This window comes from Toxotes jaculatrix, chromosome 5, assembly GCF_017976425.1.
Source record: "Toxotes jaculatrix isolate fToxJac2 chromosome 5, fToxJac2.pri, whole genome shotgun sequence".
NCBI lineage: Eukaryota > Metazoa > Chordata > Actinopteri > Toxotidae > Toxotes > Toxotes jaculatrix.
This window is the reverse complement of record NC_054398.1, coordinates 23,005,605-23,147,167: the sequence shown is the minus strand read 5'-3', so window position 1 is coordinate 23,147,167 and position 141,563 is coordinate 23,005,605. Positions and strand designations below refer to the sequence as shown.

Below are 141,563 nucleotides of genomic sequence, written 5' to 3'. Positions count from 1 at the left end.
ACTCTTCTGTTCTTCCTTTAAAGTTATGGAGCGTCAGACGGCCAGGTGGTTAAGAAGCATAACGTATGACTAAATCACTGGTTCGATTCTGTCGCACGTCATCTTTTCTCTCTCTCCAAACATTTCTTGTCAATTTCAAGAATTAAACCAGAACAGACCTGATTTAAACAACACCTGAAGATGCATGTGGGGCTGTGATCCTCGTCATTTCTTTATACTCAATGAGTTTTCACCAACACCAACAACTGAGCAGATGTATTAAATCAGAAGTGTAGAGGACAGTGATACAGAGATCAGACTTCATTTGGTGTTTCATCAAACTGAGCCACACCCAAGTCCTCTGGTCGCAGACTGCTTTGTTCTGGCTCTGGCCACTACTGCCTCTCTCTCTGTCTCACACACACACACACACACACTCTCACATACTCACACACACGCACACCGCCAACAGCATATTGCAACAAAGCGGTGGCAGACAGTGGGTCACACGCTTGTCTTGCCTGTCTGTCGTGTTGTGCATGTATTCAAATTCCTCTCGCGTGTGTCTCTGCTGCCAGCGCTCTTCAGCAGGGCGTCATTTGGCTACGACTCCCAAACCCACAGCCAGTCCACGGTTACTGAAACCAGACGCTGCTCGCAAACTAACTGACAGCACAGACGGCGCAAATATGAGACAAGCACTTATTAAAGACAGTAACTCGGCTCTCAGGGAAGTGACACGAGCGCCGAATAACGCAGCCTCCTGAGTCTGCAGGCACCCTGTCAAAAATGTTTAACAAGTGGACCACAGACATAAGTGAGATGTGACATTATCGGCTGCCTCTGAACCCCAAAATGACACGGTGCTAATTGCAGAGGGGCGAGAGTTTTTCTTACTACTGATTAACCCTCTCTGGCGTTTTTTTCCACAGGCAGAGTCTGGCTGGCTGGCTTTGGGGCGAGAGTGGCCGGCTGAGCTAGATCTGTCAATCTGAGAAACAGCTCCATCAATCTGTGGGCAACACGGTGAGACAAACAATGCAAGCGTCAGCATCTGCAGCAGAGCTGAAACACAGACTGAGAGCTAATACTGACCACCTGAACTCACTGGAGGACCTTATAAGTGGAAGTTCAAGCCTTTAGGCTAGTCTGTGAATGTTTTCCGTCATGTTTTCCCACTTCAACACAAATTACAACTGATTGTGGCACCGCAACATCTCACACTGGAATAAATAGGAATTTGATATTTTTCAGTGCTTGTGCATCACATCCTCTGAGCGTCCTGCCATTGTTTTCTGTGGGTTCCTCAAACCGATGTCCAGCTGTCGTGTGGTTTGGCTCCTGGCTGCACTCAGCTGCTCGACTCACGGTCTAAACACAATAAAAAGCAACTTCCCGAGTTGGTAAACAAAATGATTAATGTGATATTTTATTGATCGCTGCAGGGAAATTCCCCTTGCTCGCTCCAGTGTGTAGACCTCTGACTGCAGGGTCAGATGTAACTCGGTGACCTGGAGGCTTTTAGGGATTCAGAGAACTGATCAAAGACACTTCAGCGGGGCAGATGACTCCTGGCTTAATACTTGGACCGAGGTCATGTGGATCATGTGGATGGGCTCTCTGAACACTAAACCAGCCAGACGTGGACAAGGAAAGGGAGACAAACTGGCAAGGCATAAAGGGAAATTCCTTTTTCATACACTTTGGGTCTTATTTTTGTCCCTTTGACCATCATTCATATCCATTATGATAACACTGAACTCACCAAGTTAATTACCACGATCTGGGAAATCGTTAACATCATTAAAGAGATGTCAGACAGGGCAAGACACACAAGTGTTCAGATGATCATACAGGTTTTAAACAAACCCGCCTGGGCTTTTCTGGAACAGAAAACAAAGCTGAACACTAAAAACTCAAATCGTTCATTCTCAGACCGACTTTCTGGTTCAGCTTTGACCTTCTGCTCTTGCCTTAGTTGTGCGTGCAAGTATTATTTCTGTGCAACAAGGGGAGAGCCAGTCACCATCATCTCAACTCCTGCGCAAAAACAGAAGCACAGAGTTCTACACTCTGCTTCTACTCTACTTCTACATCCCACTACACCCCCCCCCCCAGAAGGACAGATACGACTTTTGTTTCCATATGTGTGAACGCACAGCACAGAAATGATGGACAAGACTATAAAATGTAGACACACACTGAAATAAAAGCAAAATTTTCCTTTTACATCCCATAGATACACCACACACAGAACCTAGCAGAGGCATATGAGAGCTAGAGGCATAGCCCTAATCTGCAGAGAGGCCCTGACTGTCCACCGCTCTATCTGAAAGGAATCCTTCCACATGTATTAATGCCTGCTCTCTTTCTGTTAATCATTCCCACTCCCTGTCAAACTCTCCCTCCGTCTCTCCATCTGTAACCAGCCGAGCAGGACGGAGGAGAGCGTGGCAATGATGCTGGCTGCTCTTTGCCCCAGGCAGCGCCAGGGGACTGATCCATGCCCTCACCAGCTGCTGCCTGTTGCCAGAAACACAATCAAGTGCTCCACTTCTCCATGTAAGAGTAACTTCAGCAACAAAACCAAGACACGTTTATTTGCACAGGGAGAATACTCATTAAATAGTGTTTATGCCCAAAGCAGTGACAGCCATAGTATGAGGTTAAATGAATAATACAAAGAGATGTGAGAAGCGATAATGGATGCAGAAATTCACCGAGGGCTCAGCTTTGAACAGCTGAAAGAATAACTGCTAAGAATCAAGCCATGTTAGAATCAAAAGGACTTCTGCTATCATGCTACGAATCTGCGCCAGTGACACATATTGTACTGCAGCGACTCCTTTGAAGAAGACTGTGGAAAAAGTGATTTTAATATCGTCGGACAGCTGCACAAGAGAGAGGTAGGATTTCTCGCCGGCTCCCTTTTTTTTGTTTGGGACATAGTTTCTTTGAGTGTTATTCTCTTAAGAATGTGTAAAACGGAACAAGGAAAGTGTGTTTATGAATTAACCTCGGCTATGGATGAAGGCTTTAAAGGGGAAGAAAACGTGCCTCAGCGATTCTCCAAAGGTTACCCCCGTCTAATCCAGACTGTGGTCAATATGGTGGACTTTACTTAAACAGTTAAAGACACTGTGACAGATCACTTTTGGTCTTCATGTCACATGAGTGTCACACGGGTCAGGAGGTCACCCGGCGGCCTCGACTAGCAGCATGAACAGCATCAGTGTGTCAGCGGTCACGTTTCCACTGAATGATCCAGCTGACTGTCGATATTCTTAAAGTATGTTGAATCCTTTACAGATGTTAAAATGCCTGATTTTTTTTTCCAGTGCAGCTGTGTGTATGCGTATGTGTGTGTGCCAAAGTGTGTTTGTTAGGAGCAAATCCCAACCTAACAGGGAAAACGTGACCAGCTGTGACCACTTCGTACATAATATATCAGAACAGCTGCCAGTGTTGTACTTTGCATTTCTGGAGCATTGCATAGGGCAGATGTTTAACAAATATGCAAGGATAAATGCATTAAAGAAGTGGAAGAGATGTCAGTTAATTCACTGACTGGAGACCATAATGCATTGCAGCCACACTGCCTGACCGTTCTTGAATGCTATCTGTAAGACTTCTTTTCCCTCTTTCTGCACAAAACGTGCAACTGAATGCTAAACTATAATACTCTCTGAATACATTTAACACCACAGATTACTAGCATAGCAGTATACTTCCTTCATATTAATAAAACAAAACTTTCTGCTGCAGCACTGCCGAGTTGAAAGGTATGATGGAGATGCACTGATGTTCTTAAAAAATAATAATAATGAAAATAAAATAATGTGCTATTATTTTTAAAAAAAACTGATTTTATCCACGAAAAAACACAACTGGCCTTTTATCAAACTTCAACATCGTGCAGGTTTTCTCACTGACAAAAGCCAATGACAACAATGGAAACCTGACTACTTTACTGTGGTATCTTCTCAAGTCCCCTCTAGTCTGCGTCAAGACAATGACAGATGCTATTTAAGATGTCCCCCTCCACACACACACACACACACAAGCAACAGCACCACCACCATTGTAAAGGAACCTATAAATACACCTGGTTAGATATAGCTGCACTGACATGGTATGTGTAACATTGACCTCATCCTGGTATTGTCTTACATGAAGCCTTGAGCACTGCAGCAGCAGCAGGTCTGAGCGTGACTTGACTGCTCAAGCAGGGGCACTGGGATCCAGTGGCAACCAGCTTCATACATCAGAACCATTTTTCTTAAAGCCACCAGTTCAAAAACAGAAATGCAGGTCAGTGGATGTGCTCCTCCCTAAATCTGCTGATGAGCTTATCTCCATAATCTAATTCAGACGTCAGCGTCATCAGAGCCAGTAGATTATGATAAATCTGTAAGAAAACTGATCTGATGTCAGTTAATATGAAACCGGGTCAGATATGAAATTATATTCGCCAGTTGTTTTTCTCTTAAGGAAACAAAGAGAAGTTAAGCCATGGTGACTGTAATTCTACAGCTTGACTTAATAAACACGTCCATGATTTTCTCATTCACGGAAAAATCGCCAATCAGTGATCCTCAGGTATGAATCAGTCTTATCATGTCTAAATCTTTAGTCTTGACACGTCTCATTACTACTAATAAACATTCACTGCTGTTTCAACCCTGTTTCCCAGAAATTATGTTTATATAAAGCTAATTTGCTGCAGAAAATGCATTTTGAAGGAAATGTAATGCAGGCCAGATTTAAGTTTTCCAGTTATCATAATGAGAAAATGTTGTTAAGAAATGTATCTGGCAAGCTGCAGAAATTGTGATACTAAACGTGTCAGACAACGCTCGGGACGTAAACCCTGGTCTCTGAAAGTCTAAGTCCTGCAGTCTGTCCACCGGCCTCCCATCCCGACCACTTCCCAATGTAACTGGGAGAACAATTTAATACGATATAAGTGTAATTTCACATCTAACGTTTCTGAATAGGTTCAAATAAACCAACTGAAAAGCAGAGACTCCATCAGCTTTCAAGTCAAATCCGGTGCAGCTCATTCGTGATCAACCAAGATTTTGTAAAACTAGATACGTGATTTTAGTATAAATCCAAAAACTAAGTACTGTTACATCCGTCTGTTTAGCATGAACTATCAAGGTAGAGATGTGGCCAATAGTTGGTATAGTGGTCAATCATTTGGTAACTATGTGTGTCACTGTGTGTGCAGAGATTTTGAACAACGGTGCCAGTATTTGGGAAATTCTCATTAAAAAGCGAGTGAATCCTAGCTATTGTCCTGTAATATTACAAGACAAAAGGCCTCTTTTCCAACTTGTTTATATGTGCTTTATTTTTCTCGCCATCCACACCCAGTAAGCCAAACTGCAGGTGTGAAAGAGCCTAAGTGAAGAACTTCTCTCACCCTCTGATCTGCTCAGTCACGTCAGTGAATCAAAATAAACCAACCTACATAAACCTGGAAGGTTTCTGAAAGCGTTAGGTGTAAATCATGGCTTGGAATGGACATCACTTCTTAAATATGAAGTACATTTACATCAATTCCACACCCAGTTAAGCCTTTAAATGTCAATTTCCCACCAAATCTCAGTGGAGAGGCTCCATACGTGAATGCGGGTTTGTTTCTCCTCTCCACTAGCTGTGTTCATAAATACTGAATGAACAGCCAACGACGGACCTGTCACAAAGTGTTTGGAAAATGGGACCAAGCCGTTAAGACAGACACCCCATGTTGTTGAAAGAGCTGCTACAACTGGAGAGATGCTAAAGGAAAATGCTCCTGTATCGGAAGAGTCTTCAAACAGATCTAGAAAAAAAGGATTAGAGGCTTTTATTCTACATGAATTAATTATTAGAATGATCGTTATTCCACTTTCCTCACCTTTTACTTTGTATGTGATCACTGTTGTGAAGTTTATATTGACTGTGACTGGGTAGAAAACATCACTGTGGATGCTCTTTTTTTTTTGTTTTCCTGCCATGACGTCTTCATCTGACACACGTGTAAAAATTGAGGCACATCTGAGCTGCTCCGCTGGGTTCAAGAGTACATTCGCTGGGCAGCTGGAGCTGTCAAAGCAATGTTTTCAGTCATGCTCTCAAGGGCTTTACTACTTACATAATAACCTGAATGAAATGTTAATGTCAGCAAGGTTGACATCGCAAAAAGGGAATTCTCCTCTGACTGAACCAGCAGCGTGGGGTGGACGGGGGGTGGTGGTGGTGGTGGAGTTGGATGAGTTGACTGCAGATCACCTACAGGAGGTGAGGAGAATTCATCTGTCCTGGCGCTTCAAAATAATGCGCCTGTAATGACTTTATCTCTTTCCCTCTGTAGCATTTTGTATAAAGTGCCAAAGGCCGGCAAAGACTTGTCACATGCACACACGGCTCCTCAGTGCTGTTCCTCAAAACAAGCACTTCAGAGCTGGAGGAGAAGGAGGAGGAGGGTGGGTCTCCTCTTGAAGCTTTTGGGCTTGTGGACAGAGACCTTGGGGGCACTGGTGGTCTGGTCTGGTCTGATTGAGGCCTTGTAGGCCTGTTTTAACGTGTCAGCTGGATCGAAACAACCTCATTTGAACAACCTCGCTGAAATGAGTCAAGTCAAGTCAGTTGACTTGTCATTTATTGGCTCTAATTTTCCACTTTTAACCTTCCATCATGACCTCTACCTCTTACTTTTGCTGCTGAATTTCTTCACATTCACTATGTTAAAACACTTTCATTTGCATTTGGAGAACAGGGGTTTCCTGTTTTAAAGCTTAAATGTAGTAAAAAATAAAGATGCCGTGTCTTTATATACAGAATATATAATTACAGCTGACATGTTTCCACTCAAATCATCCACCTCTTCATTTGTTGAAGTCAGTTTATTTAAATCTTGACAAGAGCTGCAATTAACAAGTATTTGCATTGGCAGTTCATCTGCTCATTATGTCTCAATCCAACACCTAAAGCTTAAATCAGTTTAGTTTAATGCCATACAAGACAAAGAAAACCAGAAAATATTAACATCTGAGAAGCTGAAATCAATGGATTTGGGGCATTTTTACTTAAAAATGACAATAAGATGGAGGTTATTTTTCTGTCAGTCAGCTAACTGCGTGATGAACCATTATATCAGCTCCAATCTTGACTATGTAAAGTCACAGTAGCTGCACATTTCCCCCTTTGACAGCAGGGCTTTCATCCTCCTCTGTACCTGGTTTGTTTGTCAGAGGCTGTTTGTTGTCATCAACAGGATGTTACATACCGCAGCCTTTACACTAGTATACACCGAACTATATTTGGCCTCATCCATAGCAATATGTATGTGGTTATCAGCAGCTGACCAACCCTGCGTCCAGCTGCAGAAAAAAAAAAAGAAAAAGCCTCAGTCGTGCTCCATCAGGCAGCAGCATTAACGCCTCACACATGACGAAAAATGTCACAAGCGTCCGTCACAGCCCTCAACACCGTGCAGCAGGAAGGTAAATGACCAAAAAAAGACAACCCCTGCGGCCTCTACACCACCAGCACCATCATCACACAGATTCATTCAGGGCTCCAACCTTCCTCTGCGACAATGAACCCAACCAGCTCTGCTCCGGATGGATCGAGCTCTACAGTCTCAGGTCCATTTATACCAGTGCGTCATGTTTATTGCTGCTGCTGCTGCTGCACTGACTCTCCACAGACACACACACAGACACACTGCAGACCAGATGTGGCGTCCAGCATACACCAGGCAACATCTGTAACTGCACATTTACGCATTATGTAAGAAAACAGCGTGACATTTATCCAAGGCGGCGGCGGCGGCGGGGGTGATGTGAGGAGGGAGTCGGGGTAGGAGGGGTGGGCTGAGAGCCCAGAGCCCCTGGGTGATAACAGGGCTGATGGAAGGTGTTCTGACCATGTCGATTAATTTCTTTCACGACAATACATGTTGTGTGCTCTGATATTAAATGTGAGTGGGGAACAGGAGGCTGCAGCTGATGTACTGACACCGAGACAGACAGCGAGCAAGCCGCAAAACAGAGCGGTACTACTCCGTGTTATTGACAGCAAAACCTACAAACTGTGTGGACTTACAGAGGGTGAAAAGAGCTTACCTCCTCCACTGTGCCTTCAGTCCGCTGCTCCGTAAACCTCCCCGCTTTAAACCCTCTTTTTTTCTGACGAGGAAGAGCAGGCAAGCCGTGCGCCTCCTGTCCAAAAAAACTCAGGCTGATTTTACTGCAGGGAAAAACGCTGTCGTGCGTAACAGTCCGCACCACGTATCCGACTGCTGAAACCTCCAAATGTGCTCTAGATATGATCCGGTTTTTTTGTTTCCCTTCCCTCTCTCTGTGCTGTAGTCCTGAGAGCTTCTGTTTTGAGTCCTCCCGTCACGTCGCCCTCCTCCCACAGCTCCTCTCTGCGCCGCTCTCTCTCCTTTTTCTTCTACAATCGGCGTACCGTGTGTGAACTCGCGCCGCGCGTCCACGTACGCCGTTGGGTGGGAGCTATATAGGCCTGAGTGTGTGTTATGGGTGGGTGGGATTTGGGCGGACTCTCCTGTGGAGCAACAGTAATTGTTTTCAAGTGAAGAACTGGCAATGCAATTCGGATTTAATTTTAGGTTTGATAACAGGCAGTGTCACTCAGCACATGACTGACATGTGTGTGTGGGGTGTGGCAAAGAGTGTGGACACCCACCCGCCCCAGCCCATCCCATCCCAGCCCAACACACACACACAAAGATGCATGTACCTGAATCAGTTCCAGTTCCTGAAATGATTTAAAGCGTCTTTGAGGTTTTCTGGTCAAATTTAGTGACTCTTTTTTTCCCCCTGTTATCACATTTTATTTACAATACATGATATTCCACTATGGTGTGAAGGCGTGTATTTCAGATTCTCCCTCTAAAATTCATTATTTATAGAAATACTACATACATATAATGAGGTGCTTGTTTTTGTAAGGAAAACAACAGCATCTCAATAAAAAATGCGGCACAAAGAGGCTGAACATGTTTTCATTTCTCTTCATTTGTTAACTTATTTATTGTTGTTCAGTTTGCCATCCAAATTATACAGAACATTTGTTTAACGTTGGGGTTTTTTTTGCTATACTTTCTACTGGAAATCATGCAATATTTTCACACTGATGTGAGCACAAAGACTGTGTATGTAGAGGCAAGTTGAAAATGATGGTTAATGTTTTTCTTTTGGTTTTCCATATGTGCTATTCAAAGATGTTGCGTCTCATAATTCTATGTGGGATGGGCCAAATGTTTGGTTTAAATAAAAACTTGTAACGGTCTCTGTGCTGCACGAGATGACCGTAATGTTGATTTAATTACCACTGCTGTCAGAGACCTGTTACCAAGAGATGTAATTATGCGCAAACACTGACTTGTGACGCCACAACAGTTTAGTGACATCTCTCCTGATGTTGTTTTTATAGATGAAAGACAGAGGAGTTTTAATTCTAACATTTTGTAACCACACTAACCAAATCACTTTGATCTGACACATCACAGCAGCTTTTCAATGGACTGCCTGATGTCATTCATGCTCCCCAGAGGCTGTGCCCCTGAGTTTAGTACTAGTGTCACCATGAGGTTGACATTTCTGTTTTTAATGAATTAATTCAACAACAATTTGAAGAATTGCAATGAAATTTCTTGCCAATATTCATGGTGCTTTGAGGATGAAACCTGCTGATATTTGTGATCTCATGACTCTTCATCTTGTGCCATCGTCAGGTCAAAGTTTTCAATTCAGTACCTGGGTTTATGACCAGATTAGACTGTCAATTAAAAACACAACAGCATCAGTCATTTCAGCAAATGCCCCAAAATGACAATGCCCTCTAGAGGCCAAAGTAATTATAACATTTGCATGTGAGGAGAATGGATGGGGAATCAGTGCATCAATTGTGTGTCCTACTAAATCTATTTGATGTTGTAGTTGTAGTGTATAGAAATTTAATTTTTAGGAGCTCGTCATCACAGCTAATCTGAATGTAATTTTTATATCTGGAGTTTTTTTTTTAGTGCAGCTGATATACATTGTAATTGTTATATGGATTTGACTGTAATATAATGTTGCTGAGGCATCTGCACTCCTGCATTTTTAAAAAAAAATCAGTAATCACAATATAAATAAATCATGTAATTTGTTTTGCTATCCTTGACATTTTGCACACTTTTTCTTTATCTTTGATTTTTCTTTCAAAAACTATGATTGCAGATTAGTGATCCTGATATGTGGCAGACTCAGACATGTTCACAAACTGCCGGTGGGTTAGGATTGGCAGACTTACTGAAAAACAAAAGGTCGTTAAAATGTTGTTCCATCTCAGCCTGAGGAGGTAGCCCGGCCGTTTGGTGGCAGCAGTGTTTTGTAATTGGGGGATTCAAATGATGGCTTTAGAACGTGTCCTTATCGGGGTTAAGGAATGAGAGATAATGAAGTGGGTGTTTGAAGTTGATTCATTTTTGTTGCAGAAATGATGGAGTATTTCTATGAGTTAATTGTAAAAATGAGTAACAGGTTTTTTCCTCTGCAGGGCATGTGTTGACAACTAGCTCCCTGTGAGTCATTACTCCCCTCACACGACACACCTCCTTGTCAAAATGGATTTGTCAGTTGAAAGGTCAGTGTCATTTCATTTTTGTTATCTCCGTGGGGGGGTTCAGTGAAATCCAACTCTTTTTGAGGTGTATAGAAATAACACACATGCTGAATCTTCAGTGAATCTAATTAGAGAAGATTTAGCAGCAGATCTCAGATTAACTGCCCCAGGGCTTCTTACTCTTGACAGACAATACCTGTGCTTGGCAGGGGATTGACACTCTTTACCTTTGAGAGTGTGTGAGGGAAGAAACAGATCGCACACACTCCTGTGGCGGGTTTGAAAACATCCCACCTGTTTTTCACAGGATCGGTTTCCAGCCTGGTGACATATTTACCAGCCAGACATTTTGAAAAGGAAATCCTCCCTTCGGCCCTGAAAGTTGGAATCCAACTCCGTGTCGAGGGGCCCTCGGCGAGCACATTCAGGCCAGTGTCGGTGTCCAAAGTGACAGGAGCTTCACATAAAATAACAGAGACAGTAGCTGAGGGCAGAGGGTGGGCTGATGGAGACAATAGACTGGAAAGGTTGAAATGGTGGGGAGCATAGCCAGGAGGCCAACAGGACTCTTCTGTCAACCAGAAAACCCAGATCGGATGAAAAAAAAAATAGTTTCCTCAAAAACAAAGACAGCAGCAACAAAGGGGCCTCTTGGTATTTTAGCAAAGCATTTGGACATTTTTGACTGTAAAGTGAGAGTCCATGTAAAAAAAAAAAAAACGTTGGATTTATTTCTATACTGATCCAGTGTAGAACAAAGTGTTGATGTTGACAGATTAGAGAAATAGTTTGACATTTAAGGAAATATGCTTATTTGTTTTTTTGCCAATGTTACATGAGAAAATTGATGCTAATATGAAGCTGCCTCTAGCAGCCAGTTAGTTCAGCTTAACATAAAGACTGGAAACAGTTTTGGCTCCTCTGAGTCTCCATACTGTACCATTGTGCCATTTCACAGCTAATGGTATAAGAACCTGAAACTGCTTAGCTCCCTGATGTCACAAATGGCATTAAACGACTCTCTCTGGTGAACAGTTTCTTTTTCTTCTGCAGGATTGAGAAAATCCCAGGATCATCTCATCCCCATCTGAGATGACACACCGTCTGATGCCAGTCCCAATTCCCAGCCATGATTCCTCGGACAGCCCGTCATTTCAAAATCCACTGCTAATTTTGCTTTGTGTCACAGTTTCCCAATTATGTCTGACGATGTGACTCCAGGCAAACTGTGTTACTCATGGAGCTAAGGACAAAAATAGAACCAAGTAGAAAAGGTAGATCCACTTGCAACAGCCTTTATCTGTTATTGTCTTAGTAATGTGGGAAATAACACACACAGAGGAACTGATCCTGGATTCTGAGAAGGAAAGACTTGCTTTAAAGCCCCCCAGCATGACACTTTCCTACTTTTTACCACTTTAATTCATTAGGAAGACCTCTTCAGTCTGAAAGTTGTAAGTGTGACCAGTGTCTAATATTTCATTAATTTTATCCAGTGTTTTGAATCCAGGAGAGGATCAGTTTATCCATGTGTGTTATTCTCCCACATTATCAAGAAAATACCAGGCTAAGGCTGTGGCAGGTGAATCTATCTTTTCAACTTGGTTCTATTTTTGTTCTTGGTTCCATGACTAACACATTCTGCCAGGTATCACATCATCAGATATAACTGGGAAACGATGACATATGACAAAATTAGCAGGTGATTTTGAAATGGTGGGATGTCTGAGCAATCATTACTGGGAACTGAGACAGGTATCAGAGACAGGTGATACCTGTCTCAGTGGTGCTGTAATTTCAAACAGTTTGGTAGCCTTGAGAACAACTTGGAGGACAACTTGAGAAACCAGGACCAAAAGCAGCCCAAGGAGCTGAATTTAACTGCAATAACATTATCGAGACCACGAACATGTGTCTTTTCACGTATGTTATGCAAAAATGAAAGTGAAACTTGCCCAAGCTTGATTTTAATTGATGGTAAAATTTGTCGCATCAGTTGTTTGTGTATTTACACCTTTGACAGAAGGCTGGTGGGAGGCACTGGTGCACTCATTATTTTTACTTTGAGTCTGCTTGGTAGCTAAATACACATGAAAGTGAGATGTTACAGAGATAGTTTGACAGAATGGCTGCGTGTGTGTAAATGTTTGGTTTATCTGTGGATCCATGCCATCCTCCTCAGGGTGATTGGTGGCTGGCCATCCCGGCCTCCTATATTTCAACCTTGCTGCTGGGCACCTTTTGCCACTGCATTGAGTTTTATAGTGGCCAATAAAAATCCCTTCGGAGCAGGCCTCCAGCTCTGGCAGCTAAATAATGATTACAACAACATAAGCCCCTTTAGTGATACCAGACAATTAGAGGCCAGAGGAGATTGGTTAGTTCACATCCATCACTCAGCTATAAGCCTGTATGTCAAAACAATGTGGCTATTTGCTAAAAGAGATTACTCCTGACAAGTCATACAATATGTTTTGGGTTCAGCTCAAATGTTCAAAATTACAATCTGGAGTGAGAACAATGTGAAACCTGTGTCAGAGGCCCTAAAAAGATAAATATGCTGAATGAGATATAAACCCTGTCCAGGAGGACCCGTGAGCCAGCAACACAAATCAAAATGCAGTGTACTACTCATCTCAGAATAAACACTGTGGTGTTATGGGTTGTTTTTTTGAGGTGTTGCAGCTGCAGCTCTCTACCTCCCTGTGCCAATCCCCAGAGAACAATGTGAGGATGTGATTATTTTTGATAATCTCAAGGTAAGCTGCCAGGCTTTGGCAACCCCGGGCTGCACTGCTGAGAGGAAAACCTCAAACAAGAAACAAAGAGTTTTGTTCTATAATGCTACAGCGCTGTGTAATCATCTGACCGATGTATAAATCACTGCACTGAATCTCATCATACGATTTCTCCAAAGTAAATTCTCCATTTTGTTGAATTAATCACAAGTAATTCTCCTTTGACAAAAGAGTCTCTCTTTTCTTGTGTCCTAAGGAATAAACAGGATGTGAATATGTCATTATTCATTTGAATCATGACGTGTGCTTGGTTTCATGATGAACAAAAATAAGCTGAATAAGTTTTCAGTTTCAGTAGCAGCTCCTTCATATTACCAGCTGAAAAACGTTAGCCAACACTGGATTTAACCAAAGCTCAGTTTAAACAATGAAGAAAAAAAGATGTAGATCTTAGCACATATCTTTCTTTGCTAAATGTTCCACATTTGTGAAGCAGCAATAATATTATAATTGAAATAAATAGAGGAACAAGAAAATCACCAGCATAGTGACTGAGTGCTCCGTCTGACTGAAAAGCGACCACACACATACTGCCACCACCTGACCAGGGAGGTCAGAGGTCAGAGATCAAAGGTCAGCTACAGAGCAGCACCCCCACAGAGAAACTCTACAGAGCTGATTTACTGCACTAAACACAAATCAACCTGGTTCGGCAGCTTGCAGGACTTTTACACAGATGCCAGTTCATCATTGGTCAGTGTTTTAAAACTCATTCACGGGCAGACTGCAATGAATCCCACAGTAGATGCTGCCTATCAAAGTAAATGAGCCTTGTGTTTTCCACAAATTCAAGGCAAGGGGGCTCCCTGGTGGTCAAAGGGGTTCATTACATAAATACATAGCTTGCTCACCCATTATCAAAGGGACTGAGATTTTAAGCCAAATATGACAGAAGAAACCAATGAAAAGCAAAACACAAGTCACTGTTTAAATTTAAATTCCTTTTATTTATGTCAGTATTGACAATACTGTCAATAGTTGTGTCAGTTTTATTCTCTTTGAAGGAAAAATCACCACCGACCCCTCACACCCTGGACACAACCTGTTCCAACTCTTGCCCTCTGGTGGGTGCTACAAAACACTGTTGACCAAAATAGTCAGACACAACAACAGTTTCCTCCCACATGCCATCACTCTTATACACAGCTCATCAGTCGTGGAATGACCCTGTAAAGCTAAAACTTTTATAAACTTCTAAACCTTGTTTACACAAACAAACTGAACATGTTTTCCACTAAGAGATAAACAAAGAAAGAGGCGCGCCACGATGCCGTCACCACCGCCGTCGTCGTGTGATGTCATCATAACGCGCTACAGCGAAAGCTCTTTAAGCGGTAAGCGTTTCATTTTTACAAACTAACATCACGTTTCTCTCTTATTTACCGTTTGTGTTAAAGTTTGTGTGTTCTTTCTCGGTGTGTGTAGTTGTGATATATTTACAAAAGACTATTTTTATCTGAGTGCGGAAGCGTCGGGCGCGGCGGAGGCTAAATTTTTTGTTGATTCATCTCCATTTGTGTTGAGTTAGATCAAGAAAAAATCAAAACGAGCGTAATCCTGAACAACCAAAGATACCAACAGCGACAATAATAAAGGACTTTAATACTTACCTCAGCTACCAGTCATCTGTTGTATTCGACCTTATTGAGTCTCAGATTTGTCTGTTTCACTTTCACTGACAACCAGCCGCAGACGAAGCGCATCTGTAGTTTTTATTTCTCTTATTTAAGATCTTTAACTCAAGTAAAAATGAAAATACCACTGTGTAGAAATTTTCATCTAACAGATATACAGAGAGCCCACCCCCACTGATATAAACGCGGTGGATGGTGGAATATTGTACAGCTGAAACTAATTATTTCCCTCCCAGATATGAATATTAAGATGAGTATTAAGTATTAAGCAGCATAAAGTGGACATTCTTAAAATCATACTTCAGCACAGTAGTTGGGTAAATGTACTTTCATTTATTTACCTCCACCATTATCTTCATGAAAATAACCAGATTTATTTACATATGTTTTCCACAGCAGCAGGGTTTGACTGCAGACTGCAAGAATGGTGAGTTAACTCGATTGTTAGGTGTTGATTTAAGTATTTGTATTGATAATGTTCTTCTTTCTTACGATATAACTTCCACACTCATCATATCATTCACTGACCCTTTGTGCCCAGTGTACAAACGTATCTACATTTGTTATGCTTCTCTGCTCATTAATTTATGTTTTTCTTCAAGTTGTCACCAATCTGAGTGTGCCTTTGACAGTACAATTTACAAACAGTCTGGTTTGTTTTGAAATTAAATCAGGCCTGATTAGCTTTCCTAACTCTTCTATTTCCTTACAGTCCCGTCGATATGATTCCCGAACAACCATCTTCTCGCCAGAAGGTAAAAATTATTGGAAAATGTAACTGATGAGGCTGCAAGTAGTTTATCGTGTGAAGGCTCTTAGTTACGTCTTTGTAGTTTTAAAATTATTTTACCCTAATTTTTTGATCTTGCTTTTTAAATTTTGTGCCTTTAATTTCTTAGTGCTTCCTCATCCTGACAGTACAGTGTGTCCTTTGCAGGGCGTCTGTACCAGGTTGAGTACGCCATGGAAGCCATCGGCCACGCCGGCACCTGCCTGGGAATTTTAGCCAACGATGGAGTTCTGCTGGCTGCTGAGAGGAGGAACATCCACAAGCTGCTGGATGAAGTGTTTTTCTCAGAGAAAATCTACAAGCTGAATGAGTGAGTTACTTCTTCTTGCATCTGAGAATATTTATAGTTTACAGGTCTACAACTTGAGATACTCGTGACTTGTATAACTGCTTACATCAGCCTGTGACTGCCATAAATGATCAGATTAGATTAGATTAGGACATCTTTCCATTTCCTCACAGAGACATGGCGTGCAGCGTGGCGGGAATCACATCAGATGCCAACGTATTGACCAACGAGCTGAGGCTTATAGCACAGAGGTGAGCTCTGACACTGAAGCTTAGCAGTAAAAATCATCTTGTGTTTTGTTTTGTTTACTGCAGCTAAATTATCCACCAAAAAAAAAAAAAAAAAACTCACATACATTAATGTCACGAAATGTGATTTTGTTGCTATCACAGGTACTTGCTGCAATACCAGGAGCCAATCCCATGTGAGCAGCTGGTCACAGCCTTGTGCGACATCAAACAGGCCTACACGCAGTTTGGAGGTACAGAAGCAGCAACACGCGATTAAAGCAGCACAATTATGTGTCTGTATTTCTTTATGTTGTGATTTTTACAAGACTAAAAAAGGTGAATGTGAACCTTCTATTACAGCATGCAGTTCTTTTATGTGTGTGTGTTCTCACAGGAAAGCGTCCATTTGGAGTCTCTCTGCTCTACATGGCCTGGGATAAACATTATGGCTTCCAGCTCTACCAGAGTGACCCAAGTGGAAACTATGGAGGCTGGAAAGCCACCTGCATTGGAAACAACAGCGCTGTAAGTCTCATAGACGTGCTTCAAAGCTCCTGCCCTAACCATATCTTTTAAAATAGGTTAAATTATTAAGGAAATCAGTAGGTTGGACACATTTGAATATTTGGCTTCACAGTTCACATAAAAATAAACTGAAACACTGTGCAGATGTGCTCAGAGAAGACTCAAATTAAAATTCCAGATTGTGGCACTAGGGGGCACAGCTGCACACAGTTTCTAAACACAGTGCTCATGACAAAGGCTGGATGCTCACAATAAACAGACATGCTGTGGCCTACTTAGTGCTTAGACTCTTGGGGCAGCTAATTGTGTAAGTCCCGATTCATGGTGGCTTTGCTAATCTCAGTGGGACTCCACAAAGCATTGTGGGTAGCAGAGCCTCCTCAGAGCGTTGTGTAAACACTTTTGTCCGAGAGGCCTTAACAGTGAGATGAGTGCATTCACATTTAGCATCAGCGTCTCCACTGAGTTTACACACACCTGATCCGGACAGTGTTAGTGTTGTGCTGGACACAGGAGCTGACATGAGATTTGGCAGACGAGAGATGAGTCGACAGAAGAGGATAGAATGAGGTTTAAATGCAGCCACCGTTGCAAATGGATGTGAAGGCCATTTTTCATGTCTTCCTATGTAAATTCTGCAGCAGTGACAATAGGAGAATGGTGTCTTGGGACTTACTTTGTCTCTCTTTGTTTACTCTTCTCGCTCCTAGGCAGCTGTGTCTATGCTGAAGCAGGACTACAAAGAGGGAGAGATGACCCTTTCCTCAGCCCTCGCCCTCGCAATTAAGGTTCTCAATAAAACCATGGACGTCAGCAAGCTGTCTGCAGAGAAAGGTGCATATTTGAGTAGTTGGAGAGATGTACAGATGTGTCAACAGTCAACATTTAGTGGATTTATGGCAAACTGTGAGATTTCTTTCTTTCAATGTACAGTTCACATATACAGTATGCAGATTAGATGTAGCAAATCAAGGTTTCAATAAAAACATGGAAACACAATCACTTAATTCTTTACCTTCCCCTGTAAAATAAATTTCACAGTAAAATTTCAGTTTTTAAGGTTGTAGGTCTTAGACTCCCTGCATATGGCACAGCAGCAGATTCCTTACAGCCTGTGTGTTGGTTGTTTCAGTGGAGATCGCCACCCTGACCCGCGAGAACGGCAGGACCTGCATCAAGGTGCTGAAGCTGAAGGAAGTGGAGGAGTTGATCAAAAAGCACGAAGCAGAAGAGGCCAAAGCTGAGAAAGACAAGAAAGAGAAGGAACAGAAAGAGAAGGACAAGTAGTGACGCCTGTCCATGCTTTGTATTTTGTGTGTGAGAACGAATGTGGGCTTGTGACTGTAAAGGTAGAGTTGTCCAATATGTTTGCATGTGTTCTTTATTAAAGTAAATGAAATTAATAAACAATTGACTTGATGTTTTTTTTCAGATCTAGTTGTTTTTAATCAGTTTAACACTGACAGTCTGTCACATGTTCTACACTCACTGGCCACTTTATTAAGTACACCTTGCTAAAGACACCAGTTTTAAATGATTTGGTTAAACTGTGCTCATAAGGCCATGGACATGGTCAGCAACAATACTCAGATAGACTGTGGCACTTAAATGATGTTCAGTTGGTCATGAGGGGCCCAAAGTCTGTCAAGAAAATATCTCCCACACCTTTACACCACCACCACCCTACCATCTGAATGTTGCATCAGAAATCGAGACTCATCAGACCAGGCAACGTTTTTCCAATCTTCTACTGTCCAGTTTGATGAGCCCATGTGAACTGTAGCCTCAGTCTCCTGTTCTTAGCTGACAGGTGTGGAACCCAGTGTGGTCCTCTGCTGCTGTAGCCCATCTACTTCAAGGTTCGATGTGTTGTGCATTCAGAGATGCTCTTCTGCAAACTTTGGCTGTAACGAGTGGTTATTTCAGTTACTGTTGCTCTTCTATCGGCTTAAAGTAGTCCATCCAGAGGCCATTCTCCTCTGGCATCCACAAAGCATCTTCGCCCAGAGAACTGCCGCTCACTGGATATTTTCTCTTTTTCGGACCATTCTCTGTAAACCCTGGAGATGGTTGTGCAGGAAAATCCCAGTAGATTAGCAGTTTCTGGAATACTTAGACCAGCCTGTCTGCCACCAACAACCATGCCACTTTCAAAGTCACTTAAAACATCTTTCCTCCCCATTCTGATGTTCGATTTGAACTTCAGCAGGTTGTCTTGACCATGTCTACATATGCCTAAATGCACTGAGTTGCTGCCGTGTGATTGGCTGTGTTAACGAGCAGTTGAACAGGTGTAGCTAATAGACGGTGAGTGTATGTTGTACTGTTTGGCCATAAAAAGGTTAAAATTCTCTACTTTATTCATGATCCAAACCAGTATTATTCATTTATTTTCAGTCTAAAAATATCTGAGAGTTAAGTGATGTAACTAAACTGGGACACTGAGCTGAGTAGTTTAAGAAAATCTCAATGAAAAATTCATTTCCACTGCTTTTTTGCGGATTTACAGTTTAAATCTGTTTGGGATTAGAGCTAAATGTCTGCTCCAGGACAGAGCAGATGGTCATAATGTATTCTGCATGAATTGTGTAATGCATACTTTAAACTGTTATGAAATAGGAAACCAAGATTACACAGTGGGTAATCTGGTCATGTCTGAGCGATGCTGGGTGTTTTCAGTCTCTACTGTGAAACAGGAAGTTTAACTTTGCGTCTGATGTTTTCTTCTTGGTTCAGTCTGGTTGATTAGAGAGATTGTCAGTAAGGCCGGTGCACTTTTTGGTCATTATTTGGCAGTAATATTAAAAAGCTCGCATAGCGTCGCTTTCAGCCGCAGCAGGCAGGTGGTTTTAACAAAAAAAGCTCCAATAATCTTCTATACCCTACCTGCTCAGCACCAAACATCTGACAGACACGTTTAGAGATGAGCTGAAGGACACAGTGGAGCATTTAGCATCTTAAGAGCCTCAGAAGTTGATGGAGACCAAAACAGAGATAACAGAGAGTGAATATTAGACTTAAATTCACCGGATGGACAGAAACACAACTCCAAATGAGTGATTATGATGCTCTCTTTAGTTGTTCTGGAGCTTTCAGTCATATCACATGGTCTTTATCAGCTGATGGATTTTGCCACTGTAGACGTTCATATTGCAATATGACTGAAAGCTTCTGTTTGTTTGTTTGTTTGTTAGTTAAATGTTAAATGGTGTTTCCAAGGACGATCTTTTTGTGGCTTAAGTGTTTAACCTGAAACTATTTACAGCACAACTAGTGACAGTATGTCAGGACACAACAGTAGATTTTTCCTTGGAGCACATTACGTTTGATGTGATCCTCAGGCTTCAGTGTAACAGTGAGGTCTGCAGCGGCGTAACATCTCTTCACAGGGGATTAGCTGTTGACTGGCCGGTTTTAACTCTACTAACCAGACACTGGAAACTGAGATGCAAGGACATACGTGGGCAGTTTCTGAGAAATACCATGCCGTGAGTGCAGCTAATGTTGTAACCGCTTATCAGCCCCAATCTGAGGCGAGTTTATATAAAGTCAACATAAGATTAAGGCCAGGAGGGGACTATGTGCCTCTTGTCTTTTAGTCCAGGGGATTAGTGACACAGCTTGAGTGCCTGACTTTAGAGTTTCAATGCACTGTGGTGACACCAGTGCTGTTTGTGATGGGCGAATGGCAGGTGTACTTATACAAGACCCCAAGCAACAGGGGGGCCCTTAGAGATATAGATTAAATCGGTTTACAAGAGCCCAGAGACATATTTTATAATTGAGAGTGAGAGCACATCAGTGAACTTCTGATACCTTACTGTCCCAGAGGGCCTCCTAGATCTGCTGGGTTAGGCCTTTTAGCTGTTCCAGAGTCCAGGTTAAGGTCAAAGGGTGACTGAGCTTTTGCGGTACTGGCTCTTCGGCTTGGAACAGCCCGCCAGTTAGTATTGGGTCTACTGACACTGTGTCAGTTCTGAAAAGACATTTTCCACCTTCTTGTCTGATAGCTTCCATAATACAGCTGTGTTATGTTACTGCCAGTTTTGTTGTTGTGTTTTCTGAGTTGTTCAACTTGCCCTGTGGAGTTTTTGTGGTTCTATAGAGCAGTGTTTTCACTGAGAGGGTTCTTGTTTTGTTTGTTTTGTGCACGTGTTCGCTGGTGATGGGATACACATTCCTACTGCTGGCCTCACACACATCTGCTGACCCACAGTTTATGGTGCTAACATGCATTTGTAATCAGTCTAGGATTTTAAATATTAAAAATCAGCTTTCAAAAACATTTTATTTTCATCCAAAACATTCAGTAATTCAAGTAATTCACACAGAGCGATTTGATCAGAAACAGATAATAGAAAAGGAAACTCCACAGAGCATCTTTAATGTGTTTTCTATAGTGTTGTGTTTTCTGCTTTGATGGTAAATTTCCTAAAATGCCTTTTTGCTTATGTGTTTTGTTGCATGCAGATTAAAACTCTAATGGCTTTTCTCCTTGAGGAGGAGACAATAAAAGTTTAAAAACAGGTTGCCGCTATATTAGAGACGCCGATATAGCACAGCTGAGTCCATCCTGGCCCAGGCACTGAAAATAGATCTCTAGATCAACTGACTAGGGAGGCTGCTGCAGCCTCTGGCGGGAAGCCAGCGGTGAGCTGTAATGTGGTGTGCGCTGAGCTGGTTGGAGATTAGCGCCTGAGTCAGCTATCAGCTGAAACAGAGCTTCCCACAGCCACTGTTACTGTGAAGAAAAAAAGAAACAAAAAAAAAACAAAAAAAAAAACTTTCGTTTCCTGAAATCGACCTTATCCTCAAGCTCTGCCTCAGTGTTATATCTGTCTTAGTTGGACTGCATGGTGTTCTATATTAAAGGCCTTCCATTTTGTTTCTCAGTTTATAACTTCCTGTGTTGTTCCCTCTAACACTTACAACTACTGTACGTGTTAGTGGGGAAGAAAAGACACGACTAGCCTTTCGATAAGAAGCAAAGAAAGGAAAAAGAAGGAAACAGAATTCACCAATTTATTAACTTTTATTGTCCCTCGTCCTCGCCCCAAACATGAAAATTTCCAGAGTATACAAGTGTAGATTGTCATGGCTGCTAACTAATCACTGAAAACAAAAAAATTAATCCCTAAACTATCACAATAAACATTTAATAATTGTACGTACATAAAAATATACCTCTGAGAAAATTCAAATATTGACATTTCCTAACAGCTTATAGTCAGGGCTCAATCAGTAGCAATGAAGACTTGTATGATCTGAACACATGCAAAAGAAAAAAAAAAGAAAAGGCCCCCGCCCCTCCCCAACCCCAACATGAACAGACTACCATCATGTTTCTCTGAGGTGTGAAGTATGGCTGGCATGGGGAATGTAGGTTAATATTGCTTTACATACCACATTAGGTTTAAATTTAAAAGCAAGATGATTTAAATCGACTGCAGACACAGAGTGGGTTCTTTGGCGTTTTTTTTGTTCAGAGTACTAAAAACCACACAACTTAAAAGAAAAATAAAAAACCTGAGCAGGATCCCTCCTGCATTTTAACTCTAATTGCATATATGTTAATCACCTGAAGTGCTCCGGTTGTACCCTATGATGAGCTCATTTCCTCACTTAGCATGAGACTGAACCTGCATGGGATGAAGGAAAAAAAAAAGAAAACAGGAAAATGAACACATTCCTCAATAAGACTCATGAGTAAAAAACATTAACATTGCACTCTCCTCTTCTAGGCACAAAAAGCCCTGTTTCAATCGAGCTTTCCACTGGTGCAGGACAATACTACTGACTGACTCTACTGGGCTGAATGAAGCTGAACTAGCCCCAGTTTGTGCCTGGTGAATTACCATGACAGTCATGTCAAAGAGATTTAAACACCACAGTCTCCTAACCCAAAGCTGGAAGAACAGAGATTACATACTGTTCATACACAATGTGTAAGACATGAAACAAAACTGAAAAAGTTCTATTACCAGTTATATTTGTCTATGTTGATCTCCCATTGTATTTTATATCTTCATACAAAATAAAACATCACATAATATTATTTCTGACTACCAAGGGTTTTTCTAAAAATCAGTGGTTGATTACTTTCTGAAAAATTGGATGCTTAGCTCTGTAGCACAAATGCAGAGGTAATACACAAACCGGGGCTTCAGCTTCACTACATTGAAACCTTACCTGTACGTTTTAATGGAAAAGAAGTGGAGCTTTAAACCTGACCATCTCACGTCAACAATTATTGAGCTCATGATATTTGAAAAAATAAAAACACCTAAGTGTTTGTTGTGTGATGTACAAAGTGAAACCACAGCAAGGCCATCTTCCTTTCCAGAGCATTAACAACTTACACCAGAGTTATTGAGTAAGTGCTACCCCAGTTGCGACATTCAACACACACACACACACACACACACACACACACACACACACACACACACACACACACACACACACACACACACACACACATTGTGTCTTAGCTTTGTCACATATGGAGACTTGCTGCATATTTCTGCATTTGTGGCGAGATGGTTTTGGACAGATGAAAAAACAAAAAAACAAGTGAGTGACGTGCTGGAATGATGTGTTGACATATTTCAGGAAGAAGTGTAAAGAAATGTTTGTGTGCTTTAATGCTAATTGTAACAGATCAGGCTTTAACCCATCTATATTATAAAGTAAAACATAATTTTATTAACTATACCAAACCCATGATTCCATCTTTTTACCCCCTACCAACACAGCTTGCATGGTATACAGCACACAAAGACAAACCAAAGTCTCTTTTCTTATAAAAGGTAGAAGCTGTCAGACGAGAGATATGCTGAATTTTAATGTAAAACACCACCTTCTCCTGAATGTCTAACAGTTGTTTGTCTTGTCGATGGCAACACAAACAAATAATGTGGCCAAGAGAAGAACCGCCAAGCAGGAAAAAAAGGAAAGCCCCAATCCCACGACGCATGTGACAACTTAGTTCAACCTTCACCGTTCCCTGTTTCTCCAATCTGTAGTTATCCCCGGGGAAGTGAAAGGAGGGAGGCGGGTGTGTCTGCATCACATGGAAATCCTACCACTCCAAAACACCCCCTTTAAATCACAAGTCTGTAAAAGAAAGGGTGACACCTCCCAGTCAGTGATGAAGCATTTCTGAGGGGGAGGAAGAGCGAGAATCGAGCTTGAGCGAGAAAAGGGTAACAGGCGTGTTTCTTTTGGGGAAGGCAGGGAGGGGGGGGGGTGGGTGAGGGAGGTGTCAGGAGATTGTGTGGCAGTCACTCCTCGTCTGAGCTACTGCTGTCCAGAGAGTAAACCATGAAGGCCAGATCAGGTCGGGCCGGTACCATGGGGTTACCCGGCTTCACCATTTCAAAGCCCATGTAGTGGAACGTCTTGATGATGGACACTGGGGAGGAAACAAGAAGAAGAAGAGTGTTCAGTGGTTCTACTGGGATTACATGAATAATAAAACCAGTCTGTTACATGCATGATAAACCATTACTCAAGTCTGGATTGCAAACTGGGCCCAAAAAGTCCCTGGTTTACTGATTTGGTAAACCAGGGCATTACTACTTTATACTTAGAACCTGCACACACCTGTACTGGTCTTGTGAAGGTATTTTCTGTATAATATGCTTCATGTTGTTTATTATGCTTAACGTTGAATTTGGTCTCTGTTCTGTGTGTGTGTGTGTGTGTGTGTGTGTGTGTGTGTGTGTGTGTCCATGAGAGAGATCTGGCTGCAAATTCTGCTTCAGGGACCATAAAGTGATGATTTGTGGTTTTCGGGGGAGCTACACTCTGGGACTGTTTCTCTGGTAAACAACAGCCACGAGCACTGAGCTTCGTGCTGCTTACCATACTATGGACCCTTTTCTTTTCACAGTCACTGTTTTTACATTTCAGTTTGTGTGGATTTTGTGGATTAGACAAAGGCTAGCCCTGCTTCAGGTCTTCACACTAGTCTACACCTCGGTCAAGTTCAGTAAACATGGACTCAACAGTAAATGTTTGTCCTGGGGCCCCGTAACTGGTTATTCCAGCCATGTACACACGTGACATTCTATAAAACATCCTTTATGTACCTGTAAAAAGTATTTGCATCTTCAAATGGAAAAAAAGAAGCTGAGAAACAAACGCTTCCTCAAAAAACAAGCAGTATTTAAAAAAATAACAGGAGCTCTTACATCGATCCTCTCTGTTTTTATGGAACCACAGGAACACATAGTTAACTTTGAGCTTCTCTTCCGCGAACTCGAGCAGAGCAGTCAGCCTGAGGATGACATATGAACACAGAGAGAGACACAGAGTCAGTCGGTGAACGAGGGGAGAGGGGACTGGCGATGACGCACATAAAGTTTTTTTTTTCCTCTTTACATAAGCGCTGCAACTTTACATAATAATGCAGTGGCAGCTGTGAAGCTGGGTGCTCATTGGACTGTCTCTGTGACCACAGCAGGCAAGGTGACTCTGTCCTGGCATTGATTACAGCCACACACAAAGGCAGGCAATGAAAACAGAAACCTATTAGCAGCCTCCTGAATGTGTGGCACACTGGTAGCCTAACATATGATGATAACAAACTCTCATTTACAGTTTAGCCCCACACGTTGTTCAATTTTAACCCAGTTCATTCCTGATATTGTGCAGAAACAGTTCATCTGAACATAAATGATGGTTGATTTCTGTGAAACATGTCAAGCCAGGATTAAATGAGAGAAACCAAGACAAGAGGTGCACTGGGATTATTAAGGAATACTACACAACACACACTTTTAAGAATCAGTTCTCCCCTTGTGGGCTTCAAAGGTGAATCTAAAAAGAAACACATCCTTACCCCTCCTTGCTCCCTTCCACCAGCGGCCCGGCTGTTATTTCCAGGAAAAGGCTGTCCTCTGATAGAGCCGTATCCCAGGAGGCCGAGCGGCGCTCGCTCAGTTGGTAGTGGAAGTGGAGAAGAGAGGGGTTCCCACTCACTGAAGAGACCTGCGTCACTGTTAACTTCTCATCCTGGTTTCAAACGGGGAGTGTATGTTAGTTTACTGCTTCAATTCTATTCTTCAGCATCAGTGGTAAGAATCATTCAGCAGCAGCAGATCTTTGACCAGCAGAGGATCAAAAAACAAGGACCCTTAAAGACTGAATCCACAATATGGCCATAAGAATTTGAGCTATTGTAAAATAAATAGTGGAATTGTTTGAATTATACCATGTTGTTACCCACTACAACAATGGGGCCTTAAAATTTAAACAGCAGATAATCAATAGTAAATTGATGAGTGTGAAGAAAGCTCTCTGCACTTTAGAGCAGGAAGTGGTTGTGTTTGCTTGGGTGTCTTGAAAAAGCTGCAGAGTGTCATGTCTGCAGCAAACAGGTCCTGTACTCTAACTGATGAGTGGTTTGACAAAACACTTCTGCTTTTACTGACCTGCTTAGTTACTGATCTTCAGATATTTGTCATGCATATCGTTCTGTGGCACATGATAGCTGCGAATGAGATCAGAGTTGGTGATCTCTAAAATTTAAATGCGTAGCCTGTTAATTTGGTACACTCTTTTACTCCCTGCAGCAGCTCTTGCATTAAAAGTTTTTCTGTTTTTACTGGATCTGATGTTGTCCTAGTTATGTAACTCTCACGTAAATATGAACACAAAACTCTGTGTCAATATTTGCAAAAGTTTTCTGTTCAGTGTTATCTGATGAACTGGTAACGCTAGAAAGGGTTTTTGCTCGCTGAGGACAGATGAGGACCTTAATATGACGGTTGTGACTGATCTGTCTGATCCTAAATCTCTAATCCCCCTGGGGACAGTCAGTCACATGTCTGGGGTACAACTTGACACGCGTGCGCACACACGCACACACGCACACACACACACACAGCAGCTTCAGTGTAGAATTTGTCAGAGAGATCAGATCACTTTCCTAATGTACTGTCAGCTATCTTGAATCTTTTTATATGATCTTTTTAGACGTGAATAAATTTATGTTATAAATCTTGTGGAAACCAGATGAATGGAAGAACTCATGCACTAAATCCACTGCAGGTGCAGATGATGAGTAGTAGACAGATTAAAGGGTTTTAAGCTTTGAATTAAAAAAATGAAAATGAGGGCACTACTCATTATCAAGGTGTTCCTGTGTTTAGTGCACTGAGTCAGAGTGGTCCCTGAGGGATGAAGCACTTAACACAATTATTGCCTGAAGTGCTCCCATTGAATAGGAACAACATGTGCCGCCTCTTTTATCTATCCCATTGTTGCTTTTTAAAACAACTTTTTAATTTATAAAATGTATCTGAAATAAAAAAAAAACCTTTAAAATACCAGTCTGGGACAAACATTTATATCAGCCAACTTCATCCAACTGTCCTTTAACAAAGCTGAAAGAGAAAGTGTGACCTGTGTATATGTCACATTTACAGGAGTTCAGACGGTGTGTTTTCTCGTTATCGCAGCAGCTGACAGGTGACAATTATGGGCCCGATATTTGCCTATAAACACTCTCCCTCTGTTATGGTGAGCAGCATTTTGCATCATATGTTGCACGGTTGCAAACGTTACCAGGAAGCTTTACAAATGCTGGACTGCAGCTCTCTGTGTGCGTTTGTGTGTGAAGTCGAGGACAGTCACCTTGTGTAGTAGCACGCCGAGAGAGTGATCCCTGACAGTCCCTCGCCCACCCGGGATCTTCAGCTGTGGGTGAGGGGCATCAGGAGCACCACAGAGGCCCCGGAGCCTGAGGGATGGAGCTGGGCAGCAGAGACCCCGCTAACCAGGAACTGCAGGGAGAAAAATGAATTGCTTAGTGTTTCAGTTTGTCTCACTGAATCTCATCCTTTGTCCTTTACTTGCTTTAAGAAAAAATCCCGATAAAAGTCACATAGAATGAAAACAGATTTTCTTGCTCCTGTCTGATAAAAGCAAACAGTCCTGGTTCACAGTGACCGTGCATTTCCTGAGAAGCTTAAATGAAGAGCTGCGTTCACTGAGACAACTATCAGCAGCAAGCTTGCCAAACTAAACTGTATGGACACTGTTGGTGTTGGCTGCCTCCATAGCTGTTTTAGGAGTCCATCCAGTGTTTCAGGACTAGGTCAGAGTCACTGAAGCAACCTGGAACATAAAAGCTGCAGCTGCATCGGGACATTTAAACCTCTATTTACATCCAAAATTACCTGTAGAGTTTTTTAAGAGCTAGCGACAACATTTTTATGAATGGATCCACGTTTTGTTTGTATCAAGCATGAGGACTCACATGCCCACGCACAGATACTGAAGAAGATTGCTCACAAGTAAACATGGATGTAAAAAACAGTAGATATAAACAGAACTTTTGTGTGTTTCCAAGAAAACTCCACAGGGCATCTTTAACTCAAACGGACAGAACTGAAACTGAAACACATGATGACTACTCCTGCTCTGCTGATGTAAACCTCTAAGCTTGTTGCCTCACGCACCCACAGCCCCACAATCACTTCATTAAGCATGTCCCTGTAATTATAAAATATTAAAAAAAACCTGTGGCAACAAGCCCCACCTCTGCAATACAGAGGACAGCCAGAGGGAATTAACATGCTTATGCTGCTTATGCTGTTTGCTCATGTCTTTCAAACATAACCTGGAACAAAGTGTACTAAATCCTCCTGTTTGACCCGTGAAATATATTTTAATGTTTGTATCAGGTGGAAAACTCTGCCAGACAATCAGAAGCTAACTGAGGCGCAGTGGCCCTGAACCTGAGTCTTGATGGTCCAGTTAGGCAGGTCTGTTTGGCTACACACACCGATGCATAAACATGCGTGTCTGTGTGTGTGTGTTGTGGCTGATCGGTGTATAGATCTCAGCATATTTCTCCAACACTGCGACCACAATTCAAACAAAGAACAAAGCCAACAGACATGTGATGTGGACCAGCTCTGCAAATTACTGAATTACTTCTACCGTGTTTGAGTCCACTGACTCTGCTCAAAACCCTTCATAGGCTGTTTGTTTATAACACAGACAAAATTAAAGCCAATGATTTATAACTACATTCAAAGAGTTCTTGACAGGTTGTGCATGTGGTGGAAGGCATGTATCATAAACAAGCACATGATCTGTAAACACCTCTGCAAATAGCTTGCGAGGCTTTCGGGAACACACATCTTCAGCGTTTTGAGTTACAGTCAAGTATCTCAAACCAGACATGATGGCAGCCGGTCGACGCTGCCAGACAGACCGCTGAGACGGGCCTGGACCTGAGGGCTCGGGTACTCATTTTCTTAAACTCTCCCCTGCCTGGATCTGTTTTGGTCTCTGAGATACTCCGGCATCTTTACAAAAACCTGACACCTTTACACGTTCTTCTGTCTGAAACTGTATCAGTTAGATCGAAATGTTTGTGAGAAAACACTGATATATAAGAGTCAAGTGCCACAGACAGACATTAGCTACAAGCATCTCTGTTTTTGTGAGAGGGAGGAGGTGTGCCAAAGTTTCCCTGCCAACCAGACAGGTAACCTGAACAACATGTACTGCACAGCTACGAGCCAAGAGAGTGAGCAATGGAAAACAAAGCTCATTGTGCCTGGTCTGCTCACTTTGCAGCAGCACATGCACGCAACCTTTCCCTGTCTCATCACTGTCGTGGTTCTTAATTATGCAGAGACAACACGTGAACTAATGCAATACAACATGGAGGAAACCTTAATGTTTCCTTGGCAATAATTTATTATTCTATTATCAGCTTTCTTCTAATTTGGTGAGCCATACCTGGTTGTTACTCTACTACTTCACTTAGTGCAGTTGTGGAAAAAGTGTTCATATCCTTTACTCAAGCAGAAGAAGCAGAGCTGTAGCAAATGGCTGATTAATCAACTGAAAGAAAATTAAGCAGTCATGACACACAGGAAGCAGTAATACCCAGCAGGTGTTGCAATCTACAGGAACCTCCTTTAAACACAGTTCACTCTGTAATGAGATGAATGTTGGGAGTGCACCATCAAAACAGCCGAGAGTTTGTCTTCATTTTTATCACAATAACAAAACCGATAAGGACTGTATGGCGACGACAGGTAGGACGCACATGGAGGGAGAGATAAGCGTGCTTGCCAAGATGTCAAGACCTGCTTCTCTTTTTCCATCTTCCCTTTCAGGGACAGACAGAAGAGTCTGTCCTTGATGGAAATGCCAGCTTGTTTTGAAAGGCAACACTCTCGTCCTCTGACATTTCAGCCACACTAAGCAACCCACTCCAGCTGGAGAGCTGCAGCCCCCCAATAGGCCACGAGGTCACCCTAAAAACAGAATATAGGTTACGTTTTTAAAGAAGGTCGATTTGATGGGTGAAACAGACTCTGGGCACCAACATGACGGCCAAGCACACTCGCGAGCCTGGGCTGTATTAATGTGCCAGTAGGGGTTTAATCATCCGTGTTTTGCAGTGAGAGTTAAAGATGCCCTGTGCGTCATTGTCCAGTTCTGGCAGGAGGGGTGAGGACGTGTGTATGCAAGAGAAAATTATTTTATTTTTAAAAAGGATGAACGCTTTCACTGGCAGTTTGCACTTCCTGAGCTGTAAGTTGTTTTGAGAACTGATTCAGGTGAATTGTTTGAGGGGATGAACGGCCCGGGTTGGCCCGCTGCTGAGGCAGAAGTTTGGCTGACAGCCAAGAAACACACAACTCAACCAAAACAGGAAGTGCTCTTGTAGGTCCGCCGAGAAAACCGAAACACACCAAGCCATCTTCTGACATCGCAATTACCAGATTAGTAATGGAAAAAGACTCAACTGAAATCCAGAGTGTCAACACAAACAAGCTTATTGGCCCAAAAAAACCTGTGGTGAAAATTATTTAGATATATAAACAACATGTTGCTGTATGCAGGAAAGTAAACGGCAGAGTTCTGAGGCCTCCTCCGACCCCTGGACGTTTGGCAGAGCAGTGTGTCGGAAAAGATGTCGAGACAGAAACAGGAAAGGCACACGTGCTCTGAAACCTGAGTGTGGACGGACGTATCCCTGTCAAAACACATTGCTCTGACCCCTGGACCCAAACTGCGGCTTTGCACGGCTGGTCCGTGTTAAAGAAAATAAAAAATGCTCCTTTTGTTGCTCTGCAACTTTGTATGCAGAATTAAAATTCATCTTCTAGGAAATGGTTCCCTGAAGTAAAATAACTCAACTGTGAAAACAGGCAGAACTAATATCACATCACCCCTTACACACACACACACACATACATTCTCCTGTCAGTACAGGCACAGTTCGGTAAGAATTCCTGATCTTATTAACACAGCATTTGAGCCTACTTGTCTATTGCCTGTTGTGAAAACATTAGTTTTGGCAAGAAACAACATCAACCTATTTCTCCCGCAGCAGAGAGGAGGGTGTGTCTGGCATAGAACTATCTGTGGTGGTATGTGTGCACTGGGTGGTGCACCAAATGAAGTGCCTGCCATACTGTATTTCAGCAGATGACCCCTGCAGTTGCCCCTGCTGCTCCTCATTCAAAAACAGTTGGATAACTTGGTTTTCATCTGTCTGGTGTTCATGTCACAATAAGTGAAAAAGTAGCATGTTTTATTTACTTTATACTCATCAGAAAGTCTAAATATTGACAGTGAAAATAATTATATCTTATATGTATCTATTTTTTTTTGTAAGGGCAAAGGTTTTCTTTTCTGGTGCATTGTGTTCATTTCAAGTGTGTCTGCTACTCACTGATCACTTATGTGTGGATGCTTAAGGTCTGTATCACAGCCTCGACTGACATTAATGGCTGCGGTCGACAATTCAGGATGCCAGCTGAAACTGGCTGGCACCCTTAATGTTTTGGTTTTGTTACGGAAAATTCAACAGCGCGTTGAACCAGAATCTTCCAGCAGCCACAGCAACCACTGAAGAGATCTGCCACTTACAGGGGCACTTAGTTACACTCAGGTAGCTCAGGTTAGATAATCCAACTGTTTCTGAGTGAATGCACCCCGTACTCCTCACACACACGCAAACAAACAGATTCCATTGATGCTTGAGAAGTGAACCAGGGGAGGGGGTTATGTAACCAGGCTGATGTAGGCCAGTTGATGCCTTTAGCTGACTGGGCCATAACAAGTCAGAGAGCTAAAATAGTCCCTGCTCTGGCTAACAGCATCAATGGTCCTCTTTCCCTCTCCTGTCTGTGTGTCAGATGATAAATCCACAAAGGGAGGGCAAAAACAAAGCTTATCTCTCTGTCTGTGTGCAGAGACAGGCAAAGAAAACACACAAGGCAACAATTTAAACATGCAATCGCTTTTAAAAATAATTATCACATCATAAAAAGCCACATTTACAACCACAGTGACAACAAATTCCTATAGGACAACTCTGGTGACGCAAAAGGAGAACATCCAGTGCAAAACACAAGCAGCAGTTTAAGGTCACAGCAAAGTCACTACTGGGTTTCACAGGCACACTGTTAAAAAAAAGGAAAAACTGAACATCTTTGTCATGGACTAGGTCTTTTTTGGACTGTTGGTCAGACAAAGCAAGACATCTGAAGGCTTCAACTTGGGCTGTGAGGAATGTTTTGTTATTTTGCAGACGTAACAACTAATCAAGAAAATAAATGGCAGATTTTTTTTTCATTGCAAATGATCATTGGCAGCAGCCCTAAGGGATTTAAATGAATAAATGTATTGTGGCTGGGGTTTAAAAAGTGGTCTGGCGACCTGACATGGCCTTGCAACCCCCACACCCATGAGAATAATCAGTTTAGTAATCAATTAGTGGATCGCCAGAAAACTAATGTGCAAATACTTTGATAATTGAATAATCATTTGTTTTAAAGGAAAAAATCGTTCAGCTTCTCATTTATGAATATTTTGTTTAGTCTACGATCTCTGGACTGAGTCTCTCTGTGTTTTGGTCTGTTGGTAAGACAAAACTTGACATTTGAAGACATCACCATGGGCTTCAGGAAGTTATTATCTGACATTTTCTGGCACCAAACATTAAAGAAAAACATTATGAAACTGCGCCTGTTGCATTACTTTTGGTGTCCCGCTAAGACAATGTTTGGCAACTCCTGTCTCATCTCAGCCTCAGCATCCAACTCTGTACGTGCAGAGACACTAAAATAACAGACAATAAGCTGTTTAGCATGAAGATTTCAAGTCTGCAGACATAAAACGATCCCCTCTGCTCCGTGTCGCGTCTGTTTACAGCGGCTAACTGGCTGTCACTTTGGTAATTTCTCGATTTTTCTCCGCTCTTTTCCTGCGACTTCGCGAGCTTCCTTCAAGTAAAGTCAAACTATTTTCACACGCCCGACACTTTAAAAGTTGACCTCAGGCCAAACGAGAGACTCAGGTTAAACAAACAAGCCCTACGACCGTCAACAACAACCGTTAACGTCCGTTTGTGATGTTTCTAGAAGAATATTAGCTCCTACCTTTCCTCGGTGTTCAGCATGATAGCTTCGAGGAAACACGGATCTTTACGTCCCTTTTCACAGCCAAAGCAATTACTATTCAACAAAAACTCCACAGAAAAGTTCACCATCCGCAAGTTAAGACAAAACCTTGTGGAAATAAGGGGTCTCTTGCGCGGCTGTTTATGTGGGAAGGAAGGATTTTGACACAGCAACATTCAGCAGCCAGACTACAAGCAGCAGCGGCAGGACGGCTTATTTATAGATGCAGTTAGGCATCATGGGTAGTTACGTCACACCGTGTTTTTTTTTAACAGGAAAAAAAGAAAATAAACTAACATAAAACGGGCAAATCTCACATATAACCATTTATTAAGTGTCCTGTAACTTTAATGCTGAGAGTTTTAATTTATATTATTGTAATATTCCAATAACATTCATATTCCTACATTCAGAAAACTGACAACAAACACATTAGTTTAAGTAAGGGCGTGGGAGTGGGGGGTCTGTTTGAGGTGAGGGTTAATGATTATTAGGAAGTCAAGCAAGCAAAGATGCATGCTCATCGGAAAGAGACACAAAATGACCACAAACAGATGCAAATGACCATAAAGAGACACAAAACAGCCACAAACAGACACAACACAGCAACAATGAGACGCAAATGGACTACAAAATGGGAAAAGCGGAAATGCTCAGATCATTTAAGTAAAAGCTGCAGTACTACACTATTATATATTACCACACTATTCCATTACAAGTAAAAGTATAGCGATATTAGCGTTAAATTTTAAGCACTCAGTTTTATTATTAACAAAATATTATAATAAATATAATAATTATTAATAATTATTTCATTACCATCTTACTGAATCATGCTTATTGCTGTTTTAATATGTAAGGGGGACACTACTGTTGCAGTTGGTCGGTTACAGCTATTTTTAACCACATCATATTCTGTTGGGTAGTTTCATGTAAAGCAATGCCTCATATTTTATGAACCCATCAAACCCATCAAATGTGTGTATATATAATATAATATAATATAATATAATATAATATAATATAATATAATATAATATAATATAATATAATATATATATATGGAGTACTGTTAGATATTCTTCAGTAACATTCTATAGCTTTAGTTTTTCTATAGTTCTTTGTCCTGTAGGATTAACCTACTTAGCTTCTTTCTCTCTGAATTAGTGTGATCCTGGAGTAGCTTATTGTGGCCTGAGTGAAGTGTTTTGCACACAGACTCTCTCTTTTTTTAGCAAGTCACTGATTTTGCCAGCACAGTATATACAGTATGAGTACGGACTAACCATTCTCAGAACTAACCTGAGATGGCATATTTTGAGCCTGGAGGACAGTAATCTTGTTTTACCTCTCAGCAAGTTCCTTATAACTCAAAATTAAACTAATGTAATGTGTAATGTGTTAAGATTTTGGGTTTTGTTTATGGTATTGCAAGAAGCATCTCAATTAGATTCCTAACAAATTAAACTACAGAGTAATTTCTCACAGTTTAGCTGATTTGTCTGGTGAAAATTGGAGGAAAGGGAGGGTACATCAGACTGAGGAAGAGAAACCTGTGTTGTAAGGTTCATATGGTAAAGGGAACACTTGAATACTTAATGCGATCTGAAAATATTGTTAGGTCTGAAGCAATGACTGTGGCAAGAAAAATGGCCATTTATCCTTCAGATGTGGGGTGACGAAGGTCCAGAGTGGGTAGGGTTTAATTTTAGGATCAAAGAAAGAGCTGCCTAACACAAACCAAACAGCTGTAGGTTGGAGTGCCTTGGATCTGTCTTTGACAAATGAGGGCCCTGGAGCCATTTTTAGGGTCTGAATCTCAGGCACTGATACCTATCTATCACTGACTGGTATCAGGACCCCCCAGAACCACTCCAGGGTGCTGCAAGATGGCTAGCCTTGACCCCTTGAAAAACAAGCTTAATTTATGTCCTGGAAGCAACCAAGAAGCCATGTTCTTCCTCTAAAAGTCTCCAGCTGTCCCTCACAGTGGTCAGCTTTTGGCCCAGACTCTCAGTGTGAATCCGAACATAGACACAGTTATGTAAGGAGGAATGGAAAAGAGCCCCTGTGCCAAACAGATTATCAGATTAGTAACAAGATAGCAGGCCAGCTACTTGATCCTGGCACATCACAGCATTAATGTTGGCGGTCAAGCTTGCCAGGGTAAGCAGGGTACATGAGGGTCAGTGCCTCCTGCCAACCACCATGGAACAGCACCTTCATGACGTAACAGTGAGTAAAAAGTAACTGAGGGAGTCTGTGCCCTGTCACTGACACTAGCAGTGTCTAGAGTGAAGTTTACGGTTAAGTTTAATAGGATAAGCTTCATTTGTGCTCCTTCATTTTTTTTTCTGGAGCTATAGCATCAAAAGAAATGACTTCAAATAGAAGGTACTGTTTCCAGTGAAGAACCACCAGTCAGGTACTGACATTAATTTTGTACATTAATGTTTATGAAGTTTATATGTACTTTCTCAGCCACCATTCAGTAAAAAGTCAAACTTGGGTAAGAGGAAAGAAAAGCTAAGGCCACGTGTCAAGCTAAACAGATGTCTTTTGGGGCAGGGGAAGTCTAAAAAGTTTGCATCTTATAGTAAATATTTAAAATACTTATGAGTTGAAGATATGTGTCTGTATAAAAATGTAAAGTGCATCAGAATTTTCCGTGTTTAGTGCTGTTTAGTAAAAAAGAAAGCATAAAGCATAAAATCCATGGATGTGTCATCCATGGATTTTATGTTTGGGACAGCCGTGGTGCAGCAAGTTAAGAGTGTGGCTTTGGACTTTGGACCGGCCTGAGATTGGAGGGTCGTGGGTTCGATCCCTCAACCAAGTGCAAAAAAACAAAACAGATACAGTAGTTGTGAAGGAGACACACCTCCCCTGCCTCTGCGACTGTGGCTGTGGTGCCCCTGAGCAAGGCACCGAGCCACCCTAGCTCCCCGGGTGCCTCACTAGGCAGCCCCCTGCCCCAGCGTCTCTAGTGCATGTGCATGCTTGTGTGTGTGTTTCGTTCACTTGGTGTGGGTAAAATGCAGAGAGTAATTTCCCCAGGAGGGATCAATAAAGTAATTAAAATTAAAAAAAATAATTTGTCTTATAATGAAAAAAATAAAACATAAACAGTCATATGACACAGACAACACAAAAAACATGTTATGAGTCACATTTGAGGCAGTCAGTCCTTATTCAATATCATTTTGTACCTTTGAAATACAGACTGACTCATACTGACAAGAAGCTGAATGTATGACAGCATTAATTAAGCTCATTAACAAGTTCACACTTGACTGAGACTGCAGACTGATGACTTGACTCCTACTTTAGGCTGTTAAACGCTTTAATTTCAGTCACGCTGAGACTCCAAACAAATACTAAGACAGAGTTCAAATTCTTGGCCTCATTATTCGTAATGCAAAGAAATGTGCTGAGGTATTGTTTCCTTACTGCCCTATTTATGTTGTTTTGTGCCTCAAACACTAATGGATTGCTGCTGCTTCCACATGACGAGCTTAAGAACAATGTGACTTTGGTGGGAATGTGGCAAAATAGTGAAGGTGAAAGAAACAAAGCTTTCTAATACATTTTTATTTATATTAGTTTGCTGAAAGTGAGACGTGTCCAGTGTGGATTTAGTTTAGATTTGTTAACTACAACTTCATTCATTGTGGGCAAAAACAAACATTTCATTGACAAAGAATAAACAGTACAGTAACCCGTAAAGAGAGATTAGACTGATTACTGGATTAAAACTTGAATGCAGACAAAGATTTAGAAGTTCACTTATACCAGGTTTTGACATTAATTATATTTTACTATATTATGTTTAATTAGCTTGTTGTTTAATATGTATTGTTTCTATGCGTAATGCTTCTGATTATTTTTACATTTTTACATTTGGAGCATTAAAAAAAAGTATTTGTGTTATTTGTACACTTGGTCTTCAGAACTTTTTGGGGTAGGCTGTCATTTAGGCAATCGAGGCCTTTTACTTTATTCTTATTTGTAGTTGTTATTTAAAATTTGCACGTGCAAATAAATAAACTAAATACTTTGCTAATACCCAGTAAACAAGACCAGTCTGTAACTTGGCTGTACTTAGGTATAGCGATGCTTTGAGCTAAATGCTAACATGCTCAAAGTGTCAGTGCTAACATGCTGATGTTTACCAGGTGGGATGTTTACAGTGTTCACCATCTGAAATAAATGTGCCACATTCCACATTTGACCTTTCGCACTGCTCACATCAAATCATTTGCAATCATCTGCCCAAATAAAATCAGCAGCATAGAAGTTATCTGACTGCACACATTCATCACAAAACTAACAACAAAAAGTGATTTTCAGTTCCTTCCAAATCACAGTCCTCTGTTTGCAGCAGGTGTGCAGCAGCAACACACAAAAAGGAATCTGAGCCCGGGGCTGACTCTCAGGTGAACACCAAGCATCTTAGTTTCCAGGACAAACCGTCCCCCGGCTGCCCTTCGTGAACTCCAGAGCAGCATCACACAATCGCACATGAGATGCTGGCTGAAAAACAAAACGTCTCTCTTGTTCCAACCTGTGTCATCGATTCTGTTTGAGATTGACACCGCTGACCTAGTATTTTGCTCTCCTCGCTGAAAACAAAAGGCAGATCGTGTTAACGGCACGGGACACTCTATCTCAGCTTTGAAGATGAAATATTCAGCAGGAGCTCAGCAGGGAATGAGTGCTGAAAACTGTAGCTAAAGGAGAATCCACGGGTTGTTGCCAGATGTTGAAGTCTGATGATGGATCAGGCCTAATCAGAGGTGTTTTATCAGGGCTTAACGGGACATCTGGGCCTTAAGGAAGGATGTTTAAAACAGAGGATGTGTTGGGTTATTTATCATTTAGATAACATTTCTGTGCAACCATTTCTTGGTCCGTTTTTCTTTTATGTACAAACTTTTTCGGTATGTATTTGAAGAGCAAAGAAATACAACAAAAACTATATTATTCAGTGCAGGCTTCACTGCTGGAGTCAGAGTTTTTTCAATTTTCAAGTTTCAATTCCATTTTGAAATGACATTGACCCTCAAACAAACACCCAGAGCCTTGTGGTCAACACAGTCTCTCAGGAAAAGCATAAATTTATCTCCAAAAAAGGCATTTCATGCAGCCACTTCACTTATGTCCAAGTTCAAGGGAATATTTAGCCTTGCTGAACTTGACTTTCTTACTCTTGACCAGTGCTGCAGCTGACTTTCAGGGCACTGGGTTCATGTCCTCAGTGTTGTTTTTTTGAGGAATTTGGGGAGTTTTTAGTGACCTGAGGAACAGTTTACACATTTTTAGGATATTTATTAGACTTTGTGTTCTTAGACTTGACTGTAAGGGAAGTAAGACAAAGTTGGAAATGACACAGACATATTATACTGTAATAAGGCAAACCACATAGAACAAGTATTAACAGATTTTGAAACTAGATGGTAGTTACTAGAACTTAGCAACAGATTTATGAACAGTGGTGCAACCCACTCCCAATTTTTTAAAACTGCAGTTAACTTTTGTTGTAGACTCAGCTCATTCCTTTTCTTGAAAATGTGTCCTACATTACAAGCTGATAAAACTGATTCCATGGTTTTATTCAAATGGAGACACGTCTCTGACATTTGATCACACAGTGCAGCCTGCCGGTGCACAGCTCAAGCCAGATCAGATTTTGGAAAACATCTTCCCCCTACTGAAAAATAAATATATCATATTTCCACGCAGACAATGTTGGTGTGTTCTCTGTTTTCTGCTGTAAAAACATAAACATCAAAACTGGGACACTAACTTCTGAATATACCTGTCTTCAGGTTTCATGCTTGTAGCTTGTATCTTACAAAGCACAAGAGAGAAAAGAATAAAGAAAAGCGCTGATGTTTCTGCTTTTGTATGTGACCGGGTCTGTGTTTGGACACACGGACATTACGGCAAGTTATGTCAATCCCTGGACAAAGTCTTGATCTAATTAAAGTTCCCATTGTTCCTATCAGTCAGTGTCTCACGTTGAGTGTGAGGAAATGTTGATTTACCCGTGGACGTAAACACAACAAACACAAAGACACCCGGAAGTTCATGGCAAACATTTTATCGCTTTTCATCACTTTGCGTCTTCATGTCCACTGGTATTTATTTCTCTACTGAAACTGGATTCTTGTGATCTCCAGACAACAGGACAGGAACTGTGAGTTACGCTCTGCCAAATCTTCAGTGGAAGTTATGGTGATGATAGAGATTGTTGTGGGCGAGGTCCTCAGTAGAATCAGGCGTGTAGGAGTCCACAGGAAGGAGAACTTGTCCCCCTTTGTTCTTTAGATGATGTTTTGAGAATGTTTGCATGTACTTTTGCGAGTTCCATGGTGGATGGTGTGTGCATTGTTCCAGGGGCTGATCTACACAGTGTGTGTGGATGGATCCTTGTAGATACTATGAGGATTTCTTCTCCATTTGCTACCACACATACCAAAATAAATGAAGTTAACCATGTTCTCACCAGTGTGTTGGGTAGTAACCACATTACTTTGTAACTTTACAGCACATTGCAGTTACAGTAATCTGATTACTTACAACAAGCAGTGTAAGGAATAACAATTGGAAATTCTGTAATTAGCTACATTACACTGATCTAGGATATGGGAGCTCGGTGCAGAGACGTGAGGTGGAGGAAGGTGATTAGCTTCTACCAAAAGAGGAAAAATGTGACTGTGATGACCAGTGTATCCCTCCAAACTGTAGGATTGTGGGGTGGCACACAGAAACTCTGGCTCACTCAATTTCCTTACATGTTAAATATAAAAGATATGTTGATGTATAGGATTTGGAGTAACTAAATTGAAGTTACAAGCAATGTAAAGCATTGCTATTGCTGGGACTAAGTCTTAAAGTAATGTAATTACATTTTCAGTGTAAAATGTGTAATGAGTGACTGATTGCTGTTATGGATTTTAGGAAATTCAAAAAAAACAAAAAACAAAACTTGCTCTCTGCTTTTAAAGTTACATTCAATCAGTGCAATATCATGAGGAGACATGGTTCCCATCCCATTGGTCCCATGTGTCACCTTGTTTTTCTCAGGAAGTTGCCTTCACGTGACAAAACCCACTCTCATCATGTGCTGTTCTCTCTCTGCAGCCATACTCAGCACCTTTATAAGCTGATTGTCTCTGTGTAATGCAGTGCTGCACGAGTGTCTCAGTGTTTCCAGGTAGAGCTGTCTGCCCTGCAGCTCATCTGATCTTCAGAGTCCTATACTCTCAGTCTCATCACATCAATTAATGAAAGTCTGCAGCAATACTCTGTTACAGGCAGGTTGGAGGGAGTTGCTTGTTAGTTTTAAGTCACTCTAATTTGATCCCAAGAAATGACAGTTCATCATGAACCTGATCCGGGACTCAACTGTCTGACCAAACATGAAATCACAAGCAACTCTGAGATGACACAAATTACACTTTTGTCTGTAATATCATGTCTTCAGTATTGTTTCTGAGAATTTAGTAGTGTTAACAGGCTGAGGTGTTAGGAGCTGTCAGCCTCTCCCCCCATCACAGTGTTTCTAATTTTCTCCCATCCCTAGTGTTTCTTATTTGTCCACTGCCTGTGTGTTTTCTTGTCTGTGTGTGTGTGTGTGTGTGTCTGTGTGTGTGTGTGTGTGTCTGTGTCTGTGTGTCTAGGCCTGGGCGTGGCTGACCTACTTCTAGTTTCCAGCCAATTCTCCTGCTCACCTGTCCACAATCTCCTCTTCAGCCTGTGGCATATATACACTGGTTCCTCACTCCACTCTTTGCCAAATTGTCCTGCTAACTACGCTATAGAGTCTATTCCACCTGTCAGAACATGAGGAGGAGTTTAAATTCTGTACTTCCGCACATCAAATGATGTTAAAAATTACTGAACAGCTGGAAAATGCAAATAATGTGCTAAATATAAGTGTTTCATGATTTTGATGCCTCTTTGTCTAACATTTGTGAAGATGCTGGATTTGGCCATTGCCCCTTCCACTGCGACACTACTGTAGCAAATCTGGGTGAAACCTGGATGGATGTAAACTCAACTCAGCTTTATTTATGAAGCCAGTAATTTCTCAGAGCAGCAGCAGTGTTAGAACCGAAGGATTATGGTCGTCTCGGGGGCGGGCGAGGCAGTCTGCAGGATCTGTGTAAGTGGGTAATCTCTCAGTGGGCTCCATATCTGACTTGATATGCCGGCTCAAGTGCCAACAGAGCTGCTCTTTCTAAAAGAAGCCCATCTTGCCCCTCAGCTCTGCGCTTTGTTACATAAGACCTGCTGTCCCATTTCGACCCACCATCCTCCATGTTCATGACAGACTACAGATTTTCTCTCTAAACATCACAAGTTACAGATCCTTCCTTCTGTATGTGGGCTCATTAATATTGCATTATAATACAGACGGCCTTATGTTATTCCTCTTTCTCTAATGCACACAAAAACTCAAAATTCTGGCACCAGTTCCACGGCTGGAGGAACTACAGCGAGATAAATATTTCATACTCTTACTCAACCCTGTCAGTTAGCTAGTCAGCAGAACAGTGCGGCTGCTATTACCCAACTACATGAGACAAGCGGGGATGCAGCAGCACTTTTATTGTCTCTGGCAGAGCGCTTTACAGTGTCCCCAAACCATAGCTTTATCGTTTCATCGTGTCCCTAAATATGCATCCAGGCCGAGAGGAAGTGACTTTAATTAGCCAAGTATGCGGCACTGATCTAACAGAGCACTAAGGCCACCTGGTCTGCACAGAGCGAAGTGGAAAGCTATTATCCCCTGTGATTTTACTTATTAACTACCTTTTAATTTTAATCCAGAGGCTGAGAGGTACATGAAGGAGAGAAGATGAGATAAAGATGGATTTTGAGCTTCAGGACAATTTAGTATAAGATGGAAACATGCAGAAAAATGCAGCAACGTATGGTACAATATGCTGTACTGTAGATCAAATGTAAGCAAGCAGAGCAAAAGAGCTATTTACATAGGCTATTACAAGTTTCTTTACTTTATGGAAACAGAAACAAAATGAAACAGAAACAAAAATGAAATGGTGCCAGAGAAAAGTATGAAAAATATTTAATAAGTAATGATTTTGTTATGATAGAAAAAAAGATTTTCAAAACTAAAACCTCTCCTTGAAATATATCTCAGAAGTAAAAAGTGATCAAATCTGGACTTGATGACATTTTGAGGTCTGAAGAGGTAAAACAATCCAACCTTTCAAAAGAAAACAGGACCAAGAGTCTAAAGCCATGTGAGGTTGAACTGAGGCTGCTAACTGCTAATGTAAACATGCTAACTCAGAATAAGAAAGTTAACATGCTGATGCTAAGCAGGTATAATGTTTACCATGTTCATTATCTTAGGTTAGAGTGCTAGCATTTGCTAAGCAGCACTAAATACAAAGTACAGCTAAGGCTGATGGGAATGTCATTGGTCCTGATTGGCGCAGAAAAATCAGAAACAGTTTAAAAATTCTTTCCTATCTTGTTCATTGTTTAGTGGCCTCTCAGATTTCTCTGGCAACTATTTAAGGGGTCTGAACCCCTGGGCTGGGAACCATGGTCCTATGGGATAAAATGAAAGAGGAAGCACTGTGTTGCTGTCTAACCCCTAACCCTGATATAACCTTCTCCAATGGAAAATGTCCTCATGACTTTGGAAGATATTTCCAATCTTTCCATTCTTTCAAGGATATTTGTTTCTCACGTTTAATGTATACACACACACACACACGCACACACACACACACACACACACATACCAAACACACACACACACAACTCAGATTTACTGGTGATGAGCTTCAGAGAGGACACAGGCACTTTCACGTAATTCCCATTTAAGACAATGGAGACCCAGCAGAGCTGGCCTAAATTAGCATGCACTCTCAGTGGCCTTGTTGTACCGTCTTCCTGCCCAGATCGGTGAGCAAGCAGTAACTCTGGAGGAAGGGCAGGAGATCGTGGGAACTGGCGTGTCACAGAGGCCTTGGCCTCGTCCCGAAGAACAACATGACAAACTCTGCAAGCTGCAGCACAGGGGAAAAGAAACCAGAAAGGAAACTGGAGAACAATGAAGAAATGGATGTGACACCACTGCTTGACTATAGGTCTGGGTGGGAACCCAAAAGTCTGCTGTACTGGAGTCAGAGCTTGGCTTTCTAAAACTCATTGACAAAAAACAAGGCCCAGTTCCCACGGTGACCTTTCCCACGCTGCTGCTCATATTGTATATTTATTCTTCTCTTGTTGAACCGTTTCCCCTCCGACTTGTACACCGCATGTTTGTGTTTCCTTATCTTTGTGGACGTGCTTCGACTGTTGTTATTTTGTACTTGATCTCGACTTTTTTTCAGGCCTTTTACTGAATCTGATTGAAATACCAAAACCAGCAATGACTTGATCCACGTACTCCTGAACGTGTATTTGGGCATTGATAATAATTTGGGCATACATTAATAATAAATTCCTAAAGCACTGAGCCCCCCCCCCCCCCCCCCCCCCTTCGAAAATGAAAGCCACAGAGACAGTAGAGTTTGACATTCTGCCAAACTGAGACTTCTTCTTCTATTATACAGAGAGTAAGTGCCTCAAAAGAACTAAAGCACAAGTGATCTTAGACTCAGTAGAAGATTCCAATTTCAACAACAACAACAACGCAAAAGAGTCTCTCATTGTCCTGGAGAACCATGGGCCAATGTTCACAGTCAAACCCTATGACCTAAAATCTGTAGAGGCCTCAACATTGCAGGTCATAAGATAGATGCTCACAATCCAGTCAGACAGCACTGCAGAGGATAAACTGCACAAAGGACAAATGGGAGAAAATATCCTAAAGCAAAACAGGCATACTGTGACCAGGCAGTTAAAAACACCACAACTATATGGATATTTACACATCCTGAAAACATGAACTGTTGGCACGTTTCTAGCCAGCTGGTGAATTGGTGCAAAAATCTATATTCTGTGTAATAGGATTGTATTCTAGAGGGAATCTACATGTCAAATCACAGCACATACACCTGCTCTGTATCTGTCACATTCAAGCTTTGAAAGAAATGAGACAAAAATGAAAATATGCTCCACTGGACCCTGACAGGAGGACAGGATGTGGACGTTTGGTCCTCTGGTGTGACAGAATACCTCCACGCTTCGTGTTGTGATTCTCTCCAGTGTTCTTTTAATCTCACTGACAAAGCCTCTTGCAGGAAGCTATGCCAGATATGTCCGGCCCGTCACAACTTTTCCAGCAAAGCCAGTAAGTGAAGAATAACACAGTTTCACCGGACAATCCCCAATCGCCACAAACAAGGCCAAACCGAACAACAGAGGGTTTAACCAAGACCACAGTTGTGCCAACTCCAGGGAATTCTTTCCATATTTTCCTTCTGGTGAGTCATTCGATGCCTGACTGAATCTGGGCAAAACAAGGACTGCAGAGCACAGGCCAGCTTTCTGTGTCTCATCAAAATAGCTCTTCTTGGCTGGATTGTTGTTTAGCAATCTTGAAGCATAAATCATCAACCAGTTATTAAAACAAAACAAAACAAAAAAAACCCAAACATATTTTATAAAGAATAATGCTGAGGAATTTAAAGTTGGAAAAGTTGGAAAGGCAAAGGCAATGTCCCTTGAGGCCCAATATCCACTTTCACGACTTTGGAAACTCATCAGCGTTAAGCACAACTCATCAAAGCAAAAGCAGATGATATAATGTCATTTTATAGTGAGATAATCTTTCTAAATGATACACCAATCATAGCATGTCCACACTCCTCTGTAATTACACAACTTCATACTAAACCGCGTCTGAAAATAAAGATGGACTTTCCCAGTCAGGGTGTGTACCTGCAGCCTTACAGAAATATGACATGGAAATAGAAAACAGCCTGTCACAAATTATGTTAGATGCCTGCATCAGTTGATTGTTTACATTTATAGAAGCTGTTTTGAAGTTGTTTCTGATGGCGGAGGCTGATTTAACGGTGAAAACTTGTAGTGTATTGGCTGATCATGTGTTTGTAGCTGAACCAAAACCTTGACTGTAAGAGCTGTCTTTTAGAGGAATAGTTTGATATTTTGGGAAATATGCTGGAACTTAGGTGAGAGTATCAATCCCAGTCTCATGTCTGTACACTAAATATGAAGCCACAGGGGGAAACAGCTAAGAAACCCAATAAATTGTTTGGCACATAAACCCACAGTATATCATTTTTGTGCTTTGGCTTTTGTACGTATCTAATGAGATATGATGTATTCATTAGTGAGCTTTAAAGGGTGCTGGTACGTGAAAGCCTCTTCTTTGCCTCATCATGGTGCTCATTACTGCCCCCCCCCACCCCCGAGGTCAGACACTCAGTTATACTTTACAGTTGAACTGCAGTTGTACAGGATATCTTCCCCACAATGGCCACAAGAGGCAACAATGAGCCCACTTCAGGCATGAAATGTTGACCAGTGTCACAAATACCAGACTTGTGCTTCATCTTAGGTGTTTTCAAACAGTATTTTTAAGTTTTGCAAGAGAAAAGACTTTAAGGATGAGGACTAACAGGTAGGTTTTGTGAACACGTCTGGTTAATGGCCCAGCGCAGAGCCACTTCTCACAGTTTTTCTGTGGGACTCTCTGGGATTGTCTCATTCACTCCAAGGGTGTGGAGTTTAGCTGTCTCCTCCTGTTTCAGGTGTTAACTAAGCTAATGTTGGCTATAGCTTCGTTTTGATCACACAGTAATGAGAGTAGTATTGATCCTCATCATCCTCATCCAACTCTCGCCAAGAAAGAGAATAATTTAATTTTAAAATGCCAAACTATTTCCAAAATCAAGCCTCGAGTCCACGTTGAAAACTTTTCGAGCAGCTTGGCTGCACTGGGTCACTTCCAAGTCAAAACCTGAGATTTTGCTTTTTCAAATAAAGTCCAAAGACAGTCAAGTATCAAGTCACAGCAGACTCGAGTCAGGCTTAAATCTGACGTAAGTCTACAGCTATCATTCCACACATAGACCCAGCAACCCTGGTTTTTGGTAGAAGTCCCCAGTGTTAAAAGCAGACACCCACCTCTTCCAGGCATGGGTGTTGAAACTGCGGACACATTTCCGATTACCTTCTGTCTGCAGGCCAGTTGACAAAAGCAGATGAGGTCAGTTGTGTTTAGGAATACCATTCCCTCGCTGTTCCCATGGCCTCTATGTTTCCAGACACTGCTTCTAAAAATGGCTCCATGTGAATTAATTACTTTAGGTTAAACTTATATCAGCCGTTAACCGGGGCATTGAGAATACTAGATGTTTTGGGATACCCAGAGCCAAAGCAGCTGTAATGTATTGTAAATATTGTTAAGCACCAAATTTATGGTTATGCCCCTCATTATTTTACAGAGATAGATGATATTTGAAGTATATTATTCCCATATGGCTGCTATACTTTGTAGCACCAACACGGGCATTATATCCACTATTCATGCTCAATAACATTTTTATTTATGCACTTTTCTCTGTCAAACAATCTACAGTTTATCGCTAATCATGAGACAGAAAGTACATCCACCAAGACCTGAACATGTCTGCAAAGTGTTAGTTTGAACATGCCTGGAGCTCCACGTGGGAGTGGTTTTGCCACATGAGCATCATGAAGATCAGATAAGCAGCAACAGCAAGCTGTGTCTACACCGTCCATTTTCTTTTTTTGTAACAAACATGAACCGTGCTGTCCCCGTGCAGTAAAACCTCCCCACTGAGCAGCAGAATAAGATTAAGACAAACATGGTGTTTCTTTTGAGTGCTAAAAACAAACCACTTTCTTTCCCCAGAGATAATGTGTGATAAAAGTGGAATAAACAAATGGAGCCATTTTATGTCCTCAACAAAGAGCCACAGAAATGCACAATTCCTCATTTTATTGCCCTAAAATCACATGTGAAACCACAGACACGGACTGCCTCTGTTCTGCCGGGGAGCTGGTATCTGTGGTGTCCGGGAGCCCTCTGCAGTTCAGACTGAGAACTTCAATGTCAAAATAAAAGCACCTGTGTGGTTTATTCCAGAGGTGTGTCACCAAGTGTTTAACAGCGTCATTTAAAACATTAAATACTTATAAATTCAAATACTTATTTCAAACATGAGGTTTATGAGGTGATTGTTTCAGTCATGGTTTTAAGCAAGTTTCAACTGTTATTATTCCCATGTTATAGTCATGTCCTGGTCTGACACACGGTCACTGGTAGTGAATTCAGGTCACAGGATAAAAAGGTGTTTCGAGAACCGAAACCTTGTCTTGTTCATGATCCACTTACTGGCTTTTCCTGAGCTTCTAAACTGCTCCTCATGGTTTTCATCTGCATATGGAACTAGCTCAGGTGTCCACATGATAACAAGTGGCTGTACATGCCCCTGTCTCTGTCTCATCTTTGGCCGTGGATGTGGATGGCCTTACTGACCCCTTCCCAGTGGATGCTATGACTGGTTTTCAAACAATTCCTGAGAACATCCCACACCCAGAAACACTGACCAGTCAGTGTCTTTTCTCTCTGCATGATTTCCAGCTGTGTGTAGATATTTGTGTAAGATAAATTTCATTTCACAATTCTGTTGGCTCCATCTGATCTCCTGGTCTGTCAGTAGAAATGAGGGTGGACACTGAACTATAATCAGCTTCACGCTGAGTTTCCACTAGTCAAAAAGGTTTATAATCGATATTTGAGTAAATAGCACCACTAGTGGTCACAAGAAGAATTTTCCTAAATTATTTAACTAGATATAAAGAAGGTGTGCAGAGTGATTTGATAGTTCTCTAACCAAATACAAGCAAACCGTCTTCTTTTCCACAGCAATACATATTAACCTCCAGAACCTGTGCACATTTCAGGGTGTTAGTGTTAACAAGTATAATATAATAAAAACACCAAAACTTAACAAAACTTGAAATCTTTATTTCAGATTTCTTTCTTTCTTTCTTTCTTTTTTTTTTTTACAAAAAAAAAAAAAAAAAACAACAACAACGAACAGTTAAGTGCACCTTGGAATGCTCGTTGGTAAATGGACCCAGAGTGTCGGCATGATTGCTCGATGTTAATGCTCTTCTGGTGCGTTAAGACGGCAGCCACTGACACAGAATGACCCAAAGCCCCTTCTCCAGGACCACAGGGCTGTCAGTGATAAAACAAAGTGGCCTGCACGATTTCCCCTCAACATCCCCCAGTCCTCTTTTTCCTGTTCTCCCCCCCTGAGCAGCGCTCTACTCCTTGGCCACTGCGAATGGCTTCTCCACCTCGATTTTGCCACAATCGTGGATGATGACATCTTTGAGAGGTTTATCGCGGCCATCTGTCTTTGTGCTCTCGATCTTCTTCACCACATCCTGGAGGACAAAAAAGGAGAATGTTAGAAGGAAAATCTCATTGAAAAAGTAGTGAATTTTAACACAACAAGTTGATCCACTGTCAAAAAAAAGGCATTTACTAAGTCTTGATGATTTGGGTTGTTCTAGCTTCTCTTTAACATATAGATTTGTCAAAAAGCTCCTGTTTATAACATCACTTTTATTATAGTCTAATGGTCGGCTATTTTATCCACATCATCTTTATTAACCTCATTGGAGGAAGTAGTACTCAGATCCTTTACTCAAGTAAAAACAGCAATACCACAACCTAAGAATAAGTCACTGTGAGTGAAAGTCCTGCATTTAAAATCTTATAGGTTCAAAATATCATCAGTTAAATATAGAAAATGGCCCCTGTCAGTGTTCTATAATTGTACATTACTATGCTAGATTATTATTACTGATGCATTAATGTATAAGCATCACTTTATTGTTACAGTTGGTCACAGTGGAGCCAGTTTTAACTGCTTCATATGCTGTGAGGTTCATGGTACATCAGTGGGTCCTTTCTGCATTATTTAGTGTCAAAAGCTAAAATAGGTTGTCATTAAGGACAGACGCATTTGGAAAAGTGGTGGAGCAACACAATATTAATCAGGTGAAGAAAATGACGACACTGGAAATCAGAGATTTTCCTAATAGTTTGTGCCGCTGAACTGTTTTTGTTAAAACAGTGAAGAGCTCAACCCTGAACAACTGCTCTTGAAATATTTTGGACATAACAGAAACAGGCCTGAGGTCATGAAATGTTCAGGACTGAATGGGTACAGATTATACCACTTAGATGACACAATCATTTCTATTCATTTTGGTGCAATTCTGAGTCATTTTGAACAATGTGTTACTGACGTCAAAGAGAAAGTAGGTTGCCATCATATGCAGTGGTGGAGAAAGAAATATATCACTCCATTTCCTCTGACTTATCTTCATGGTGCACCTGATTCGTGTGACCACCGTCAGGCTTGAGACTCACCATTCCCTCCAGAACTTTTCCGAAAACAACGTGTTTGCCGTCCAGCCACGGAGTCTGAACCGTGGTGATGAAGAACTGGGAGCCGTTGGTATCTTTGCCGGCGTTGGCCATGCTGAGCCATCCAGCGCCGTAGTGCTTCAGCTTGAAGTTCTCATCGGGGAAGCGGTCTCCATAGATGCTCTTGCCTTCCAGAAGAAATAAATATTTGGACCATCTAACTCTGTTACGAGGCCATTAGTTCATGTTTGTTAGCCCTTCCCCGTGGCAACCTTTGCACCTCACTTTACTGACTTGATTGTTGCCAAATGTTTGTCTTCGCTTTATGGGATGACATTTTCATTTTTCGTGAATACTGAACAGAACCGTGAGTCACTCTAAATGAGGGCATCTCCAAGAGTATCATCATAAAATGGCAAAGTGACACTTGTGAAAGAGCTCTCGGCACAAAATTTAACATAGCCCTTCTATTATTTTTAAGCAGGAGGTTTTCTCTGCCTTTGGGTCATAAATGTATAAAACAATAGAATGAATCATGGATATCATAAACACCTTAATGCTCAGGATGCTTCTGAACTGAATGGAATTAAAGCATTTCTATAAAATTATAGAACTTTACAGAGGAAATCTGACATCTTCCTGACAGCTGAGCTTCTTTTGGCCAAGCTCAAATCAAAAAGAGCACAAACATGAAACAGGTTTGGGTTTGTGCTGTGTTAAACAGCCCTAAAATCATTCAATGTTCAGGACAGCGCTGATGCAACAGACAAGCAAGTTCATTCTTGCAGGAAAAAAAAAAATCTGCACAGTCACTACATAAATGCGATTTAGCAGGTGTTAGTGGCCATCTTACCTCCGGTGCCGTCTCCTCTGGTGAAGTCTCCACCCTGGATCATGAACTCCTTGATGACTCTGTGGAATTTGCTGCCCTTGTAACCGAATCCTTTCTGTTAAATTAGAAAAACAAAAACAACAATGTAAACAATGCCTGAAAAATATGAAATCAGCTTATCAGCTGCCAGAACTTGACATTTTAGACCATGTTGAACGTCAGCCAGAGTCCCTCACAATTAAATAAACATGGTGACGATCAGGCAAAACAAACCACAGCAATCTGGGTGCACACTGTGCACAAACTGCACGACAAACTGACAAAAAGGCTGTGAACTTCTCACCTCTCCTGTCGCCAGTGCGACAAAGTTGTCGACCGTTTTGGGAACAGTTTTCCCAAACACGCCGATGACAATTCTTCCAGCATCTTCATCTCCAATTTTAATGTCGAAAAACACCTTCAAAAAGATAGTTACGAAGTTATTTTATACTCCTGTAGCTCTAATGGTGAAGCAAAAATAGCTTTTTCCCCACTTTAGTTTTGCTGATGCTTTAAATCAGAATGGACAGGGTTAAATCTTACAGGCACAAATAGATGGTGCACATATCCAGTGTTTTACATATTACCCAAATCACAGTCTAATGTAAAGCTTAGGTACACACTATTTCAATCATCAACAATTGCTGCCCTGTTTTCTTTGGTTGGAGAGTTTGCCTGCAGCTGTTTCAGTGTATTTGATTTCATTATAACAGCTGAAAGAATTTTAAAAACATTTAGCATTTGCAGGACTGCAACTAATTATTATTTTCATTATTGATTAATCTGACAATTATTTTCTCAAATGATCTTTTAGTCTGTAAACTGCCAGAATATTGGGTAAAGATTAACACTGGGTTCCCTCACAACCCAAGCTGGTGTCTTCAAATGTTCTGTCCAACTAACAGTTCGAAAGCCAAAGATATTCAGTTTCATGTCTGACAAAAAGGAAAGCAGCAAATCCTCATATTTGAGAAGTTTAAAAATGACTAAAACAAATATTTGCTTATAAAAAATGGTTGCCAGTTAATTTTCTGTTGAAAAAAAAAAACTATTATATTAACAAATCTATTAATTGACTAATCCTCTGACACAAGTCTATCCAGGATTTAAACACCTCTTAGGTACAAGTCATGACAATCAGGCTCTACTCTGAATACGTTTATTTTCTCTCCAGTACTTTTTTGTCAGTACAAAGTTAAATTATTGTTTAAATCAAAGTTCCACACTGCACAAGAGCTGCTCTTCAAACAACAGTTTTAACAGATATGCATTTGTAAAAGAACTGGTTTGGGTTTCTCAATCCTTCACTACAAAATCTGCAAGAATAATTTCAGGTTACAGTCACGGGAACTGGTCTGATCTTGAAACAAAGAGCCTGTGGGTCAGCTACTGACTGACCGGTTCAAAGCCTCCTTGGAATTGTAGACGTGGACAAAGCTGCTGAAACCAGACATAACGTCTACTGAGCCTGTCTGAGCTGCAGCCAAGTGGGTTAGATGAAGCAAGACTTAACGTTTTTGGATGAAAGCCTGCAGCTATAATTCAATATTAAAGCGATGTGGAGCAATTTCACATTGGATGCATTTGAAAATACCGACAGGCCTGACTACTGGAAACTATAGTTAGCTCCACTAAACAAATGCATCCCCGTTTCATTCAGTTTGCTGAATTGATCTTGCAACGGAAGCCAACCTGGTTGCATGCAACAGTTAAAACGACTGTACAAAGGCTTAACGGCAGCCACGATTAGCTTAGCATCAGAGAAGCCCACCGATCCCTAGCTCTTGGCTAACGACGGACTAAACTGGCGTGTGACGTGGCTTTACAAGCCCTTAGCATTACACTGTTAGCAATGAGGAAGAGCTTTGATTTTCCTGCACGACCCATCAGCGAGCGGCCAGCCGCCTACCTTCGCAGTTACTTTGGGGCCTTTCTTCTTCTCGTCGGCGGATGAGCCATTCGGGAAAGCTAGAAAAATCACCGACCCCACAATAACCGTGACAGCGACAAGGAACTTCATCCTTCTCTCGCAGAGTCTAACCATCAACAAGAGGAAAACGAGCAGCCCGAGAGGACGGCCTGTTATTCGTGTTAGCTTTATAAGAGCCGGGAGAAGGGTGGGTGGGGGCTGACGGCAGGAGAGCAATGTCCGGGGTGGAGACTGACAGCAGCGGCCGCTCCGAGCTCCGAGATGAGCTGCCTTCACTGCGCAGGGGCCGTACGTCAACACGGCGGGGGAGACGCACGGGGCTCTGATTGGTGCACGTCTCCGAGCGTTTCAGCCAATCAGAGGCAGACGCGTAACGGCGCTGTCCAGCGCTGCTCAGAGCTGTAATCTCTTATACAGTCTATGGCTGTAAAATAAAAACAATAAAGAAAGCCAGTGAGTTCATATGCGTTCAAACCACATCACTCAGCGGTGGACCACAGACCTTCAGGTTTACTCCAAATCACTTGAGCCAACTTTATCTGATTTATTACGTACAATATAAACTATGCCAGGGTCCTCCATCCTCCATCGTGTGCCCCAGGACCCTGTCTCAAAATCCGGTTTTAAGACCTTAATTGAGCTAATTTGTTGTGAAGTTGTGTTTCCTCAAAGTGTTCCATTTTTTTCAGTGTGTAAAGTAATTAGCACAGGAAAAAAAACCCTGAGCAAGTTAAACTAATATTTTGTCAATCATGGGAGAAGTGTGAGACGGCAACCAGTTTTCATTTTCAACACATCTGATTATTATTTTCTTTAACCTTTTAAAATACACCTTCCCACCTGCTGGGATGCTTTGACCTTGGTTAGGGCTATGTTAGATGTGATGTGTATTCACACAACCTCGACAAATTGAAAGTTGCTTGAAAGCTCTAAGTCTCTTGAGTCTGTCTGCGCAAATCCTTTTAGGATCCCCATATCACCCCAACAGCTATCACTGACATAGAACTGGATTGGATCAAAATTGGATTTTTGCTATGCTTTCAAACGTTTTCCTTAGAATAGTTTCTACTACATTTACATTCCCTCTTTATACCATGTCTGTGCCTCTGTATCTTTGGTTCAATATGTCTTATACTCATTCTGACTATTTAGTTATAAAATTTAAAGAGTTACATTTCAAGAGAGATCAGGTTTGAAGAACAGAAGTCATTTTATTTTTGGTACATTATTTTCACGCTTCACAAAAAAATGAGAGTGTCTGGTTACAGGATGATAATAAATTGATGTGTCAGAAAATAATGAAAAAAGCTCCATAATTATACCCTTTTTTTGCTGCCTGACCAACAGTTAAAGACAAAAAGACGATGAATTTAGTATCACAGAGAACGGAGAAACTAGCAAACATTCGCATTTGAAGCTGCATTTTCTAATATCTGAAAATTTTACTGTTGTATACAACTGTTGTTTGTATATTACACGACATGATGAACTTCTGCAACTTACTGTTCTACCACCTATTAATGGTTATATTTATTACCCATGAATCTATTATATATATTCTCACTTATCTATATATATATATATAGTGAATAAACTGTCAGAAAATAGTAAAAATCATGATTACTGTTTCTCAGAGCACAAGATGACATTTTCAAATGTCTTGTTTTGTTGGACCAACGTTCTAAAACCCATAGATTTCCACTTTACAATGAGAGAAACCAGAGTAAATTAGCAAATATTCACATTTAGGAAACTGGGACCAGAGCTTGGCATTGTTTCATGGCCAATGATACTAAAATACTCACTGATTAATGTTCTGTAAGTCAAGAAATTAATGAATCAGCTAATTATTTCAGCACAAACTAATACAACAGTGGCAAATACACTCAATAATCTGCAGCAACACAATCAGGTCACACACTACTGTCCGTACACATTTTAATGACAAACTACAAGTAAAGGAAACTTGTTGACAGTTCCAAATGTTAAAAACATGAGACACAAACGATGCAATGAGTAAAGTTGAATAGATTGTACTTGCTAAAAAATAAAGGTGGTGGGGGTGGGGGGTGGGAGCTGGAGTTATGGTTACATTCACCTTTGCAGGCACACCTGCCACTTCCTACTAGTGCAAAGAATTAATTCTGCTAAATGCCATACATCCTTTTTGTTGTATGTTTGCATTAAGACTCCATTGTTATTGCATGCCTTCAGTGGCCTTTTGAGGTATACAAACACATTGTTCTGATAGTTACATACTGTACATCTAACATGATGCAGGCGTTTCAAAGTGAGCTCACAAAAAAAAACTCTTGAAAAAGCATAATTCAGTCATATGCTCGAATCCGAATCAAGAAGCTTTACTTGCAATTTGTAACACTGGAAGTTTTTAAGAGTTTCCAGCCAATCATGTTAAATTATCACATTTTAGAAGTGAATGAAAGCAATACCTGAAACGAATGGATCTGTACCAACAAAACAGGAAGCAAACAAACAAGTACAGTAACCCTGATAACATATGACCTACACCACAATTTGAAATTTTATTTCACCTTTCACCTAATTTATTGCCAGCTGAATCTTTTAGTTAGCCAGCATCTGATTGTAAACTGAGCTTTACTGCATATAGAAGGATCCCCTTCATATTTAAAGTTGGCCTTTAGACATGTAGCATTTTACTATCTGATCAAAAACGAACAAGGACTCTGCATCAGGAATTTATAATGTAGCACAAGCAACAGAGATGATAATAACTGTGCTATGGAGTTTCCAAAGTGAAACGTCTTTATAGTGAGAGGAGTGTTTGGACCAAAAACTGAGGAAACACAGAGGCTGTCACTCTCGCTAGTAACAAAAATGTCAAGTATATCTAGGTAAGTCAGACACCCATAGGAGAATGAACGTTCAAGTTATAGTGTGTATTTGAAGTGAATGCACCGAAGGTTGAAAAGAAACAAAGAACATCAAGAATAACACTTTGATTCTACCTTAGAGTTAAATGCTCATCAGCTTCCAGTCAAACATAATTATTTATATATGTGTGTGTGTGTTTACATATTTCTCAGCGGGATAACTGATGTGAAGCTTAATTTTAAGTTTGTCTGGCTCTGAAATAGGAATAAAATATTTAATAATAACTTCTAAATTCTTTTATTTTATCAAGGCACAGCATACTGAAGATATGCGGGTCAAAGTAAATTACATGAGCCAACAAAACTCTTTGGAGTTTGTGAAGATGGCTTTGATCTGTGCACAGTGCATAGAGTCAGGCCGCCTCACAGTCCAGTCAGATCCAGTTCTGTAAAGTTCTGCCTCAGTTTCTGTGCCAGCCAGAGGATTAAAGGAGGGAGGACAGAGGAGACCGAAGCAGACTGGAGGAGTCGTCAGGCAGGAACTTAAAACTGTCGCCACTGATCACATTCTTAAACTCAGAGGAGCCTTGGGAAGGACGACACAGAACTTGGTTCAGGACCCAGAGGTTTGAACTGGCTCAGAAACATGAATCCAACCCAACAACCACAGCTGCAGGTGGAAATTGCACTGGGTCTTTTCAGTTAATCACATCAACAGTTTTTCAGACATGGAGTGTCAGGCTGAAGCAAACCTCAGAAGGGCTGCTGGGTCTTTAACTCTGAGTAAACTAGTCCCTCTGCTGAGATGGCGTCCCCGAGCCCAACTGTCCGAAGCGGCTGTTTGCAGACCAGCACCGGTGTGAGGTGGAAGGTGATGTTTCCACGATGCCACACGGTGACAGGTTCTGATGGGTTCAGGGTCAACTTCTCACGTGGCTCAAAGTGTGAACTGTGAAAATCTAGTGGGGCTTTGAGCTCTACTTTGCTAACGTCAACAGAATGGAGACCACAGGCCTGACTGCTGGCCACTCGTGCTCCAGCCATCACTGCTGCCGCCTGGTTCCCCCAGTATCCGTCCACTGTAGCCAGGATGTGGTAGGCCAGCGTGTGGAAGTGAATGCGAGTCAGGTCTGCCTCTGACGACGGGTCACTGCGGCCATGCTGCTCCAGGATCCAGAGCAGAATGTCACTGACCCGGCTCACATCCGGGATGCCTTTCCAGGCAGCCAAGTCTGCGTGAGGCCCCTCACCAGCCTGAGAGAGGAAGAGCAGCTCCTGCTCGTTCAGCCCAATGGAGCTGACAATGGGCATAACCTGCTAACAGGAAACATTAAAAAAAAAACTTTAATTAAATATGTGGAACTCTTTAGGGATTCGTGAAATTTGAGCACACTCATCTTTTCACTGTGAGGGACTCATTTCTGCATTTCAGGGCATTTCACTTCATGAAAGACTCTCTCAGAAAACTGTCTTCCACATGTACCTCCTGCATGATGCTGTTCATGTAGTCTTTGTCAGTCATGCTCGCCAGCTCCAGGTGGATGGGAATATCTTTACGAATGTCAGAGATGGCTGACACAGCCTGCGAAGAGGAGGCAAGCACACCCAAATTTATATAATCTGAGTCATATCCACGTGACCATTGATACATACCATACATAATAATAAAACACAACTGCTAAAATAAGTAGATTTTAAAGGACTAAGAAGTGCATACATTACATTCTATACTTTGCAGTAAATGGGTCAAAACATGCAAAAACAACAGCTTTGTCGACTGAAACAAGTTGGTGGAGATCCTATAAAGTGCAGCTTTCGGCCACTGACCTCTTTCAGCCGCTCCTCCCACAGCTCTCTGCCCTGACCCTCCATCATGTGCAGCCCCGACAGGACGACCAGGTCAGGCTGAAACTCCTCCAGACTCGCCACAAATGTCTCCAGTGAGCTCATTTCCCCATTGGACACGTCATGAGAGAAGATGAAGCGGTTGGCTTGAGGTGCCTGAGTTGAACCCCACTGTTCACCTGGAGACAGAGAGGAAGACCAAATATAACTGTTGTATAACACATCTTAACAGACTGGAGGGATCTAGTTAAGTGCAACAGATCCTGTAGAAGAAGCAGGAGCCTGTTTTCTCTTTACCTGCTTTATACTCCAGGATGAGGTGAAATTCATCCGTCTCCTGGAGAGATTCTGGGGGAACGACAATCTGCTCATCCAGCATCTCATGAAGTTTCGGACCAACTGGCCCACATAACAAAACCTGTGGTATAAAAAATATTAACACTCCAGCTATAATCACTTAAATCTGAACCAAGCTAGTTCATTTGTACTGAAACGCTGCTCTGCTCCGTTGGGCTGTCATGTAGTAATTTCATTTTGGGAATTGTTTACTGTATAACATGGGTGATGTTAACAGGAAATGTACTTCATAGGATTTTCAAAATATTTTTAATTAACTGACTTATATGTGATGGCCAGGGATTCTGAATTACGCTATAACACTGTGTTCAGATGCAAAGGCATCTTTTTATCTCAGAAAAAAATATGTTCTCTTGTGATTGTCTTCTCAAATTTCCCAGGTTCATTATTTCTTTAGTATAATTTTCTATGGATCTGTGCAAAGAGAGGCGCTCAAATATTAATCAGCATTACTTAACTACCTGAAACTGGTTCAACTGACTGGCTTGAATTTTTAATGTTTATTTAAATGGGTCAGACAAATCTTTAATAGTTCATTCATTTAGGTTCAGAACAAGAGTTTATGACAGAAGTCAAAACATGATGCTACTGTACCATCAGATCAGGGTAGGTGGCGAGCTTCTGACCAATGAGGGCAGCGTTCCCTCCCACATACAACTGCAAGAAGACAAAGGTAAAGTTTATCAGAAGGAAGATCATTTTAAAAAATAATTTCATTAAACAGAAATCATTTGTCCTCTGAGAAAGTTTGGGGAGTGAGGTGGCCTTGCCTTCGCACCGGGGTATTCTGCGGCTGCACGTGCAATCCTCTGAAAGACCTCTTTGTCGCTGAAGAAACGCTCGGCAGCTGCTCCACGCCCCATGTAATGGATGAAGGCTTCCTTCAAGTCCTCTTTGGAGTGCAGCACTTCGTGGTCCAGGCCGGTGCCAGGATCCACAGCCAGAGCCTGCAGGAGTCCCACTCCGGAGACCACCACATCGACACAGGCGTTCACACTGAATGAGAGAGGAAATCATGTCAGTTTGGGAGAAATACTATGTACAGGTTATTACATACATATGTACATTTTCATGTCTGCTGGTCACCTGTCAAATAGACTGAACTGCCAAAATTACAATGTCATAACAATCAATTAAACTTATTTCTGGAAGAATATCAGGGTTTTTGTGCAGATATCTACAAATTAAATGTCATGAAAATGTCAACATGTCTGCTTGTTTCAAAGACACAGTGAATGCACAATCGGTCAACTTCATGTCTTCTGTCTTCCTGTAAAATTTTAAAATGTTTTTAACTGACTCATCAAGAATGAACCGTTTCTTCTTTCTCTTCTCTCCTTGGAAGACACAATCTGTTCATCCCTCTGGTGGGACGTCCTTCAGCTCCACCCAATCATCACCTACCACCTTTTTAAAACACTGATTGGCTATGATAAAGCTGCCTAAAGGCTATAGGCGAGGTATGGGCAGTAATGTAATTCACTGGGGCACTGCTGCCTTGGGCCACGCCATCTGAGCTGGGACTGACTCACGTTAACACATTCCTTCACTCTAGCAGAGCTGACTACAGACTCTCCACATGCCACAGTGTACAGAAGAGCTGGAGGAGCACAGATGCAGAAATGAACACCAACTTAAGGCGACAGCTTTGGGTCTGCAGAATGACATCCATTTCTTCCAGGAATCTGTATGAGAGTTCAACTCTGTAACTCACCCTACAGCTACTTTGCTCCATTGTCGGGTTGGTAAAGTTATCAGAGTCTCCCAGGCAGCGGAGATCACCTGCTCCAGGCTGTTCTGACTGTTGTGAGATGATGACTGAAAGTTTGGCAGGCTGATGTACTGCAGAATCTGCTCTGGCAGGTCCTGGCCGCCATGGTAGAAATATCCAACAGCTAACGCCAGCAGGGCCGCTGCTAAAGCCTTCCTCCACATGATGCTCCCACACACTCCTGCAACAAAGGAAATCTCTCCGTTTTTCTCCCATATCAAACATCAGAATTAAAAACTGGTCAAATGATTTATTGTGGTTATCAGTAGAAATTAAGGGGCTGAGTACAGGGAAGCTGCTATCTCAAAATACCACTCAATGAAAGAATTTATATGTGGTAAGCACAGTAAATTTTCAAACATATATATTCCTGTTAAATATTGCAAATCAAGATGAAATGATGCTAAAGTCATATTAAAAACTACAACATGTTCATAAAACAGCCTGTTCGTTGATTCACAATACTGACAGCAACAAACAACATGACAAAATCATTGGTTGACAAATTTACACGCTCTCACACTATATATCATTACATCACTCAAGCCTAGTTGTAAAAAATTAGGTTGTATTTAAGTCTTCTTTTTTTTAACTGTGTTAATGGCACAAGGTCATCACAGCAAATAATGACTGATCTGATTTTGGCAATCACATTAAATCTGTCACAAAATCTACCAAAGATTAGAGGTTTCCTGTCAAAGCAAGATTTGGAGAAACTGGTGCATGCCTACTGTAATGGACTTTTCTCAGGGCTCTCTAAAAAAGCAGTCACCAAGATCCAGCTGATCCAAAACATTGCTGCTAGAGTCCTAAAAAACCAGAACATGGACCACCAGTTCTCAAATCCCTGCACTGGCTGCTGCTGTGTCAAAGACTTGACATTAAAGCATTACTGCTTGTCCATAAAGCTCAGTTCAGGTCCAAAATGCATCTCAGGTCTTCTTCTACAGCATGAACCCTCCAGACCTCTCAGGCCATCTGGTCCAGGTCTACGATGGTTCATAAAGTTAGCACTAAACATGGTGAAGCTGCTTTCAGCTTTCATGCTGCTCATGTCTGGAACAAACCACCTAAGGATGACACTTGCGACTATTTAACTATTATTATTAAAGCTTAACTTTATCATATTTATCCTTTTTGCTGCCTTTTTAATGTTGCTTTATTTCTAACCATGTATTTTGCTGTTCTGTTAGTTTTACCTGCTTCTTCTAGCCTCTTAAGTATTTTTGTTCTTATTCCTCTTACATTCTTTTGCATTATGTAATGCACTTGTGAATGTGCTATAAAAATAAACTTGCCTAGTTTTTTCTGTTTTTCTTTCATTTGTTTTTTTACTCAGTTGATGAGCACCATATTTAAACCTAGATAGATAGCAGACAGACAGAGAGATAGACTTTACTGATCCCGTGAGGGAAATTGTCATTTCACAGCACACTGAGAATAACAACGGAATTAAAATCAAAACCACAATTGCAGAACTGCAGACCCACATCATAAAAATGAATGAATAAACATAGACAAACCCGCGTTAACCATTAATTAGTCAGAAAAACTACAGTGTGCAGATAAAATCAACAGTGAGTGCAGGTTCACAGCTCTCCATGTTACCCCGGAGTACAGTGAAAACTGATCATAAACCCACTGAGTGGCTCTGCCCTTTACGCCTCTTCCATACCAGCACTTTATGTCCCAGTATACGGGCTTAAGTTACTGCTAACGTGGACATACTCAGTCTGTTAGCTCACATGCTAGCACACAGGCTGCATATTTGCCACGGTTAATCAAAGCTAATCTGTCTGTAGCTTTAGCCAGCTCGGCTTAGAAAGCCAATTTAGAGTCTGGCAGCGAAAAAGACTTCCAGTTCAGAACAGTTTACACCTCAGCTTCAATTACAGCGGCTGTTAAAAGCGAAGTAGCTTCATAGTTGGTTATCAGCGGCACGTACCGATAAATGTGCAGACTTCAGGTTTATCCGTCAGGAAGAGGAGTCTGTTTCCTGCTTTGTCACACACACAGCATTTAGTTTTGCTGAATGCCGCCCGTGGAAGGAAAGGTGGTTGGACAAGTGGGAGTCAGTGCAAGTCATTGAAGGAGCGGCGACGACCGAGGAAGACAGCGCGCGTACACACACACACACACATACACACACCAAGCCAGCAGCCGGCGGCTTCCGTCGACCGCTCCGCACATGCGCGTTCAAACAGCTTAGGGGCGACCGCTCTGCACATGCGCGTAAAACCAGATCAAAACGAGGTAAACACAAGCGTCCAAAGGAAGTAAAAGCAAGAGAAAATTCATTTTTGGAGGGGGTTATTTATCAGTGGTTGCTGTAATTAGATACATTTGACCTTATAGCTGGTGAACTGGGTGATAATTTGAACTGACACAACAGGAACTTTTTTCGAGCAAAAAAGCCAAAAGTTACAGCTTCTTCAGTGAGAGTCTCCTGTATGGAATATTTTTAGTTTTCTGTACTTTCTGTTAATGTACTTTTCTGACCGGTTCCTTTTTTTCTATTCAGAGTGAATAGGTCCAACCTGAAAAAAATATATAGGCCTACAGGAAGCCAATTAGACATCAGTAAACCACAACATAATAACATAATTAAAGACTCAAACCCTTTGTTGCTGACTTTTGTCCTTTAGGCAAATGAACATGTATTTTCATGTTCTACCTGAACTGTTTGTCAGAACTTGTAAACTATTTAGCTTGAGGCTGAGGTGGGTTGAGGTGTGGCAGCTGTGGAGAAAACTGACACCTTCTACACCTGTAAAATCTCAAATGTCAGGTACTAAAATTCATCCCTAAATATTAAAACCATCTGAAAAATAGTTTTTCTGAGAAGCCCAACATGGACCAATATCCTCAAAAGAGTTTTTCCCTTATTACTATTTTATTTATTTTTTTGTTTTTCTTGTTCTGCAGCTCAGGTTTGTATACAGAACTCAAACAGGCTGAGTGGTCTTCAATTCTTTATTACAATTTAAACATAAATAAAATTCTAGAAAAAAAAAAAAAGAGTACACACAGTACAAGCCAACTCCAAAAATGTATGGTTACATGTTTATAAGGCTGGTTGTGTTTGACCTGTCTAAACTGTATGTCCTTACTCAATGCAACTTCTGATGTTGTTGTCCCCACACCCTGTTTGTTAGTCTACAAACAAAAAGTGTAAACAATTAAAAAAAAAAGTAAACAGTGTCTACCTCTTAAATTTCAAGTCATTTCCTAAACTCTGCATCTTCCTTTTAAAATTAAATCCATATCCATTTATCTACAGTGTCACTAAAATAAATAAGAGACTATAAGTATGAATTTCACTCAGTTCATGTTTGCTTAAGGCTACACAATAATGTCAAAACTTGATTAAAATCGGTTTGTGTCGTCTTCATGGCTAAAAAACAGTGACACACATACAGAGTGAGTCCAACTACTTCAAATATAAGATTTCCAAGTTTTTGTTCCTCTTATAGTGATACCACCTTCATACTGATATTGTTGTACACACAATGGGCAGAGCATCACAACAACAAAGGCTGGGTGATGGGTTTCAGTCCCACTGGGGCCAACCATATAAAAGCTGTTTTCCTCTGTCATGCTGTCTGCATGCTTATGGCTTTTTCCACTTATCTCTCTTGCTGTTATTGTGTGTACTGTATATTCTACTTTGACACATATACTTCACTGTAATGTAACTGTAATCTCAGGCCTCTATAGCATTGGTGGAGTCAGGCTCAGTGAGAGTGGGGGCCGTGAAGCTGACCCGGACATCTCGGGGGTAAAAACCCTGAAGAACCCCGTCCGCGACAATGTCTGGAAGACCTGCAAAACAGAGCTCAGGGTTTGTACTGTGTGGACAAGGTTGTCATGCTTTTTTTTTTTTTTTTTAAATGCTTTTCAATTCAAAATTACAACACAAAACAACAAAACGCACACATAGGTACACGCTGTTGCTCAGCATTAAAATGTTTCAGAATGGACTGGCTATAACACAAAGTGGTGCACAGGAGAAACGGTCTGTTCTTCATACCTGACGTGCAGTCGGAGAGATAAGGATCCTGAAAAAAACCCAACACTCGCTGATTTGGTAACGAATAACTGAGGAAACAAAAGCAGAAGGTTAACAATCAGTCTCACACCTAGTAACTGTAATGTATGTATATTAATCATCCTTCATGTGAAACATGGTTTCATTCAATTCATCCTTTACTTTAACTACTACTGCATCTACTACTGTCTCATTCCAGTGGACCTGATATCCCAAGATACTTCAGGAAACAGGAACATAACAGAGAAATACAGGGGAAAGAGTCAAGAATAACAAGAATTACCTGTAATCCTGACTGTCCAGTTCCTCAAGTGATCTGAAATTACAGCACATAACTATCAGATGTTTTCTGCAAGGACACTGTCAAAATAAAGGTCAATACACATGTCGCCATATACATATGATACAGAAAGTAAGATATAGTACACTATTTTACACTACGCCTCATAATTATTTGTTATATCCTGTACATAAATATTCAATTAAGTGCAACAGAGTCGAAACCAGAGACATGAAGCCCAAACTGAGCTGAGGATTTAAAACTACAACATTAAAAAAATATATGACAGGTGTCCTTTTATCCCGTATGCTGCACTTCATAATTACTTTCTGTGACTTATACATTAAACAAGGTATATCTAACAAGAAATAGAGACATGTAGCGAAGAGAATGAACCAGATTTTAAATAATAATACAGGGGAAAAAACATTTTGCTGCTACTTTAAGTTAACTGAAGGGACACGTACAAATAAATATCAAGGCGTTTCTTCTTCCCTGATCTTCAGCTATGTGGGTGTGGGTTAGAGCCGATGCTGCTGCTCTGCATGACTGTGAGAAATGTTTCTGAAGTTTTATTATGTTGCTGCATTGCCCCCAATCCAAAAATAGAGCCTCTAAATATAGCAACATGTCCAGCATCTCTGGGTGCAGACAGATGAGTGTGGACTGAAGGACTTACTCCACGCTGCTGATCTTGTTCCCCGTGTGAAAGTGTTTGACGTGGAGGAAGTCCAGCAGCACCTGCGGCACGTCTTCATTTTGATAGATGATCTCCTGTATGACAGAGAGTGAGACAAATATTTTCAGGACTAACAGGAAGGTTAAGTATGAAAATTTCACTACACAATATCACACACCCCCTGAAACCGAAATTTCACATTGCAGCAAAGCAGAGGTCACTTGTGCCTGAAGAATATCCCACCTTACTGGAATAAACACCTTGATGTTTTACCTGGATGTAATCTTCCAGCTCGTGTCTCCTCTGCTCCAGAGGTTTGGTCCTTAGGTGTGGGCTCCTTTTGCTCGGGAAATCAGGGGTCTGAATGATCTTCCTGAGCTGCAGGCATCAAAAGATAAAACAAGATACTTCAATGAGCAGACCACAACAGAACACAACACACAGGGTGGCTGAAATTAAAGTCTGCAAATGAGTCACAGTTAAATTACTTGTTAAAAAGGTTTGTTTGAATGTTTGTCTTTCAGTAACACTGCGTTAACTGTTACTTCCACATACATACTTTTCTGTGCAAAGTCTGGAATTCGCTGTTTCTTCTGAGAACATAATGTTTCCTCTCATTAAACAAGACTTCAACTCTGAAGAGCTGCAAACAAAAAGACAGAAAGAGACACACAGAGGATTTATTCACAGCCTGTTATTCACCGAAGACAATGTTTGTCAGGTTGGACTTTTAAAGTTAACCAAAAATGGTTAACTTTGTTCCCTGATTTGGTCTAATATTATTAGCATACAATTAACAAAGAGGAAATACAATTCAAACAGATTAACATAGAGTAAAAGTGTTCCTCTTATAGTGATACCACCTTTATCATTTATTTACCATGTGAAGACCAGACATATACAGACAACTTCAAACCAAAACTCTAGGACAGATTTCTATTTAAACACCACAAAAAACAAGTTTGTGGAAGAAAATGTGATTGTGTTTTCGCTGTTGCTCCACAGTGCAATTAAGTAAATTTAAATTAAGGATTTAATAATAACGATTTAACAAACCTCATTGAGTTCTCATTACACTGGTTTTAATATCCATTATACACTGATTTAGTAGGTCATTGCTTAGTTGGCATCATTGACAACACCATAATTTCTCCACCAGGAGGAGGTACAGAGCTTCAGATTTCATTCTCAAGACATGAGCGTGAACACATGAGCATTGTTCACACAGCTGCATGCAGGCAATACACCTTTAACGTTCCTCAGCACTGTGATATTATGTCACACCACTGAAACTTTACCACCTTTAACACATTTTTAATACGTCTCAATCAATACACTATATATATGCTAAGATGTACATGTCCAGCTGTTCATTATGCCAGTGGATTTATAGGATTATTTCTGATTTTTCACATCCAAAATGATTCAGTTTAAAGACCTGTGGATCTTCATTTTAAAACCTTAATATTACTTTTTTTTTTTTTAGATCTGAATTAAACAATTGCTTCAGCCTTCATGTATTTTTGAACTAACTGAGAGATGAAACTATTTTTTTAAAGAGAAAAGTTAGAGCTTTGTCTGAAATCTTCCAAGTTTCTGTGTTTGTGTTGTCTTTTAGTGAACTGCATTTGGTCAGTCAGCTGTTGGACAGTTGGACAGCTGCTCTGCAGGAGCTTTCGTTCTCTACAGGACTGGTTGAAATTATATAAATAAATACAGTATTTTCCCCAGGAACAGGGCAAGACCTTCAGTTCAGCATCTGCAAGCATAACAGAATATGCATACTGATTGGGAAAACTTATTCAGGCCACACAAGCTGCCACTGAAAGCAATGTGCAACTTGGAAACTGGATAACATAAAACTGTACACTGACTGAAATATTTTAACAATTCAGTTGTTTTCAGTTATTTAAGACTTTTAATGCAGGGTAATTACTGGTAATTGAGTGCTTTTAAACTGAAGTATTATGACTGTTACTAAAAGAACACTTCTTTCACCATGAGGTTAAGACTCTGAGTACATGGTTTCCTCCTCCTGCTGCTGCTCAAAGGCATGTCTGGAGGTGTGTGAGCATAACTGAGGTCATGTATGTGAAAAGCAAACATATAAAACTAAGTTCATATTCCTTTTCAGTGGTGGAAAGTACAGTACTGTACAGTTTAGAAGTGCTTCTGCTCCATTATATTTCCAAGTAAATACTGTTTTTGACAACAGAAGATGGTAGTTACTTTTTTGTTCAAGATTTTACGCACAAAACGCTGATCTGTTTCTAAAGTAGATTGTTAAGTAGATAGATTTCCTTTTTTCAAGGAAATGTGTTGCCACATTCTGCACAGAGCCTCACATAAATACAATACACTTCCAACATAACAACATGCGAAATACATCCACATCTATGCACACATGCTTCTACACAATAGTCACCGGCTGCCCACAGCCATGGCTGTCTCCAGGCCCAGGATCTGTATCCTGATACCTGATGGAAGCCGTGTGAAGAGCGGGTTGGGGAAGTGCCTGTGGTCCTGTGCAGTGCTAACATGCTCTATCTACGTGCGATGGTTTCGGTGTTGAGGTCTGAGAGTTTGGTGGCAGGGAGGTCAGTAATTTTAGAGGCACTGTATGTGATACGGGTTTGTTCCTATTGGATGCAGTAAACATGCTGAAGAAAACAGGGGGAGCAATAGGAGAAGGGGTTGAAATGTACTTTTGTAAAGCTCTCACAGAGGGTGGAGGTGTGGTTGGGGGGGGTAGCAAAGTCTTTGTGTGCAGCGTTTGTGGATTTCAGTATTATGTTGATCAAAGCTTGGTTTATTGTCCAGGGTGAGTCTGAGGTATTTGAAGCAATATTACATCAGTCACTGCTCACATGTTAATATGGCTGCAACTAACGATCGATTAATCTGCCAATTATGTTTCAATTCATCCATAAAATGACAGTAACTTGTGAAAAAATCCCTGTCACAGTTTCTTCTCATCTCTTGTTTTGTCTGAACAACAATCAGAAATCCAAAAATATTTGCTTTACTGTCGTGAAAGGCTATGAGAAACATCAAATCCTCACGTCTGAGAAGATTAAAAAACAGGAAAAACAGGAAAAGAAAAACGACTACACGACTACAACAATTAAACCATTATCAAAAGAGCCGCTGGTTTATTTTCTGTCCATCGCCGAATCGATTAATTGACTAATCGTTTCAGCCCTAAAATGCTTCAATGAAAATGATCCATGTTAGTATAACCCTGCCTGGAGCGATTCAGCACACTGAGTACCTACTTTTGACACCTTAAGCAGCTTCACTGTGCTTTTAGTCGTAAACTGTAGTATTTATATGCAGCAGTGTTGCAAGTTTTACTCAGTAAATGACCTGAGTATTTAGTATTTCCTGCGCCTCGGCATAGAAATCAGAGAAAGTCTGATCTGACCTCACTTTCACTCTTCGTGCAGGTAACATGGCTCACCTGCCGTCACGGCACACCTTCACCACGAGCCCACAAAGTGTTTGTAATATCACAAGAGAAAAGACGCGACTGTTAAGAACTAACAGGTCAAAGTGTTTTCATGCTGATGATAAAAAAAAAGTTTTAAATGTAAAGTAAGGGGCTTAAAAAACGGCGTCCTCACCTTTTTGGACTTTCCCGACTCGTCCACTTCCCTCTCCATCGATGGTATCGACACTTCAATCATCGGGAAATCTTCCTCGAACACCATCGGACTCTGTCAGCTCTCTGTGACCGACTTTCTTCAACTGTTTAGAAAATGAAAGGTAACTTCACACGGTCCTCTGGACGTCCGGGAACTGCATGAAAAAAAAGAGTCGGTCTGTGTGTTGTCGCTCTCCGGTCGGTTTTTCCTCCTGTGCTCCACCTACACATTAATTGGACAAACCCAGCAGCCCTGGCGCCTGCAGGGGCGTTAAAGGTGCAGTCCAACATTTGGGACAAAGTGCACTCAGCAGCAGCCGTTTAATGAAAAAAAGTTTAATGCACATGAACGACACAGCAGCACACAGCTGGAGTTAGTGGTTTGCATACACATTCACTGAAGTTGCAGTTTGTTTTTTGAACTCTGGTGGAAAAATGATTTACAAACCATCGCCTCACCCCCTGAAACTTTTGAAGATTTTAATTAATTTTAATTAGTTTCTCCATATTTCACTTTTCAGTTAGCTGTCAAATTATATGTTTTATTAATGTTAGGCTATTTCACAACCTGTGGATCTCATTTTAACTGTGTTTTGATCTCCACTGAAAAGAGCTGCCTTCTGTAGAAACCAAAACAATGAGCTGAAAGATGTTAAACACTAACAGGAACTGGGAAATGAGGTGATAATTCTCTGTGGGTTTGTCATTATGAACAACACCTTCTTGATTACACAGAGTCATTAGATGTATTGTTAATTTATAAATATAGATCATATTAGACTCAAATTCAAATCTGTATTTTCAGTCCCTGATCTTTGGACACAGCAGGAGCATCTGATCTCAGGTCAGGTCAGGAAACAGTCATCATATTTTAAGACTGTTTCTGCAGGACAGACCAACAATCAAAAAAAAAAAAAAAGCATTACACCCAAATGTTAACAAATAACTAAGTAAATGGACCCTGAGTTAAGATTTTATTGTTTTGGGTTTTTTTTTGTCACGCACTACCGACATATTCATTAATGTGTTTCTAATACTAATTACTTTAATATACATATATTTCTATGAGTGTATCAGAGGTGGGTAAACTGTATTTTTTGAGTAAAAAGGTGAATTAACCCGGTGCCACTTGGGCTAAAACTTATCAGCCTTCAGGAAGCAACACTGCCTCATGTCACTTTCAAATCCAGGTTCACTTCCCACTGTGCTTGAAACACAAAGTACAACTACAACAATTCACTGGATGTTAAAAAAAAAAAAGGATGTAAGCCCAGGCCTTAACACAGAACTGTACTCACATCCTCTCAGACCCGACAGCTCAAAACATAACCCAGAGTCTGTGCAGTGAGGAAAGAGTAAAAGATCAAGCCATCGTGTCACAGTCTGAAAGAACAACTGTCAGCCATGTTTCCTCTTTCTCTGTTTAAATCCCTTTTGCAGATAATTTTTCCGTGTGTTGATCACATGCTCTGTCTGTGACAGGGGGTGGGAAGATTTATATCTTCCCATCCCCTGTTGTTGCCCTCTGTGTTTTAATTTGAGCCGGCAGAAGAGCTTACTCAAGCGACTCTGAGTGAGGATATGTGACCTTAAAGAGTCATAGATCACAGCTGGGTGAAAAAAAAGAAAACGATTTGCTCGTCTGCTTGATGCGTCATTGGTGTGTTTCACTACGGCTCATGTGAATCTTTGCCCTGCTGTTGAACACTCATTGTGTCTGAAATGACACTAGTCAGCAGACACAGGCCGTACACATTAACAAGAAGGAAGTTAGCCTTGGTTTTGTGGACATAACATCAAGGTTGTTGGGCAACTGAATTTCTAGCTTGAACTCAACTTTTGATCTCAAAAATATTCTGTGGCTGTTGGATGTTGGACATTATTTTTTTTTAAAATTACTTTTAAAATCTTTTATTTCAATTGATTAATTGAAAATGGTTTTAAAGGATGTAAGAATTTCACATGCCATAAAAGTGCAGTTCTTCTAATCTACGGCGTGCGGTTTTCATCATGACATCAGTTTCCTGCAAGTCTGTGAATTTTGTGGTTAAATGTCCCGGGCAGGGAAATTTATGTTGCTTCAGTAATGTGAGCTTTGATGATGGTCATTGGTGTCAGGTTTAGTTGAATCAGCAAAAATTAATAATCTTCATTTATAGGAATAGTTTAACATTTTGGGAAACACACTCATTTGCTGTCTTTGATGAGAGTTAGATGAGGAGACCGGCATAAGCTTCTGTGTGTTCTCATCCTGTTTTCAGTTTGCTAGTCATTAACTCTGCTTCCTGCCAGCAATCCTCACTGTTCCCCACCTGACGTCCACACCCACCTGCACACCCACTTCCATTTCCTTAATCAGCTTGCAGAATATATACAGGCCACTTTTCCTATGTCTAGAGCCAGACTGTCTATTGTGCATGCTGCCTTGGCATTCAGCCTTCAGCCTTGGCCCTTTGCTTCGTTTACCTGTTTGGATTTCTTCTCCTGATGCTGAAAACGTTTCTGATTCATGGACACTGTAAACCCTTTATTAATTCAACTTGCCCGTCTCTTGAGTTGTGCGTCTGCAAAATGCAGCTTTTGCAGTTGGGGAGAACTTCAAACCTAAAAGGTAGTGGGTGTGGATGTAGACAAACGCACCGTTTTTCCGTTCTCAGTCTGATAAGAAAATGTCCAGCAGAGAATATGATTTGTATGGCAGCATCATAGACTTCCGAAAGGAATTTCCTATCTTTTTTTCTTGTGGCCTCTCATCGCTGGTTGTGAACATTTCAACCAAAAATTCATATAGTGACTGACAAGAAAAAGAAGTAAATATTAAAGTAAAGTCTGGAAAAATAAAGAAAATGTATAGGTTGGGACACACACTACACTAATGAGTGAATGTCTTGGAAACAAAAGGTTTATTCTCAACAGGTTTTGGCTGATGAAGACACAAACTGAAGTTGTCATTTATTTATCACAGAGCAGATCTGGTATCAGATTCAATTCAGAGACAATCTGAAATTTGAAATCTGGAAGTTGTTGCGCAAGAGTTTCACTATCACACATGTACTATGTGCTGGCATCTGAACTCCCTCCACTGAAACTCTTTTCAGTGGAATGTGATGGCAAGTCCCCACAACTTCACGCACTAGAGTTTGTCATTTATAGACATACCAGCCAGTCTGGGGAGCGTGATGCAATTTGTCCGAGCCAGTGTGTGTGGATGAAAGAAAGCACTGTCATCCAGAATAACTGTGTTAGCTGACGCATTCTTGAGTTCTGAACACGGTTTGACTGAGTTGTTTACTGCTGCAAACTGAAAGCTCTCGTATGAATCCTAAACTGATGCTGGAATTCACTGTTTCCTCCACATACACAACTCATCATCTAGACCAACAAAATAACTACAGTAAACAGAATGAAAAGATGACGCATTGAGCCTAAACAACCCTGGCAGAAAATCAATACTTAATACGAACATTTTATAGATTTACCTTTTTAATGTATCATGCAAAAATTTCTCACTGAAGAAGCATAAAACTGTTTTTCAGCTTAAAACTGAACACTAAAAGTGTGACTTTTTGCCAGTAGGGGTCTCCCTAGGCCTTGAAAACAGGTTCCATAAGTGTAGCCACTTCACTACTCGATAAAGTCTGCAGGTCTCAGGTGAATTTTTGAATGCACCTTTTTTTTAATTTCATACAAGTACTATGCAGATTTGATCACTTTCACAATTTCATCGCTTAAACCTTAAATTTCAGGAGTCAGGCAAGTTGCACTACATTTTTTAAATGTACTGTCAAATTCCCAGTCTGTAATAGACTGTGTTTGTCCTTGTCGTTTTGTTAATAAAGACATGCTACACTTCATGGTACACTGAATAAAATATTATAAAATAATATTCCATGCTTTTCAACATTTTTCTTCAATTTCCAAAAACTGGTAACAATTAAATTAACTTGAGAGATTTAACCACAAACCTGAAGTGGCTCTGAAAGTATTACAAGTATAGTGTTTGTGGTTTAAATGGCAACCACATGGCAAAATGGATTTAAACTTTTACATAACAGTTTTTGAACTCTACAGGTTCCTGGAAACTACACGGTGAATGATGTCTTCCAAACTGTCCACCTGTAAGACAGAGTGAGGAGAGACAGTTTGACCTTTGTACAGAGCCACCGCAAAATCTAATTACTTACAAAATCTGTAACTGCAAGACCAACCTGGACAAATGTCCCACAGCCTGTCTATAACTACTTGTTTGCTTTACTGTAAATGACCCAGTAAGCTCAGCAAATCTATTTTATACAAATACATAGACACATAAATAAATTAATAATAAGTAGAATAAATAAATAAATGAATAGATGTATGTGCTTTTGTATTTTAAGTGTTGGGAATATCACACAGGCTGACTCAGTTTTACCTGCTTGCCTTCTCCCACGCTGAGGTTCCTGAGCTGGTAGACAGTCACTTGTCCATCACTGTCTCCTACCAAGACACAATTTGTCCCTGAGGCAAACAGCAGGGCCGTCATCTTCACACCAGGTGCAGCGTGGTGCACAATGGTTGGTTGAAGGCTAAAAGAAGATGTTTGTGTTTGACACAAGATTATTTCTGGCTCATGCCTCAAATCAGAGAAAAGCAGAAAATGACATGAAAGGAGACAGAGCTTGAAACAGACACATTTTCTTTCAGACTAACTCACATGTTTGTATTCAGGTCCCAGATCTCCACCTGTCGGCCACTGATGGCTGCGAACACTGTGGACCAGACTGGGGACCACCTGACGGAGAGCACAGCCCTCTGGGTGGACGTGAAGCTCAGCACCGGGGAAAAGCAGTCCTGCTTCCACAGCTGGATGGTCCAGTCAGAGGAGCAGCTCAGGAACACATCAGGATTGAATGGAGACCATTCAAGGTGGTTCACAGGGCACTGAGAGAGATCAACATGTGATATGGATTGAAAATACATTTTTTTACAGTAACAAATCAGATGGTAGTAAAAGAGTAACAGTGTCACTGAAGCCAACACTCAGTATTGCAGGCTGGTATGGTGACAAAGTATGAGGCATTTCGGTCTCATGGATCAAAGTTAGTTTGCTGTCACATTGCTCCTGTTGGAAAAAACAGACACCATGTGTTTTTATCCAGAAAGACTTACAAAGTGTTTTTTGTAAGTATCCAGAAAATGCTGTCTGTTGGAAGAGGAGCACTTGTGGATGAAGCCCTCCCATGTGCCAGCCAGATAGATACTGGAATCCTGCAGGATCAGGACATGTAGGCAAGTTTGAAGTCAGAGTGAAAGAAGAAACACACAACCTGAAAAACAGCCTTAAACTGGCCCTATGAACACTGACAGACTGGATGAAGAAACAGCTTCACAACCATGTGAAAAATTTCTCGCCTGAAGACTAGGCTCAGCAGAAAACATCCTCGGATGTATTCAGCGTCTGTGGCCAACTTACTGTTGGATGGAAGTCAACACAAAGACCAGGCGTCACTTTGGAAGGAACATTACGTGTCATCTTCTTGTTACTTTGAGACTCCGTCCTGTTTTTTTTAATCTCCTTTAGCAACATCAAGTCTAAGAACACATGTTTTTAGAGAAGATACAAATGTTATGATTATGATTATTGTGTTTCAGCACTATAATACAGTGTTAAGGGTTGAATGCATTCTCACAGTGAATCTTGTCTATATTAATTGTTAAAAACATCAGTAAATGAAGTGATATTTTGTCTTGCCAACAATAAAAAATAATTTGTTTAAATTCAGTGGACAGGCTACAATATAGAGTCAGGTTTAATGATAGAACTGATCCCATTGTTGGTTTCCTGCCGTTTAAACTTTGTCAGTAGGCACCAGTGTCACTGTTTACTTCTGAATCTTCTACATTAACTCTTAAAAAGCTTTTATCATCATATGTGTAAAACTGTAACTGCACTGTTGAAACCACTGCCTGTTGCAGACTACAGTACCTATACAGTCCAGACCGTTGCTGCCGAGGACCCACTTTGTGATCCTGCCATCTGCCGACACAGCGACGAGGGCTTCTACCCTCTCCTCCCCTGATAATCTCATCTCCTGTTTGATCCAGGTGACCTGCCACACTGGATGCAGGTGCTTTCTGAAACACTCACTACAAAACAAAAATATTAGGAAAGATAACAGACTCGGGGTTTGTGGTAACTTTTTTCCCACTGTGTGATGTGAGAGTTTGTCTCCACATTCCACACACACACACACACACACACACACACACACACACTCTCACTCACTCACTCACTCACTCACTCACTCACTCACTCACTCACTCACTCACTCACCTCACCTGCTGCTGCCGATACATGCCATGCTGTCCTGACTCTGGACATTGTAGAGGGCTACAGTACCATCAAGCATCCCCACAGCCAGCTGGCTCGGGTTGTTGGCAGAGAAATCCAGGGCTGTGACACAACTATGACAGTGGAAGACGCGCTCCGGCCACTGAACGGGACACATTTAGAACTGCTGTCATGACCCAAAGAACTAAACTTGTAAATTAATGGCATCTATATAATGCTTATGTCCAAGGCACTTTGCAGTTTTTTCATTCACACACATTCACATACACCAATGGCAGTGAACTACCAGTGAGACTATGCAAAATTGTATAGATATACCAGTGGGTTTTTGAGGGACCAGCAGCAGATCAGTCCTGGTTTCTGGCAACTGGAGTTGCAGTCACCATAGCCCACTGCCAGGATATCCTTACCGAGAGTCCAGAGCACAAACAGAGAGGTTTAAGTCAAGTGTGAGACATCTGACCTGTACAAGAAGAATTCATTCAACTTTTTAAACAAGGATTAGCAATAGTGGAAAACAAATATTTGCTCACTGTAATTCTAAACAATACCAAAAGTACAGTATGAAAGTAAGTAAAATGTAAGCTTATCAAGACTGGAATCACACTCCAGCTTTGACTATGAATAATGACTATGAATAAAAAAACAGCACAAAATAACAACACGACACAGCGGCAGGTTTGGGTGTTTTGGTCTTTGGTTTTTGGCCTATGTTACCGAGTTCATCTTGTTCCAGGCCATGCTGGTAATGTTCCATCTTCTGGTGAGCTCGCAAGTGAAAGCCCAGAGACGTTCAAGCGCTGGAGTTGGACAGCTTGTCTCATCATCCTCCCTCTGGTCCTCAGACCCAGGCTTCACCGTGCTGTCAGGGTCTTCCATAATCAACATTATCACACTGTATACACTGTTTATTCAAACACGCTTCTGCAGGCTGGTGAACCTGCACCAACAAGGTCACTGAGAAAGCAGTGATAACCTGAGTTTACCTTCTAGTATTGGCAACTGCCTATAAGCTGCCAGTTTGGGTTGAAAGACGTTTGCCATGAGGTTCCTCATCATCACTAACAAGCTGTGCTGGAATGACTCTGACTGTATGATCTGCTGTGGATCGGGCTCAACATTTAAACTGGTGCCACTTATTTCCATCTCTGACAGTGAACTCATGATACTGCCTGAGGAAATTAAATACGACAAAATGATACAAGCCTGTTAATAAACAGCAAAAATGTTGAATCTGTCAGAATATATAGAGGATCTAATGTAAGGAGCGACTGGCGGAGTACAGACACTTGTTTATTAATTCGTAGACCCCTCCAGTCCCCATGCACTTGCTGGGATCAGGGACTAAATATTAATGTTAGAACCAGTGTTCTTTCAGGTGCTGCTACCTGTGCCGAGTGTGCTGGTGCTGGTGCTGCTCTTTTCACCATTATTCTCTTGAACTTTGCTGACACTCTCTGGATAGTCAACCATCTTTCTTTCCATGGTTTCATTTTGGTTGTGGAAAGAGTCGTAGATGTCCCAGACAGTAGCAGTTGTTCCTGTGGACATGATCATTAATAAATCTGCACCAAAGTATTGGTTCTATCAAAACCTTAATAGACTGTGATGCAACAGTTTTAGGTTGGAAAGCCAACTGCAGAGATTCTATTCACTAAATCATTACAATGATATATCAGCTAGAAATTGTTTACTGCTGTCTTTAGAGACTTAAGCTTGCACTTAAAATAAATGATATCTGTTTGAACCAGCACCTTTCTGCCATGTTCATATATGTTTCATTAATAAAGACTGAATCACTGAGGTTTCATTGTCAGCCACTATTCCTATTATTGAATCTGAAAAAGTAATACTAACAAAAACAGTACACAAAGAGGAAAATTAAGGCCCAACCTTCATCCACCATGAGAATCTTGTCACATTGGACCTCTTTGTTTTTAGGTGCTCCAACGAATGTTTGCATTGATCGCACCGTATACTTATCATTGCCCAATCTGTTCTTGCAAAGCTCAGCATATTGAATGTTTCCCTTTCTGTAGGAAAAAAAGATGAAAATGTCAACAACCTGTTACTAGCAAAGAAGAGCACAACACATCACTGGCTAGCATGTTTGCACAGAACATAAACTGACATTCATCTTTACTCATACTGTAGACATAAATACATTCAGTAGCACTTCCTATAACTGTTATGCATTTCAGATCTTGCCTGATATTTAAGAAACAGTCAACCGAGCCATTTACTCACTTAATTGCTTCTGCATCATCATCATCCTCTGAGACAAAGGTGCTGGGTATGTCCAGCAGTGAAATGGTATCTGTCTCAGTGAGGCAAATGTGTATTAGCTCATCCAACATCTCCTCTGTTACGTGTTGTTTCACAACGGCTCTTTTCCCTGGCAACTCTGGCAGGGAACAAAAAACAAAAAATAATATATAAATACAGAATATGCATGTATACAATACCACAAAAGACTATCTGCAACAAAAATGTAATTTTATCTTAATAAGATGCTGTACATTTAACTGTATTCTCCTGCATTTAACAAATAAAAAAATAATATATTGCCAATGATTTATCATACCATACATATAAAAGATACATTTTACACAATGGAGGATATCATAATGACAGGGAGGAAACTGCTGATAATAATAAACATAATGAAAATAGGTTTTTTTAAAAAATGAAAATTAACTGCACGGAGCTGGGGGTATGTCCAGTTCAGGAAGGCAATCCTCAATTTCCTTAATCAGTGACGATTTGTTTGACAGGATGGATGGTTGGCTGCTACCCATAGCTGAAAGAGAGCTGAAAGACAATGTCATTACTGAGTCAGGGTCAGAAATTCGTGGCTAACAATGCCATGCATCATAAAAGAAAATTACATACAAACATACAAACAAAATATAACATTATATATATTTCTATAATTGTGATTGACACTTCTATGGTTATTATTTTCTCCAAGCCATCACCATATACACAAGACTTCAAAGTAATTGATTTGCTCATATATAATAGAGCTAGTGGTAAGGTCAAATGTTGTTTTACATTAAGACTACTGACGTTAGTCTTAATGACTGTGAGGCTTTATATATCAAAAACTTCCACTGACACTTCAATCTAACCATCTGATTTCCAGATGTTTAGAACTGCCCCCCACAAATCAAGAGGGTTAACGCGAGGAACCTTATTGACATTATTGATGATTTTGCATCAAGGAAGGCCAGAAAGGTCAGGTTTTAGTTTTAGTTTTTGTTTGCTGCTCTTAGTGCAATAGTGCTATAATTAGACTTCCTTTAGTGTGTTTTCATTTGTGTGATGAAGGATTTGTGCTATTCAGAATATTTATTCTATATTTTATTTGTGTATTATTCTTTTATTTTTTATTATTATAAAGTAATTGTAATAATACAATTGTATTGCATGCAGACATACTTGTTTTTCGTGTGCATGAAGCATCATGGCATCTGTTGGCATTTTTTGCTTTGATGCACAAGCATCCTGTTGGCTGATATGAAACTATAACAATAAAGCCCATGCATATACAAGAGAACGGCTTTGCACCAGAGGGTTCATTTCTGATAACTTTAATTTCTAAATTGTTTTGGCAATGTTGGAGCTGTAGATTGTTATAATATAAATATTGTTATAATAAAATGTGGCTGTTCGTGGGTTAGGGGGTGCTCGGAGGAGGTCTCATCCAGAGAGTAATTCAATGTAGAACAGCCAATGGGATTGCTACTACAAGAAAAAGTTCTCACATTTACTTTTACTTCTTTAAGTGTATTCATATTGACAGAGTACAATAAGAAGTGTACGTTTAGGTGTGTGAATGATCAATAATCAGTATTATTGGCAGTAATGAAGGGCCCCAAAATCAAATTTTGCTTTGGGCCCCATGGAGGCTTGGGTAGGCCCTGAAACCAGCTGTTTGATCATCTAAGCAGTCAGTGTGTACTGTACTGAATGTTACCACCTGGTACCTGGAAGAGTGCAAACTGGCACATGAAAAGGATTTTAAATGGTCTGATCCTGAACTGGGAAAGATTTCATTCAGAGTGAATCTGCCTGGTTTGGGCTGCATGTCTCCTGGGTCTGCGTGATCCAGGCGCAGAGGAGTGACGTCATTGCCATCTTCGTCCAACACCTGCAAAGAGCAACAGCCAGGATTGGTTGAACATTTATGATTGGACAGATATAAAGGAATTCATTTTCCAAAAAAAATGTGTTTTCTGTTACAATAGAAATACAATACATTAATTCTTTGTGTTTTGTGGTTAATGTCATATACTTAGTGGGTAAGTTTCACATACACAGAGCAAATATCCTATCTCCCCATACAAAGACTTTTGATAGAATTTAGCTTGTACATAAATTCACCAGACAAACAAAAAACAGACATACATACATACAATTTTAAATAATTGTTTGACAAGTTCCCTGAACTACTGTGACTTAACCTGTACTCAGATACAAGTAAAACAAGTATTATCAGCAAAATATACTCACGTATTAAAAGTATTTGCAGGTGGTTGATGCATGCTGATGCATGATTCTGTATTTGTTAATAACACCACCTCTAACTACTCTACACTTTGAGAATATTTCTTGTCTCTTTAGGTTACATACATACCCGGAGTTCTCTTCTGGGAATTTTATCGCTTCTGTTGGTTTCTTTAAATTTGCTTTTGCTGCCACCGACCAAGTTTTTTCGGCCATGAGAGCCTGTAAAGCTCCATTTGTGTCTCCCACTTCGACCGACTTCATGAATTCCTGATCCTGAATTATTAATTGCTTGAGAAGATCTAGGAGAAAACGAAACAACATAGTGGTAATGTGTTTCACCTGAGCTAATAATGCTGACAAAATCACTTGCACAGAATCTGTGAACTTACGAATTAAGCTTCAGACTAGATTTCCTCATTTTTTCTGCATGGCTACACATTTTTTTTTCTTAGCAAACTTTGCGTAAATATCGCTTTCTAAAAATAGAATATCCTAAGAGCTCAAAGCTACCGTTGCTCCAAGTTGCCATGGCAACGCGACGACCCTGGCGCCCTGTCAGTTACTCTCAAAAATGTGCTTTGGTCATTGTTGCTTTTCATGGATGTTGGACCTTCACTGTACAAGATGATGCTTCAGAGGGAATTCAGACCTCCTCACTTTTTGCACGCTTTTTTGTGCTGTAGATTTAATTTGAAATGGATAATATCACCATTTGTTGAAACAAAAAAATTAGCAAATTTATTAAAAAGCCAAAACTGAAATTCCCCATTTACAAAAGTATTCAGACTCTTTGCTATTGACCTCCAAACTGTGTAAACTCTCAACAGCTGTTGTTAACTGAGTGCTACTGTAGGCTATGTCAAATCATTAACACGTTTGATAAAATGTGACTTTAAAATATTTAAAACTAGAGGATGGTGAACCCTTCATAGTGGATATCCTATTTCAGATTAGACTTATTTCAAACATATTTGTGATTAATCACATTATGTGAACAGAAATTAGGAGTAAATCTGGGGCTTTGGGGCAGCCGGTAATGTAACCTTGAAGTGGACTGTTGCTGGTGTTTAAATAGGAAGGAAAATTGTGGGTGCTCATCTTATTATTTGTGGACTTTTTAAATGGCTGGTTAGGTGAACCACACAACATGTTCTCACATTACCTGAAAACCTTGATGAAAAACAGATCGCGCTTTGTAGATGTGGAAACGCAGAGGTGAAGCGATATCATGGACGTCTGATAAACATGTGCCAAATACTTCCGGGTTTAAGGACTACGAGCTGAGGAAAAAAAAAAAAAAATCACGTGACCGTATTGGCATAATCCCTACCCCCTCCTCTAGCAACGCATCATCCCCCTCTGCACCGAGCATCCCAGGGATAGAGGCTGTGTGTCTGTGCGCCTTTAAGAGCCGTATATCCCGCTGCTTTCCGCACTAAATCTCCATCTCTGCTCCGTGAGGGCGAGAAATCACAGAAAGCCACGGCAATGTCCGCCAGCTCCGCTTTCAACGACGAGAAGGGGGGCTCGTCCAGTGTCGGGGAGCCTGAATATGGTCACGACCCGGCGAGCGGGGGGATTTTCTCCTCCGACTACAAAAGGTACGGAGCCACCTGCCTCGGTGCTGCCTGACGCCGTTTTTATTTGTCATATTATCTGTGTATGGGGGTTGGTGGTGGTGATGGTGGTGTACCGGGGCAGTTTATGGCGGGGGAGGTGCAGCTTCCTGTCTGTTAAGGTGCATAGGAAGAGTATTCGCTGCCAGTGGATGGAGAACAGCAGACTGAAGTTTGTTTATGATCAGGCCCGTGATCGAAAGCGGTCGTGAATCTCTCACCCGTGATTTGAGCTCGTAGTGTCAAATAACGGTCCGGTGCTGGAGGTGAACGGCAATATGTGTGCTGCGGTTGAAGCACAGAGGTGGTGGTGTTTACATTGGCAGCATTTATGCTGTGTTCGTGAGGTGAGGATGTGAAAGGCCTGTCAGGGGGGATCCCAGGCCTCAGCTCCGGCTTTTCAGCACCACCCCTGCTGGACAGCGCGCAGAGCGGCAGCAGCTCCGCGCGAGCGCGGCGCACACACCTGGACCCGGCGCACGCATATACCTGAGACAGGCTTCGGTATCTGTCGTTGGTGAAAAATTAACAAGTGAGACTACAAGTTCAGTAACGGTTAAAAATAAGAGTGGGAATGGATGAGTTGCTTTTCTCTCATTCAGTTTGTTTGTCTCGAGCTTTTCCTTGGTCTCATTCAGGATTCCAATTGTGTCCTTTTAATGTTTGTTGCATACAGCACAGTGGCTACACAAACACAACAACAATAACAACAATGATAACAATAATAATCTGCAACTAACCGTTATTCTCAGTATTGATTCATCTGCTGGATATTTTGTTGATTCATTGATTTATTGTTTGGTCTTTAAAATGTGACCCAAGTTTCCAGAGCAAAAACTTACTTCTTTTTTGAGGTTGGTACTGATATTGGTATGTGGGAGTTTACAAAATCCAATGATGATATATTGGCTAATGCAGATCCATTTGATTTGTAAACAAGATATTTACTGAGCGGGACATTTATACATGATATGTAACCATGCAAACGAGTGGCATAGTAAATATCAGACTGAAATAAATGTATAGTGCCATCAAACAGGCATCCTGTTCATTCTATCTCCCCATACGTAGACTGAAAGATTTATTGATTTCTGAGGACATGAGTGCAATTTACATTTTGATGTGTGAGTTTTTAAAGCAACACAAGGCAGCTAACGGTCCACAGAGGAGCTGAAATCATCAGTGCCCTAACTGCAGGTGTATTGGCTGAAAACTAATAAATTATTCATCCGGACCAGAGGAATAGTCCCAAATGTCAAACAGACTGCTTTGAAAGATTTCTCATTTTGGAGGGAAACTCCTCAGTCAGTCAGTACGGTAAAGTCAGGCATCTTGCACGGGAACAGTTTGTTCTTCCAGGTTTCTTTTTACACACAGGAGGATTGTCCTTGGTCTGACCAAAGGACAGGACAGGACAGGAGCTCAGTATTAATACAGCAGCTTTCTCAGAGAGCAAAGCCAATGAAGCTCTTTCTAACAAGTCATCAGGTACAAGTCATACATTTTACACTAAGTTTGGCTCATCATATTGGTACATAACATTACGTAAACTGAATTACATGTCAGACGTCACATGTTTACCATGCAAACATCCCATTTAAAAATGTATTTGTTACACTGGAGCCACACTGAAAAACCTGGGACTCTGTGTCCATGTTACAAAGTATAGTCTGGACACATGCACACAGTCCTGAGGGGAGGTGTAATCAAAGAAAATAAGTGAAAACACTGGTGGGTGTGTATGATCTTTAAAAACTGATGCTGATAAAATAAATGTTGAATGTAACTGGATATATCTGTGCTGACTAATACAAATTTATTCATATGACTCATCAGTGCCAATATATAATCAGTTATACTGTATGCCTTTAGATGTGTCACACTACATACTCATATTTCTAAATATATCTACAAAGAGATAATGTTTTTGATATATATTACTTTTGTATCACAATAATATAGAGCTGCAACAATTAAGTGATGAGTAAATTAATCTACAATTATTACGATAATCTTTTAGGTCACTTTTCACATCAAAAATGCAAAACCTGCTTTCCTTGGTCTGACATACTGCTAACAGTGAACTGAACATGCTTGGGTTTTGGACTGTGGATCAGAGAAAAGAAGACGTCACCTGTGTCCTATGACATTTTTCACTGTTGTTGCTCTTCGCTGATTATTTTTAATGATCCCCTTAGATAAAATCTGTCAACGTGCTCGTTTCACAAACATTTTTTCCTTAGCAGACTTTAAATTTGGCGATTGTTTCAGATGAGTGGCGTCTTGCTTTGTTAAGTTGTAGGTAAGTTGTAGGTATTTCACTTTGCAGCAGCTTTGTGCAACAGCTGGTTTTACGCCTGTTCTGAGTGCATGTATGTCAGTTTGGTAACACATGTAATGGCTTTGCATCACTGCTTATTGCCTTCACTGTTGCTCCACTGTTGAAACTGGTAATGAACCTGTGCAGAATATGTGGGTCAGGCAGCAGCATCACTGGCTCTTTTAACAAGCCTCACTCATAAACACCCCTGCTTCACCATAACTCACCAGCAGATGGAGCTCCTTGTTTATAAATGGCTGTGAACTGAGACCTTTAGAGGTTTTGCCTTGAGGATGTTTGGCAAACATTAGTCATTAGTTTTAAACCACTGCTTTTATTAATTGTTTGATGCGTAGGCTGGCTGTCGCTGTTACACAAATCTGTGTTTGCAGAAGTTGATGTCTGTCCTCGGTGAAGGCAGTTTAACAAGTTTGTCTGTAAACACGAGGGTGAAAGTGCTGACTTGACATTCACTGTCGTCTCCTTGGAAACACGGCAGGTGTGAAACGTTTCTTCAGTCCTCAAACCATGTCAGACTCTCTGTGTTATTCAGCATGAAATGAATATTGTAAATTTGAACTGTTTCACAGCCTGGTGCTGAGATTTCAGGACCAGAAAATCTCCATTTGAAGCTTGTACGATTTTGTTGTGAGTCACTTTGTCCTCAGGCCATAAAATCAAATGTCAAATGTAGTATCATTTTGTATTTTACGTGTTGACTGTTTCACTTCTCAGCTGATGTTTCTGTTGGATCTTTGGGTTTTTCTTTTTTTGGTTTGTATTGGTTTGGGAACTTGTGTTGTTCTTTAATTGTGACTTTTAAATTTCTGGCAGTTACATCTTACCTTAAGCCATGTCAGTCACATCTATGTTGTTTTTGTTTTGTTTTTTTGTCCTCCCAAATGACTGATAAAATTTAGAAATTGCTGTTTTAAAAGGAATAACTGCTTTCATGATGAAAAAAACCACAAGCTTATTTTAGCAGGAAGTGGTTAAATAGCTAGTGTGGCTCTGTTCAGAGGTAACAGAATCCATCTATCAGCACCTCTAAAGCTGATTAATTAACACGCTCCATCTTGTTTGTTTAATTGGCACAAAAACTAAAGTGTTAAAATGACAAGCTGTGGTTTTGCAGGGTGTTACTGTTTCACCCTGTTTCCAGTGAACCACCTGCTGGCTGTAACCTTATATTTAGTGTATAGATGTAAGAGTGGTATCAGTCTTCTCATCTCAGCTCTTGGCAAGAAAGCAAATGAATGTATGTCCCAAAAACTGTTCCTTTAAAAAAATAGACATGCAACAGAATTTTACAAACAATGCAGTCCAGCAGCGTTATGTGGTCTAAATCCTCTTTCTTTTACAGTCCCAGTAGGGGATGAATATGAATTATCCATCCACAGGACATACTAGAGTTTATTAATTCATGAAAGCCTTCATATATTTCTTTTGTGATTCCCTGTTACCATAAGCTACGTTCATTTGGAGAATATGTTATACCACTGCGCTGCACCGGAGATCAGACATAAAAGTTTTGACAAGAAAAGGAGAGAAAAAAAAATATTTTGAGTCATACTTGGCAGCAGCCGTCTTTTGTAGTCAGAATGATAAGAGATTAGCAGAACTGGATCTTCTCAGGATGTTTTAAATAACGACTGCGATGCTTTTCATTTTTGTGCTGTTGGATGGAGTCGATTGTTTTTTGAAAGAAGGAGATCAAAGATTGCAGTTTCTTATACCATCAGAAATACTTTCTGAAGCAGCTGCAGGAGGAAATGGTCTCTGTTTTCTGTGCAGCTTTACTTTAGTTTTTACAGCACGATAAAACACTGTCAGTGTTATTCACTGTGAATGCTGCAGCCCAGAGGTGTATTTCTTGGTGACATCACAGGTTAAAAATCATATTAGTCTTATACAAATGTCAACAAATCCTAACTGAGCTGCTGCAGATCACTGGAAGAGCATATGTGAATTGAGCTTCAAGGCAGTTATTTTGGTTTTAGCCAAACAGAAATGAGTGGGAGAGAGAAAGAGAGAGGGAGAGAGAGAAAGAGAGAGATGTCCTCATCACGACACTGCCAAGAAAGCTGAGTCATGTAAGACGAGGAGAAAAAAAAGGCACCACGCTGAATATTAAAAATGAATAAGACAGGACAATTTTTAAACATAATGAGCAAGAGGAGTGAGGAATATTTAAAAGCATCTGTCGGGTATCAGCAAAAGGTTTGTTGGCAGGGACTTCGGATGAAGGCAGACAAAGAAAGCTGTGACAGAGCGAGACTTAACATGAATGAAGGAAGCAGGATTTTCTACCACTTAATGTGAGGAGGTGGAGGGAGGATGACAAGCGTGAAGGGGGTCGGGGAGGGAGTGATAACGTGGCAAAAGATGGGAGCGGCTGTGTCATTGTTGGAGAGCTTAGATACGTATATGTGGACATACTGTGTACACACAGAGAGGCAGAGAAAGACTGGTGCAGCAACAGGAACCACATGAGCAGCGGGAGGAGTCGCGAGAGGAGAGGCTTCACGGCGAATAAAACTCCACGCCCCTCTCTGCCAAGCATCCATTTACTGAGAAGCTGATGTCTGCTGCTTCACTGGATACGTACAGACTCAGCAGTAACAGACGGAGAAGACCTACAGTGCTGTGGAGCTCCTGTGGATCTGGATTACAGCACCCAGGCAGCAAAGTATATCCACCTTGCCACCGTGGAGAAGTCTTTGAGCAGGCACTGGAGCGTTTCTGAAGAGGTTTGTCGCATCATTCTTGCCATGAATGTCCACATTGGATATCTTTAACCCCAGAGGGAAGGAGTATTTAACAACAAAATCTAACCGAAGCTGCTGTTTGCTGTGTGAAAACTGTCTGAGGAGGTTCTGGAGAATTTCACACACTGTTTAACCTCAAGGAGTTGCCCAAGAGAAGTGCAGCCTTTTCACTTTGCCTACCCACGATTCTTCAGTTTGCTCTCAAGCTTTTGGTTCAGACTAAGTTTCAAACATGACCACTATGCAAAAGCTGCTGCAGCTGCCAGTGAACGCGGTGAACATTGTGAAGACTGTGCAGAGTCAGGTCCAGGGCCAGGAGGAGGACAAGAGCCCAGTGTTGACCCCTGACAGCGGTCAGCAGGCCTGGTACAGCGCCCTGCAGCCTGATGAGCTGCGCCACCTCCGATCTGGAGGTACAGGTGGAGGCGGAGGAGGTAGTGGAGACCAGGAGGAACGAGCAGCACTGGAGGAAGGTGGAGGTGGCGGCGGCGGAAGCAGTTTCCAAAGTCAACCTTTGCGGTAGGATAATCCAGGAGAATCCAGAAGCAGCTCTTTCATTATACAGTTATAATAAAGGGCGTCTCGCTGATTCCTTTCCAGTGAAAATTGCAATGACTGCCACTGGATAACTGGATCATTTTGCCTCTCCAGGTTTCTAAAACTAATAAAATAATGTTCTTTAGTTGAACTACTTGCAACTCATAGATATGTGAAAGGATGGCGAGTAGACTGTTGTAAAGGGACACAGCCAAAAAGCTTGGGGACCACGGGTATAAAACCTTATTGTGCACAGATAAAAAGTGTATCGATTAAACTGTCAATTATTTAGTTGGTTAATCGACTAATTGTTTGGTCCATAAAATGTCAGAACATACTGACATCACAGAGCCCAAGTTCAAATTTTCAGGTCTTTTTCTGTCTAAAACCGAATGATATTGAGTTTTACAAAGAAACCAGATATAAGCAGAAAATCCTCTCTCTGGAGAAGCTGGAACCAGCTTTTTAGTTTGAAAAATGGGAGTTAATTGATTAGCATAATAGTTCAGATTTATTTTCTGTCAATCAACTAATCGTTTAAAAGACTAATTGGTTCAGCTCAGGTCTAAGAATAACATCAGCGAACATCATTCTTCAGATGAACTGCTCAGAAATCATAGACATAATCAACATGTGGTGCAATTAAGTGTCAAGAGCCAAAAAATGTGGGAAGCGCTGGAATAAAACCTCACAATGCCATGAAAAAGCTGTAGCCAAAAGGAAAAGCTAATAGACTCAACAGAGAAAAGTTGCCACTTTACCTGTTCATACAAATACTGTTTATGTGGATTTGTTATGATATATTAAAATCTTCTATCTATTTGTTGTTGCTGTTGTTGCATCAGGAACCAGACCTACAGCACGTTTGTCATGCAAAGGCTGTAGGAGCTGCAGTAGTCTTCAGTTAATTAGACTGCAAACCTTTAAAATGGACATCGAAAGTGGGGCTCTTCAAAAATAGATTTGCTTCAAGAGACATGTAATTGTACTTTTGGATTTTATTGGGTCACGCCGACAAACTGCAGTCGTTTCTTTTCATTTTACAGGATGAGAGCTTTCGCTAAAGTACAGTTCTGGTTGGTTTAAGGAGGCATATTTTAAATCTGTCACCATGGAGAAACAAGAAACTTTTAAAGTCTCTGCTGAAAGAGTCAGCTTATGTAAAACAGCCTCGCGAGCTGCTTAGAAATGCAGGCTGCAACTCTTCAATCTTTCACTCGCCTCTGATTCATGCAAATACACTTTCACATCGACTTCTTCTCATGTCATTTCAGCTGTGCAGGCAGTGTTCTGCTCTTGGTGAGAAAAATGACATTTTACCTGCAGTTTTATCATTGAACACTGGCCTACTTCTGTGGAGACTTTCTGGTTGGAGAGCACTGCTGATCTCTTGGCTTTGGTGCCAGGTAACCTGATCACCAGTGGAGACTGTTGTACCACGGTGGGTTAAATAATTCAGAGCTGTTTGTAAATTCAGCTGTTGTTCAGTTGGACGAGACAAAATCCAAAGAAATGAGAGAACCAGTGTTGGTGTTGAATTACTTTGGGCATGAGCGGTGAAGTGTAAACCCAGTCAGAGGGCTGTTTTTCCTCCAGGGGCTCCAGCTTTATTTCTAAAATAATTCACTGAGGTAGCATTTACAGATTGTAATAATGCATCGTGGTCGCACAGATAAACTGTGTGGTTCCGGGGGGCTGTCGTCTTTTTCCTGAGACTGCTTTGGAGTATTTTGTCTTTTGCTCCATTCATAACTTCTGGGTCTAAGCTCACTGTATAATGAGCCGAGTCATTGTATCTGTCAGGCTGATGTAGCTTATGCTTCAACAGATAAAATACTGACAAAGACAACTTTTAGAGTATAAACTGGGGCAATGGTGTCACACTTTTTTAGACAGTTATATGCTGCTACTACATCTGCTCCTGCTGCTCTTAATAATTCATGTATAACTTGTCTATGGTTGCAAATTGCTGATAATTTCACTTTGACAGACTGGCCACCACCACATCAAATGTAATCAATGTTTTCGGGTCTAGTTTTAATTAGTTTTCTAAAGGCTTGTTTGCCATCAAACAAACCACATGAATCCCTGTCTCTTTATTAATTAGTGAGGCCGATCAAGTTAATTAACACAAGCTGCGAAACAAATTAACCCTTTGGTAAATTTCTCTACCATCACATTTTTGCAGGTAAGAACATTGACAGTGCCTGGTAAACTTAGACGTTTGTACATCAGGTTGGTCTGTAAATCATGAATTAGTGTTGGGATTAGTGTTTCCTATCGTGTTTTTGTTTTGAGCATCCACAGAACAGCTGTGAGCTCTTTGCGTTGATCTATAGGTTTTACATGTGTGGGGAGAGAGAGTGAGAACACCCCTGGGAACAGGCAATGTCGTTTAGCAGCAGTATGGTTCAGTGAAGCTGCTGTCAATGTTGTTGTATGTATGCCTGTTGGTCCTGTTGGTCCAGACTGAAAAATCTCACCAATTATTGGATGGATTCTCCTGGAATGTACAGACGTTCATGGTCCCCAGAGGATGAATCCTAATGACTTTGGTGATTCCCTGACCTGTCCTGTCACCTGTAGTGCCTCCATGAGGTTGATATTTTGGTTGCAACTTACGTAGTCATTGTGTGGCATCATCATCATCTGCTAAACCCATGACTTTCCCAGGTCACTGACTATAATTTGTGTTTAATGCTCGTTAGTGAATATTATCTTTCTAACAACAAAACATTAGCATGGCAGCCTTGTCACTGTGTGCATGTTAGCATGCAGATGTTAGAATTTAGCTTTAAGTGCTGCCATTCAAAGGTATAAAAAAAAGATACACAACCAAATGACAAATTTGGTATATAATTCCAAGCTAAGTCACCCATAGCGGCTTTGTTAGGTGAGTTGGGCCCAACTTTTATTTCATGGTCTTGTCTTTTAAGTCCTGCAGTACAGGCTTAGAAGTTCTACATCAAAGGCAGAGGACGGAGGAGGTTTCAGGCTGCAGTAAAAGAGACTAGTTGAGAGAAATGCTCACATTTCTGGAGTCATGGCCAGAGGCTGCGACCCATCATCATGATTTCACAGGAAGAAATGAACCAGTGGGACCTTCATTTTCTGCTCAAAATCAGAATTAGCATTACTCATCCTCATGCCTGGGCTCCCAGTGCTGTGGGCAAGTTGTCTTTGCGTTTTCTCTGACTATATTTTTCAGTTTGTTTTGGGACACGGCCACATATTTGTAACCAAGAAACCAGCGTCAGTTCACTGCTCGCATCCAAAAATAATCCTTCACAAACAGCATTTTATAGATACTGTCAGGTTTAATTTGACACTCTTTGATGAATTTAGGTTTTGAAGTGTGTGACAGAGTGAACTATGTTATTCATGCAATGCAATTATTAACACTTTGATGGGGACGAAAGCAGAAATCCTTTTCAGCAGCCACACAAATGCTGGCATGCATGTACACAGACACATACACATACACACACACACACACACACACACACACACACACACACACACACACACACACACACACACACACACACACACACACACACGCACATTAAACTTGAGGCAGAGTCGTGATAAATCAGCTGTGTTCTGCATCAGCCACCTCCTTACAGACTGCAAGGCCTGTAATATATAGTATACCCTAACATCCCCTCACTCATACAGAGGAATGATGTAAAACCTCTGACCACAGCTGGATTAGATAGTTTGCTTTCTGTGTATTTTACTTATATGTATTATTCACTGCCTGTAAAACTACCATTTAAAGAGCTTTGCAAAGTGTATTTAAAATAAAAGTCAAAATTTCGTCAACATTTTTTTATTTTACTTATACAAATAAAAAATACTGCATCTAGATGTGTTTGTGTAATTAACTGATGAAAGTGCGGATATTTGAAAAATGACTTAAAGATAAATTTAGCCAAATTTCAAGAAAGTCACAGATTTATGGCCAGATAAATATGGCCATGATAAAAGTTTAGCTTATCAAAAATTGAATTCAACTTTTTTTCAGGCAGTAAAATATTTAATGCCCCACATATGGGTGAAATTTGAAGGAGGAGGGGCAAAAAAAAAGAAGGAATCTGTTCTTCTTTAGCCTATGATCAAACTTTCAACCACTGAAATTATTTTAATAGATTTTTAAATGCCCTGCTAATTAACAGAAAAACAGTGAACACAACATAACCCCTTTTGCAGAGGTAATAAGAGTTTTTCCAGTTGTGTAAGAGAACATCCAGTGCCTGATTTGCTATGAATCCACCATGTAACACATTATATAGCAGTGTGAGTGACAGGTTACAGTGCATCAGTCCTCTGTTCAGAGGAACCTACAGTCCCTGGAGTAGATCACAGTGTTTCCTCAGCTCGGCTCTGCGGGCCTTCAGTCCCTCATGGAAACACTGTCAGATCCAACAAAGACACTGCAGGAAGGCAGGAAATCACTTAACTTCATTTTATTGCATCCTTTGTTGCCTTGGAAACTGGCTAGGGGAAATGTGCAGCTCTGCAGCTATTTAGTCACCCCGCCCACCACCAGCCAAACCCCACCCTTCATACCGACAACTCCAAATGACAACAAGTCCCATCTAAAACTCTGTCTGCTGGTGGTTTGGTAGTTTAAAGTTTTGTTTATGAATAAAGGCTGACAAACTGACGCCAACACACACACACTCCTCATGTAAAGTACAGTATTTGTAGTAACTAGTGAGTCAGTGGTATCATCTTAACTGGACATAAAGACACACACACATTTTTATGTTACATCAGTTTGCTCTTAAGTTTAAGTTAAGTTTAAGTTTATACTTTATTAATCCCTCAAGCTGGGAAATTACTCTCTGCATTTTACCCACACCAAGTGAACGAAACACACACACAAGCACCTTGGGGCTTTCCTAGGAGGAGCCCGGGGAGCTGGGGTAGATCGGTGCCTTGCTCAGGGGCCGTGGTGCCCCTGAGCAAGGCACCGATCATGGGCACCACGGCCATGGTCGCTGATGCGGTGGGGCGCCTCTGCGAGCATCTTGAAATCAGAGCATCTTGTTCTGATTTGGTGGTTTTGTTGTTATTGTGATGGGTAATTTAACACCAGGCTAAGGGGTAGCAATAGAAGCCTGGCTAACTTGGCTAACACTGCCACGTTTACAGTGATGTAGATCCAAGCACATTGTCTCTGTAAAAGCTACATAAAACAAAAATTTATTTCATTCTTCTGCAACTTTCTGACAAGCTGACTTGACATGTCAACATTGTGTTCACCACTTCTTTCTGCTGCCCTCAAGTGGCCAAAAAAGAAAATCTGTTTTTGCAGATTTAAGCGGCTGATTGTCGATTTGATCTGTATGGGTTTGTTCCAAAAACTGAATGAAATCTCTATTTCACAATGTAAAAATCTAAAATGTATTACCTCCAGGTACCAGATATCAAAGGTTTATAATAGCAAATTCAAAGATTTTCATAACTGGAAAAGGATGAAGTAATTATTTTCTTCTGTTACCTAACAATAGGGAGCAGAAAAAAACAAGATCTGGCCTTTGTGAAAATGTCAGAGATCTGTATTTCAGCGTTCAGTTAGGCTGGTGTCTTTATCTTAGGAGCTGCAGCAGTGATCCTGTCTGCACTGATCTGTCGCCTCTGTCCAACTACTGTTTGCAGGGTCCTCCCGGCAGGTTTGGTTGGACCTGTCAGTTTTGTTTATGTAGGTTTGTGCTGCAGCAGGATGGAGATGCCAGCTTAGATCCACTCAGACAGGGATCCTGCTTCTCATCGCCTCTGACAGCGATGATAGATGAACATGTCTGGAGAATTACGTGTTAACTGTGTTTACCGTAGCCTGTATGCAGATGTAAAAGGCAGCTGTTATTGATAAAATGGGAAAACAACAAAAGCCAATGCTAAAGGGGATTTGTTCCTTGATTATGTAGAGATACAGCTCCAAGGCTGGTTTTTTGGTTCTCATGCAGTTGTGCTCCAAACAAGTCAAACTTTTCAATTGTTAAAAGTAAATCTGAACATAAGCATCTGTACAAGAATTTAGCCTAAATAAAATTGTCTAAAAGATGATCAGTATAATCAAGGAACACGTAAACAAGATGACCTTATTGACCAGACATATTTCTGCACATTTTGAGGTGCAATACGCAGCCCTGATCTTCACTGAGAAAAAGACTTTTTATGGGGTTTTAAACATCAGTTAAAAGTTTTTCTCCAAATCTCAACTGCAAACATAAAGCATCAGTGTTAATTACAGCACAATTAAAGTAAATAATGAGGAATTAGAGCTGCAACTAATTATTTCCATTGTTGATTAATCTTATTTTCTCGATTAGTCCGTTAACTGTTCGGCTTGCAAAATGTCAGAAAGTAGTGGAAAATGTCCATCACAGTTTCCTAAAGGCCGAGATGAGGTCTTCAGATTTCTTGTTTTTAGATATTTATTGATATTTAGTTTTAATGTCACAGAAGACAGAGAAAAGCAGGAGATCCTCACAATTAAAAACATGTAACAATGAAATGATTTTGCTTGAAAAATGACTTATGAGAATAGTTGCTGATTAATTTTCTGTCCATCAACTAATCATTTCAGCACAAGACTCTTTGTTTACATAATGGTTGGTTACCCAGTTAGTGAAATATTAAAGAAGTTATCTTGTATAATACTAATAGACCCTACAGAGTTTATATACAGATTCACTGGGCCACATCTTAAGCAAAACATTTCTGATGCTGAAATGTTGTTTTCCTCATTCCTGCTGAAATATAATCTCTGTGTGAGAAGCCAACATGTTCTAGGGATTATGTCACTTTCCAGTTACTCTGCTTTTATGAGATGCTGTTTCAAAGGTTTCCATATTTTTGCAAGCTGGATTTCCCACATCAAAAAGAAAAAATTCTGGGTCACACTTGCAGACTTTGATCAGTTTTGTGCACTGAATGGAAATTGTAAAACAATTAAATGTTGATCAGCGTTTTTTTTCCAGTTGCCTGTACTAAAATTTACCAAGCTGTGAGATGATTTTCAATGTTTTCTTTTCCCTTAGACATGACGACCTGAAGGAGATGCTGGACAGCAACAAGGACTCCTTGAAGCTGGAGGCAATGAAGCGAATCGTGGCTGTGAGTAGAAATTATGTTTTCTTTGGGATTTCATCATTTTGATGGTAAAGATTTGCAGATTATAATCCAACTAAAACTGTCGTGTAGTTAAGCCTGAAGCTTTAAGAGACTTAATATCTCACAGCTACGAGACAAAAGCACTTTTAGATGATATAACTACAGTGGTAAGAGACGCAAGCTGCACAGTCAGCTGTTAAATATTCATAATCTGTGATAGATTCCTGCTTCTGGAGCTCCACACCAATCTCTTCATTCATTATCACTGCAGGACAGAGAGGATGAAAAGCATGTAGAAGGGCTGAAATAGAATAGAAAAAAGTTGCACTTTCTCTTGCAAATGATTCAAATGTCACCTTGTGAAATCCTCATTTTGTTTTCTGGTGTGTGTTATCTCTGCAGATGATCGCCCGAGGTAAAAACGCATCAGATCTCTTCCCTGCTGTGGTGAAAAACGTGGCCTGTAAAAACATAGAGGTTTGTACTCGTAATGAGCCCTGTTTCATGTTGCCTCATGCAGTATTTGCTCTTTTCTTATGTTTGTGTGGTTTTATGGCCTAAAAAAAAGTTGCTTTTTCTATTAAGGCTTTTATGTTTTAGTTTTTGTTTGCTTGTAATTTCTGCATTATCTTATCACATTTTTGAAAATCCCTGTGGGGTTTGGGTTTATCTCACCTGGACAAAATTTTACATTTTCCTCTCCTCTTTTTATCACTTTGCCTTATCTCAGTGACAATAATTGAACTAATCTACATAATTTGGACTAAATCATTTTTTTATCTGGTTCTTTCTGCTCCTCCGTACAGGTGAAGAAGCTTGTTTATGTTTATTTAGTGCGTTATGCCGAGGAGCAGCAGGACCTTGCTCTGCTCTCCATCTCCACGTTTCAGCGAGGTTTGAAGGTGAAGCAGTTTTCACATGTGACATTTCCTTCAGATTTCCTTCTGACTTTACGTACTTTAAAACTTTAACAATAAAGATTTGTTTAATGTTCTTTTATTCACTTACAAACCATAACCATATCGACCATCATCCATAATATCCCTCATAAAATCTTGGCTTTTTGCTTTTGCAGGACCCAAACCAGCTGATCAGAGCCAGCGCCCTGAGAGTCCTCTCCAGCATCCGAGTCACGATCATTGTCCCCATAATGATGCTGGCCATCAAAGAAGCTGCTTCGGATATGTCTCCATACGTCAGAAAGACAGCTGCTCACGCAATTCCAAAACTCTACAGGTGACCCACATGGACATTTTTAGCTCACAGGCCCCAAACAAAATAGCCATGACTCACTGTTGTGGGTTTACTCACCGTGGTGACCTCAAACACTGATGTTTATTTTCCCCTTTCAGGTTATTTTGCTTACTGGACTTGCCTCCTAGCTGTTATAACAATGATTAAAAGCCTCATAAATACTGAATTTATGTTTTAGAAATATGTTTTTGAGAATTCATAATTCACTTTAGAGTTTTCCAGAAAGTCCTGGCCCCCTCTTTGAGAACCACTAGGCTAAGATCAAATGTTGCTATGACTTACTGCCAGTGTGAAATTACAGCCCTTTATGGCAGTGAAAGGTACATCCTTCAGAAATCCATCGCTGCTCTTGCAGTAAAATCCATTTGTTTTATACCCTTGAGTATGATTTTTAATCATATCTGATTGCTTTCACTTTCCCCAACATTTCTTCTTTCATGCATTTAAGAGATTTATCCCTCTCTGCTCTCAGTTTGGATCCAGAACAGAAGGACCAGTTGATTGAAGTCATAGAGAAACTGCTCGCTGACAAAACCACGGTGGGTTTTTGCACCAGTAACTTTGTTGATTCAGTTTTGGGGTTTTTTTCCACCGGAAATGCAAATAAAAGTTTGAAAAACCAGCTGCTGTGCACTGCACCAGATTGCATTCAGTGCCTCAGTTGTTTCATGTCTTATCATTTGTTTAACCAGTCTCACTCCTCATCTCTCAGTTTTTGCGTGAGCTTTTATAATTTCCAACCCGAAATATATCAAAAGCAGAAACAGGCTGTACATTTAAGTCACCATTTATAGGTTTCCTGTTCACTTTAGAATTAAAAAATAGTTGATAGTATTTTGTGAATCAGTAATCTACACAGATGGCATGCACCATCATCACATGAGGTATTAAAGAACATCATCACCTGTTGTGTGATTTTTACTTGTTGTGCAGTTGGTGGCAGGAAGCGTTGTCATGGCTTTTGAGGAGGTTTGTCCAGAGCGTATCGACCTGATCCACAAGAACTACAGGAAGCTGTGTAATCTCCTGATCGATGTGGAGGAGTGGGGGCAGGTCGTCATCATCAACATGCTGACCCGCTACGCCAGGACCCAGTTCCTCAACCCAAACATCAATGTCAGTAAGAAGCACATATGTTATGATTTTATTAATACTATACCAACACCTATTTTGCAAATCCATACTCACTATACTTTTCCTAGTGTGGTTTGACTTCATGTGTACTGTGTGTTGTTCATCAGCCACATCAGAGGAAAAATTTCATCACTTTGTGAGGGACAATAAAGTTTTTCTGGCTCTCAGTCTAAATAAGTACTAAACACATACACTGCTTACTGTATAGTACCATATATTGAATAAGTATACACAGATTCCTTGTTTCATTGATGCATGTTGCAGCGGTCCATGCAAACTAACAAAACTCACAAGTATATTTACTCATTGCTGCGTTGTTGTGTGTTGCCATCAACAACCAATTAGCATAGGAATAGGATTTTCGGGGATTACTGTGTAAGAAAAGTGTATAGGTGCATCTTTTTTTGCAACGTAACAGCTGTTATTTTGCTGGATTAATTATGTTCTTCCAGCTCTGCCATTGTGACTGTGCAGAGGTACAAATTGAAATCATCCTCTCATTATTTTCCTCTTTCTCCGTTGCCAACATTGTGTTCTTTTCTCGGTATTTATCAGTTTTTCAGACCCACCTGTCGACTTATTCTCTTATGAGCAACTAGCAGCAAATTGAGCCCTTTTTCATATCGTGTTGAACATTGTTATTGTGGTAATTTCCAATACATGCAGTGACAAAGTGGTACAAATATTTTGTACTACAAATTTTGTCAGGAGGTCTAATGATTGTTGTTGTTTATTTATTCAAGAGCAAATTACCATCTGGTGACTTGTGGTGACTTTTTAAGCTGCCAGTGTCTACTTTCCATGCAAGAGAGGTTTCTGTCCCCCAAACAAACTGTTTAATCCCCACTGTCTCTGCAGGAGTCTCTGCTGGAGGAGGGAGGTGGCGGGGAGAAGACCTTCTACGGCTCAGATGAAGATGAGGATGAAGACGAGGAGGAGAAAGAGAAGAAAGCCGAGGCTGCTGCCATGGCCAAGAGGAAACCGTACGTGATGGATCCAGATCACCGGCTGCTGCTGAGGAACACGAAGCCGCTGCTGCAGAGCCGCAACGCAGCTGTAAGACCACTGCACTTTTAAATCATACACACACACTGTACATCATTATAACACAGCACAATCCATTAACTCTCACTTTGAGTGTGTTACCTTGGTAGAGATCATAATTGTTTCCCGAGCAGCAGGTTGGTGTCGTCATTAATTGAGGTCTTCGTAATCAGGCCTTGGTTCATGTTAACGAGCATCCATCCAGCTGAAGTGTCCTTAATCACAGCTGACCTCGCACTCTGAGACGGGGACAAGTGACAATTTCCCGAATTAAATTAATAAAGCATGACCCTGCGTTAGTGCTGCTGTGGTCACCTTGAGTGGCCTGTTTTGTTCCATGTTGGATGTTATGAAATCCACCTGTCACACATTATTCTGCCTTCTTACTGCTGCTGTCGAGCTTCTAGGCTTCATAAAAAAGTTTTTAATGCAGCTTATTGTCTCAGACCAATTAAACAAGGGATAACTGGGTTCACTTTACCATAATGTCACTTTAAATAGTTTAATTTGAGCTCTTATATGAAATGTGAAAGGTTTTACTGGAAGCAGTGAACCTACAGAGAATTATCACCTGAATCTGCAGCTTCCCACGGTTTTACACTGAGTTTCAGCTCATTGTTCAGCTGTCCTTTCACCATACTCTCTGCAGCAGGCAGAAGCTTTCAGAGAAAAAGCTCTAAAAAATCCACTGTACACTACCTGCTCAGCACCAGACAGCAGGCAGACACAGTTATGGACTAGCTGGTGAACATAGCAGAGTGTTTAGCAGCTAAAGAGCCAGATATTTCCCAGCATCTTTTAAAGGTAATGTGTCAATGTTGTGTTTACAGTTAGCTGTGCTGCTGCCAAGTGATTAAAAAAAAATCAGGTTTAAATCGTGTGAATTATGCTGACTGAATCCTTAAAAGACCCCAAAAAAACACCAACCTGAATGACTTATTGCCAGATCATTTCTTGAACTTCAAATAACTTTTAATCTTCTTGCTTTTAGCTTAGAGCTGTTAAAAGATTGCAAAACATATTCAGCACTCTTGTAGAATAAATGCAACGCATCTGCACTGCGCTGCAACATGAGGCAGTGATGCATTGGTATCGATATAATAGGCTGTTGCTTTGGAAATGAATGAATTTTCAGTGTAGAACAAAGCTTTGGACACGTTACTCCACTTCTCTTTTCTCTTTCTCTGCACTTTCCAGGTGGTGATGGCTGTGGCTCAGCTGTATTTCCATCTTGCTCCTAAAGCTGAGGTTGGGGTGATTGCCAAGGCCCTGGTCCGTCTCCTGAGGAGCCACAGGTGAGCTTTATCGCCCATTATTTGAAATAAATTGTCTATTCAAAATGAAATGCCTTAGATTTTGGCAGCAATATATTCCAAATGTAGTGGAGCCAGCAGTGTGAGCCATCGCACAGCGTTATTGTACTGTAGCTGAGAATGGAGCTGAAAATAATGAGAGCTGCGTTTATGAGTCTCGCTTGCAAAGGAACAAAAAAAACACTCAAACTGCCACAAAATGCACAGCTGACTGCGATAAGAGGAACCTATAATGACCATGAAACTCAGCAGTGTGGAAAACAGTATGACAACAAGAAAATGACAAGTGAGGGTAGTAAAACAAATCTTTATAGCCCTGATGGAGAAAGTGAAATTAAACAGGGAGCTCAGTGAGGCTGAGGTAAACACGAAGGCATAAAGCATAAGGAGTGATGACGGCACATAGGTGGCCTCTTGGCTCTAAGTCCTGCAGACTGTCAGTTTCCTTATTGAACAAATGCTCTTGTGGCTCTGGGTGTGCTGTAATGGGATCATCATTCAGAAACAACCAAATAGCAGCAGATACTGCTGTTTGGCTGGGGAGGGTGGGGGAGCTTTGGGGGGGGGGGGGGGGGGGGTACACACCCACACAGGTGTTTTCAGGTATTTGATTAAACCAATGTGAGTTTACTAGATTATGGAGAATTTAAAATTAAAATTCATCAACAGTGATATTTATACATTAGCTGAGGCTTCTCAGGGAAGGCAAATGGACGTTTTATTGAATACTTCTTCTTTTTTTCTGCTCCTACTCTCCATCAACCTCTCTGTTTCTGTTTCTTCCTCCAGTGAAGTCCAGTATGTCGTTCTTCAGAACGTGGCGACAATGACGATCAAGAGAAGGGTGAGCTATGCCGGGTGGTATTTTGTGAAAATCAAATACTGATGGCGCTGCAGGTTCACTGAGTTTTTTTTTCTCCGTGTCTTTATGTTTCACAGGGGATGTTTGAGCCGTACTTGAAGAGTTTCTACATCCGCTCCACAGACCCAACCCAGATCAAAATCCTTAAGGTTCTACTCTGTTCTATCCAACTCTATTGTTCCTCCAGTCTGAGTTGTGCTGCCATCCTTTCCTCTTTTGTCTCAACACTTAATCAGTGGAGGGCCATTAATTCTCTTAGCCTTGGGGCACTATATTAATATTATTTTAAACCCTGCTGCACTGATTTATTTCCTCGAAGCAAGCACAGAGAACTTATATGTTAACATATTATAAGTGAAAAAAGTAAGTAAGGACATCAAACTGTCAAAAAGTGTGTTTTGTGTCAGCGCAATTTATTTCTGTTGTTATGGACGGTGAAAACTACAGTATGGAATCTGCCAAATCAATGTCCATGAATCAGAGTGAGGCACTTTCTAAGGTGTAGACATCCATTTGAAGAAAAGGAAAAACTTAAAAGTGAAAGCACAGTCTTTCTCTTAGACTCTAACAAAAAAGGCTACACAGTAATTAATGGAAATCCAGTTTTGTGTTCCCCTTAAGTTTGACTGTGCAATATTCAAAAGGGACATGTTTTGTCTTGTCTTTTACAGCTGGAGGTTCTCACCAATTTGGCCAACGAGACCAACATTTCCACCATTCTCAGAGAGTTTCAGGTACAGTGAAGCAGAACTTGTGATGCTATATTAAGAATAAATCTTGTCTTCAATCAGAGTAGAAAAAAACTAAAATGCCTCCTTCAGCAAGGAGGGATTTGTCAGCAATAAGCATCATTTATTTATTACTGCCCTAAGTGAATATTTCCTCTCGTAGACATACATTAAAAGCATGGACAAAGACTTTGTGGCCGCTACAATCCAAGCCATCGGCCGCTGTGCCACCAACATCGGAGAGGTGAGGGACACATGTCTGAACGGCCTGGTGCAGCTGCTGTCCAACAGAGACGGTAAGTCTTTTAATGTCATGCTCTAGATGCTTTTTAAATGGTACATATGATATAATTGGAATGACGTGATGTAGATAGCAGTAGCAGATATTGGGTTAATAGGTTCATTTAATCAGTGTTACTCATTAGCATTTCTAAATCATGAAGTTTTTTCTTTTTTTGCACCGTGGAAAAAATAGGGATCAAACTATAATAAGATTAAGGAGACTGGATAACAATCACCAAGACACAGACTTCACATTGACAAATGAAGAGTGAAAATGAAGAATCTGTTTCAGAGCAAAGATAAGGGACTGAATTTGAACTGAATTCGTTTTAGTAACTCAATCTGGGATTAATAGAAGATGAAGGAACACTTCAATTCAATATTAAACCATGATTTTAATCAATGAATTTGTCCCCTTGTACAGAGCTGGTTGTGGCCGAGTCTGTGGTTGTTATCAAGAAGTTGCTGCAGATGCAACCGGAGAAGCACAGCGACATCATCAAGCACATGGCGAAACTAACAGACAACATCCAGGTGAGAGTCTCCTTCACAAACACCTTTTGGATTTTAAATTTGCATGGCAAAGATAATGGGTCGCTGTTTTTAAATAAGTTTGCCAAAAATGTTTTAATTTTTTTTTTGCAAGTTAAACCCCCGTCTGGTACCGGCAGAAACAGTAGATGTGCACGTACAGTATCCATGTAATTTAACCTGTGTCGTCAGGTGCCGATGGCGCGGGCCAGTATCTTGTGGCTGATTGGAGAGTACTGTGAGCATGTACCTAAGATTGCCCCGGATGTCCTGAGGAAGATGGCCAAGTCTTTCACTAATGAAGAGGACATTGTCAAGCTCCAAATCATCAATCTGGCTGCCAAGCTTTATCTCACCAACTCCAAACAGGTACACTTCCCACAATTTAAACACATGCCCCCAACTACTGTAGGACACATACAGTATAATGTATAAATACATCAGATAGTAGCTGTTGTTGTTGGTTCTCTCTTCATTCTCCATGTTCCTAATATTCCTTCACCTCGCAGACCAAACTGTTGACGCAGTATGTTCTCAACCTGGCCAAGTATGACCAGAACTACGATATCCGTGATCGGGCACGCTTCATTCGCCAGCTCATTGTGCCCACTGAGAAGAGTGGGGCTCTTAGCAAGTACGCTAAAAAACTGTTCCTCGCCCTCAAACCTGCACCAGTCCTCGAGTCTCCATTTAAAGGTACAGAAGACATTTAAAAGTCCTCACCTGATCACAGCCAACTAATCTATTTTTAGTTTTCCTAACACTTCAATGAAAAAAGATATTCCTTTTAACTCCAAAGTATTTCACTGTGTACATGCACTGATGTTGCAAACAGAACCTGTTAACAGTAAATTCAACATACTTTTATGGAGCCAATTTGCCAAAATGTGAATAACTATAGGCTTAAAAAAGTACAGAGCTCCAACTTAAGATGCCCTGTGTGTTGAACTCACCAATGTGTGTCCCTACAGATTTGCATTACTGATTTCTTTTTCTTGTGTTTTTGTAGATCGAGACCACTTCCAGTTGGGTTCACTGTCCCACCTCCTGAATGCCAAGGCTGGGGGCTACCAGGAGTTGCCTGACTGGCCTGAAGCCGCCCCAGACCCCTCCGTGCGCAACGTGGAGGTGAAGGAGTCTGTGCGTGCAGTGGGAACAGTAACATACAGAGACACAGGGGCCCTCTGGGGTCTCCAGGGGCCCCAAAAGATGGAGGGGAGCGAGGGTTGCTCCTGCTCCAGAGCAGTGCCTCAGAGGGGTTGGACAGAGTCACCAGAGCCTCACATCCAATATAACATTGACTCCAATATAACACAGATTCCTCTCTCACTAGCCATCTTTCATTCACTTACAGCTCATTAGCATTAACGACTCATCGGTAACATGCATCCTGTTTGGTCTCCATCTACCTCCAAATGGATGCTGCTCAACAACTCCCCCATCCATGGAGGAGAATGAGTCATAACGGAGAAAAGAGGATTAATTTCTTATAAGTGAGAATGAAAGTTAGACAGACCGCCTCTATTTAAAAACTCCTGATTCGCCATAAAAGTCAGAGGTGTTGAGCTCCTCGTCCTCTCTGCTGCACTTGCATCTGTTTGGCAGCAGCTCACTCGCCCTCGTCCTGGTGATTTCTCACCATTGTTTGAGCCAATAGCACATGTGACGCAGAAGGGAACAGATTTGGGAGCGACTGCCCAAGTTTTCACTTCACATCAGTATCAACAACAGTAAACCACATCTCCTCTAATCTCTGCTGGAGGTTGGCCCATGGCAGTTTTTCAGAGGTTGGCACCCATAAAAATAGAAATACTTTTCCACAGATGCAGCCAATGTTTTATAAATTTCATAATATAATAAATATATTTAGTTTTGGCCTAATATTCTTACACTCTACTGGGCTATACATGAACAGACAAACTTGCATTTGAGTGTTAAAAAACAAAAATAGCATAGACCATCACCCCAACTCAGCAGATTTCCTCCTCTTTTTCTCCATCCCATTCACTCCATGTGCCATCGGTTCATAACCAGCAATGTGTTTTCAAAATGAAGATGCAAAATCAAAAACTTGAGTACATCACTTCTTTATCAAAATCAAGACTTAAAACAACTTGATTTGAAATTACAGGAGTGACCTCAAGGCTTGATTTTGTTGTCATATTTGTTAATTATTTGTATAATAGCGTAGATGTTTTTTTACTCGCTGATCAATGTTTCATAGCCAGTATTAACTTGCCTTTTACTTGTGATGCAGATTTCAAGATGAGGCCGCAGGTGCATTTTATTTTGATTTGACTGGTGTAATAAAAGAGATGGGGCCGTAAAAGACCACACCAGGAGATCAGTGTGTTTTAAGCTGCTTGATAAATTACTGTTGACCATTTTCAAAAGCATTTAATCCACTTCTAGTTTGATTCCCTACCTCCCAGGTGGATATTTGTTTCCCATGCAGAAACTGGAAACTTACTTTACACAGCCAGTCCATTGCAGTCGGTGGTAATGCAGCTATGGGCAGGTACGGTTTTGGAAAATCTCCCCGTAGAAGCTCCGACATCTGATTGATTTTCTGACAACCTACATCATACCTGCAACTAGGCTTGCAATCCAAGCCCCCAGTTTTACTTCCCTAATTGTGGTCTGGCAAGAATCAAAAGACATCAGCTCATGACGTCATTTTAAGGTCGTGCAGATTGCAAAAACAAATAAAATAAAGACCTGAGAAATTAGTAATAAACAAAAGAATGATTAGTCCACTGAAAAAAATAGCAATAATCAGTCATTTTGAGTCTCAATCAGTCATCTTAGTCAGGTCTCAAGTCAAAAAGCCAAACATTCTTTGGTCCCAGCCTTTCAATTACTAAGATCTGCCACGATTCCTTATTTTGGTCCTTTAATATTCATTAGCTTTGGTTCACGTCTCTGATAATTCTTCAGGTACATTGCTGGTCAGGCTCAATCTATTCTCACTGAGTATTTAACATACTTAAATCTTGCAGCTAAAATTGAGATGAGTCTGTATATCTGATATTTTTTAGCAGCAAACACTAAAATATCAGTGTAGTATAGTTACTATGGTGTAACTAAAAAGAAAGGAATCAACCATTTGTTTACTGTGATGGATTATAGTCTACTACTACAATATTTCAAGCGTGTCTCAAATGATTTTGTTTGAAAAACCCAAGGGAGATCTTAAAAGTAGGACACCAGTCTAAAAAAATGATGGTATGCTTTGAAAAATGGTCAGCAGTAACGTAAAACATACACGAGTAGCAGTTTATGTGCTCAAAAACCTCGCAGGGTCAAACTGAGTGTCCCATTATGTGCACTCATGTTGTGGCTGTAAACGCTGGGATGGTGAATGGATCCTCTGAAACCTCGACCTCTCTGACAGACTCTCCTTCTGCACATTATACGTCTCCACAGACAGAGGAAGTCATAACCCCCGGCGAAGGGAGGATCGGCTTGTTAGGGGACTGGCGAGAGGTGCCCCTCCCCCTCCCCCTTCTTTCCATTTTGAGAGTGCGGTGGTGTTTGTTTTGATGATTGCTCTCACTCTTTCCTCTTATAGTCTCTGTCTGGTTGTCATTTAATGTGGTAACTGCTGATGGCGATGTTGAAAAGATAAGATTAATGGAATTTAATGTCTCAGAGATGAATCGCCAGTCAGCGCAGATTAACAGGAGATGAATTTGACAGCCGTTTTTGTCCAAAGTGGAAGAAGGTGAACTCAAAGGGACGTAAATTAATCTTTATCCTCTTACAAGAGATGAAAATTGTGGACTTGAAGATGTAGAATTATAGTTAATCCTAAAGATTAAGGAGAAAGCTGACTCAAGTTGTAACTAAAACCAGTCAAAAGGATTAAAAAGCTGGGACTGCTCATTCTCGGCGTTAGAAACATCCATTGACAGTCTCAACTCAAGGTGCACTTACTCGACCTGTCCTGGGCTGTTCCACCACATCCCACTGAAATTTGCTGAAATTTGCTCAGTTTTCACAGAACTGTAGATTTTCAAACTTTCCGTTATTCTCTCCAGTATTGCTCACTTAAAAGTTTGTGGGTCCGTTTCATTCACAAAAATCTCTCTCTACAATGATATGCTGAACAGAATATTGATTTTGCATTACGTTTGTCTTTGTCGTATATTTTATTCTTGTTAATTTTGGCATGATATTTAAACCCATGGATAATATTTAAACTCTTAGTTATTATTAAACTCTAGTTGTGAATGAAATTACTAAGTATTAGAAAAGTGGTGAATGCCACAACCTCTTTTAAATCACTCGTATGTGCCACTTAAGAATGAATCTTTATGTACAAGTGGTTCTTGAATGAGGTCCAAATCTCAACTCAAAGTCCACTTACTCGTTTTTTAAAACTCACTTTTAAGACAAAAACAAGAATAAGAACATATATCAACATCTGCAGTTTCATGACAACTGAGCAAACCTCTGCTGCTGCTGATGATGGTGAAGATCATGTGATTACGGTCAAAAACTCCAGAACAAGAACAAAAAAGTGAGTGGACCTCAGTTGGAGATTGTTTTGCCAGCTGCTTAGCGTTAGCAGGCCACTGACCGGCACTGTTTCCTCTTTTGCACCTCATTGGTCTCACATGAAATTTGTGACACAGCTTGTGAACGTGTCACAAATGTTGCTGTTGTTGTTGTTACTGTTGTTGTTGTTGTGATACTGAGTGACGTGATTTCTGCCTCCCTGTGTGACAGCTTCCCCTCACCTCCACCTCTTCATTTAGCTCATTTCAATCCATGCTAGCACAACATCACGCTTTATTACTGATAAACACATTCATGCTAAATGCACTGTCATGTCAGCATATTAGTAAGTTTGAATTATTAATGTTGCCTTTTTCTTTCTGCAGTATTTAAGTATATAATTAACGATGTGCATTATAATTAAGTTATATTGGAGTGTATTTTACCAGGAAAAAAAACCTAATAACATATAAGTGTATGTAGTAGCTACCTAATTGTCAGACATTGTGGTATATAAGTATTTTGTGGTGAACTTTGGGGTTTATTTTTGTCTCTGTGATCTCCAAAACTGTTCTCACAAGTTCTTCTTTTTAGACCCAGAAACCCTCCTGTGCCTGTTTCTCTTGCTTTCCTGACTTTTTTCTAAAAAAGAAAACTTCTCCTTCCTTTTTCCTCATCTCACCTCCATCCCAATCTTTTTCTTTTCTACGTCCGCCAGGTTTTTACGCTGCTTGAAAGAGTCACAACATTAACGAGTGTGAGTCAGTTAGCGGCAAAGAGCCACGTCTCCTTGAGCCTCAACCCATATAGCTGCAAAAACCCCAGTGCTTTTTGACACCCCGCCTAACGTAGTTGCTGTTCTGTGCTTAGCTCAGCCAAAGCTACCTGAAACACAGCACCCTCTTCCTCGGTCTCTGCCATTAAAGAAGTGATTCTTTTAGCAGGACGTGCGGTCCTCTGACACATCGAGATGCATTAGCTGCCATGTGGGTCTTAAATGGGCTTTGGAGATGTCCACGCTCATTAGCCGATGGCATCGGTTAATGAGTTTGGTCTCAGTGTGGGAGGATCGTTGCCACTCCTCAAAGACATCACTTCTCTTAATGGAACTGCTGCCTTTATTAAAAGAAAACCATTTCTGCAACTGGTTATGAAGGCATCACCTGGTGCTAACATCTTTCTGTGCAAACAAAAGAAAAAAAAAACATAGAAAAACTCCATACAAGCATTAATGTCTGGCTTGTACTGAATTTGTTGTCTGACTGTCAGATCTAAACACAGATCTGCAGCAGGGATGGCTGTCTTCATTTGGCTACATCACGCCCAGGCAGAGGCATTCATGGCGTTGCTACTGTACTGTAATCTGCCCACATCTGTGCTTCTGTCTGAGGGGCTTTTCACTGAAACAGAGCTGATGGCTCACTGTCTGAACTCTGCTTCCCCCGCCAGGTGCCTGAATGGACCAAATGCAGCAGCCGAGAGAAGCGGAAGGAGAAGAAGGTGGAGAAGCCGTTCTACTCGGACTCGGAGGGCGAGTCTGGCCCGACGGAGTCAGCTGACAGTGGTAACTTTAGGGGGTTGCTGGTAGCTGTTAGACAGCATCCATCGCATCCTTTGTCCGGATGAGGAGTGTCCACCATAGATGTGTTTATTGTGTGTGAACATGTGAGTGGAGGTGTTTTAGGGGTCATCCTTTAAAGGACACCCCCGAGCTCATTGGTAGCAAACATTACTCCAAAATGGGTTTAGCATATTATTTGTCAGGTACTATTTTCAGCAGCGGATGTATACATGTTTTGTTGTTGACGTGATTCCTGTAAAAAATCACTTGTCTTTGTGCAGACTTTCACGTCCTTGTTTTCTGTGTAAGTGAACCAACCTCTGACCTTTTCTTCTTCAGAGTCCGACTCTGCCAGCGGCTCGGAGAGTGGCAGCGGCAGCGAGGAGAGTGGGTCGGGATCAGAGAGCGAAGAGAGTGAGGAAGGCTCTGAGTCTGAGGAGGAGGACGAGAAAGACAAGAAGAAAAAGAAAGAATTAAAGAAGCCAGTGCAAGAAAGTGAAAGGTAGCAGACCCTTCTGTTATCTGTGTGGTTGGGTATATCAAATCAAAATCATGCTTTCCTTTCACACTAAAAGCCCAACTTGAGGTTGACTCTCTTAGTTCTATTTTTCTTTAAACTCTAAGCACAACAGTAGAATCTGTCTCATCTGTGATAGACATACCTCTGTGATACTTTGACCTTTGCTTTTCTTGTCCAGTGAGCAGAGCAGTGAAGAAGAAGAGAGGAAGCACGAGAGGAAGAGTAAACAACGTAAGAGCGCCTCAGAGTCCGAATCTGACGAAGAGGAGGAGAGCGAGTCTGAAAGCAGCCAATCAGAGTCTGAAGACTCTGAGTCTGAGGCAGAAGTCAAAAAGAAAAAAAAGGTAATGATAATGATTCTGTCCACTTAAAAAAAAACATTAAAATGTTCACCTTTATATTTTAAACACAGGAAAAGTCAGGAGTGGAGTATTTTCTTTTGTAAAATCTACATTTTAAATTGGCGTTAAAATCTGAAACTGTATTCTCGTCATTGACATTCCTGTAATTATACTGCCCCATATGAACATGTCTTGTAATAAATCTTCATCCTTCATCTCCTTCCAGGCAGCTGAATCAAAGCCTCCGTCCAAACCTGTCAAGACAGAGAGCAAGAAAGAGAAGAAAGAGATGTCTTTGCTTGACCTCGACGATTGTGAGTTTTTACAATCGTGTTCAGTTTCTCCTCTGAAAGAAAATGCAGAATGCTCGATGATTCTCACATCAGCAAAGCAAAGTCAGTGAAGGACGTTTTCAAACTTAAATATTTATAAAAATCAGAGAAGGTCTACTTTACCGGTTCCTATACCAACCCTTCTCCTGCCCACAGGAGACAATATAACACATAGCTGAATGGAATCAGGTCTTAATTTTGGGACATCCATGCTGAATCTTTCTGTCTCTTTTCCCAGTTGAACCTGCTCCTTCTCCTCAAGTCACACCCGTCAACACCTTCCTGTCCAACAGCCTTGTGACCGACTTGGAAGGCTTGTCTTTGTCTGACAGTGTTCTCTCCCCAGCAGTGAGTACTTCACATGTCTCTCATCTTCCTGGTGAGAAGGAAGATGAGAGACAGCTTTATGCCTGACAGACTGAAAAGGTGTTTTTACTTGCTGTGTAGAGCACACCATCCCAATATCTGGCCTGGTTTGGTTTTGGATTATTAATTATATTTGATCCGATAGTATGAATAAAGTAATGCATGTCAGTAAATCTACAGAACTTATTTCCTTAAAATTAAGAGAACAAGGAAAAAAAACAAAGCACAAATGCTAATTGATCGCCGCACTTTATAGTAAAAGGAAAAACAGACCAAATGAAAGAAAGAAATTTGCCTCTTCCCAGCAAAGCACAAAAACAGTGTTTAGTCTGTAATGGTTAATGACTCTTCATCTGCTCCCCTGCCCACAGACCATCGCTCCCTCCAGTGCGTTGAAGAACTACGAGCTGCTGCACCGGATCACAGGGGAGGGCCTGTCGGTGGAGTACTGCTTCAGTCGGCAGCCGTTCAGCCCTGACGCGAACATGGTGGCGGTGCAGATGCAGTTCACCAACAACGCCACATCCGACACCAAGAACCTGCACATGGAGGACGTGAAGCTGCAGTCTGGGATGAGAGTCAAAGAGTTCCCAGAGATCGGTGAGTGACGAGCTCTTGGAGCTTTGTCATTAATACCAATGGAAACTTTAGCTTTCAGGTTCATCCCCGTGGGAGCATGAAAATATCACATTTCATTTGTGGAAAAATGAGCCTAATGCTGGGGCAAGGTCACATGTCTGGGGATCACAATCATTAGGAGTCATCCCTGCATTTCTAAAAATTACAATAGACTCTACAAACTAACTGTACACAGTGACACAGTAACTGTACACTAACTGTTTATGGTGATGTAAATGTAAGCACAGTAGTTTAGCATTAAGTTCTTACAGGAAACAATGAGAATCAATCAAACAGCATTTAATCTCTGTAACTATGATTTTATAATTATTTTGTTTTCCAAGATCTCTTTCTGGAGTTGTCTCCTCATAATCTGTATTTTACTGAGTATAACACTACACACAAAAAATGTTTTTTACTGTGAATACTGATTTTTTTTTTAATTGTTTAGTAGATTCGATTTTACTTAATCTTTCTTACCTCATACTGGAGACCTGCTTAGAACAAGTATGTAGTATAGATCTGGGACATGCTGTAGTGTCTGAGTCTGCACAGGAGAACACAAAGCCAGTCTTCATAGATCAAAGTAGCTGAGTTGCTTACTTAAGAGCTTTATGTTATTTTATTTGTGAATGTGTCAACATGTGTGACACTTGTCTTTTTTTCTCCCCCCACCTTTGTTGACAGAGCTGCTGCCAGCAGGTGAGACTGCCACAGCTGTGATGGGCATCGATTTCTGCGACTCAACGCAAGCGGCAAACTTCCAGCTGTGGTGAGACGGATTCAGTTTCAGAGTGTGTGCCATCACCCTGCAGCCCTCCTGCACTGCTGGGTGAAAACAGAAGCAGAGCTGATATTATCATAGGAACTCACAGCTGTGAAGTGTGATCTGTGTACAGCAATGCAGAAACAAATAAATCACTGAGCAGTGAAGTTTAGATCACATAAGTTCAGAAATTCTCCTGTCCTTTTGGAAAAGCAATAAGAATTCCTGAAACTGTCCTTTTTTTCCACATTTCTCTCTCCATTTTTCAGCACTCACACCAGGAAGTTCTTCGTGACGATCCAGCCGCCGGTCGGGGAGCTGATGAGGCCCATCTTCCTGACAGAGAATGAGTTTAAAAAGGAGCAAGGTACGTGACAAAGGGAAATGAAATAATTCTATTAAGAAATATGGAAAGTAGAATCAGTAAGACTTTCCTGCCATCACACTAAAACAAATCTATAAAAATGTGAAAGGGGAGTTAGCTTTTTTTGCTTGGACTGTGTGGGGGTTGATAAACAGCTCATTTCTCATATTTGCTTTTTTACTTCTTCTCCCTAATACAAATTTTTGCAACTTTATTTTTATTGATATTTTCAGGCAGAAAATGGGTTGACATGCACAATGTCATGTGTAATGGGTTACATCTTATAGGCACACGTATTTTATGCATTGATCAAATCGTAATCTTAAGGTAAGTTTCTCCATACAGTTTATGTTATTGACAGTTCTAGTCCACTTCTGTGTTATAGCTTTCTTTCTAGCTGCCAAAAGTATTTTAAGCATTTATTCATCCTGAGTCATGGGTTTATCTGGGATTTTGTTCAGGTATAACATGACCAAAGAGCAACTTCTGTTCCAAAGACTGTCTTTATTTCTTTAGCTCTCTCCTCACACACTGAGATCACAGCAGTATTTATTTTAAGATTTTTGTCCTTGTGATAGAAGCTGTAGACACATTTTATGCCAAGTGCAAAGTTTCACCCCTCCCCTCAAAAAAAAAAAAAAAAAAAAAAAGACAGAAAGATTCATTTACATCAAAATAAATGCAACACCTGGAATTAGACTTTTAATCCACCAAAATCCCACCAGGTTTTTCAAATACAGTGTGACCTGAGTGTTTGGTGGAGCATCTGCAGACAGCAGTTAGCAGTGTGTTTCTAGTGTCTGGTGTTCATTTTCCATCCTGACTAACACTGAGCGAGTTTTGAGCTCTAACAAACCCATAGTGACTCTTTAAACATGTGTCATATCCACGGTTCCTCCCTCTTCGTACTGTCCCCTCATAGAGAAGCTATTACAGAATCTAGGTAAGTTGGCTTTGATAGATTTTTTTTCCCCCCCCAGCCGTCTGTGTGCCCACCTGCCTTTTAGTCAGCCTCACACAGACCCCTACTCCCCTCCTCCTCTGCCCTCCTCCTCTTATGCCTCCTGCTGACTCCCCCTCCTCCCCTCTTCCTGCCTTGGTTATCAACACTCTAATTGCACCTCCAGGTCTGTAGCTGCAGACTCACCTGTGCTAACCTGCATCTTATAAAGGCCGCTCACACTCTGCTACACCGGGAATGACTGGAAATGCTCATCCACTGATCCTGATTCACTCTTCTTTGGGCACCATGTGAAAAAAAAGTAAAGAAAAAAAGAAATAAATAACATGTGGCTCAGAGCAGCACTCGATCATGTGCACCATCGTTCATCTTTATGTTATCTGAGCTTTTGAACTGCTGAATCTGAAGTGTTGCAACATCACAATGCTTTTTTTCTTTCGTCTGAATGGTTTGTTGCATATTCAAACCTTGCAAGCACAGAATTTCTGGGGAGTTGCAGGTCAAAGGCCATTTTGAAGTCAGTGTTAAAACCAGGCTGTATTTGGTTAAACGTGCAATAGCTGATTTATTTGGCCCCTGGAGGGAAACGAGCTGTGTTTAAGCTGATATGGCAAAATTGTTAGCAAACAGTTGCTTATTTACGGTATCAGCAGGCAGCAGTCATGTTTCTGGCCACCTTATGGATCAGTGTCCACTATTCACTCTTTATATTCTATATTCTTTTTATCTCTCAATATGAGCGGCCCCTTCCACATTGGCCCCTTTAAAACAAAGCTTTAGCCTCTTTTCAACCAAATTTTCTCTGTATTTACTGGCTCTGATGTGCACTGAATAAAGTGTTTTATTGAATTTTAATATTGAAAGTGGTTGCACGCAATACATTCATCTAAAATTCTTGTCCCTGAGCCTGAGACGATGTGTTCAGATTGCTTGTTTTGTCCATCCGACAGTCCAAAGCCTAAAGACACACAGTATTCAATGACATGAAGCAGGAAAAAGCATCAAATTAAGCAAGTTTGGCATTTTTGTTTGATAAATTACTTGTCGACTTGTGAATGTTTAGTCATTGAATCAAACGGTTGTTGATTAATTTTCCTAATTGCTTCAGCACCAGTTAGTACACACAAAGTGCAATACAGACGTTCAAATGCTTCTGATACATCATTTATAGGACATCAAGACTTTCATTTTTAAACCACGTTTAGCCCGGTTTACAACCGGACGACCTGATGTGCTTTGACCTGCAAATCACCATCATCAGTGCTTACTGGGAGGCATCCACTTCCATATAAGAGTGTTCCAGTAGTTCTTGGAGAGAAAAATGCTCCAGTGCAAAATTTCTCCATTTCATAGTAACTCAGTGACAGTTCATTAGGCATTAAACAAGGCTGGAGGTGCACACATTTGCCCATTTTGTGTGCTGTGCAGTCACTGTGAAAGCTGAATCACTGCTCCTCTGTGTTCAGTGGAAAGCATCAGTACATTCCACTTTAAATTTAAGCAGCATTTAAGTATCACATAAATCCCACAGAGGACTGTAGGAGATGCTTGTGCTGAAGCAGAAATCACTGTAGTCTTAGGACATATATACGGTATCAGAGTATAATACTGTATATGTCTACAGCTGGTAGATATCCTGAAAAATAATTGATTTTTATTTCTTGTGTAAAGCAGCACTGTACTGAGCCCCCACACTGATACAAGCAGCACCCTGTTCTGTATTGTTGTATTAATAACTTTTACCTTTCTTGATGCTGGGAGAGAGAAAATGAGCAGCAGCTCATGTCAGAGCTTTCCAGTTTGACCAGTGCTCTGCTCGCACCCCTGCAGGTCAGCTGATGGGTATGAATGAAATCACAGAGAAGCTGACTCTGGACGTAAAGTGCCGGAACGAACACGCCATCGTCCAGCGGGTGACCACCGCCGCCAACCTCAGCAGGGTCCCCTGTGGTTCAGATAAAGAGTGCAGGTGAGAGGATTAAAAGAGGAATCAGCCGTAACACAACCAATACAAAGCTGTGCTGGTGCCGGATCTTTAATCTGAGTGAGGCACACAGAAGGTTTTTGTCGTCTGCCAGAAAGGATGCAGGATCACTTTTGGAGGAAAACGTTTTATCAAAATATGAGAAGCTGTGCCAAGAATACTGGATTTCAGGTTAATGTGTTTGTACAAACATACAAACTGGCACTCAGTCTGTGGCTGGAGCAGATTTCGACCAACCTTTCAGAGTAATGCCCTCATGTCTGGATTGTGATTGTGTACCAGTTTCGTGTCACTTTGCCAGTTGTGGCTTTAAAAAAAAAAAAAAAAAGACCTGCAATTCTAGTGCCCCCCTCTGGCAAATCACTGCAATGGTCCCAAATGTAGCACAACACACACACACACACACAGTTTATCATTTATGCTTTGCTGCAAATGGACCAATTAACATCAAATAACTGCTGTTTTAAACACAAATTGTTTACAGAACTTTGTGATAGTTAAGTATTAATGTTCATACTGAATTTTGTTTTGAATTAAAATCCCACATCAAGATATTGTAGCTCACAGGTCTCACTTCATGAGATCATTAATACTTATTTACTTTTTGTTGGATTTTAACACTTTACCATATAACAATAGATGTAACATCTAAACACACCAAGATCAAGACAGTGTTTAATTTACTATTATTCATTATGTCAGATATCACATCTCTTCTTGGAGATGCAAACTGAATCTGTGGTGAAGCAGGTTGGAAATTCTCATCTTTACTTAGATTCATTAAGTTAATCTGATTTTAACCATAGAACACAGTATAAATACACTAAGTTTTAATCATTTAGCCAGTTCAGTCTATTCTTATTGACTGTTTTAGAGTCAGGGTAATGTTTTTAAATGTCCCTGCTGACCACACTGCTGTTCATGTTGTTTTATTTAAATTTAAAACCTCCTGACTGACACATGTGTATCCCTCCTTTATTCTGTGGCTTCGTCTTTACTTCTGACCTTTGCTACTTTGACTTCAGTCCTCCTGTTCCTCCTCCTGATCATCCTGTCCACAGGTTCGCCGGCAGGACGGTGACCAGCAGCAGCCTGGTGTTGGTCACCGTGGCGACCAAAGAGGAAGGAGTCGCCCAGCTGACGGTCAACTGTGAGAAAATGGTGATTGGCACCATGCTGGTGAAAGACATCCTCCTGGCTCTGACGCAGTGACCTGTGTCCACGTTCAACCCTCGCCTCGCTCCACCCGCCGCTCACTTATCGTCCAAGATTCATCACGTGTAGCATCTCCTCCGTTCTCCTGTAAGCAGAATAAATGAGAACGTTTCCAGAATGTTTATGCCCAGTTTGTTGTTTTGTTAAAGAGCCCCCCCCCCCCGACTTTTAGAAATCACTCCTAAAAACACTGAAACCACAGCTGTGCGTGATCTTCATGACAATCAGACATGATTGATGTTGGACCCTCACTCCTTTCTAAAGTTTCTTGCTTTTCATAAAATACTTAATATACAACGTATTTTCCTTCCTTTATCACATAATTGGATTTTGTGGACTCAAAATTTATGAGAAAAGAAAAGAGTAAATAAAACATAGATGAATGTGTATCTTTTAAACTTTAAATTTACCAAAAACATCTGAGTGTGAAATACTGGTCTAAATTTGCTCAAACATTACAGGATCCTACCTGATGGACCAAAAAAAAAATCTCTTACAACAAGGTTCACTTACATGTTTTCTAAGCTTTCAGCTACATCTCATGACCTTCGTCTTCACTAAGACTGAATCACAGCAAGTTTCTGTACAGCATCTTCCAACAATAATTCAGTTTAAAGTGATGTACATAAAAAAGGCATAGAAACATAAGGTGATATAAAATAATACGTACTGAATAAATAGGATTTTAAAGGAATAAAATATAAGATACAAATAAGCTAACACTTAATAAAACAGGAAATTACAATGCAGTACAAGATCTGAATGAATAGACCCAAATGTTATTAAATAAAAAAGCAGTGAAAAGTTTTAGAGCTGAGGGTTGGAGCAGACCTCAAGGTTTCTGGGAATTTATTCCAGACGTGGTGCATAAAAACCGACCCCCAAACAAAACGTCACATGGTCACATCTGAGCAGACGCCATCTGCTGAGGAAGGCCATGAGATGCAGCGATAACGCTTTGAAAACTGTGGTCAAAACAAAAGGAAGTGTTTCTGTGGCATTAACCTGAGGATGTACAGAGAAAAACAAAGCAGTAAACTACAGCTGCTGGATTATCCCACGTCCAATGCTAAGAGGATAAGTTTTAAAAATGATCCAGTTTCACCCATAAAACTGAGTTTTTCTTCGCTATACAGGAGTTTTTGGTGAAATCATTTAGAAATAATGTGGCCAAGTAAGTTTTTATTATCCTCTGACAAGTGGATGCACAAATCTGTCACATCAGTTTTAATTTTTAGATTGTTAGTTAGCAGCTATCAGACTATTTTAAGATGTAGATACTATAGGTAGTAGAAACTATACTGTAGGTATAAATTCCCCAACAACAGGTCTGTAAGATCAACACTCTGAATGTAGCATGAAGGCTCGACTGAGACAACCACCACCTATGACTGAGTCCATTCTGGCACAATAGATGCTGTTAATCAATAACTCAGCCCTCCCTGGAACAAAGAAGGATTTTCATGTCATTTGCCTACAGTAGCTGTCATAGTGCACATGCTCATTGCAGTCAGCGGGACATTTATAAAAACTGAAGATGTATAAATGTTATTGTATGTATTGCGACATGTAATACAGTACTACTATAAGGTGTGGTGTGTGTGTGTACGAGTGTGTATGTGTGTTTGTGGGCATGACAACACTGAATATCGACCTGGCAAACAAACACGACCTAGCTGTTTTCAAAAATGACTCTTGTAACACTTGACTTGATCATCATCATGAAGCACATTATAATCGTTATAATTTATTTAAATGTGATTTGCTGCTCTCTCATTTAATCATAAATGTATTGCCTGATAAACCAAAACTACTTTGTCCGTTTCACAAAACTCTAGATGACGATGTCTTGTTTTGTCCCGTCCAAAATCCAAACTCACAAATTCACTGTTAATGTAAAGACAGTGTTACATTTCTGATAATCAATTGAAATACCTGTAGATTATGATTGTAAATGTGCTCATGATAATGTCAAAAGGTTGTTACCTTGATCTCATTCGTCAGGCGACAGTTTTCATGCCTTTCATTACACTTCAATTTCAGGTCAGAGGTCACATGGCTTCTTTGTTGTTATGGACCCTCATGTGTCCAGTGGCTGCACTTTTTTTTTTTTTTTTTTATCTGTATTAATTTATTGCTGCTTTACTGTTGTGTTTTACCAAAGGAATACAGAACAGCGAAACACCAACCTTCATCACAGAAAACTGAGCAGCCGTGTTGGACGGTTTTATTTTGGCCTTTTTTTTTTACCTGTTGCATTGTTTACCATTCAACCACTCAGACCTGAAATTTCCAGTCACTGCTGCACATTCAGTCATTAACATAATTAAAGTGTAGGAAATTCTAGTTTTAAGGTAAACATCCAATGAGGAAAAAGTCAGTTTTCACAGAAACGGTTGCATAAAATGATTTTCCAAATCATAATTCATGCCTGGCAAATTCATTTTACCTGTATTGGCTTTCAAACATCCAAAGTATGGTTTATCATACCCTGTGTGTGGTTGTGAAATGTGGTCCTGAAGTATTACAAGTTTATTTATTATACAAATAAAAAAAATACAGATACAGTGTTTGCGTCTTTTGTCCTTCTGCCCAGCTGAAGAAAGAAAAGCCCCTGCACCGCCGTGCTGTTTAATCTCAAACTGACAGTTCTATTAAACGAGAGAAGAGTTAATATGTAGAGATCAAAAGAGTGGCAGTTTGAGTTACAACCAAAAAAAGGGAAGTTGTAAATTCTCCTGTATTTTCTCCACCGGTTTTCCCTCGTATGGTGTGATTTTTTAAATTTGGAAAACAGTTTCCTGAAAACATTTGCTGATAATAACATACTTTTGCTTTGTTAGGTTTTTGAATACAGGACGTCTGCTTGTAGTGAAGTATTTTTACTGTTGTATTTGTACTTTTACTTAAAAAGGATCTGAACACAGTACAATCTGAACTGTATGATAGTGCATGTACAAATAATATGACATCAAAACAGACACGCCTGAGATAAACAGTAGTGTTTATTTTTTTTTTTTAATTTCTTTGGAAAAAAGTGCTTCAGTTGTCTCAAAGTAATTTGAAAACCTTTACAAGGTAAAGGTTGTGATCTGAAATTAACGATCTTTGGTTTACGGTAGGAATGATTCACTGGTGTGGTCCAGTTTGACAGATCTGGTACAGAAACACTTCTGAAGTAAAGACTAATCTCAATCTACAACTTTTTTTTCCCATTTTTTAAAATCTAAAAAGTTTGTTTTTTTAACTGACAAGTTCTAAACTCGAAGTCACAGGTGTTTGTTGATTTATCACACTGGGTGTGTAGGGCAGAGAGCCTGAAAATAACTCCTGTGAAACCAAATAATCAAACACTTCATAAAAGCCTAAAACATCCTTCAAGCGTCTTCTCAGTTCAAGGCGACAAAAACATTCAGGGACATTTTTTTTCTTTTCTATAAATGAGGCCAACATCAGCCTCTGCTTTTTTGACTACACAAGGAGGTGAGGCTTTTGTAAAGTTTAGAGACTGACAAATTTTAAAAACCTGTCCTTGACAGTCTTGACATTTTTTCTCTTTGTTGGCATTTTAAATGAGGCACAACAAAAGGCACAGGATTGAAACAGGAGATACACTATCAGAGAACCTGAAAGACAGAAATTCTCCATTCTCCTTCCCTAAGGCCATTAAGAGGATGTTGGCTAAGTATTAATTTGAAATGTCAGGTGAGCTCAGTTTGTCTGGTCTGTGGAAGCAGTAGACCCACCAGTCCTCCGGTCAGCAGCAGAGCAGAAACCATCAGGATCGGCACGGCACAGTTCGAGTCCACCAACTTTCCAAAGACTACATTACCCATGATGGCCGCCACTCGGCCCACGCCCGTGAAGAAACCAAGAGCGGAGGACCTGAAAGAAAGAACACAGTGGATGAGGATGTTATACTACTTATTCTTTATTCATGCTTTTAAAAAAATGAGGAAAAAAAGGAAGTAAATAAATTGATCATCAGCACAAATGTTTGAAATGCCAGTAAAATCCTTTCAGTAGTACCCTCAGTAGAAGTTTCAAAAATGTGGCTGAAACCTTGAGAACATTTAAAATTAAAAAAAAAAAAAAAAAAAAAATTAAATTGAATTTTTTTTTCTAATGTAACCTGTAGCACAATGGTTCCAAATCCTTTTGGCTTAGATTATCTAGAGTTCTGAAGAGGTGAAATTATGCAGTAGGGCTGAACGATTTTAGGGAAAGGTCTAATTGCGATTTTTCTGGCAGATATTGCAATTTACAATTTTTTTCAAACCAAGCTTCAGTGCAATATTCACAATGTACAGTAACATTTACAAACATGACAGAAAACTACATCATACCATTAAAACATTAAAAGCCATTACTCTAACGCTAAAAGAGCCATCTTTGACTGTCTTAACTTACAGTAGTGCAGAAAAAAATTCTTAACTGTGTTAAGTTAAAAAAATGAAATATCCCAGGGCAATATTCTCTCCGGTGTGGTCAGTGGGAAAGTATGCTGTCTGCAGGCAGAGACTTTTCAACTCAAAGCTGTTAGTTACGAAATGCACAAACTAAGACACGGCTTGGTCGTTCTGCCTGAACGCATTTCAGTAGTTGGGGCATAATACTCCACATTTTTCAGCTCTGTAACCACTTTTTCTTCACACTCACACGGTACAGCTGTGAGATAGCAACCTGGCTGAAGTCATGCAAATACCAGTGGTGCTTTTTCAAGTGCCGGGATAAATTGGTTGTGTTTCCGCTGGATATTGCAGCTTTAGCGTGACATGTTTTGAACAGTACCTGTTTCTGGTGCACGTCTGCAGCCTCGAAGCCGAAACAGTTCCAAATAAGCGATGGGCTGTTTTTCTTGGGGATTAAATGCCGTAACTCCGCTTCTGCTCCAGCTGAAGCCATTTCACTAATTAAGCAGCAGGTGGAGTAGGTTATACTGATTGCTGCTCGTGCACAGGTCAGGCTAACGGTTAGCCTGACCTGTGCACGAGCAGCATGCCGCTTCTGATTGGTGAGCTCGGCAGGTAGGGGAGACCATAGACTGTACAAGACATGGACGTAGCACCCGTGACGTCACCCATTGGTTTCGGGGAGTCGGTTTTATGACCAAACCACGGCCAATTGAGCTGCGCCATCTTGGATTTTAGTGGGAGTCTACTTTCCATATTTGGCGGAGAGGCGATTACTCTACGGGTCAGCCGGAGTCAGCCGGCCGAGAACCCACCCACTTCGGAGCAATATTTAATATTTACCGGCTTTCACCGCTGCCTCCATCCACTATCCACTTACAGTTACAGCAACCTGCTCTGTCCATGCAATGTCGGATTTTTTAAACAGAAAAATGAGACGAAATAAAATTGTAGCCTAGTATTCCCGCAAGACTGTGAGAGCACAGAACACACCCCGACAGCGTTCCTAACATTAGCTGCTCCGGTCCTCTATCTGTATCAGCAGCGACCATAAATCGGCAATTAAGTCAAAAGCCAGCTGCAAAATGTGCTAATACATGCTAATTAGCGCAAACATCCAGGTAAAATAGTGAGAAATTTACTTACCGAAAAAACTGCAACACAGACTCCTTCGACGGTCGGTTAGTACAGTCTACACTACAACAAGCCATATTGTCACAAAAAGCTTATCCGAGCATTGGCAAACAAACACGGACACTGCAGCCCCTGTCAACCGCTGAAGATAGCCTGAGGCCTCTGGATGTAGCCGCCTAGCCCAGCCGATGCTTTAGTAAAGAGCTAACTGCCAGTGCCTGTCTACAGGCTGTCACTCAACGTAACCACGCCCTAAGTAATGTAAGAATTTTAAGCCTAAATAACACTAAAACGGTTGTGGTACAAAAAAAAATCACCCGCCCCACAGTATTCACGGAGGTGGAAACTATCAATAGAGACCAAAAACAAAAATGTACCAGGCTGTAAATATGTTTTTTTAGGCTGTAAAGCTGGCTATTTTAACATGGGGGTCAATGGAGAATTGCTCACTTCTGGAGCCAGCCCCCAGCAGCAGCCGAGGAACTGCAGCTTTTTGAACGCAGAAGTGATCCTCACTGCTGAAAGCTACAACTCCCCCCTTGGGGGAGACGGAATGTAGCCTATGTGTAAAATAGTTGACACAGCAGATCCTGGGTCAGTCAGGAGCACAGCTTTCGCGATCACGTTTGCGTTGTCTGAAATCCCAATTTCGATCAGAAAACGATAAATCGTTCAGCCCTATTATGCAGCATTGAAGATGAAAAACAGCATAAATCTGAACCCTCAGATTCACTGTTACTCACCAAAGCCCTTTTGTGTGAAATCTTGAGGTCTAATAAACAAGTTAAATGCATCTTCCTTCTGCAAAAAAACATTTGAAAAGACGATTTTTCTTTTGAAACCTGTATTTTTTTGCACGTCTCTGTTTTCTAGCTTGCAGCCCTCTTCTTGGTGAAAATCTGCACGGGCAAACATTAAGCTGCTTTTATGGACCTTGTTTAACTAAAGCTGAGTTTTAGGCGAGGTACCGTAGCTGCGTCGGGTAGAGCTCTGTTCCCACCACGTCCAGGGCGTTCCAGGCGATCACGGACACACCACTGAAGACACAGGAGAGGACCACACTCTGGGCTTTGGTTTGGACTACATAGATGAGGAAGACACTCAGGCTGGACACCACCAGGCTGCAGGCTGGAGACACAGCAAAGATGGAGAGATTAAAGATCAGATGTCAAGTCTGAGGATTTGTGGTGTGGCAGCAAGACCTTGTGGTACCTCCCTCATTCTCTTCTTCAACATTTGTTCATGGTCAATGTTTTGCTTTAAATCTGAAACTATAAAGTGTTTACTACCAAATTTCCCAGAATGGAGATAATATATCTGTGTGTGGCTGCTGGAGTCATTGATCAATACAACTGACCAAACAAGTACTGAGATTTTCATCCTTTAAAACCTTCAGCCTGTCTAAGTCCTATTTTGGAATAAACCTTCCCAACTCGACAGAGCTAAAAATTAAACGGAATTTAACAATTAATGGTTAAATTATTTTATTATTTAGAGTATTCTGCTTTTATTAACATAACTTCTCATTGGGCATTTATGTTGGATTAGTCACCTTAGTAAAATGAAGTGTGCAAATCTATCTGAGTAAAACTTCACTAAACTATGAAATAAAGCATTTTATGAACAGTAGACTCACACAGCAGTGCCTTTCCTCCAGTGCTGTCCATCATCAGGATGGTGAAGATGTTGCCTGGCAGGTTTGATGCAGCAGTGATGAAGCCCTCCATATACACTGTCAGGGGAGGAACAGGTTTGAGATGGAACGTGAGGATGAATTAAAGAAACATCCAACCAACCAATACTCCACAATAAACCACAATACAAGTGATAACATTTCAATAACACAGGTCAATAATTTTCCTGGAAATAACCATGTAATTTAGTATAATATGATAATATAGAAAAGGAAAGCTCAGTGTAAACCCAAATAAATACATATTCTTCATATATTATGAACTGTATTCTTGCCTGTAGTGTAGGTTGGTCACTAGGTTACATTATCTATCAGCTAGAAGAGCTGAACACTGCCATTGTTTTCCCTTTAATTAGATCAAATAGCTCTTCCCAGAAAACGTTATGAAAACGATAAGGAAATTATACGCTCATTAAAAACAGCATCACAGAGACAGGTCATAACATGTATGTATGCACAACACATTCAAACCTTAGGGCAATTCAGAGCTTCTTTCTCATCTGAGCTACACACCTCCCACTTACACTGTGTGCTCCACTGTGTAATTATTATTTTAAAAGTATATTAGTACCATATACTTTAACACTATTTTAGCTATATTATGTTACATGTAAAGATAATTTATAGATAATTAATTTTAATCTCATTCTCAAACTTTACCTCGTTCTTATTTTCCATGGACTAACCCTAAACTGCAGCTTTACGTTAATTTCTGTGTTTGCTGACTGGAAGAACAGAGCTGATGGCAGTAAAATCAGCTCAGATTCTTTATTATCCCAGCAACACACCTGCTGTCTTGACTGGGTAGCAGCTTTGGTTGTGAAGTGGAGATGGGAGGGACACATTGGCACAGGGCGAACCGCCGGCCTCAACTCTCGAAAACAGCTCCGGGAGCCACATCCACAGCCCGTAGTAACTACAGACACACACATTGGACAGCGATTTAAGGGCAGAGTAGTTTATGTTTCATTGTCAAACTATACCAATACTTACCTAAGTCCCAAACACCAGTGAGTCAGCAGTCCAGAAAACAAAACTGGAGTCACTGGTATTAGAGTTTTTGTATCTGGAAACTGTTCCCTACCTTTTAGTATAAGACCTCACAGACAAGGTAAAGATGAACACCTTTTTGCAGTTAAGCAACATGATTTCTGGCTGCTGACGATAAAATATTTCCAACAGTTATCTCTCGCTGCCATTTACAGCTGCAGAGCTGCTTGCTGTAGATTTATCACATCAGCAGAGGTGAAACACACGAAATAAAACAAGTGCTGAAATTGTATTTTCTCATGTCCGAAAACACAAGAATAAAGGTGAACTCCAGTGTCACTACAGGTGCTGCTAAATGTAGACAAACAGATGAGAGTTCTCACCTGAAGGAGATGCAGTAGAAGATGATGAGTAGAGCGATGCTCCTGGATTTGAGAGGTCCTTTAAACATCTGTTTAATGGGCACCAGGCCCTGTAAGCTCAACCAAAGAATTAATTCAAAATGACATTGAGAAATAAGAAGGAAATAATTAGATAAGCACAAGTCAATGTAAGACCCCTGTTATAAAAGGAATAACCAATGATTTTTGTTTGAAAATAAAGCCCCAGTGGCCCATTGGTAATATTTTGGTCAAACAAGATAAGGCTCCGAGTAACATCAGGTAATAAAAAAACAGTGAGCTTTTACAGTCTGCTGCAGCTGTTGTTTGGCTCAGATAACCTCTAAATCATGTCTTTGAATGTCCAGTCACGGCTGTGTGTGATTTGTGAGACGTTACCTTTTTTAAAATACTGGCAAGTCGCTCTCTACATGAACCCCGAGCTCTGGTCTCCTCCGGTTCCCCTCTGTGCTTGGAGCTCGTACACAAACCAAATTCCTGCAAAAGAAGGATTAGAATAGAGAAAGATTAGAGACATTACACTTAGAGCAGTACACAGTATTACAGAAGCAATAAAGGAAGTGTTTACAGAACCTTTTCTCTCTTTGTCATGATGCCAGCTGCGTCTTTGCAGTTCATGAATTTTTTTTGGTTGCCTTGTGTTTTATGATTTGTCATTTACAACTCTGTTATTCTTTGTATCATCACCACTTCACTTCTGTGCTTTATCATTATCACATTTTATATTGTTTGTACACCAAACAATGGCAATAAATCAATTTAGGCAAACAGGAAACAGTCTTAATTTCATACCGGGAAAGCCTTTCTTTTCCCCCTCATGTTCAGCTCAAACATCAATCTGAAGACACGGATCGCCTCTGTCTCCCGACCAGCCTGGCAAAGACAGGGGAAAACTATCAAAGACAAGTCAGGGCAGGAAGCATCCTGCTGACACAAGCACTAGTTTGGCCTTTGAGTACCTCCATGAGGAACTTGGGGCTTTCAGGCATGAGCAGCCTGAAGACGAGAGCTGAGGTGAGGCTGGGAACGGAGCAGAGCACCACAAACAGTCTCCAGCTCTGGAAGTCCAGTGTTCCCAGAGAGAAATGTGCCCAGGTTCTGGGAATCACCAGCCAGGCCAGACCTGTAGCCAAAAATATACACAGTCACTTACTACCAAACACAAGGTGCTGTAAATTTTCCATTTCAGAAAAAAAGACAAGGAAGTGAATGCTTTCACCCTAAAGTTTAAATGTTTGTGTCTAAATTGTTTTTTTAGGGCAAAGAATCATTGAATAAACTTGGTAGTGATTCATCCCTGGGGTTTCTGCCACCAGACATCTACCTCATGTTTTATATACTGAATTCCAATTTCTAGATCTATTTGTGATAGTTAACGAAAACTCAACTTCACTGAAACAACAGAAATAATGTATTCTACATATGAGTGTATCCTGCAACACACAGACACTGTTTTAAGAATTGATATCTCTTCCCACCTGCAGCCAGGATGTTTCCTGCCATCCAGAAGGTGGCCAGAGCGCTGATCATTGCTCCTCTCCTCAGCCGGGGCATAAACTCTGAGAAGTATGAGAAGATAACGGGGATCGACCCACCGACCCTATGGAGGGGGAAAAATAAAACAAATCTAGTTTGTCTGACTTGTGTTTTACGTTCACCCTTTAGTTTATTAATTATTTAGCCACAGAAAACTAATCGGTAGTTATTTTGATAATCAATTAAATCAAAAAAGTCAATCAAAGAAATCTGAGGATGTCACCGTGGATTCTGGTAAATTACAGAAGGCATTTTTCTGTATTTTCTGGCATGTGTGTGGCTGTCAGTTAATCACGTCCTCACCCGATGCCGCTGACAAACCGCAGCAGCAAGAAGAGCCAGAACCATGGAGCCACGCTGGCCAGACCTCCAAACAGCCCGTTTACTGTCAGGGACAGAACCAACACTCTGCGACGCCCCCTCTGGTCGGCCAAGTAACCCCACATGTAGCCACCCACCATCATTCCTAGAAAACAGCAATTAAGAATTAAGAATATGAGTAGTTTTCCAGTTAACATTTCAGCTCTTGTACTGACATTTTTAACTTAATTAGCTTCACAATAATAGTTATTAAAATTAGGAGTTTTTAATTTTTTAACACTGTGTCTGTTCAGATTAGTTTTATTTGCTTTTCTTTTTCTGTATTCACAGGAGGAATTTAGCAGCTCAGGTATGATAACTGGTTCACTAAATGATTGTTATTCACCAAGGAAAATGCTGGCAGTCAGCAGGCCCTTGTCCGAAGAGCTCAGCAGCAGATCACAGCGAGCCGTTGGCAGGAGGAAAGACACACAGAGAATCTCCACGGCATCACTGGCGTTGGCCCAACCGCAAACAACCAACAACAGCCAGTGAAACAAACCAAAACCTGAGAGAAAAAGCAGAAGTAAATTAACAGAGAGAAGTTATCTGTTACAAGTTTTTGTAGGCCTCCTTTGCATAAAATCAGTGTAGTGCAGCTGCCCTGCCACGCCAAAGTAGCAAGTACTTTGGTGTGTAATGGAACAAATATGTCAGAATGCACAAGTTTAAAGATGCAGCTAAATTTAATGTGGCAGAAAAAAAAAATAGATGGGGACAATATATTTTTCAGCTGAGCAAACAATTTTACAGTTTTACAGCCCCAAGCATTAAATATGACTTTTCACGTTTGTTTCACTTCAACTTTTATCATACTTGGCATGTTCAGAAAAAAGTAAATACAACACCATCAAATGTCTGTTTACCTGCTTCCTCTACAGCTTCCTCATATGTTAATCTTCTCTGTGCGCTCCCCCTGGCTTCATGTTCAATGTTTGATGTGCTCCTGTCAAAAATGATTTCACCTATGAAGCAGCAAAACACACACACACACACACACAGGCATGGTGAACTGTACTGCAAGACATCAAAGACACAACAGCTGATTTAGACCTCTGGTTTGTTGATGCCTATCAAGCCTCACACTTAGTAAAATGAGATGAAAGGTTAATTGTGGCTGATAGATAACGCTGATAGATAAGAAGAAGTGGAAGTTGCACATACCCTCGACTACTTGACCCCACAGTCAGGTGAAAGAGGCTGGTCAGTCAATCAGCTAATCGATTAATGGGTGAATCCTTGCAGGTGTGATAAGGTGATATCAAATGGAAACACTCAAGTACAAGTTCCTCAAAACCGCGTTCATGTACATTACTAGAGTAAATCTGCTTAGTTACTTTCCAGTTGTGATAATGCATCAGACAAGACTAGTATTTGTATTTGTGATACTTCATGTACATTTTGCTGAAGATACTTTTGTACCTTAACGCAATCATAATTTTAAGTGTAAGACTTTTACTAGTTATGGTGTTTGTTTACATTTATGTATTGGTACTTTTACTTAAGTTCGGCGTCTGATTACTTGTCCCAGCACTGCTTAGAGCACCGTTAATGCTGAAGTGATGGTGTGGCACAACTTTTACCTTCATCTGACTCCAGCTCGTTTGGCTCCAGGTGACCTCCGGTGAGAAGAAGAGGCTGTCGCGCCTCCACATCTCCGGTACGCATGTGACGAGACATCCCCCCCAACCAAAAAGTCGGATGTATCTAATATGGGCACTATGTGCGGATTACCTAACTTCAGCTGCACCGCTGTCCTCGTCCATATTTACCGCTTGCACAGCTGCATCTGTCCCGTGACTGCCATGCTAGCTAACACCGACTGAAGCTAACCTGACGAGAAGAAGGAGGAGGAGGATCAGGAAGTGAGAGGACAGCGGCGGGATTGCACGTCCTTAGCCTCCAGTTTGAAGCCTGGTTCCGTCTTTAGTTGTCCAATCTCGGGGTAAACTACTACTTCAGTGTGTAGCAGCGTTGCTTCGACCTCCGTGCTTCGGTCGGCTTGTCTGCCTGGGTGCGCGCTTGTGTGTGTGCGCGAGCGGTTGACGTTACCTCCCCGTGTGTTTTTTAAAAAAGATTGAAGATGGCGACCAGCTCGGAGCGCAGTCCTCCTCCGTTCCCCGACTCCGAGGACCAAGATGTGCTGGACTCCGAAGAAGTCGGAGGCCGAGACAGTGATGAAGACGAGGGGGACGAGCTCTTCATGAGCACAGTATGTCTGAATGTTGATTTCACGGTAGCTAACTAGCCTCTGATTTGGCTAACTGACATTAACTGCCCAGGCAGTTAGCTAACGTCAGCGAAGACGGCTAATGAAGGGACTTTCGGCAAGTTTGGCTTTAGTTGTGGGAGGTTTTCACCAACCGTTTGCCATTTTTACCGCACAGACAAACACTTAATATATAATGCTGACATACGCAACTGTCATGTCAGATTATGCTTCAGTTAAATTACTCACTGCAGCTGAAATTATCGAAGCACTACGGAGGTTTTGATGCAGAAAATCGGACCTGTTCCTGGCTTTAAACAGCTGCAAAGTGAGAGCAGTGATTTTATCAGGTCGAGTAAGCAACTATATAACTAGCCACAGCGGAAACGATCAGTTGATTAATCGATTAGCTGATTGACAGAATATTATTTGGCAATTGTCGTGATAATTGAATAAGCATTTTATTCATTTTGTAAGGAAGAATGCCTATACATTTCTGTTTCAAGCTTCTCACATTTGAAGATTTGATGCTTTTGTTTGTCATACATGATAGTAAGCTGAACATTACATTACATTTTTATAATTTTGGTTTCTTAGAAAAAAACAGCATTTCTAACAATAACAATTTTCTTGCTTTTGCTATAGGGTAAACAGTTGATCAAAAACATAACTAAAGAATTCGTAGACTAAATGATTAATAAAAAAAAATCTAATTAATAATAAAATTCATCAGTTGCAGCCCTTCATATAAAATGAATTAATTAATGTGTAATAGAGCTGTAAAACATTTGCTGGTTCAAGGCTCTGTAATGTGAGGATTTGTTGCTCTCCTTGGTTTTACATCACTGTAAAGATAATGCTCTGGAGTTTTAGACTGTTGGTTGAGTAAAATAAGACATTTGAGGAAGTTGCTTTGGTCTCCAGGATGTTGTGATGGATGTTTTTCATAATTTTCTAATTGATTAATCATGAAAGCAACGGGCAAACAAATCAGTAATAAAAATATTCCTTGTTTGCAACCCCACTCTTTAATGTAGTTTTCATTTGGTTAAGAATATGTGGATGTTGTCTGTGCAAAATATCTTTGACATTTTTAAAACCAAAACTGAAGTCCTCAGCTTTGGGTGTGCACACTTATATCCATATAGTAGGTAAAGCAAGGTAGGGTTAAAATTCTGATTCTTTTTGAATGAGGCTAAAAGCTGGATCAGGCAGCCTCTTGTCATGTGAGTCAGCTGTGGTCACATGGTCAGAACCCGGATGTTTTCCCACAGTCAAAGTTCAGAGGAGAGCTTGGAAAGTTGCTGTCTTTGATTTTTTTTCTTTTTTTTTTTTTTTTTAACGAGAGCTGGACTCCCTGCTGCATGGAAAACAGTAGTCAGCAGTTGTGGATGTTACATTTACCAGAGCCATTTGCTGAAGTCATGTTTGGAGATGGACCAGGCAATAGTTGCAAGAGGATTCAGAGTGGTCTTCCACATTAAAAAGCCATGTGATTTGCTTCATCATAATTCAATCTGGCCTTTAATTCTACAGTTGATCATTTGACTGTCTTTTTACAGATGCATGTGTTAAGAGTCTGTTTACTTAGTATTACTCAACATCATTACAGGCAAGTCCACCCAAAACCTGTGATAAGACATTTACACACAGTTGCAAGTTTATTAGTTGCACCTAGTTGTGTCTGTTTTCTTCAGTAAAGGTGGACTAAATATTAAACACACAATACAGTTCAACAGCACAGCAGCAACATCTACAGCCTATAAAAAGACTATAAAAATCTCCCCAAGTAGTTTCAACAAAAGCTGAACATTACGGCCTGTAGGGGAGTAAGATTTTTTTGCAGGACATTGAGTGCATTAGACTTCTTTGTGAGCATTCATCTGATAAAGCTATTTCTGATACCTGATAAAATGTTTCAGCAAGTCATTGCTCTTCTTCAGTTACATGCCACTTGCTTTTTGATTTTAAAGGAATATCTTTGTCATCAGTTGCACACCCAGTAGCCTGGAATGACCTCATATTTTTTTGTTCTTGTTCTTTGGAGCGTCCAAAAGTGTCATGAGGCTCATTTCAGAATCAAGTTGAACTTTACTGTGCAAATGAGTAAAAAAAGCAAACAACCGGGCTACTCACTCATAAATCTAGTGTGACATTAAACAAGCAGCTGCATTCACGGCTTACAGTATGTATTGTAGCTCACAGTACTCACACAGCTTGTTTGTTAAAGCCTGTTTTATTCTCCTAAAATCCATTGAAAATTCCTAATACCTGTCAGAAAGCCATTAAACCCTCTTTTAATCACATTGTGGTCACAGCTGAGTTTATGGAAATTGTACTTTCAGCAATGCTATAGTGAAAACACTTGTTTAGGATTTAGAGGTCATGCAACTGGATCCCACAGACATGGATTATGATCCTGGAATAGTTAAGGAAAGTTTTATGAACAGTTTAATATAGTTAACCTATATGGTATGAGGAAATGTCTTATTAACTTTGGAAGATCAGATCCTTGAGATATGAGAGTACAACTCCTTTTTGTTTGGCTTTGGGTGGTGAGAAATTGATTTAATTTTTTTTTTTTTTAATAATTTTTTTTAAATTTTTTGCTTTATTGATTAAACCTTTAGTCAATGACTGAAGCTATTTTGATTATTAGTTAACCATTGTAGCCATTTATCAGCCAAAATGCCATATTCAGTGGTTCCAGTTTGTCAAATTTGAGGTTGTGCTGCTTTTCTATGTTTAACATGATTGATAATTATATATCTGGTTTGTCAGACGAACATTGTTAGTTGCAGCCCTTTTCAAACACTCTAAACCTTTTTCACTTTTTCCTCTCACCTCCAGAGCAGCCCTCCGCTAACTGAAATGGACACCACACTGCCACCTGCCAGTCAACACAGTGATGTTTTAATGAAGCCTCCCACTGACATCTTTAACGATCCCTTAATCGTTCCCGTCACCAGCCAAACCGAAAACAAACCAGCAAGTGAAGCTGTCAGTGAACCCTCGGATGATTTCATTGACCTAACAAACAACGTAACCGAAGCTGCTGCTGAAACCGTTGTAGGTGGAGCAAAAGACACAACTGAGATCTCTTTAGATGAACCCACAGATGATTTTGTTGACATATTGGGAAGTGAAACTGAACGAGAGGAAGCGGTTGTGGCAGTTGTTAGTGGTGAAGCAGTAACAGATAAAAATGAAGTGACAGGCAGTGTTGCAGATCCACCTAGTGATGGGAAACCTGAAGTAAAAGAAACTTCCACTGCTCCAATCATCGACTTCAGTGGTGACTCATCAGCCAGTAACACACAACAGTCACCTGGGACTGACAAAATTGTTGACCCTCTGGTTGATCTCCTCAGTGATGCTCCACTCGCTTCTGATACCAAAAAACCCAACAGGGCAACAGACGACCTGTTCAGTGATGACGGAAGCGACTTGTTTGGAGAACCACGGCAGACTAAATCTGCCAAGCAGCCACAGAAAAGTCTCTTTGGTGAACCTGACGAGGATCTGTTTGCTGAGCCACTGGGTGCCACCGCAAAGAAAACCAATAAAGAGCAGAAGGACAAATCTGTCGCAACCAAAACTGCTGCTGGTGATGCTGTCAAGCTAGCTGGGCCTCTGCAAGAGAATAATTCTGCAGAACCTGCTGATATCTTCACTGAAGAAGCCGTCGCCACAGCGCCTAGCATCAGCAACACCAGCACTGTCAGCTCCAAGACCAATGGAGTCCACTCTGAAGAGGAGACGGATATCTTTGCCGGTGGGTCCACCATTGTTATTCTTTGGTTACATTATGAGGATTTAGAGTCCCGAGGGGAGGATTAGTGACAGAGGGAGTGTTCACATAAAGAAGGTGAGACAAGTTACAGTCATGGACGGATTAAGATTCAATGGATCCCTGAGCACAGACATATAAAAGGCTTCCCACTCCACATACAGTCCACCTTGTTTATAGTTGTTTTGTGTCTTTTTGTTGTCAGTTTGTGTCTCTCTAGAGTCATTTTGCATCTCTTTGTGGTTGTTTTGTTTAACTTTGTGGGCCTTTCGCCCTTCATGTCTCTTTGTTGTCATTTTGTGTTTATTTGGGATTGTTTTGGGTCTATTTGTTGTTGTTTTGTGTCCTTTTGTAGCCCTCCAAGCCCCTGGGCTTGGGCTTGGGCCTGTGCTCAGTGGCCCTGTGTAAAATAGCTACACTGGCTACATTCAAAGCCACATGTGAGCAACAGATATCTGCACTGTTCTCAGTAAAAAAATGTAGGGGTCAGTCTGCTTTCAGTTTTGGGATATGTTCAAGAAGAGAGATATCCACATTCAAAAAAACTTGGGGGAATTGGTGGTTGGTTCAGATTATGTTCTTCTATCTACAAAAAAAAAAAAAAAACAGTCATATTGAGGCCTTTAAATTTTTTTCTTTTTTCCCCAAAAAAGGTGTTTGTTTGCTGTTATTAGATAGAAGATGGTAGAGTGCTGACAGGAAATGAGGGGAGACAGACAGGGCATGGCATGGAACAGAGGTCTACAGCTGAACTCACAACAGTGACATTGCGATTCATTTCATGGTCTAAACCTGTGGTCCAGTATGATGACCTTTTAGCTTTCCTAAACAACAGAGTGCATCAGTTACAACGAAAGCATTGTCACTTTCATTGTGATGGACTGGAATTTGTTTGTTTCCCCTCACGGCCAAAATTTTGGCCAGAGTTTAAATCTGCACAAACTTGTATATTTATTTGTGTTATGTTAAGGTGAAAAGCCTTATTATCACACAGAAAGAAACAAGTTACGTTCTATAGTGAAGTTCTTAGTTTGCTGTTCTCACATTACAAATGTGTAATATAATTTAATTTAAAGATTTAAAGATTTAAAAATGAAGGTTGATTGGATAAATGTGACAAGAAAAAAATTAAATGTGTAAAGACATGCTCATCTCTATTGTTATTTTGTTTCTTTGTCCAATAATGAAGTAACTGTAGAACTGTAAAGTTGCCGGTTTTAAAGGTAGACTTATAACAGGGCCAGAACAGTCAAGGATGTCAAATAAATAAAAGACATCTCTCTACACATTTCCATTCAGCTTATGATGACTCACATCTAGTTTCATTACTTTCTTTTCCTCTCTAACAGAAGCCACAGTGGAGCTTTCTCTTGACAGTCCACGGAACGAGAGGAAGAAGGAGGTGACAGCCAAACCGTCTGCGTCCACCCCCGCCCTGTCAGCTGCTGCCAGCCTGGCCAAGCCTCAGTCTACTGTCCTTGAGGAGGTACATGGATATCTAATCCCAGAGTGAAATTCCTAGTGTGACTGTAACAAACTAACAACTGAAAATTGTTATTTCTGCAAACCATACCATACTGTTCATTTTAAGGTTGCCTGAAATATCAGAATTTTGAGAAACTGGAAATATTAGCAAGTTTTAAGCCACTTTTCAGCAAGTTAAAATCCCACTACAACCAAGTGCCAACTACTTCAAGAAACGGTTCCAATTTTTTACAAATATCCAAATTCTGCAGTGATTGCCACTGGAAACATTTTACTTTCTGTTCAACATTTGTTTCAGTTGGAAGAAGAAGAAGAAGAAGAGGAGCAGGAAGACAAATTTGACATCTTTGTCTCTGTCAAAGACCCAGAAAAAATAGGTGAGCGTTATTGTTTTTATTTTGTTTTTATTAAATGATGTATCTGGGTTTATTTAATTACCACCTCAATGTCTTCCTTTTTTTTCTTTTTTTCCCCAGGGGACGGGATGAACGCTTATATGGCCTACAAAGTGTGCACACAGGTAAAAACTCTGTCAGTGTTGCGCCATTTCACTTAATGTGAGGTTGTCCATATTAAATCCAGAGGAAGTTAGTAAAGCTACTCATCAGATGTGGAAACACTGGTCAGTGTATTGGAAGGAAAACGCCCATGCACTGTTCTTGAAAGGCAAACATAGATTACGTCAGAATTTTAGAGTTGTAACTCACCAAACTTAAGCCTCTTAGGTACATGAAATACAGTAATATAAAGACTTACAGTGGAGAAAATTGTCTCTTTCAGACCACACTGCCCATGTTCCGCAACAAAACATTGACAGTGAGGCGACGTTTCAGCGACTTCCTCGGCCTGTATGAGAAGCTTTCAGAAAAACATGGACCAAATGGATACATCGTGCCCCCACCACCAGAGAAGAGCATCTTGGGTAGACTGACCAGCTATACTTTTCCTTTCCTTTCATTTTCTCTTAAGCTGTAAGAGTAAATTTGATCTCTATCAGCTATGAAAATTGATTTTTTCTTGCACAGGTATGACAAAGGTGAAGGTGGGGAAGGAAGATTCCTCATCTGCAGACTTTGTTGAGAGAAGAAGAGGTGCTTTGGAGAGGTAAAAGATAAAAAGGAAAGACAAAAAAAACAAAAGAAAAGGTTTTGTCATGTTGCAGTGCCTATATAAGCACCATTCACCATTTTCCCCTTCAACAGGTATCTCCAGAGGGTAGTAAATCACCCATCGCTTCTCCAAGATCCAGATGTTAGAGAGTTCCTGGAGAGGGAAGAAGTAAGCTGAAATTGAGTTTGAAGAGTCTTAGGGTTTTGTGCCTTTTTTGGCAAAGACTTGGAGGAGAGATGTATTATTCCTCGTCCATTTCCATATTCTTGATTGTTTTGGATATCTGAAGTTTTAGTATATAAGTCTTGACTGTGTCATAGCTGTGGTATGTGTGTGTGTGCTTGTCTTCAGTTGCCCAGAGCAGTGAGCACCCAGGCACTGAGCGGCGCCGGTTTCCTGAAAATGATTAACAAAGCAACAGATGCTGTCAGTAAAATGACCATCAAGATGAATGAGTCAGATGTGGTGAGTTCAGCTGTAAACACACACTCCTGCTGTTCCCAACAGTTTCTCTTTCTGAGAAACTCTCGTGTTGCAGATCATTTTTGTAATGAAGAAATCTGCATGTTTCAGCAAAATTTGTAAACTGATCCATGTGCACTCATTCACAATGGATAAAGGTGACATTCGGCAAAGTTTGGCTAGTTCATAGGTAAAGCATAGTTGTTCAAATATTGAAGGTTAGGCAACCAGCCAACCAGAACCTATTTGTGTAAAGTTTGTGTGTAAAATAGATTGGAGAATAAGTGGAGCTGTACTAATAGTATGTTTTGCTGCAGTGGTTTGAGGAGAAGCTGCAGGAGGTGGAGTCTGCAGACCAGCAGTTCAGGAAGCTTCACGCTCTGGTCGAATCCCTGGTCGTGCACAGGAAAGGTTAGTTGCTAACAGATACTCCATCATCAAGCGTCCAGTCTTAATTATCTTTTGATCAGATCTCACAAGAGATGATCCCTAATTTATTTTCCATTCTTGCTGCCACATGGTAAATGATAGAATACGTTTAACGTTTGGCTCTCTCTTCCCCTCTAGAGCTGTCTCTGAACACAGCGAGCTTTGCCAAGAGTGCGGCCATGCTGGGCAGTGCAGAGGACAACACCGCTCTGTCCCGGGCTCTTTCCCAACTAGCAGAGGTGGAGGATAAGATGGAGCAGCTACACCAGGACCAGGCTGCAAACGACACCTTCAGCTTCGCTGAACTCATAGCAGATTTCATCCGTCTGCTTGGAGCCGTGAGGGTACTGAGAGAATTTTATATGAAACTAATCAAAGCTTACTCTGCATAGTGAAGTATTAACTTTTCAAATAGTTTAGTCCAAAAATAAAAAAAACCTGACAACGCTAAAGTAACATGAGCACTTTCACTTTTCAAAGAGTTGGAGGTAATGTGAGACCTAAGTGAGACAAACAGACCAGATGAGATTTGTGAGATATATGAGTTTAGGAGTAGTAAATTTTCATTTTTGTGCTGGTTAAGACATTCATTAACACCTCAAAAATCTTCAAGCCTTTCCATCTTGTCACTGTGGTGTACTATCTTAGGCAGTGAGGTCAAGTCTGCCATTTTAATTTATTGCAAGTAGCTGTGTTGAATCCTTGTGAGGAAAATCCTTTCCAGAAAATTTTACTTTGGGAAGTACTTTCAGGGTCAAGATGAAATGCCACTAAAATGATAAATTTAGGAGAAAAACAAAAGCGGACATGCATGAGGCGATTGATTCATTTTACATACTGTACAAAGGGATGCAGTATGAGAGTGTCACGGTACTTTAATGTTGGACATGTTACCTAAGCAGCCTCATCACTTCTCTCAAAATATATTTAAAAGCTAAATAAATGAAATAAACCTGGATTATATTCCACATAACAAGCCAAATTTCTATTGATGGCAAAGACTTGACATTTATTTTGAAATATGTTCTGAATAGAAGCTGGAATCGGCTACAGGGCGAAAGTAAATAGTCTGATATAAACATGAAATGCTCCTCTGTGTGTCTGTGGCCTGCAGGGGTCGTTTGATCACCGGATGAAGGCGTGGCAGCGTTGGCAGGACGCTCAGGCCATGCTGCAGAAGAAGAGGGAGACTGAGGCCAAACTGCTGTGGGCCAACAAGCCGGACAAACTGCAGCTGGCCAAAGAAGAGATCGCTGAGGTACAACACAGGCCAAAATCAACATAGGGAAAATAACTCGGATGAGACTCAGAAGCCTGGAAGTGCTTAAGTTTGATGTAGTTTTTTTTTTTTTTTAAGATCAGGGACAGTGTTTGAGTAATGAAATTGAGGACAGTTTCAGTTCAGTTAAATGTCAACTGAACATGAGTTAAATGTGACTTTTTTTCTATAAACTTAAGACACAGTAAAGCAAATACACTTCACAAATACACAATTCTAATAGATACTGTGATTACATTTTTACATCTAATAATGTTGACTTGCAAGTCTTTGTCAACTTTGATTCCTTCTCCTCTCTTCTTGTAAACAGTGGGAGGCCAAAGTGACACAGTATGAGAGAGACTTTGAAAGAGTTTCTGCCACTGTGCGCAAAGAAGTTGTTCGCTTTGAGGTACCACTGTTTATCCTTTTTCTATTCCCTGAATGACACTGGATGCCTGTTTGTTATTTTACTGCTAAACGCATTTTAAAATTTTCTCTTACAGAAAGAAAAGGCCAAGAATTTCAAAACACAGATAATCAAATACTTGGAGTCTCTGCTTCAGTCTCAGCAACAGGTGAGTGTTTTCTAGTCTCTTGTCTCTTCTAGTCTTTGTATTTCCATAGACAAGTGTTCCTCCTGTCAAACCAGTTAGTGGTGTGGGGGGGTGTTTGCCCAACCAGCAGTCTAAAACGTATTAACTATTAAATATATTACATATTACCCACTTCTTGCCTGCAAATTATGAATGAACCTGACACTGTTGACTTTTTTTCCCCCTCAGCTGATAAAGTATTGGGAGGCTTTCTTACCAGAAGCAAAAGCAATCGCCTAATCCTCAAGCACCAGCCTTTTGGATGTCGAGACAGGCTGCCTTTTTCTTATACACTTTACCTCTTTTGCCTTTAAACCAAGGAAAATGCGTGCATTGTAAAGGGAGAAACAATCAACCTGTTTTTTTAATCACCTTTAACATAATAGCTCTGTATTCTATTGTATTAATAATTGTATATTTTCATTTAACCTTCCACAAATATTTTCTTATTAGATGAAAAGAGTTTGCATATACAAAGATATGGACACACGAAAAGAGAGAAAGTGTAGATGAACGATTCCATTGATTTCCACGGGAGAAGGGAAATGAACCGAGTCCGTTGTTCTCAGGATTTTCTCCCTCGTGAGATCAGGAGCTCCTTCACATCAGCAGTGGTTAATTGTTTACAGCGCGGCTGCTCTCTCATCAGATATTTCTGGGGACCCAGATGAAGAAAGTGGCCAAGAGTCTCACTCTTTTTTTTTTTCTTTTACATGACTTAAAGGGATAAAATTACAGTAAAAAAAAAAAAAAGAATTACGAGCACTTCCACCAGGTGGATAAAGTACTTAAGTACCAGCCATGTTTTCTTTGAGATTTAAAAAACGAGTGATGCTGAGGGGACTGGGTGTAGGGTAAACAGAGGCATTAGATTAGCAAACTTTACAGCTGTGGTCAAGGGTTGCATTGTACTGTGGGTGAAGCTTGGGGGGTTTCATGTTTTAGATTTGATTTCAATCATTGTGCAAACTTAACTCTTACAACTACACGTGTCTGTGCCTTTTTAAGTCCGAGTGGTGTTTTGTCTCCAGATGCCAATTTGAACCCGGTTTGAGAGAAAGTTGTACACAGTGGTGGGCAGTGCAGCAGATCGTTACATTAACAGTTGCTTCCACAACAGCCATAATGATAGAATGAGTGTCAAAGCTGAGGTTAAATACTGGTGTTTTCAGGTTTAAGTTGTTTCGTTCTGTTTTTTTTTTTCTTCCTCGACATTCTTGCCTATAATGCTGCAGTTTTTGTAGTTTGTTTTTTTCTACTCTGTTGTCAGCCTTTGGATTCACTACCTGCAAATCAACCTGCAGAGACTTGAAACAGATAATCCTCACAGCAAACATCACGTCTGAGGATGTTTTTGTCAAAGCTGCGTCATTGTTGTGTGGTAATACTGTACAGTATCTGTCAGTTAGACACCGTTTCAGGCATTACCAAGCAACAATGACTAACTTTGAGAAAAATACAATAAATGCAGACATGTTCTCACTGTATGGATTAGCCATTTTAAGCAGGTTTCAAGTCTCACCAAGTAGAGCAAGTGTAGTGTAGTGAAAAGAATGGAAACTAGTGGCTGGAAGGTCGGATGCTGCTTTGAAATATGGTTGGCGGTCATTTCTCAGAATACCAGGGCTGCAACTAAGAAAATGTTCATTATCGGTTAACCTGTTGTTGATTATTTTCAACTGTTCTTCAAAACAAAAAATCATGAGGAATACACAACATCCCAGAGTCTAAGGTGACACCTTGAAATCGTTTTACCAGCATCAGTCCAAAACCCAAAGATTTTTAATGGAACCCTGTGGAGTTTTTAGCCATCTGCCGATGGCTTCTCTGATCAAAAGCTGCCAAGAAATGCAGGAGTGTGCCAACAAAGGCAAGGAATAAGAAGACTGTTAGCAAACACCTATCTAAACAATTTAAATTAAATGAATTTAAAATGTTACCGTTAAGATACACACTGTTTTAATGAGAAACCGTTAATGTAAACATAAATTTGTTTGCAGAGAAATCCACAGGAAAAAAGCAAAGCCACACCAGCAAACTTTTTTTAAAATAACTTCAGTGACCAATTAATTCTCAAAATTGTTCATCATTTCAGCACTGAACAGTACTTTCTGTGATTCCTATTAAGTGGGCAACAGCATGTAAAAAACACTGGAATAATCTGTTTTTAACCCAGTCTGAAAGCACCACAGCTGGATTTCTGATGTTGACCTGTAGATAAAAGATGAACGTGAAACACGCTGATGTGACAGTGAGCCTAATGCTTCCCTGACGCCTCAGTCTGCAGTTTGACAACTGAGTTTTAACATCAAACAGTAACAAACCCCCGTCACAGGTCTATGTGGCGGAGTTGGCATCTTATGATTACAGCTTTAATTTCACATTTGCGCACAGTTTAAACACTTCATCATTTGTTGTCATTACCGCATCACTAAACTTGCAGACATTTCTTTGCACTGTTGTTTTGTTTGTTTGTTTTTGACAGTTAGCGACATGCTTGGTTTCAACTGTTAGATTAGACAGCACTTACTTAAAACCTGCTGTTAGTGCGTCCTCATACTGTATGTCATCACTTGTCAACGTGCAGAGCAATGTCAGCAACATGCACTGTCAGAAAAATCTTTTAAAACAAATCAATAAAAGTTGCACTGTTTACACTTGGAGATTTTCATTAAGAACTTTACACTTAAGTGTCTTATTTCTCCACTTCTCCTCTCACAATATGTACTTTAAACAATGCCATTTAAAGTGTATGGGACTAAAAGCTAAACCAAGTTTTTGACTTTGGGTGAAAAACCTACAGCAAGTGCTGCTGTTGAAGATAAAAAACCCGGTATTAAGTAATAACAGACACTAGATGTACATTCTCTTTTGTTTTCGAGAAGCAAATGTGCTATTCATTATCTCCTTCTCCACATGTGACTCAGGTTAGTAGGTGTATAACTGGTCTGAAAATGCTGGAGCCTATCCCAGCTGACAAAGGGCGAGAGGCGGGGTACACCCTGGACTGGTCGCCAGTCAATCGCAGGGCAGACACGCAAAGACAGATAACCACACACGTACACACTCACCTAGGAGCAATGTAAAGTAGCCAGTTAACCTAATGCGCATGTTTTTGGGATTGTGGGAGGAAGCCCGGCGTACCCGGAATAAAACCACGCAGGCACAGGGAGAACATACAAACTCTGCACAGAAGAGCTCAGACCGGGTTTCGAACCTGGAGCCCTCATGTTGTTGGTATTGCCACAGTACTTTAGCTTAATGCGGCAAAGTTTGCAGACAACGTACGTCCTGTCGACGTGTTTAGACCTCCTGCCATGAAAACCAAAATGCATCCACACGCTCGCTTTTAGCCCAAATGGAGCTGGATGGATTGGTTGGTTGCAGGTTAAAGGTTTTTTTCTTCATTTCACGCGCCTCTCGTCTCGCTAGCATAGTGAGCTCGCTCGCTGGCTCTGTTACGGGGTGTTTTATTATGACTGTTAGTCAACAGCTCCGCCTTGCGGTTAAATCCTGTATGACAGTGAGTAACTGGAGAGTCACTGCAGTGTATTACCAAAAAAAATGATCTTTGGAAATTTAATAATCGACTCAATCGTCCATAATATAATCGCTATTAATCAATAATCGATTTTTTTCGCCACCCCTAATTGATGTGTAAAATCAGTGAATCGGTTGCCCTTTAACAGAGCTCTCTGTTGCTTCACAGACAGCTACAGTACCAGCATTGCTTTACCATTTATTAAAAACTATTTACAGTATGATTATATAACACCTTTTGTCATGCGCTGCGAGAGACTTGATTTGCATACTGCACATGATGACAGACACTACAGGTAAGCTTTCACCCTGCACCACTGCTCACTCCAGTCCACAACGCTGTTCTAGTCAGACAAACTAAAACAACCTCCTCAAACTAAGAAGGCAAACTGTGAGGATGGACTGGCCTGGCTGAGGAGCTTAAAAAACAGAAACAAAAACAGAAAAAAAACAACCCCTACATGTCCTCTCATATGAAGCAATGTAGAAACTATTATCTTCACATGAGTCACCCAAAAAACAGACATCATCACATGCCAGCTATGTGCTTCAGCTCATTTTGGCAGTGGGACAAAGTAAAACAGCATCTTTGTTCACTCTTAAATGACAAAAACTACACAGTTTTGCAAGAGTTTCAGGCAGTTAATGGTTCAGCGCATTACAGAAATACCATAGGTATCAATAAATAACCTCTCATAAGCACAATCGCTATCACACCCTCTAAAAAAATACTCAAATGCATAAAGGCTCTGATCCACTTACTAGATAATGTGATATGTTGCACTGAATGGACGATTTCAGAAAAAAAAGCGTCATTATCTACCAAAAATATTCTTTACTGAGTCAAAATGTTTTCATGCACAAATATTAAATCATACAGAGCTAACACAGAAAGAAGAAGAATGATTTCAGGCTGAATATTAATGACAAATTCAGTACCTCAATACATGTAATTTGTAAGGGATTACAAACTAAAGACTGCCTGTGCTTTCAGCAAGGCTGGAGTCCAGTCACTTACAAGTTCACTTCAGTCAGTTCAAACTGCAATTCAGCTGGTAAATGATAAAAGCATTTATTATCAGTCACTGGGATGGATCGATAATCTCATGCAGGGGGCTTCTGCTGTGTTTAATAAAAGAGGTGAACGTGACACTTGGAAAGTGAACTGATCCCACCCATGGATTAAAACACACATCAACCCACAGTGGCATGAAAAGCACCACAGAGATGAAGCGCCGGGTTACACTTGTCACTTCGACACAGCTTTAACCTTCACATCATGCCAAATCATGTTAAGCGACAGGACCAGGTGTCAAAAAAATAGGTCCAGTTGTTAAGGGAACAGACTGAGAGTTAGATGAGAAGACTGGTACCGCTGTTATGCCTGTACTGCAAAAGCTACCGCCCAGGAGATGTTAGCTTAGCACAATGACTGAAAACAGGGAGGAAACGGGTAGCTTAGCTTTGTCCAAAATTAACAAAATCCACCAAACCAGCACTTCTAAAGCTCACTAATTAAACAAACAAGGTATTGATCATTTGGTGAACTTTAGAGGTGCTGACAAGTGGATTTTGTTTGTTTGACAGAGCCAAGCTAGCTGTCTCCGAATTAGCGCATTTCGCAAAATGTCAAACTATTCCTGTAGAAGAGGGAGCGACACATTCTGCTTCTTACAAATAAAAAGTTAAAGTCATTAACTGTAATATGTGCCCGCTCTCAGTTCAATGCATTCAGGGTTTGTTTCGCCACTGAACCTTAACTTGGTCGGGTGTGACCAGGCGCTAATGTTAGCTAATATTACATAAATATTGCTATCGTCTGACGAACATTGGTAACTCTTCCTTACTTGTGTTACTGTTGCATTATGTTTATGCATTTCTGCTGTAATTATAATTTCTGAAACTGTTTAGCAAACATTACACAAGTTTGGTTTGTAAGAGTACTCCGCCGATTTAGCACTGCACTTCTCTAACATTGTCAGACGCCTGATGGACAGTTAATTATCAAAACCTGGTGTCTAAATTACCCACAATGCAACACAACCACCAAACGTTCAGAGATTTTTATGTTATGCTAGTAGCGGCTAATGTAGTCTCAAGCAGGGGTGGGGAACAGGCGGCAGAGGTCCGATAAATTTAAATCTTTCTAACTTTACGCCAACATATTATTTTTTCGTTTTCAGTCTTGTCTTTAGGCGCAACCGACGTGAGGTCAGTTATCAGACTATAAAGACAAAAGCTTTATAAAACGTTTTTTCCTGCATCTCCACGATCTGTAAACACACTTCCGGTGGAGTTCCCACTAAGAG

At 40.7% G+C, this 141,563-nt stretch overlaps 10 protein-coding genes and 1 long non-coding RNA gene across 22 annotated transcripts in view; 3 read left to right on the top strand and 8 right to left on the bottom strand.

The window, feature by feature from the left end:
- The window catches only part of LOC121181818 (unconventional myosin-IXAb-like), a 141,662-nt gene extending 133,275 nt beyond the window's left edge, over window positions 1–8,387 (bottom strand). For all 9 annotated transcript variants that reach the window (XM_041037983.1, XM_041037975.1, XM_041037979.1 and 6 more), the window contains exon 1: window positions 8,097–8,387. The gene's annotated coding sequence lies outside the window, so the exon portion shown is untranslated. The remainder of the gene's footprint in view (window positions 1–8,096) is intronic.
- A 6,275-nt stretch (window positions 8,388–14,662) lies between these two features.
- Window positions 14,663–18,270, top strand: psma4 (proteasome 20S subunit alpha 4). Of its 2 annotated transcripts, none has more exons than XM_041037985.1 (9): window positions 14,663–14,737; window positions 15,434–15,464; window positions 15,750–15,792; window positions 15,975–16,137; window positions 16,290–16,367; window positions 16,509–16,597; window positions 16,741–16,871; window positions 17,582–17,705; window positions 18,004–18,270. In XM_041037985.1, the coding sequence occupies exons 2-9, from the start codon at window positions 15,462–15,464 to the stop codon at window positions 18,156–18,158; spliced, it is 786 nt and encodes a 261-aa protein (XP_040893919.1). In that variant the 5' UTR covers window positions 14,663–14,737; window positions 15,434–15,461; the 3' UTR covers window positions 18,159–18,270. The 2 variants fall into 2 exon arrangements, with proteins under 2 accessions (XP_040893919.1, XP_040893920.1); XM_041037986.1 differs by having other exon boundaries at window positions 14,671–14,737; window positions 15,437–15,464.
- A 3,619-nt stretch (window positions 18,271–21,889) lies between these two features.
- On the bottom strand, window positions 21,890–33,502 carry oaz2a (ornithine decarboxylase antizyme 2a). Its single transcript, XM_041037988.1, is given in 6 exon segments — window positions 21,890–24,285; window positions 25,067–25,152; window positions 25,717–25,889; window positions 27,513–27,593; window positions 27,595–27,661; window positions 33,296–33,502. Coding segments are annotated over 6 exon segments (735 nt in total). The 5' UTR covers window positions 33,493–33,502; the 3' UTR covers window positions 21,890–24,154.
- A 14,759-nt stretch (window positions 33,503–48,261) lies between these two features.
- ppib (peptidylprolyl isomerase B (cyclophilin B)) lies at window positions 48,262–52,730 on the bottom strand. Its single transcript, XM_041037891.1, has 5 exons — window positions 52,469–52,730; window positions 50,864–50,977; window positions 50,542–50,635; window positions 49,692–49,876; window positions 48,262–48,697 (listed from the first exon to the last, which is right to left on the bottom strand). Exons 1-5 carry the CDS (start codon window positions 52,601–52,603, stop codon window positions 48,575–48,577), a joined length of 651 nt encoding a protein of 216 aa, XP_040893825.1. The 5' UTR covers window positions 52,604–52,730; the 3' UTR covers window positions 48,262–48,574.
- Window positions 52,731–54,413: 1,683 nt separating this feature from the next.
- On the bottom strand, window positions 54,414–61,476 carry adpgk (ADP-dependent glucokinase). Of its 2 annotated transcripts, none has more exons than XM_041037889.1 (8): window positions 61,260–61,476; window positions 59,258–59,495; window positions 58,314–58,539; window positions 58,138–58,200; window positions 57,484–57,604; window positions 57,169–57,365; window positions 56,825–56,923; window positions 54,414–56,658 (listed from the first exon to the last, which is right to left on the bottom strand). In XM_041037889.1, the coding sequence occupies exons 2-8, from the start codon at window positions 59,476–59,478 to the stop codon at window positions 56,095–56,097; spliced, it is 1,491 nt and encodes a 496-aa protein (XP_040893823.1). In that variant the 5' UTR covers window positions 59,479–59,495; window positions 61,260–61,476; the 3' UTR covers window positions 54,414–56,094. The 2 variants fall into 2 exon arrangements, with proteins under 2 accessions (XP_040893823.1, XP_040893824.1); XM_041037890.1 differs by having other exon boundaries at window positions 54,414–56,655.
- Window positions 61,477–62,273: 797 nt separating this feature from the next.
- snx22 (sorting nexin 22) lies at window positions 62,274–68,185 on the bottom strand. The gene is made up of 7 exons (XM_041038475.1): window positions 67,945–68,185; window positions 64,881–64,964; window positions 64,595–64,699; window positions 64,322–64,416; window positions 63,646–63,678; window positions 63,345–63,412; window positions 62,274–63,136 (listed from the first exon to the last, which is right to left on the bottom strand). Exons 1-7 carry the CDS (start codon window positions 68,029–68,031, stop codon window positions 63,018–63,020), a joined length of 591 nt encoding a protein of 196 aa, XP_040894409.1. The 5' UTR covers window positions 68,032–68,185; the 3' UTR covers window positions 62,274–63,017.
- Window positions 68,186–71,610: 3,425 nt separating this feature from the next.
- On the bottom strand, window positions 71,611–79,225 carry LOC121182000 (dynein intermediate chain 4, axonemal-like). Its single transcript, XM_041038259.1, has 16 exons — window positions 79,197–79,225; window positions 78,935–79,106; window positions 78,265–78,448; window positions 76,543–76,699; window positions 76,189–76,328; window positions 75,684–75,836; window positions 75,282–75,467; window positions 75,013–75,167; window positions 74,614–74,700; window positions 74,283–74,437; window positions 73,930–74,090; window positions 73,417–73,535; window positions 73,113–73,211; window positions 72,658–72,884; window positions 72,376–72,529; window positions 71,611–72,080 (listed from the first exon to the last, which is right to left on the bottom strand). The coding sequence occupies exons 1-16, from the start codon at window positions 79,223–79,225 to the stop codon at window positions 72,030–72,032; spliced, it is 2,229 nt and encodes a 742-aa protein (XP_040894193.1). The 3' UTR covers window positions 71,611–72,029.
- Window positions 79,226–80,295: 1,070 nt separating this feature from the next.
- Window positions 80,296–114,179, top strand: LOC121181801 (AP-3 complex subunit beta-2). 2 transcript variants are annotated; one of them, XM_041037950.1, is made up of 28 exons: window positions 80,296–80,408; window positions 93,101–93,176; window positions 93,576–93,650; window positions 93,980–94,075; window positions 94,249–94,409; window positions 94,900–94,966; window positions 95,361–95,543; window positions 96,420–96,617; window positions 97,803–97,900; window positions 98,708–98,762; window positions 98,858–98,929; window positions 99,452–99,514; window positions 99,672–99,804; window positions 100,215–100,324; window positions 100,514–100,690; window positions 100,831–101,017; window positions 101,331–101,461; window positions 105,540–105,578; window positions 106,271–106,385; window positions 106,722–106,884; window positions 107,081–107,246; window positions 107,470–107,557; window positions 107,814–107,923; window positions 108,313–108,541; window positions 109,247–109,331; window positions 109,595–109,692; window positions 112,481–112,619; window positions 113,660–114,179. In XM_041037950.1, exons 1-28 carry the CDS (start codon window positions 80,296–80,298, stop codon window positions 113,844–113,846), a joined length of 3,414 nt encoding a protein of 1,137 aa, XP_040893884.1. In that variant the 3' UTR covers window positions 113,847–114,179. The 2 variants fall into 2 exon arrangements, with proteins under 2 accessions (XP_040893884.1, XP_040893885.1); XM_041037951.1 differs by lacking the exon at window positions 105,540–105,578.
- On the bottom strand, window positions 96,476–107,552 carry LOC121181806. Its single transcript, XR_005894078.1, has 4 exons — window positions 107,045–107,552; window positions 106,701–106,814; window positions 96,708–96,844; window positions 96,476–96,615 (listed from the first exon to the last, which is right to left on the bottom strand). It is a non-coding gene; the product is annotated as an uncharacterized LOC121181806 (long non-coding RNA).
- A 1,733-nt stretch (window positions 114,180–115,912) lies between the features above and the next one.
- sv2 (synaptic vesicle glycoprotein 2) lies at window positions 115,913–126,092 on the bottom strand. Its single transcript, XM_041037954.1, has 13 exons — window positions 125,959–126,092; window positions 125,242–125,340; window positions 124,722–124,883; window positions 124,319–124,481; window positions 123,958–124,079; window positions 123,439–123,602; window positions 123,272–123,352; window positions 122,858–122,956; window positions 122,462–122,550; window positions 121,877–122,004; window positions 121,032–121,127; window positions 120,364–120,523; window positions 115,913–117,734 (listed from the first exon to the last, which is right to left on the bottom strand). Exons 1-13 carry the CDS (start codon window positions 126,053–126,055, stop codon window positions 117,551–117,553), a joined length of 1,644 nt encoding a protein of 547 aa, XP_040893888.1. The 5' UTR covers window positions 126,056–126,092; the 3' UTR covers window positions 115,913–117,550.
- A 365-nt stretch (window positions 126,093–126,457) lies between these two features.
- On the top strand, window positions 126,458–138,367 carry snx1a (sorting nexin 1a). The gene is made up of 15 exons (XM_041037953.1): window positions 126,458–126,587; window positions 129,435–130,359; window positions 131,724–131,860; window positions 132,158–132,236; window positions 132,336–132,379; window positions 132,640–132,781; window positions 132,885–132,963; window positions 133,062–133,137; window positions 133,321–133,434; window positions 133,749–133,842; window positions 133,999–134,204; window positions 134,975–135,118; window positions 135,450–135,530; window positions 135,625–135,696; window positions 135,904–138,367. Exons 1-15 carry the CDS (start codon window positions 126,459–126,461, stop codon window positions 135,952–135,954), a joined length of 2,373 nt encoding a protein of 790 aa, XP_040893887.1. The 5' UTR covers window position 126,458; the 3' UTR covers window positions 135,955–138,367.
- Window positions 138,368–141,563: the final 3,196 nt, after the last annotated feature.

Bases quoted from the DNA above. Each gene is read 5' to 3' on its own strand.
- sv2 (XM_041037954.1), bottom strand. From the start codon at position 126,055: ATGTCTCGTCACATGCGTACCGGAGATGTGGAGGCGCGACAGCCTCTT. The intron at 122,551-122,857 runs GTAACGTCTCAC...TTGAGCTTACAG, and splicing joins TTGCCAGTATTTTAAAAAAG to GGCCTGGTGCCCATTAAACA. The intron at 122,005-122,461 runs GTGAGAACTCTC...GTGTGTCTGTAG, and splicing joins TTCTACTGCATCTCCTTCAG to TTACTACGGGCTGTGGATGT.
- snx1a (XM_041037953.1), top strand. From the start codon at position 126,459: ATGGCGACCAGCTCGGAGCGCAGTCCTCCTCCGTTCCCCGACTCCGAG. The intron at 126,588-129,434 runs GTATGTCTGAAT...TCTCACCTCCAG, and splicing joins ACGAGCTCTTCATGAGCACA to AGCAGCCCTCCGCTAACTGA. The intron at 130,360-131,723 runs GTGGGTCCACCA...CCTCTCTAACAG, and splicing joins GGAGACGGATATCTTTGCCG to AAGCCACAGTGGAGCTTTCT.
- LOC121181801 (XM_041037950.1), top strand. From the start codon at position 80,296: ATGTCCGCCAGCTCCGCTTTCAACGACGAGAAGGGGGGCTCGTCCAGT. The intron at 98,930-99,451 runs GTTCTACTCTGT...TGTCTTTTACAG, and splicing joins CCCAGATCAAAATCCTTAAG to CTGGAGGTTCTCACCAATTT. The intron at 109,693-112,480 runs GTACGTGACAAA...GCACCCCTGCAG, and splicing joins TGAGTTTAAAAAGGAGCAAG to GTCAGCTGATGGGTATGAAT.
- psma4 (XM_041037985.1), top strand. The intron at 16,598-16,740 runs GTACAGAAGCAG...GTGTTCTCACAG, and splicing joins GGCCTACACGCAGTTTGGAG to GAAAGCGTCCATTTGGAGTC. The intron at 17,706-18,003 runs GTGCATATTTGA...TGGTTGTTTCAG, and splicing joins CAAGCTGTCTGCAGAGAAAG to TGGAGATCGCCACCCTGACC.
- adpgk (XM_041037889.1), bottom strand. From the start codon at position 59,478: ATGTGGAGGAAGGCTTTAGCAGCGGCCCTGCTGGCGTTAGCTGTTGGA. The intron at 57,366-57,483 runs GTAAAGAGAAAA...CTCTGTCTCCAG, and splicing joins CATCCTGGAGTATAAAGCAG to GTGAACAGTGGGGTTCAACT. The intron at 56,924-57,168 runs GTCAGTGGCCGA...TCCTCTTCGCAG, and splicing joins GGGAGGAGCGGCTGAAAGAG to GCTGTGTCAGCCATCTCTGA.
- LOC121182000 (XM_041038259.1), bottom strand. From the start codon at position 79,225: ATGAGGAAATCTAGTCTGAAGCTTAATTC. The intron at 76,700-78,264 runs GTACAGTACACA...GTTCCCTGCCAG, and splicing joins GTACCAGGTGGTAACATTCA to AGTTGCCAGGGAAAAGAGCC. The intron at 75,837-76,188 runs GTTGGGCCTTAA...TCATGTCCACAG, and splicing joins GATTCTCATGGTGGATGAAG to GAACAACTGCTACTGTCTGG.
- ppib (XM_041037891.1), bottom strand. From the start codon at position 52,603: ATGGTTAGACTCTGCGAGAGAAGGATGAAGTTCCTTGTCGCTGTCACG. The intron at 49,877-50,541 runs GTAAGATGGCCA...TTCTTCTGGAAG, and splicing joins CAGAGGAGACGGCACCGGAG to GCAAGAGCATCTATGGAGAC. The intron at 48,698-49,691 runs GTGAGTCTCAAG...TTTGTCCTCCAG, and splicing joins GAAAAGTTCTGGAGGGAATG to GATGTGGTGAAGAAGATCGA.
- snx22 (XM_041038475.1), bottom strand. From the start codon at position 68,031: ATGGTGTTCGAGGAAGATTTCCCGATGATTGAAGTGTCGATACCATCG. The intron at 64,700-64,880 runs GTATGTATGTGG...TGATGCCTGCAG, and splicing joins TCCAGACTTTGCACAGAAAA to CTCAGGAAGATCATTCAGAC. The intron at 63,137-63,344 runs GTATGAAGAACA...TCTGTTTTGCAG, and splicing joins TCTCTCCGACTGCACGTCAG to GTCTTCCAGACATTGTCGCG.